Source organism: Neodiprion fabricii, chromosome 3 (genome assembly GCF_021155785.1).
Source record: "Neodiprion fabricii isolate iyNeoFabr1 chromosome 3, iyNeoFabr1.1, whole genome shotgun sequence".
In the NCBI taxonomy this organism is placed as follows: domain Eukaryota; kingdom Metazoa; phylum Arthropoda; class Insecta; order Hymenoptera; family Diprionidae; genus Neodiprion; species Neodiprion fabricii.
In genome coordinates, this window is record NC_060241.1 from 35,826 (window position 1) to 180,004 (window position 144,179).

Here is a 144,179-nt window from a genome sequence, read left to right on the forward strand (position 1 = left end):
GATTTTTCGACATCAACAATCCTGAATAACACTCAAAAATGAAGAAAGATGCGAATAAAAAATGATTGAGATGTTTACTAGCATTCCATGGCGGGCGTGATAATTGTTTTATTTTAACGGAATCCTCAAATGTTTAAGTCAATAAAATCCATAAACATCAAGCGAGGGCTCACAACTTTTGAGACAGTTTGAGATCTTGTGGAGAAGGTCCACCGTTTACACACTTTACACTGAGTTATGAACTGTCAAAAACTTCGATGAGCAGGTCATCTTATCGGTATATATCTATATCTAACATACCCCGGGCCAATGGCGCCCCTACCGAATAGATAGGAAACAAGACCGTGTGCCTCATTAACGGTGACACCCCCTACCACTCAAAAGTGCCGGAGTTACCAGACCTGTATGTAAGACCGTGGTACAGGCCGACGCCGCGACGCTTTTGGGCCGATCGTGCCTCTCTATCGCTTGTTCCGCGCTCTCGCTTGCGCGCTCAGGCTCAGGTGGAACGTGACACTTTTTCGTGCGTGCAACCGGTGTTCATCGATTTATAAGACGTGACGTTATCACGTCAAAATCAGACCCGAGCACACATACAACATATATACCTGTGCAACCACTGGTAGGCGTGCATCAAACAATATCCTCCAAGAAAAATTCAAAAGTTACCTGGGTGGGGGGCTGCAGACCTGCCCGGTTTTTCTATTACCATAATGCTTTTTGCCCTTCTCAAATTATAAGGCATCAACCGACACTAGAAAGTTATAATAAAAATGTATCGATTTAGAACAATGTGAGCCGTTTTATTCATACAATTACTTATCATTGTCAATCATTTTTTTGGGGTGATTTTCATTCACGTAATTTTTCAATGGGCGAATACCAATGCCACAAATTTCAAGCGGATGACATTACTGGCACACCCTGCAGTAGATCGCCTACATGCTGAATCGCACAATAGTTGCATATTGATCGTTAAACATATCTCAGATAATAACGATATACCGGACCTGGCAAAATGATGAACCTGCGATGCCGAAGTGAAAAAAAAGTTGGCAGCTGCCTATTAGTAACGATGTCTAATGGTGGCGGTCGCGCGATATCATGTTGTGCCTGCCCGTTGCGGATCGAATCGTACAGATCTTGAAATTGAATGTAGCTGAGTTTTCGTATAAGCCCGCCTTAACCCATGGGCAATACGGTAGAACCTCGTTTATGCGGCATTCGATTGACTGAAGCTCCGCGTTACGCATGGCATCCGACTCATAGGAGCACTCTGCGTTAACTGAGGTGTGAACTCGTATTGTATAACACAGGAAAACTCAAATGAAACTGAACTCACAAGCTGGTGCCCACGTTTAGATGTATTTTTTTACAGTGTCACGATTCATACATGTTTTTCGCATTATCCGAGATTCAACGCACATCCGAGACGTCCTCTGCCCACATTACCTCGGATAAACAATTAGAATCTACCGCTGGACCGCAACGTGATCAAGTTCTTGTAGATAGGCGTTCTTCTTTCCCGTGCATTCAACTTTACGACAAATCCGTCCGAAGGTCTTGATGACGCGATTGCAGTTTACTTATAATTCGTTCAACACACATCGATTTTTTTTTCTGCATTTCTTTCGTCTTGATATTTTTCGCACAGCGACAAAAACACATGTTCCATTGTTGTTTGACTAACAGAACTGTCAGATATTTCAGGATATCTGGCTTTCAGCTTCTCAAGCCTTTCAAATATCACACTATACTTTTCTGCGCTCGCATTGATTGCATACTTCAATATACCCTGAAAATGAAGATGAAAAAGTTTACTATACTGCCAATTGAAACGCGTTGAATGGAGAGTGGAAGGCGAGTTAGGTGCTTTGCATCAATTTCTTTATAGAACACTATAATACTTCTATTGCAGCTAGTTGTTTTATTTAGTCATTATATTCATCATTCAACGGGTAAAACGGCCCCAACAGTGTGAAATATGTGTGGTATTAGTTATAGAAAGAACTTGCAGCATGGAAGCTCTTGAAGTTAACATCGGTGAAAATTTTCTCTGTAAAGCCTTTAATATCTTGAATCGTCTTTTGATTGAGCGTTGCCGGTATAGCAATATTCAGTGTAAAATAATCGCCGTGTTGATGTTTGAGCTGCTCGCTACTCCCAAACACGACAAATTGTCCGTTGACCAATATTCCTATTCTAAAGCAAAGGGTTTCTGCTTCTTCCATGCTGAAATATATAGATTGTGCACGTATCTACTAATCATATTTCCTCGGAAACACTTACACATACAGAGTCATTTATTCGTTGCTGAGGATGAGATCCGGGTGAGAAAGCCGCTTATGCGGGTGCCTGGTTAAACGGCTACCTTCGTCGTACTAGTGTTCAGCAACGAATAAATCACCATGTATAAGGAGTATAATAAACAGTGAGGATATAATAGTCCAAGAGCCAGCGACCGCCAGACATATAATGCGTTGCAGTGTTAGGCCTTAGATTTTTGACGTCCGTGCACAGGTGCACAGTAGATAAGAACTTTGGGTGTTACGAACCTTGAGTCACGCGGACTTTGGCAGATAACAACTGCTGAAGGTGGGCATAAAAATGTTTGAGCAGCCTGTTATGATATCAAACCTAATTTCTTGACATGTTCAATGGGATAGCATTATAAAATAGAATCGACAATTACCAGGCATATTTCACATCATAAACAATAACGGTGTCATTTACGTTGCGGTATTAAATCTGAATTTTATACATGTTATTCGGACGGTTGTTTAGCGATATTATTCTAAAAGCCAAACACGTCCGAAGAGTCCAACCTGTCACCTGCCGAAGCACGCGTGGCGCAAGGTTCGTAACACCCAAACGTTGATATCTTAAGCTCAATATTGTAACCTATGTCTGACTGTCACTGGCTCTCCGTTTGTAAAGAATAGAACTGTAGGGATAAAGAAACTGCACCTTTGCGTAGTGACCAATAAAGACCTGCCCATTTCACGGATGAGGTGTAGCGAATCGCATACAACCTGCCTTGCGATTGCGTCTAATCCCGAAGTCGGTTCGTCCAACAGAACAACAGGCAAATTGCCGATTAAACTCTGCAGGATACAAATTTTCTTCCGTATACCCCAAGGACAATGCATTACTCTGATATTTTCATAATCCAAAAGATCTACGAGCATACATGTCAAGTTGGGTTAGTCTTCGGACGATGAAATACGTGAAACAAAAAAAAAAAAAAAAAGATTGGAGGCATCTACCAAACACATCGAGCCATTTGTCCACTTCGTCTCGTACTCGGTCCGGGGGTACGCCACGAAGAGTTGCGTGTAAGCGTAAGTTTTGTCTGGCAGTCATGAATTTATTCAACCCTCCGATTTGGGGACAGTATCCAATCATGCCAGCGAACTTGATCATTTTTATGTCAGTTTATGGTATTCATTATGTATTATCGAAAACAATGATAACTTCAGCTCGGTTAGCTTCACATTGGTAGCAAAAATTAAAAACTTACCAAGTGCTTCTCCTTCGTTAAATCGTAGTTCTTGATAACCGCTTTACCACTTGTCGGTAGTACTTCCCCACTCAAAATTTTAAATATCGTTGACTTGCCAGACCCCGTCATTCCGAGTAATCCGAGACAATCGTTTTTGCATACCTGCAGCATACCGTTCATTTTCATTTCATAAAAGTTGCAACATCGAATTCCGCCAAATATACCGTTAGACGTACGTGACATACACTGATCGTAACAATGACGGATTACTTGCATTAAAACTGATTCCTCGAACCACTGCCTTTCTGCCGAATTTCTTTGCTAGACTTTGAACCGATAACGTTACATCGGACGAGACGTCCGTTTCGCCTGATTTATAATCTATAAATTTAAGTTACGTTATAGGTATGCATAGGCAATCTGAAAGCATTCGAATGAATCATGCCAGCTGTGACATTTCTATTTTTCTTATATTCTTCAACTTTACCGCGCATGAACTCATCTGCTCGTTCTTTTTCACAAAGAACATACGGTTCCTTAACAGTTTCATGTATCGCAGCCGGGTAGCACCGCCCGTCGAACCATTTTTGGATTCTCGCTTTGTACGAAGACTCGATAAACATTACCATTGTTATAAGCATAATAGTTTCCAGTGACAATATGGCGATGTCAAGCATTACAGAATGATGAATCAATTTCGTCCGCATGGTACTCAGCGGCCGAAAACAGCCTTTATCTCCGCAAACATCTGCGGAGCAATTCAAGTTTCATTTCAATTGTATATTTTTTATAATTTGCCAGCTTTTAATTAGTCGTTCAGACTATGCCGTCTCGTTTTTTTTTTTTTCAAGAAAATTTTATAAAAAGTCATTCGGAAGCTACGTTTTTATACCAAATCGCCAACGTTAGATGTGTTATGCACTGTGGTGGGGCACTGGTCGAAATTCTTAATGATCAAAGTTCAGACAGACCATGACACTGGTTAGTCGAAAGTCCAGAATGGTCGAAACGATTAAAACTTCTAATGGTCCAAATTCCGGAATTTGCTAACCCTCACTTATGCCTCACTTATGATGTTGATTCGATATTTCGCGCGATTAAAATGCCCTCGATCTGAACAATGCTGGTCGGAATCAAAAACATCAATTCGGTGTCGCCACAAGTGTCTCCTCTGGTTATACTTACTCTGAGGTGACGGTCTGTCTGAACTTTGCAGATAATTCGTAACTTTTCCCCGCATCCAAGTAGTGCCATTTTTCGTACCGTGTTGGATAAAATTCGTAAGAATATACTACAACGAAGTCAAACAAGTTGAAAATCACTTGTCGCAATTTTCGGGTTATAAACAGTCCGAGCATCATCCGTTGAACTGTATTGTGAGATCTCTGAAAGCTTGACAGATGTCTGGAATTATTTTGTAATTGATCATTCATTGCCCGTCCAACGCATGCAAGATTTAATTACGATGCACTTATATCTGAAAGGGTATTGCAGCTCCGAAGCGATCAAGTGTGAGAATTTGAAACGGATCACGTCAGTTTTCTCGACTGTAGGAGTATAATTTGTCCGATTGAAAAGAACTGGATATGGCAATGAGAGGTCTACGATAAGATTAACAAAAAAAAATAAAATAAAATAATTCGCAAAGCGAAATTTCGTATTATATGTGGGTGTGTGTAATTAGAAACTGTAACTATACATTCATTCTGTACTTGTATACTATGTAGCCTTAATACGATCGGAGAATTTAAATTGAACGTATCTTACTTACGGCAGCATGGATCTTCTGCCCAGAATGGGGTGGAGCAACTGTCCAATTGTCTACATTGGTAGTTGTAAATGTGTATAGAAAGGAAATTTCCGACCGCACAAGCCAAGGTATACTGAGGAAATATGTGGAGCAACATATCGCTCAATTCTCTTCCAGTTTTTGAAACAATTCGCGTTAATATTGGATGTGTCAGAGTTCCATTAGTAAAAGTAACTGAAAAGTAGATCATTGTTAAGAGAGGGTTCTCCGCCGTGAACGAAATAACAAAATGTCACTTTTTTTTTTTATGCTTTGTTTTTTGTTATTAAGGATATTATTATTCAAAGAACCAGCTGGCCAAGCCTAATTTTCACTTTTTCTTCCACTGCCACGCCAAGCTTACAGTGATACTTGAGGATTATTTTCATCTTGCATCATATAGATACTTACGAATTGTTACGTTCAGTATTACCACAAGTATACACATAATTTCAACTCTTCTCACAAAGAAATGTATAATATAGCCCATTGGCAACGCTGCTATCCCGTACAATAGGAAAATCACCAGCATTCGGACTATGATTGGAACAGTTTTTCATTCATATCGATGCTTCAATTGCGAATCGCAAGGCATTCGTATATAGATTTCTCATGGACCCTTACCATATTCGATCCCATCGACATCGGGGATGACATTGTAAAAGATAGGGACGAGAAAAGCAATCGGCAAAAGACACAGCAAATAAATCAAAATATCTGTGACATAGATCGGAGCCCAATATTTTATAACGGACATTCCGATAGTATTCAATTGCAACTGTTTTGAGCTGGACCTGAATTCCGTCGTCGCCGAAGCAATGCTTGGCAAGAGTAAAAATAGGGACGCAATGACAGCGAAGTTTTGCCAATTTCTAATCCCACGACTGTTGATGATACGGCTTTGCCACTAAAGGATCAATCTTTGTTAATGTTTCAATTTTGTTTGAAAAAAGCAAGTGGTTGATGTTTCCGATTCATCAAATTTTCCAAGTAATCGAAGAAATAAGAGAAGACCATTCCAAGACTCTTACATGCGTACGATCCAAAATTGGCTCTGTTTGTATTCTAATGAAACACTCCTTACAGCCGTTGTGTCTCAGCAGCGCGTTGTGGAGGAAATTGACTGAAATTGGGCCACTGTGCGATGCGGTTACAGAGTACAGAAGGTCTATTCCATCTTTCTCGGACACATCAATTCCCAAGAAATATCGTTCTCTGATCTAGAGAACATGAACTTGTCTACACGTATTCCATCACTGCAGGTAGAATGAATTACTGTCGTGCAGGTCGTCAAACAATTTCCGCAATTTTCATTAAATTTACCTCTATGGAATTCCAGGTGGGCTTTGTGATAAGCTCTCTGACACTGTCGTTGGACACGTAGTAATAATTACCCTGTCCGTTAGAATCGTACAACCTGCTCGTATCTATCAAATCACCGAGCAGCGCCGTCGAACTTCCATCGCTGCGGTGAAGCAGAATCCCGAGACCCGCGGCAGTGTATTTCGAGATGTTAACTTGGTTCACCCTGCAGATCATGTGGGACGAAAAATATATTGATACACGCCTAAGGGTGATGATGATCACAAATCATCACAAAATAATTCGGTTTTCGGCAATACTTTTCAGACTACGGTGCATGATAGGTATTGCCTAATTATGTTACCTTGATGTCATGATACGGAGATTCGCTGAGCCGGCCATTTCCATACACACGATAGATGTGACCAATGAAAATAGCAGCTGGAAAATAGTTTACAAGAAAACATCACGGATTCCAGCACATGAATAGTGGTAACTAGGGCTTGCGATCAGCGTGCCGTTTATACAAAACTTACAGAATAACCGTAGACATTCCACAACGTAAATACGTGCAAACACTTCTTGTAAAACATAATGCCAATCTGTTGCATGAAAAGCCTCCATCCTTTCATTCTCTTCCATGCCTTTGCTGAAATAATTACAGCCTGTTTTCCTCGTCAAATAAACTTTTTTCAAAGCCTGTATCCGATTCATATTATTTAATAATACAATATAATACCCAGTAGATGCGATAATGCATTGCAGGTGTGTACAAATTTTTCCGAAATAAATTGCAATACTATTATGTACGTAGGGTGTAGGGTACTCGTGTATTACAATTCATATCCCAAGGGTAGATTCCGGGTGACTAAGAATTTTAAACTTGAACCTGATGGCTGCGAAAATACTCTGATAGAAAAAATGAAAAATAAACGGGTGCTGTTCTCGTATTATTATCCTCCCAGCTTGTACCTAGACAAGGGTGTAATAAAGTATCACCTGTAGTAAGGAGTTCGTGCCGTCTTTTTCTGATCATCATTTCGAATTCATTACTGTTGTAAAAGCCGTTTATACCGTGCCGCGTCTTGATATGACTCGCGAATCCTATTCTGGATCACACACATGAAATAGCCAAAGATACAGACTGAGATTAGTAATATCATTTTCAACTGACTATTTCAGATTATGAAAATCGAATCACTCATTATTTGAATTGGATTAATAGGAGTTGGCTTAAAGTTCCTTCTAAATATTTACCTACGAAATTGCTCTTCAATACTGGCAACACTCAATCCGAGAGTCTTTATTCTCAACGAATAAGCGTTGTACTCAAGATGTTTGAGCAATCTTGTGAACATAGTTCTTCGTGGTAAGTCATACTTTATTACTAACCCCAATCTGCTTCGCAATTTTATCTGATCCGAAGAAAAGTTCTGGATCGCAGCGGTGAGAAGGTCAAGGTCGCAGTCCTCTTCGATTACTATACTTAGCAGGTAAGCAACACCTGTTTTCAAGTTTCACCCATAAGATTGGAGAAATTATTGTCCGGGTCTTCCAAAAATTGAATAATTACGCCGCGGTCTTCAAACACCCTACAATCTTACAATTAGGTGATGAACGTCAACTAGCTTCGTTTTGTTTATTTCTCGCGTGTCTCAGTTGTTTAGGTGGCCGAATTTTTAAAAATAAGCAATCCATTCTGCCCGGTAATACTTATAATAATAATAACATTAACAATAACAATAGCAATAGCAATAACAATAGTAATAACAATAACAATAACAATAACAATAATAATAATAATAATGATAATAATGACGCCGATGACGATGATGATGATGAAAAACTAACCGAAACGTCGATTCAGATACATTTTGGTTCCATAGCACTCGACTTTACCATTTGCGATAATTGCAATTCTATCCGGTAAAACGTCCGCAGCTTCCATCGAATTTGTTGTCATTATTATGGTTCGCTGTTCCCTAAACGCCTTGACGTTTTCAACATACTATAATATATTTGTTTCCCATGACACTATAAAATGTATACTAAGTTTTACAACACGTTTGCACCCACCAGTAGCGTGTCCCAAACTCTACGCCTGTTCTGAGGATCGACGCCGTACCCGGGTTCGTCCAAGACTAGGATCTAAATATCGGAGAACCAATTAATACATTAAAGGTATTTCCATACGTGTGTATAATTAAGGTACATGTGTGTTTTCTATTTTGTAAACTTATAGTGATGAACCGGATGAGAAAAAGTAAAAAGTATCCTTGGCAACCTGGGCTAATCAATTGTTAGTATATACCTTGGCGTTCCCAATTAAGGCCATGCTCAGACAGACACGTCGTTTCATACCCAGCGAGAAATGTTGAACTTTGTCGTTCCAGTTCGAGCCCAATCCCAGCTGAGTAAGCATCATTTCAGCCTTTTCAAATGCATCCTTGTAAGGCATCCCTTTTAGCTAAATTTAGTCACATTAAACATAGATGCGTTGCATATTGTAGAAATCGCATGACTTGCACAAGAATCGTATAATACGATACTCGAAATTGCAATGATCATGTTTCATACACAAAATGCATGATATGTTTGTTAGCGCGATTCTGCCTGCGTGGCTGCATGTATGCGGGCGTGCATGCGAGAAAATGACACGCGTTTGCACGATGAAAAACTCTCAAGTTCAAATATTTCTGTCATACCATTCCGAACAAGTAAACATGTTGTATGGCAGTCAGATCGTTGACAAGAATATTATCTTGTGGACAGTATCCGATGAGGTATTTTGACGAGTCCTTCTGCCTATTATAATCCCTTCCAAGGATGTAGATGTCTCCCCGCGACGGCTTGTGAATACCTGTTTTATACAAGACATCCATCTGCTCGTATCGGATTTTTATACTTATGCAATTGATATTACGTTATATTTATGGCCTAATTAAATCTCGTATATAGGTATCTATGCATTGAAGATTATATTTTTATGGTGGCCTTAAAGCAAAATTATAGCCCCGTGAGTCGTTACACATCTGTCAAATGACGAATTGCAAAATTTCTGATTCTGACAAATCGGAAGGGTGCTGATATTTTTCTGTCTTTTTGTTCTTGTATCGGATTATTAATAGACAATGATATGCCGTATCTTCGTCGTTTTCGGAATTGTTATTTTTGAATGAACTTTTTGCAAAACTCCTAATTCCAATTGTTAGTAATACACTGTGAGATGTGTAAAAAAAACTCAGTGAACAATGATATCAAGTTTTGAAGCAGACGACAGATTTTTTTAAACAAATGGCATTCGAAGTCCCACATTTTGCACTCATAAATGACTGCAAAGTTTTAAGTATAGTGACGTCTACTGTAAGTCATAATATGTACACGTAGTAATGATTTTTAAAACTGAAGTAACAAAGCGTGACCGTAAAGGTGGATTTTTTTCTAATTTTGTGTGCAAGAGGTGTATTTATTTACATCAATCTTGCGTTATTTTATCTATTCAATGATTCACGATCAATAAAGAAAGTTCAGAGCTATCCAGTATTTCACCATCTGAAAGGTTGTTGTTATATTCGACAATACGAATTCCGAAAATTACTATGAAAGTGACCAGAATCTATTTTTGATATAGGACAAAATTTCGCAACAAAATCATATGTAAAAGAAAATTAGCACTCTACCGGCATGGATACTCTATGGGTCTAAAGTTTTGCTTGCGGTTTCGCTTCGATGCGTATAAATTATCACCGTTTAATATGTGAGAACCAATTGTCATGCAGTACCTACAATCATTTTTAGGAGAGTACTTTTCCCAGCGCCGTTGTGCCCAAGGATAATATGGAATTCCCCCTCGTAGAAATCGATATTCATACCATCGATTGCAGCCACTCGATTTTTCATCGAGCCAAACGTTTTCGTAATCTGCCTGATTGTGATTATCGGCTGTAGCAGATTAGTACCGACAATGAGTTGTTACATCGATCGGTTACGCGACATCAATTGGTAATTAGGAAAATTCTGCGGTTAAGGTCCATATTGGGTAGACAGATATATAATATCACAATGCGGCAGCTGTATTACGCTCGGGGGCGTAAGGTACGCGATAACGATCGCGAAACTATACTCACCGCCGAACCGGTCGGCGCCTTCTCAACGGTAGACCGCTTTGTCGTGCCGTTGTAACTATTGACGTCGAGATTTTCTGACCCCGAACTAAATGTCTGGAAAAACATTTTTTTTGCCGGTTTATCAATCATTTATAACCAGGTGAGAGCTGCTATCGAACGTCGATATTCGATTGACGCAATTACAATGAATTGAATTATTATTTCATTTGTCAATATGCAGAATTGTTTTACGTTGGAGAGTGCAGGTATTACGGGCGTATAGGTAGATAAGTGTGAATCACCTCGCACGGATAGTACCATGATCTGGCGGCCCCGAGTTTACCTGGCCTCAGGCTGTCAAAATAAAGTGTCAATAGTATCCAGAAACATGCGTGCAACGTCCAAGACGCTAGAATCATGGTAAGAGATGGTCGGTGCTCCCCGTGTACCAAGTAGATCGCTTCTTCGGAATCTACAGCTTTTGATTCCATCGGTGCCGACCTCGAAACTGGCGTGTTATTTGAATTATATCCGACGACGCGTTCTCCTATGTACGAGGGAAGAGATTTAGAGCGCTGGCGGTACTTGTTATTCAGGGCTCCAGCGCCCTGCCAAAGTCCGAGCTTGGCTTTTAATCCGACATTTCGGACGGTCGCATCCAGCAATGGGAGCGGGCTTACCAATATTCGTATCATGCCTTGCCGCAAAATTGGACAAACCATAGAGCAATCCGGTATGCGGTAGACACAGTGTTGCGAGTTGTATAAAGTACCTCATGTTTTCTGTCTTCTGGCTTAATATCACTGATAAATAACTCAGTACCAGCCACAGCATAGTACCTACGAGGCATGCTTTCAATGCTGAAAGATAATATTACATGCCAGTATCGGCATTATTACAAAAACGAATCACAATGCATGTCGTAGCTGTACATAGGCATGTGCATACATATCATCTGAAGTGTAAACATTGATCCGTGACGTTCCGGACGATACAACGCTCCGACATCACGATAAATAATGTAGGGTGTTTATTTATCCATAGCAATATTGGATAACAGTACAAATGTAATCGACAGAAGAGGGAAACAGCGTGTGTGTGCGTGTGTCTGTGTGTGTGTTTTGAATTGACACGTATTCTAAGGTTAGATTCGACGGTCATGGGTTGTGTTATGTTTATTGAGGTTGAGTTTGTTTCGCGCTCGGCCGACTATGGTGCTTAAAAAAAAATTACCCGCCTCAGGTTCATTGTCGCCAAGCGTACACACATTTCAGAGATAGAAAAATTACTAGAATGAGGTTGAAAGTGGATATTCAAAGAGAGATGAGCTATATGCACAGTAAGAGCAAACTTGTAACTAAAACTAAGGTTGAGCTAAGGTAAAGTACGTCTAAATTAAGTCTACACAGCTCTCAGAAAGCTACTGTCCTATGTCGAGTGGTCGAGCTCTGTCTAAAACAGGGGGCTTTGCGTGAGTTATTGCCTATAACCTTCAACTTACAGTCATCGAAAAACGTCCCTACGAAAACCATGAAGCACGTCGACATTGTCAGATAAAGTATAACAAACAGGCAGACAGTTGGAGGATAGGTGTTCACGAATACGGGATTCAATATAATGGTAGATGCTATCGCCGCAGGCAACCCAACCATCAACATGTACGACATCCAGCCTGCGTACAAAGTGCTCGGCGACATTCCCATGGCATACATCAAGTCCTGAATCATTATAAAAAGTCTATATATTCGAGCGGTCAACATCTAGATGTCGGAGGACCGCTCAAAAAACATGCCGCCCCTGACTCGAGTCCGCAGTTCTATTCGTTATACATAAGTATACAACTGTTGCGTGCGGTAGTAATCATCATGCGGCACATGTATCTCGCGTAGCGTGTATTTACCCGAAAACCTTTGTACTTGTCGTGGACCACCTTATACAACACTTCGGCAGGTATCAATAGGAGCGCGATGATTATCAGGTAGTATGCAACGGTTACCGAAGGCTCCAAAAGCACGGGCATGACCAACAGGTTTAGCGTATGATAGGGGAAACGCCCAATCCGAATCTACTGGGAGATTTTACGTGAAATTAATTTTCGTCAAGACGTTGACCTCAAATTTCATCGAACACTGCCAGCACATTACCCATTTTCCCGTTACCTTGTTCTTTAAATTGAACAACTGGCCGTCGTTCCACATATTCAGAAACGAAACGTCAATCGCGATTTGCAGCGGTATGAAACCAGTGACCATGTAAGGGTCTGAAATATAATCGAGGCACTTGAAGTTCTTCATACGTACTTTTCGCTCGTTGTATATTGGGTACGCACTTCGACCCAATATCCTCGATTCATTGGTAATATAAATACTTAACGTTTCGTTGCGAAAAGGAAATTACAACTATTGGACGAGTTATGCATAATTAACGCTTGCCTTCTCTAGATGGCTCCTCGTCATTCCACATGGCAGAGAGACTGCTGCTGAAATCGTAAGATCGAATTTTGTAATCCAACACCGTCGGCTTGTTGCGTTGATCACCGGTTATGTTAAAAATCGCCCACAGCGACTTGACGTGAGTATTCTTGCCGTGTGCTTCGTTTTCAGCAACCGGTGCAACTGCGAATGCGGTAGGTGTGTACGCATATTACGTACAATTAAGATGCTCATTAAATGAATAATCCGAATTTTCAATATTCCCAGGTCGAGATAATCTTACTATTGATTCTCAACAACTTTGCAGCTTCCGACATTAGTTCGCTCACGAATCGGTGATTTGGGGTGTAACGACAACTCACATCTTTCGGCATCTGGTTAAAAATTTCTGCAACCTTCAGAGGTTCGTTCAGCTGGAACATCATTTCATTGTATTATTGAACTTTATCAGAAATTCATTACGGGTCGCATTAGGAGCGACGCTACACTCAACTAAAAATATTTGCATCGTTGCAGGTTTCCGGCATTCGCAGATTTTTTATAAAACTGAAATCGGAACGTGCCGAGCAAAAGGAGCGGCACTGAGTCACGCCCGCTATATGTATCCCGTACAAGTACACGGATGGTAACTTTTTTCCAGATTCTCCAAATTCAAAATCTCAGCTTGCTCAGCTTACGAGATAACGGGGAAACCCGCAATAATGGTAATTTCGCTCCATGGCATAATGTTAGTTGATATATTAGGTATTTCGAAATTTATTTATTACTTCTGAACGAAGCGCTCGCGGTTCAAAGATTAACCGAATTTGCAGAGTGAATATTATCGTGACGAGAAATTGCAGCAGCGTGAAGATGAACGTATTTTTTCTCACGAGTACAGTTTTCCGCAGTATTAAGACAAGTTTTCGCCAAGCTTCTACAATCATCTCGTTTCTGCAGCACATTTCGACAATATATACGCATATATTTATATATTATTTATAAAAAGTTCACCGGTGCCCGAGACAATCACGATTATTTCAAGAAATCTACGGCTTATCGTACTTTTTATTATGACTAAGATGACAAATGTAGACAATGTCTGTTTTATCATCTCTCAAATGTCATCTCGTCATGGTTACGCTACCGGCGGATGTTATCCCTCATTATCAGTGCCTGTGCCAGTGGTCTGTACTACATACATGCACATGATACACAGGCGTGTGTAACTAGCTGATTATAGGGGCCATGCGGCCATGTGGCCTCGTGGTCATCGACTTTTATGAAATTTCCTTTTCTCTTGAAAGTTTTGTGGTTAACAATAAGCTTGAACCCAACAATGAGTCGCGTATATTATACTCCCATGTCGTGTGCGTATAATGTTGTACAGTACATTTTCTGGTCGTTCCTTCGAACCATGTGCGTCTTTGCTATTTGTTTCCCCGCTGCTCTATATCATAGTACCGATACACGTTCGTTTCATTAACCACTATGGCGATCGAAGATGTGAGAGAAAGTCAAGATAACCTTGCAAAAGTATCTTATTTTCAGGTATACCGTATAATTAGCGGTCATTAAATTTGCATGACATTAAATTGTTCGAGATGAAACGGCGGTGGGGGTGGAGGCGAGGGGAGCACGAGAACCTTGCCTTTGGTTGCGAGCGGTAGGTTTGCGGGCTCGTTTGCCTAGGAATGGCCTCTCACTGTTTAGTAACAAGTGGTTAGTACGGTGAGAACCTTGCCTGATTACGGTGCATGCTACGAGGGGCTATTCAAACTGAACGGAGCAGCCTCGTGCAATAACGCGGTAAGAGAATTAGATATTTGACATGTTTCAATGAAAATTCGCTAGCCATTTGACGAATAAACATTTATTAACCACATAGGCATCGTCATTGGGTTACGGTGAATCGACCAGTCATCGATCATTATTCTATCAAATTTACACGAGGTCTGCGTTCAACTGTCACAATTTCAACGCAATAACGTTTCATTCAAGGTTTCAACGCTGCGGTATTATAATGGAACTGCTTCCAGATAAAACTGTACCGTCAACTTGAAAACTTGTATTAATCATCATCCGTACATGTATACCTACAAACATACCTACCTGCGATGTGTAATTTCTACACGCGTATTGAAGGGATAATGAAAACGTATTTTCATTATCAAATTGTCGGGCAGTGATTCGTGTTTTTCATACGGCTTAATGTGTATGACTTTTCAGTAAACAATCAGTGTAGACCACATATTATTGCGAATGCAACGCAAGTCGTGATTGAAACGATTGTGTAAACCGGTGAACGGTATCAAATTCGACATAGGTACGTATAATAATGTAAGCGATTCAAATTTCCTAGTTATATGTAAGTACAGAATGCGGTATTTGCCCAATGTGTAATGTTCGATATAGATAGTAATCTTCAATTCAACGTCCATCATGTTTCCACTATATTGTATTGCGTTTATTATGACGACGACTGCGCGTCGCGTATATTTCCCTATTGCTAGCGGCTTGTGTTCAATATAACTTGCCAGTGATGTATGAAAACTGATTGCCAGCTGGTGTGGTAATAACTGCCCGAAAAGGACAATGTACTGCATATTATTTGAAATAGACAACCCAATTAGTATTAGCTAGATAACGGGGCATGAATTACGTGCATTCAAAACATCCATTTATATGATATTGCCACAGCTTTTACAAAGGGGAACCGAAAAAAAATAAATAAATAAAACTGACCCTTTTTTTTACGATACATTCCAAATGATTGACAACGCGACATATAATAGTGAATTTCGTTTGCATCGCACCAATGTGTTTCTCGCTTCGGTTAGTATATTTCAGAAAAATCGTTCGCAGACAGGATTTATAGCACAAGCCCGATAGGTCCAAGTTCAATGTGAGCTGATCAGCGCTGATGTCTAGTTGAAATATATAATACGTTATACCGGTTCACCTTGAGAATTATATGCGAAACAACAATCACTTTCGTAATACCGTCGTCGATTTCTTTAGACGTATATGTATACTTGTATGTAAGGTATAATGATGCATAGGTATGAAACCCTCGCACTACTTTCGTACAGGTTGCTCCACAGGGCAGGATACCTACGCGTGACGTCTACACCTATGTATACCAAGAGTTTCCCGTGGGCCTCAACGCTCGGCTGATTCTTAAATTTATTATGAAATGCAGCTTTGGTTGCCTATATCTGATAGCGTTGAGCGGGGAGTTTCACGGAATACTCATGGCATACACAGCGTATACGTATCTGTATACCGATTGCTTTTCACTGCCGATCCATTCATCTTGTCGATTTTGTACAGCAGAATCGCTTGTAAACATTGATTAGTAATAATTGAATAATTGAATAATTTCACCTATCAATATCTAACGGTTTATGCCGCGATTATAGGTATTGGAATCACTCAACTCCTGCCGGCAATTTCCCGCACGGTTGGGATCTAAATTCCAAAGTACAAATGTTCAACTGATGAAATATATTGTGAACAAAGGATATCGATGTAAGAACCCCGTTAATTAAGTTATAGGTGACAGGTATCATTTATCCATGGTTGGTAGTGTGTGTCGTGTGCTACGCATGAAACCAGTTTTCGGGAGCGAATGCGGAAATAGAAGAATTTCGAACACACATTTTACGTCGGTAAATGCTAGGGGACGGAAAACGTTCCATAAATTCGTAATTCGCTTGTAATTTGTGATTCCGACGCCAATAAAATACTCGCATCTATAACATCAAGCCCTTCTGATTCTTACTCTTTGTTCGGGTATACCTTGGTTTTACCTTGCTGCATCTCCAAAATCTCCGACTATTAGAATCGCAAACATTGGGGTTGGCCTTAGTTCGAAGCCATTGACCTGCCAAGGATAGACAGCTTTCATAACTCCTTCCGCTCCGACGTTAAGGATGGCCTCGATTTCGCGTAATTATATGAATTGGAGGATACGCATCAAGTCAACATATTTTACATGCGAGATCACCATTGAAATACTTTTTATAGCCATACAGGTGGCCACAGAAATTCCGGTAAAATCCTTGAGACTTCCCCTAGTCAAAATCTATTGTTTCCCTGCACCGACGCTAAAAAAAAATACATACAGAGATGAGGTTTTCTTCTTTCAATTCGAAAATACGAACGAGAACAACTAGGATAGAAAACAATACTAAAAAGATGGTCGGATGAGGGAAATACAAAGTTTAACTCTGTCGGCACGAACTATCAAAATCGAACCTTTTCGAATTTGAAACACGTTCGTTTAATTAATACATCTTTTCTACATTCTTCCGTCGCGGGACGTTATTACACAGCGCATGTTTTACTAATTTCATTTGCGAAGAGTGAAGCTATGAAGTGACGGTGTACGGAAGAGCGCGGCTAATAACTTTTTTTACTTCAATTTTTTAAGTCGCAAGCAAATAGAAAAAAATCACCGGCTGATAACAGAGATAACAGAGTTCCCTGAAACATCAATGTTTTTGCCTGACCGTGGTCACCCTGTGACCAGATCAATCACCGGCAATTGCTACAATTCGACATTGACGCGTCTTAGCGGGGTAGACAATAACTGTTATGCTAAAGTACTACATAAGATTACTAATTGTCACATAAAAGTTTTCGCGTTTATCACTCCGCAGGCTCGATTGCCTACAAAATATTGTCCCGGGATAAATGTCACACCATTTGATTTCTTGATAAAAATTCTCCAAACGATACGGCGCCACAATATACTGAACTTCAATTTTTTTTTATTCATCAGATCCCGGTGTAGGATGTTGACACATCAAAGCGAGCCATCAAATCACAATGCACGAGTTCCTGTCACAACCTTCTTCTATCTCGGAGCAGAGATACTGCTTGCAGCACTGATCGGTCTCTCATTGGCTATGCTTGCTATCATAAAGAGTACACTGCCAAAACCACCCAGAGACTTGACCAACTATAAAGTTGTGGTATGAATATAAACGCACTTTGTCGATAGTTGCGTAGTACAGATAAATCAATTCCTCGCCTCGTGGTAATACTGCGGGCACTGCACGGTATGAGACATATTATAGTTTATAGGCAGAGGAATCTGATTTTACGAGGTACCTATAAGTATAAATTCAGTTTCTTTTTTAACCTACACATACGTATAACACACATTATGAAATCAATCAAATGGGGGGAAAGAGTGAAATGATTATGATAGTTTTCGTCCAACAGGTAACCGGGGCAGGATCCGACTTGGGAAGAGCTGTGGCTCAGGCGTTCTTTAGAGCTGGGTGCGTGGTAGCGTTTATTGATCAGGATTTGAATTTAAATCAGAACAATTCGCCGGATCCCGTTTCGCAGCACCGAAAAATGAATGACTTCGAGCGGTTTAATGAATTTTATCAAGCACCTACGGAACGAATGATAATTACGTACAAGTGCGATTCAGCGAGTAGATCGAACATCTCTGATGTGGCGGAAAAAATTCACAGAGATGTTGGACATATAGACGTCTTAATCACCTGCCCAGAGGATTCTAGTAAAGATATTATCACCTCCCTTTCCACGCATCTTATGAGTCATTACTGGGTTAGAACATTTCTATTCTGTATTTCCCGGTCTTTAAATATTCTTGTCGGCTAAATCTGTCGAACAAGGCATGTTTACCAAATAATCATCGACCGCTACACTGTTGGAAAAAATATGTTTATTTCAAAATACGCCCGAGGTCATGAAAGGTTTACTAAAAATTTTTATCTCATCTTAAACCATTTGCACACTGAAATCCAAATTGAATTAAGGGTGCCCAATAAGGTGTGCTGAAAATCACACGGAAATTCAACACATTGCTTTCGGAACTACAAACAGATTTCGAACGAGTGTAAAATTTCCAACAGCGTATTAACCTTACACTACAAGGACAGAATTTTTGAACATCTTAAAATTTAATTGATTCGTCGCTTTGTATCCACTATTCTCCTTTTTACCAATGTTTCAGACAATTTTAGCATTCATACCTTTTATGATACAATGCGATCACAGTCACATCGTCGCCGTAATACCGACGACGTCAACCGAGGATGCTCATATGGGATCGAAGGCAACTGTTTCTGGTTGGTAAAAATATTGTTTTGTGTCGTAATGAGTCTTTCCATGTTCAAAAAAAAAAAAAAAAAAAAAAATGAACAAGCTGGGAATATCCTCGCTATCTTCAATCTGGTATAATTTGTCAGCATTGCCACGATATGAATTGTATAAATAATTGCCATTGAAGAGACTATCGCTACACAAATAATTTTTGAGTACGTATATTGCAGGCACTGAGCAATACATTGATCAATCGCTATAATACACTTGTTCCTTATCGATGGTTGTCTATTCAGGTATTATTGAAGCGATCAGGCAGCACGTTAATAGCGCAAACCAGCTGACGTTCACCACCATGGCTCCGAAGGCGGAGGCAAGGTACGTAAAGCCCTCAACTCCCTGGAGCGAGCGATAATACTCAGCTAACACCAAGCTGTATCCCAAGCGGGACAAGTGGAAACAATAGTTCGTTAAAGTACCCCGAATTGTCGAATATTCATGTATCGTTCCATGTTTTCGTTAATCAGGTTAATGAACCAAAGTAAGCAACAAACGGCACAAGATATAGTCGAAGCTGTTCGTAGAGATCAATACACTCTGATCACAAGCTGGGGATCTGACGCGTTGTATCCTGTCTGGTAGGTGTCTACTCTTGGTTAGAATAAAAATACGTTAGCAGCTAATAATGTATGTATATGATTACTACCGCTTTAGCCCACATCATTCTGGAATGATCGCTCACATCGAAGATTATTGTTTGACATTAAACCACCACCACCACCACCGTCATCATCATCATCATCATCATCATCATCATTGTTGCGCCTTGCCTGTCTGCTCATAGGTCTACCTTTTTTCAGCTGCATGGCCTACGAAGCAATCCACACTTTCACCCAGTGGTTATACAGGCAAGGTTGTGAAGATTAGTCGTGATTATTTCACGTAAATTAGGACGCATGAGTTCAATGTCAGTCTGACTGTATATTTTATTATCGTTCGTTGAAGCGTAGTAGAGATAATGATAGTTTCTCAAAAAATGTATACAGTTTATATTGCAATAGGTACATTAACATAATGTTGCGTTATGCCAGGAAAATATTAGAAATACATTTTGTAAACTGCAGAAGTAACCTTGCATAATGAAAGTTCTGTCAAATACGTAGTTGAATGATAGAGTTGAGCAGAGCATATAGCTCAAAAAAATTTTATCCCACCCAAACGGAAGCTTAGTGCAAGATGAAACTACAACAAAACTGATTTCAATCCATAGTTTAATAGTAAAAAATTAATTTGTTTCTCAAATTCACCCGAAGTGCAGCCGGATGAAAATTGTATTGGACCCTTGCTAAGGGCCGGTCTGATTTACACACGCGCGCGCACGCACGCACGCACACACGGACACACATGTACACAACTACATGCTTCTACAGTGAGTTATGAAAATGTATCGGTTCGGTACGATGCTCGATTTGTACTAACCATGTTCCAGATTTATTGAGTTCTTTTTTTCACCAACTCGGTGCAGCGCATACATACTCATAAAATATTTGTAAGCATACCAGTACAAAACGTAATATATGTAATGCCATACACTACATAACATATGAAATGTGATAAAGCCACGAATATATTTACCTATGTATAAGTGTGGTGAAATTTTCAGTCAGTTTTATGCCATAGAGTCGAAGGTTGTCAAGGCTTGTAAATAAATTTCAATCTCGAATTAGTACATCATAGTGACCGCTGTCCGTGTTTCCACTGAACAGCAGTCTTGCAGTACGGTAATTTTTATTTACCCGGTTATGAAAAATCCGTTCCAAAATTTTCCTGCCATCAATTTGTCGATAAATCGACAAATTCATGTGGTAAAGTTTCGTCGCGACTACACACTCTAGTTCTGTCGCGTAGGTACCGTTAGCAATCATATATTCGTAGTAATCCTGTCGATTGGAGATATTCCATTCCGCCATTACGAATGCACTGTAGTCATGCCAATTATCCTTGATATACTCCACCACCTAAAAAAGTGAATAAAATCGGCACTGACGACGACGACGTTGCGAGTTGGTTGCATTGTCGGTGACAGGATTTACTTTGTTTATACCTACCATTGTTCGGAGTGATCTGTGCTCGTCTTCGTCACCCCATATTATGTAGCTCACTGAACGATACATGCAGTTGCCATCCCCAAATATTTTATACACGCTGAAAGTACCTTCGGGAGATTCGAACTGGTCCGTAATTTCTTGATGATGAGAAAAAAAAGAAACATTGTCAAAATCAACCTGCGACGAGAATCGTTGAATTCGGCCGAAAGATACGCATATACGTTGAGAATAATTGAGTAAAGTGATCGGTCGATGAAGGGGAATCCTACAAGTTCCAGCTGATTGTCGCAATTCGTACAGGTATACGCATCATTTAATACATTATGATTCTTATATTATTTAATATCTAAACATCAGAACCTGACCTCCGACAGAACGTAACGAGTGACGACTCCGGGGAGTGGATGGTTTTTCAGGGAAATTATTTTTCAATTTCCTTCGGCCGTCGTATAGCTTGTTGCAGTTATAATCACTCGCCGGGAAGAAAATAGATTGGCTTCTTTTTCCTCTGCCACTGTCACCTCTGTCACAATTACGAGCATACGTAACCTCAACGGGACAACGCAGAGGTTTGCTTTTCTTCTTCAGCCGCGCAGAATTGAACTGACTATCTACAAGAAATATAAATGACCTACTATTGAAATAGATTTTCACCTATTTTTCTGAAAATTCGAAACTTATTAAGTTGATGCCAACAGAAGATAACCCCTAAAAGTAAACCAAACTGTTCGGTGAGTCTAGATTAATTATTAATGTTACCAACCGTTCGCTCGTATTTGAGCGTATAAATTTATGCACCAAATGCAGGGCGAACAAAGCGTGCCCAAGAGCGCCAACGACTGGAAGCTGCGATCGTCCAGTTTAATTTCTTCGGAACTCAAAAATCGAAGAAGACCACTACGCTTTACGTTCTTCCTCTGCGTTTAATTTTTCATTAATTTCGTTCAACAGCCGCAGTGAAGTACCCGGGACAAAATATAAGTGAATAAATGTCGAAGCGGCGGAAGATGCTCGCTACCATCATTGCTAGAACAGATAGTGATTCATGATAAGAGTAGTTGTGCAAATTTATAATTTTCAATTGAATTTTCTGGCTTGAGGGCCCAAGAACTCGCGGTTGCAGCTTTGGTAAAAAACATACGTCGGAGCGTAACACGATAAATGCGAGTGTCAGTTTATTCTGCTGTTAGTATTCCTGCAGAATCTAATGAAGTGAGCTCGAATTTTGCAACAATTATAAATTCTGATAACGATATTTCGCAATCTGCGGGTAATAACAATCAAAAACATGAAGTCTAACGAATCCGTAAACCGATCCGTGTTGTCGTCCGGGTCAATTTATCGATACGTCTGCATGAAATGAGTAATCAATTAATTTTTTTAAATCGTTGATTTCACTGTGGTTTATTGGCATAAATATACACGTATGTTCCTTGTTCATTGATAACAGATAAAAATATCTGATTTTATGTTTATCTTCAACGTTTGAGTTGTGCCTGTATGTCAATTCTGTTACCAATATACGGTATGAATATGTCTGTATCCTGGTTACTAATAAATACAGTAAAACGTTTATTCTATACCCTTGTAACTAAATTTTCAATGCCTCCAATAGTTACAACCCGTGCAATATATGTAGATTTTTCTATTACTTTTGTGATAATGTTTGCCTAAGGTTTACCGGGTTTTGTTGCAGCATGGATTCAAGTATTTATAAAAAGTATGAATTTTTTAATTTCAAATAAATATCTACAAAGAATATTTTTATGTGAAAAAGCCTCAGCTTGCCGATGAAAATGCACTGGCTTCCAATAAGACTCGATAATTTGACGTAATTGTATGAAAAACTGATTTTCTGTATCCGCCCCCTTTTCGCTAGCGATGAAAATATTAATCATGTATCTTAGTCTTATAAGGACATAAGTTACATATAAGTATAGCTTTACTGTATTGTACTAAAGGTACTGAAACGTTGTTAAATAAATAATACTCTATCTATGTTATAAACGTTGCCGTAAGAGTTATATTTTTGTCGAGAAAAACTTGTATTTCGGGTGCTCAATCATTGTAAATAAAAATATGCGAGTAAGCGAAAAAATGTATAGGACTGAATATACGCCTCTCGACAAGACCTGCAGCTTTGATGTCTACATGTTTCGTCAGAAAACTCATATCTATGGAGATATTCGGCAAAACCAACTTTTTTGTTCTGAAAAAATGCTTCAGAGGTCGTAACAATTGATTTAAAATTTTGAATTCTTTTTTGGGAGCTTTTTTTAACATTTCTCACAAATAGGGGCATGGAATTTGAAGTAGGTCGATTCCTTCGCAATGACACTGGTAGAAATTGTTTAAATATTTAAGTTATTTTTTAGCAGTCTTCTGCGTTGCATTCGGCGTGGAAAGAAGTAATCGAAAAAAAATCACTGGCCCGATCGGACTTTTCCGTCACATACACGAATTGATGGGTGTACCCTCCCCTTAAAACCCTTGGCCGTTAAAGCTCGCTCGGGGTCGGTACGCCTAGTATGGTTGATTTTTATGCTCGTTCGCTCGCTACGCTCGCTCATTCAATTGGATAAGCCTTACTTTTAGTGGTTTACCCTATGTTCGTAAAATAGTGAAATTTAACTGACTACCTGATAATATTACTCGTATACATCGTAATATATATAGCATAAATAATTTCCTCTCAAACTGCGTGACATAATTTTTTGTTTGTTGCCGTGTGAAATACGCCATTTTGACGCTCTGAAAAATCGCACCAGGTTAAAGCCACATCTCCACTATACTTACAGTAAACCATTCGTCTGATTATGTACTATATTAGCAACTCACCGACAGGTGTGTTTTCGTTATTTTCAATTTTCTTCGATTGTTCCTGTACTTCTAGATTGGTTCCTAAAACGTATGTAGATACATACATGTTGCTTTGTTAGTGAAATATACTCAACGAATAACATTATTGACAATAAATTGAACTCACCTTGGAACTCACTAAACAAATGTCCCCACGATCTTACCGTACGTACCGTACTCCACGGCTGTTTGGATATCAACTAAGATCGACGCCGGCAATTTTCAATGAATATGAGTTAATACACAGGCGGACGAATCATAAATGATATATCTTATGTACAAGGATTACTGATTACTATTAAATATATACACTACACACTGACATGTAGGTATATATCACCAGCATACTTTCTTTATCCTATCTAAGAAAAGAGGATTTCTCAAGGAACGTAATATTTTGCAAAATCTACGTCCTCGTAAACTTCAAGTACGAAAATATCGTTATAAGATTTATTGAGGAACACATCAATTATTATACATTAGTTACCGTGTATCATACATACCGTGGGTTTTTTTATTATCGAAATAATCATGCGTCTAGGGCAGACCACCGAAGTTACAGCTCACATTACAATCCATGAGCGTTTTTTTGATAGAATAGCATAATGTGGTCACCACCGAAAACGTGATTTCAGTGGTACAATCGCGTATGATATGAAGACCTCGGTACAGAAAAAGTGAAATAAGAATTTTTGGTAGATACAACCTTATGGAATTAGCTGACGTAGGATTTTATAATTGAATCAGTATCAATGGAAACTTGTATCTATCAGGTAAACCTACGGAGTGTTAGTTCTGAAAGTTAAAATTCGTCAGATAGATAGAGGACCTAGAGTACAGGAACTAGGGAGCGCTCGTCCTGAACGTCGAAATTCACCAGGTAGAGGACCTGGAACGCAGTACCCAGAATGTAGAGGACCTGGTGCTCCAAATTCCCGGAGCGCGATTTTCGCACGTCCTCTCTGCTGCGCGTTTATTTCCGGACTGAGGAATTTTGCTGACTGATTTTGGTGGTCGAATATATTATAAGAGAAAAAAAACTTTCGGTGATGTCAAAATGTAATTTCTGAACTTCCGAACATCCGAAATTTTTATTTGGATCTTTAATACTATGTATGATGTATGACATATGATGTGTGACGATGATATGATGATTTTCCTACATTCGTGTCTGTATATCTGTAGGACCGTGACCTGAAAAAAGCCGATCCCCCCCTCCAATGCTAGCCAGATATATGTCAAGACCCCTATGCATAAAGATCATATAAGATCGTGTGGCATGTACATACATGCCCGGCATAGGCGCACATTTATACAGTTCTACATATTTTATATAAATCTATATGTTACGTTTTTGTACGAAGAATGGTTAGAATACTCTTGGAATGTGTTTATTACTTCCATATCGACTATCCTTTCAAATATCTAATTAGATTCTATAATTAATACTACGTAATTTAGCCAATTCACTCGAAAACGAATGATTGCGGTATCAAGCTATTACTCGAATATTTGATTTTACAAATAAACAATAATACTATCTAACAATGACTTTTTTATACCACGAACCAAATTTTTACTTAAGAAACCTTAAGTACAATTGGAGCAAGTTGATGATTAGTATGTCCTGACTAGCGGGGTACTTTCGGTGTTGGAATGTTCGCAAACACCATTCCACTGTTGTACAGTGATGTGTATAAACACATGGGAAACAAGTATGTGCCTTAGTTGAGTGACCTCAGTTATAGAAACTGCGATAATATTACCAGTTCGATTCAATCTTTTGGTGAATAGTGTAAATATAGCAAAACCTGATTGTTATCATCCTCGATATTAGCAACTTGGGCCACTCAGCCAGCATCTTGATGTCCTATTCATTGGCTCTGGTATGCAAGTGTATTCAGTCACATTACCTCACCATCTGACTGGCTCAGGCATCGATTGGTACAACAATGGTCCCTTTCTCTTTGTTCAACTTAAGATCAAAGCAATTCACAACGACTAAGTACATACTATTACAATTGTAACAGATAATAACAATAACAAGAACAACAACAACAACAACAATAACAATGATGATTATGGTAATAATAATAATAATAATAATAATAATAATAATACTTGCAATAATAGTAATAGTAATAATAGTAACAATCACTACAGTCCCGCTATACACTTTCGGGTATGTCCCCATAAGCTGGCAGCTTGTGCAGGGTAAGGGAGGGGTGGATTAGTACCGTTACAGATTAGTCTGCAGCCGTCTCAAGATATTTACTATAAACACCCGCATTCACACAAGGGACAAGGAAAACTGCAGAAAATCTTGTTCAAGTATACCCGGACTTGTTTCAAACCTCAGCTTGCCGATTACGTGCTTGAGCAATGTGACACTTTTTTACAATTTTTGCGAGTTGTCGCTCAGGTCCGCATCGATACGCTGGGCATTTCAACTCTAGTCCTCCCGTTCCTCAGTCTCGTACGCTACATGTTACGCTACTATCGTCGGCATGTGAGTTTCGATGGCATCAAATGTTCCCTATACCGCCCTTGGTAATTTTGTATGTTTCGTTCTATAGCTGAATATCGGGGAGATTTGCGATTCAAAGGGTCGTTATTGCTTTGAATATTTTTTCGTTATATTGAAATTGATACTGATAAACTGATGGACAATCTCAATTGGACAGCCAGAAAAAGCACATCAACAATAATGCTGTATAATTTTTCCTATATATATCACATGTTCGTTCCATTCGTATCCATTGCATTAGCCACGTTTTATTTCGGTGGACATACCAATTAATATGCTATTTCCATACCACGTAATGCACGTGTATATCTAAGCCCTTTAACCGCGGGATTCCACCGTGACTCATAAGACGTGGAACTGGATTCATTTTTCGAACCATTTTGTGACTACATTTCGTAGAAATAATGCATCACAAATAGTTCAATGCATTCAAATGAATGATTTTAATTGCGACTTCAAGATTGGGAGCGATTACCAAGTGTAGACAATCATATGTTCCAAAGATGAAAAATATTGGGAAATAAGAAATAATAACACAAAATTAGTACATTCTACAACTTCCAGTGAAACGTTATCTGTGACGCATCAACTTTTCTAACATGTGAATTAAATGGATTTAATTTCAACATAATAATATATGATCGACTCTCAAATATTTCAAACAAGTAATTTTGTACCTATTGAAGTCCAAATGGGAGTGTAATGATAATATCAACAAACTTCACAACATATGCAATTTCTGGATACAAGCGCGATACCAGCCAATAACAAATGCATACCTCGTCCAAATGATACTTCATGTTTAACGACATACATATATTAGTACATTATGTAACAAGGGAATAATTTGACCGAGAATTGTTGACTTGAAAAGTAGCTACCCCATTAGCGGGAGAAAAGTGCTGCTGTTTTCCCAGAAATGAGCGGGAAATAATAACTTTTCCCTCGCAAATGCGGCAGAAAGTAAGTTTGAGCGAAAAAATGATAAGAGGGAATTATACCTATGCTACATTCGTCCCGTTTTTCAGGTTAATAAAGTGGCCATTACCGTTGAGTCGGGGTTAAATATATGTAAATATACAACGGTTATGAAAGAAAATGGAAGACTACAGTGGTTGTGATGTGCCAGTTGTGTATAGCATTAATATCAAATCGAAATAGAAAAAACTAGAACAATATAGTTTAAAATAAAATTTACAATAAGAGTAAGAAATACTTGATACTTGTTCTAATGGAAACAGACCACATGATTATCCGTACTTGGAAGTACTTTGCGCAAATCTGTACATTACATCTTACTATTAAAACTTACAGAGTTACGAAAACAGTTTGGTTTAGCTGTTTAGATTTTTATGTATATATATATATATTCTATTGGAGATTTCTGAACGCATCTTCATAGCAATTCTTCTCTCAGATTTTTGTTTCCTTCTTCGTGTTAGAGGTGCGTCTGAAAGGGTTCAAAGAACGTTGATAAGAACTCTTTAAGAGGAAAAAACTGCGAAGTCACCATTGGTTATACTTAATTTCGCGATTCGGCTGGGGAAAAACGTACGACTGGGAAAGTGCAGCTACACGCGGTCCAGAAATGTAACTATTCGAGACGACTGAGTAAACTGAATACATATATTGGATGTAAATCTATGCTTCCCTCGTCGCTGTCACAAGTAGTCACATTCATGTGGAACTTTCTCCCCCTCCCGCCCCTGTTGTGACGACACTCATTTAGCAATTTTTTATTTAGAACTTAATTAAAAGAGCACTCCTAATATTATCATTATATTACAATATTTTCAAATAAAGTAACAATTTGTACGTTCTCAGGCAATAGATAGGTACTCAAAATCAGTAGAAAAAAATTTCTTATTATTATATTGTGTTTGACTGAACAAGAAATTCAGGCTTTTCTTTTACATTATTCATTACTGACATAGCACGCACTGTTATTTTTTTGGAAGGCGGTGGGAAACTTGGAAGTGTCAACGTCTTCTTCGTCCAAATATAAGGCATCATTGTCATTGTTTATCAAACGGAAACTTGTATAATTTGTTGATTTTTAATGACAAATAAATATCAGAACTAAAAAAACGACTGTCAAGGAGCAAAAGTAAGCGTCGAACGAAGACATTATCTGTTTTTCGGTGTATGAATATTAAACGCGGCCGAAAAGTCAGTCCACGAATGTTTTGAATAAAGCGCGTTGAAAAAGTATAAATGCAACCAATTTTCAACTTCAAAATGATATTCTTACGATCAATCCGCCCATAACCATATTCACTTGTATTATAATTGTAGCCCCCCACCGCACCTTCTGGATCCCTCCCTTCCACTTTGTGTGTAACGTAATTAATGGACCCCCAGTAAATATACGCATGTTTCAAGAAAAGTAGGTACCATCACGTATGATCACATGTATATTTATTAAAATAACTTTTGAAACCGATTGTACTAATTCAGATAAATAAGACAAAGGCATTTTGTCAAGATTTTATTCCACCTTTTTGAAATGTTATATCATTGTGACGGCGTTCCATACAAATTCGTAACTTGCAATCATGATTGGTATATAACAAATTTTAAAACAGGATCATTGAAAAATATTTGCAATGTGATTTTCAACGTTAAACAAATGAGATTCAATTATTATCACTCAAACGTCGACTTTGGTGCCAGCAATGTGAACTTTACAAATCACTATCAGCATACAGTATATACCACAAGGATTCCGTGGAGTGTGTATACAACAATGAGTCCTGCGCACAAACTTGTTCACTCTGACATTGAGCACTTGCTTGCACACAGACGCACTTGCACAGATAATTAATGGAAAGCCACTACCGCTGCAGTGAACGTAGCAGAAACGTTTGTCCACGGAGCTAATCACTGTGGGTTGACCTCATCGCGATTGTCAGGAACCCGCTAAATCAACACTGACTTATATAAACCTGTAGCTAAAAATAAATCTGTACGTAACTTTACAAGCCTAACTAGATTTAGTAAATGTTATTTGATTTCCTTATTTATCCGTAGCAATATACTTTTTGACGTTACAGTCAAGTATGCATGAAATCAACGTTGTCTAATAGCTTGACTACTCTCTTATAAAAATAGTAATTTTATTACTCACTTCAAGTATCGTACAGGAGTGGCTACACGTTCTTCCCCTTATTTCCACACATGTTAAATAGTTTTCATTCTAATAAAGTTCACCAGCACAGTAATTGGCGAATCTAGCAATTTAGGCTCAACTTTTTTTTATGCAAATTTACACTAATTGTGGTATTTGAGTATTTACGGATGTGCAACTTGGCGAGTGACTGGACCTCGCATTACGTTCAACTAATAAGACTGACACCTAGTCATTGAACCGAGGAATACTGGAAAGTAATACAAGTCTATTTCGTGGCTTAATTATGAGTGAAACGACAAAAGCTGATGTGGTCTCACTGTAATCTTCTTACACCCAGACCCAGCGTCTTCAGCTTTGTTGTGGCAAGGACTATGCGGCTCAGGCTAACTCTGTTTCTGATCCCTGGCTTCCAAAACATGGTCCCTGTGCTATGTTCGTATCGAGTCTCGTTCCCGTTATCGTTGGTAATCTGTTTCTGGATCACCCATAACAGATGATACTACAGGATAATTAGATATAACGTCTCTTACCGATTGCATTCTACCGCATGACAATTCACTGCAAAAGTACTTCACAATTGCCTCTCAATTAAGAAAAATCAACGCTAATTCAAACTGTTCGACAAAACCTTATAACGTACAGTTGCAACGAGATACGGAAGGACTTTCGAGTCAAAATGTCCGCACAGTTTGAATGAAAAGAGAATATTACATGCACAAGATGAATTTATTGTCACCGACGGTGACCGGATGTGTACTTGGAATTTCATCCCGACCTGTACGTATATTTGTGGTGATGCACACGTTGATTGGCATATAGCTGTAGTCATCGTGAAAATGTATACTAAGCTATTAGCACATAATCCGATGAACTTCAAAACGTAGCACACGAAAGTCAAAAGCCGCCGGGATTTTGGAATTAGCAGGAAAATTGTGTAGATTAGGATAAATGAAAGAATCATCAAATTTGCATTTTGGATAGAACATTCAAAAGATATATTGCTATTAGGGGAATGGGGGCTGCTGTGAGTGTTGATATCCAATCATTTAGCAGATCTTCAACTGTGGAAGTACTGGTTTTGAATTGAGACTTGAGCTCAGCAATATTCACAAAGCTAAACATCAAACAGATACACAGTTTCTAATGAAAAACTTTTCATTAATAACATTTCAAATTATAGTCAAGCGTATTTAACGCCAGCGGTATTAATCAATCATTAATGAACCCCGTTTAAAGTTTTCTAAAACAACCTCTCAACTATGGTAATATAAAATCAACAAATGTTCCAAGTTAACCCCTGCTTATATGTGATATAATGTAAATTTACCAAGGGAATTTCATGCGGTGATTAATGACTTCTACTTCTAAGTTTATCCTAAGTCTGAATGAAGTAGGTATATCTGAAGGGATATCCTAAGATCTGACAGAGTACGGTTAGACTTAAAAGCAGGTCGTTTAAAAGCCAGCAAGAAATTTCTTGAACCACGGCAGGTATGATACTGGAATGCAAATAGATATAAATATTCCACTGTGCTCTCAAAATAAACTATACCTTTCTGACATCGAATGAATAACTACGTACAGTAGTGTTGACTGAAAATGTTGATAGCCTGCTTAATTTAAAGGGATCACAGTGTCTCGAGTTTTGGACAGGCGACAGGCGTCGGCAGGTACTCGGCAGTTACCGACCTGATCAGAGGTTGATCCGACTAAAAATAAGAACCTGAAACTACCTTCAGGATCATTCGGGCCATTGCCATATTCAGCGGTCTTTACGTGACTCAAGTCAATGTAGTAGTCCGTGATTTAAACAGCGTCATTGATTCGTTGGTGAACACGAGTACAACTGACGCAGTCGTTTTACACGGCTCTCTTTTGTTTCGGTTCTCATGTTCAGCAACGAATAAATTAGCCTGTACAGCTGACGACACAGTTCTCTTTTATAGATTAGTAAGTATATTAATACTACGAGCGTCGGGCGAGATACCTGAACAGTAAATTTATTTTGAGTACAGTTATTTCCTTAGTTCAGATGCCGACAAATTGCATGATTCAATTTTAAATGCTTGTTACGCCTCAAATCGCATGGCATTCCGAACATGCGTTGAACAAGGTTTCATAAAATGATAGTGAAAATAGTGTAAAAACACAACGTAAGGTTGCAATTTCGGTTTGCACCCAATTTCCAGAGTTTTTGATAATAACTCGACAGTTTCTTATAATCAGGTATGGTTCGAAATTGGAAGCAAAAAATTCAATGTGACTCATGTTCCCATAGGTGCTCTGGATAGCGATTATAAAATCGCTATTATCGATAAACTTTCGTGATGTTTGGCGCTAAGCTTTGATGATTGTGCAGCCCCAAGAACAGTAAGCAGGCTAGAGCCTGAAACGGAGCATATTCGTAATGTTATACTTGATGGGGTCAACTAGTATATGAACACTTATACAATATCTTAATTACATAACAATCATACTTAAAAAGCAGCAAAGCTATTTTCTGTATATGTATAGTATCCGATATAAGCAATGGTTATAGTACGTATCAATATTATTTATACAAAATACCAACGAATCTTACACGTACACTAGAACTTAAGTCAATTCTAGTGCTTCTAGCGGCACGAAAAAGGGAAGGAACAAAGTAAAAATCTATGGTGTCGTCCAATTTCTCCATTACCCCGCAACATGTTAATTTGTGGAAAACCTGGTAAACCTGAGGAACCGCAGTTTCTAGACGACCTTTCAAAAGCACGTGAGAATGAATTTTTCACACCAGATCAAATAAAATTAGCATTAAATTAAACTTATGGAAGTTACAATAATTATCATGTACAGACAGACAATGTGAAAGTAGTTGTACATTGATCACTACTTTTAGATCATAATGCACTGAACACTGATGTAGTCACTTTTTAACAGTAAAGAGTAACGAATACTGTATAAATATATTCAAATTCAAATGGTGAAACTGATTATTTTGCATCTAAAATTGAATTCACAAATGTTACGATTTCTAAGAAAGTACTCGTTGATATTTTGAGTGCAAGCGTTAACCCTTAATTACAATCGTTGAACGACATTTTGGCTTTTGTAACATTTAGACTGGAAACGATATCTTTTTTTCTTTTAGTTCCCGTTAATATATAGTTACACAGTTTTTAAATATACGACTTCATAACGCATAACGTATAAGGAGTTATACGTGGTACATAACAGACACACATATACGTACATATTATGATTATGTTGAGACTTGAAGTTACATTTGAGTATTGATTCGGTTATATCAGCTAAGTATTTACATCCTTTTATAAACTACATCAATAATCGACAGCTACCTCTCAGGATCCCAAACTGGTGTCAAGTGAAGCCAATAAGTGACATTTAAATGGTACCAGACTTAACAAATTTCATTTATCATTATTTGCTACCGTCAGTTTTCCCTCTGTCTAATATGCGGTACACATTATTATCATCTTCTGTAACACATAGACACTTTCAATAACATGGACAAAATTTTCAACATCGCCATCTCACAACTATACCTTGACAGACGTTTGTGTTTACCTCTGGAGAAGGTAGGATATGCCCAATGAAATGGAAAAGCCACTGATGTAATCACGTTCTTGAATACACATATTTAGTACAAATGAGGAAACTCGTTGCTGCAGACAATCATCTGCAAGCTCTAGCTTGCCACAGCTATACGTCAGCTCAGATTCGCATCAACATATTAAATATTTTTTCATTTAGTATTATACAATATACATCCAATGTTGAAATATGCGAGTAAAGGAACTGGTCTTAAATTCAATCGAATCCAAATATTACCAATATCATATTAGTTACAGCAAAGCGATATAAGAAAATATGCCAGCTGACTCCAATTTTATTCATGGAGAATTCTCCTGCTTAATCATCAATAATGGTGTCCAGCCGTCAGGCACTTGAAAATATCTCGAGAATTCCAACTTTTTCAAATCAAAGTACCCATTTTGCCAGACTCAGAAACTTAGTTTTCCAATCATCATAGGAAATAAATACAACTTTCTGCTTTCTTCAACAAACAGCATTTGTCCACTCTAAATTATACGTTCTACTGCAATCACCCATGATGTATTTAAATGTGAGATATTTATTCTTAGATTGAAAATTGGAGAGAAACGAAAAATTATTTTCAAACAAACAACCGAGAGTAAATATTAGGGTATGAGAAAACTCATGTGAAAATACAAGAAGTTTTCGGAAATACTACCCAAACAGTGTTGAATTTACATCAAAACGCGCTCGGCAGTACTATACCTATAGGTATGTATACTACAGTAATATTGGACAGTCGAGTTTTTGTGATGCGTTATAGGAGTAATCTGTAAACTATGCAGCGCTATTTCGGGGTGTGTGTGCATATGCGTGTATTTCCGATCCGTCCAGAAATAAAAAATTTACTTATATAAGTACTCTTGTGAAATTTCGGGATATTTTGAAGTATTCAAGATCGCTGGACACACGCGATGATGTATTATTTGTAACTAGTTTATGAGTCTAGCAATTGTCCAAAAATCAATATTCAGGTATAAGACTCAGGATTAGGAGTAAACATTATTTCAGCCAGGCTCGTGCTAATCTAACACTAGCGATAATGAAAGTTTGTAACTTGTTGTTGTCAGAAAGAGGTATGCAAGTACGCCTCACTTTCAGAATTTTATTGACTCCTCTTATGTGTGTACGCCTACCGACGATGATTTTGTCCTGAGACAGTCACTGCTAGTGCAAACTTACATAAGTAATTTCTTCTGTGGCAGGATTAATATTGCTTGGTGCACTCGCATATAAAATTGAATAAATCCTTCCAATTGACGAAGAAATTTAAATTTCGTTTTCAACACGAGGCGTGAGAATTTTTTTTACATAATTAATTTTATTGGCATTTTATTTTAGCTTGCGTTCCCAGGTTCAGAATACGAATCTCATGCTTTAAGCCATAAAATTTGTCAAATAATCTATGCATCATAAAGTTTCAGCAACTATAATAACTTCTACTGCAAAGGTCGTGGTCTTGTATTAAAACTAGCTATAAATGAAAATTGTATATGATCGTTTAGTGAGCCTCAGATATTACAATATATTATACATTCTTGGATGGTGCTTCCAGTAGAATTACGATAACAGTAATTGTGCTGTAGTTCGAAGTAACTGGATTCAACGTGCCCGGCATGCCGATCAGGGACCAGTAATTAGAAAGAATGGCAAAGCTTCATGATTGAATACCAATCGATGTTTATAACGTTACAGATTACCTCTTAACGCAATGATGAGATCATTTTCACCAAAAACCAAAGAGTACCAAAAATTCGATGTAGTAGTAGTGTATAATTACCAATAAAAACGCAAATGCCGACATAACACGAGAGTAGGTGATTGTACGTACGGCAAAGAACTGCAATTTGCTGCCGTTCTTAGGACAATTTGTCGTTTGATAAAGTCCTTTGATAATTAATAATTGACTTCATGGATTGAACGGTAAAGGGAAAAAAAGGAAACATGTCGATTTGCAGGACGTGTAACTTGCATAGACCAGTGACGGTCCTTTGTGGAGATTCATTGTTGCAGCATAATTTGTCCAATGGTGGTTCCAAAGCTATGCAACATTTCACTCCCGCTGCAGAATCGCCTGACACGTACAAATATAGAATCGCATGTCATTGAGATCCGAACAAATCGAAACACAACATAAAATACAGACACGAACGATATATATTCTTATCGATGGGTAAAGTGTAATAATCTGTACGCTAAAAGAATAGATATTCAAGAAAGAAAAAAAAAATTATTCGAGAAAATAACAAACCCAAAATAAACGCAACTGAAATAATGAACCATAACACAGGGAAAACAACATATACACAATAATTGAAGCGAGATACCCGACCCCTGCATACCCTGCGCACAAGTTGTGTCAAACAAACAAACGGCGCGGCACTCTACACGAAGAAGCGCGGGAATCTACCTCTACAAATGTAACAGTAAACATAATTGATATTGCACTGCAAAATGTAACAAGAAAACCTTCATATGAGAAACAATAAACTAAACTGAACTCAAATATAAGAATGACCAATGGTAAAAATTATGATTTAAATTAAGAACGCATCGCTTTGTAATACACGGTTGCAAATAAAGATTACCTTTCTATAAATCTATTGGCGACGACATCCAGACACTTGGGACACATTATCCGGCCGGCAATTATTAACAGTATTCACATTCCAGGCATGTAGTTTCGAACGTCGTCTGTGCGTATTATTATTTACTGTCATGAGAAGGCATGTGATTAAACTGTATCCAGGCAACATCATTCCTAAGCACTACAGTTACTGTGCATTCGCGTTTGTATTCATTTAAATTAGGCTCCGCAATAGATAAGTAGGCCTTTTTGAAAGATATTATTAAGTGGTTACATGCGGTCGCAACTTTTCAAAAAACGATTTTTTTTATTGCATATTATTATAGTTGCATGATCTAAGAATATTTTGCCGAAAAGCCAATGTCTAGTTTCCAAAACTTGAGAAATTTATGAGCACTCGAATGAAACAATGCGCGATGTGCGTCTTAATAGAGCAGAGTTCAAGGCTAGAAAAATCAGGCTTTCAGGAAGCTGAGAATGCGGCAGAAGGCCTTCTATATGCCCGAGAAATCGCCGATTAAGGGCATGAAAAATTTCTATTTCTTCTGATACAGAAATCAACGTCAAACCAGAGGTCAAAGCTTTAAACGCGTTCATATGGAAACTACATTTTCTACCTCGCTGTTCATCCTAACCTGGACACCATTCGATGGAGTAAGTTCAAACTTTACATATGTATGTCTTTTATGATTCCGCATGATAAATTGACCGGAATTTTTTTTCAAGATTTAGCGCTTTTTGATGCCAGTTAAAATACGAAGCGATTTTTGATGATAAAAAAAAAAAAAAAGCGACGATTTTCTTCGAATCGTCATATCTTTTGGATTTGTTCGAAATTGCGAAATGCCGATCGGTATACCATAACTATTGTCATCTATATTAAAACGAATTTTGAAGATTTGATTTCAGACACGAAACTTGGTCGCTGCAACATACACCGTTTGGTCCTGCGAAAAGCGCAGAGCTTCGGTTGGAACTCATGAACGCCGTTTTTCTGTCAACGAAAAAATTTTCAACCGGATGTAACCCCTTGAAAAGTGTCAATCACAACAATATTTAATCATCCTGCATCGCGTTTGGCCATTTACGTTGCTGAACTTCCTCAATATGCTAGTATGGATTTTGAATCTTATTAATATTTAGGAGAAGTTTTGCTACATCTTGGGATAAGATTATCACTTCTTATCTTGACGTTCTATGCTTTGATGAAAATTATCAACTTCGTACAATTGGTTAGATTATTTTTACCGATTGGTGAAAAACCGAGCAAGTGTAATCAAAAGGAATAAGAGTTGTTACAAAAATATTATCACCGGAGTGCAGCCACAAATATCTGTAAAAGTATTCGCTGACTGTTTCGAGTTTTCAAGAACCTGAAATACCATTTTTCTACGACTCTTATCTTCTTCTCATGTAAGCAAAAACGAAAGCTGGATAGGTTCTTTCGAAAGTTTCAAATTTGCTTTACATACCTATATTTTTGAACTTTAGCACATGAATGTATATTAGCAGTGAGAAAAAATTATTTTCCAAATTGAGGTGCTGCCCAGCCGTTTCTTTTATCACCTCATTTACCAACGCCAATAAAAATTTATAGCTGATTGAACCATCCATTATATCGTGTCAAGATAAATTCGGTCAACCTTCTCTGCGCAAGCATACATTTTGCTTAAACCTTGTACTGTACAATGATTGAGCGTCAAATCGCAACCGTACGTTGAGCTTGCGAAACAAGGATATTCGTAAACTAGTAAAAATTGATAAATTTACTGACTTACCATTTCGGATGTCAAACTAGCTAATGCCTCCTCGACTGTAGCGACAATTCGATTATCCTCTTCCCCTCTTATACCACTTCTAATCGGTGTTGTGGGACAGCCTATCAATATGATTAATATGGTGTAAATTAAGCATTACAAAATTTGCTGGCAAATCTTCCTCATGTTGGATTATTCCATTTATTTCGTTCTCACATGAAGAACTACTAATAGACGAGCTAACCCATGTCTCCGCTACTCGAACTCTCTGTAAAGGATGGCGTTCCCTCAGTCCATGTAGGAGTAGAACCTTCGACACTGCCGGTAGGTGGTGTCCACGTCAACGCACCACCGCCACGACTGCTACCCCCGCTTTCTACGCTTAAGGACGACTTTGTTTCACGCCCGACGCTGCCGCAGCCACTACCACTGCTTTCTAAATGCACGTCAGATATACTAGAGGAGAAATAGAGAGACAGTGATTGATTGAAATGAATAGAGATACCTCGTCCACGAAATTAACCAGCATTGTGCATACGACATTGTATAAGCTAATCAATGTTGAGCAAACTTACCTAACAGCATCGTGATAGGTTTTGGTTAAAGTAACGTGATGCACTATTTTGTTTTGCTTCGTATGCGACGAACTCAAGCTGCTAGTGAGGATCGTCGTTGTTCCGTGATGGGAATGGTGACCCCCCGATGCTAATGTTGCGTCGTTCGATGTAACAGCGTCGTCAAATGGCGGAGGTGGGGTGGAGCATGTAGAGGGAAGGGTACCACCTACAACAAGCGTACTACTATGATACCGTTGTACATCATAAAGGTAAGTGAAATCGGCACATTGCACGCTGTCCAATGTTGTACTACGAAAAGAACAAATAAAGAAATAAGAACTAGCAACAACACCAAACACTGTCCATCGTAGAATACTCCAATGATCTAACAACAATCAAGCAGCAAATCGGGTCCGTTACATTGCAACAGAATGTACGAAACAGAAGAATGCAGACCAAACTGCATTTTTAGTTCTCACAAAGGTATTTCGAGTTCCACTACAGTTGCATTAACCAGAGTGTCAACTAGCTTCAGCTCAGTGGGATCGTTAATGTTATTATACATTATTTTGTATGCGGAGGGGAAAAAAAATTCAAAAGAGTCATGAGAATCTCGGGACAAACTGGGCGTTGATTTCAGAATTTTTGTAGGACATATTGAGAAACGAAAAGCGCAAAATTATCACGAAAAGTCTTATGAAAGTATGAATCTATTATAAATAAATATTTTACAGTGAGAGTAGCTTGGGCTTGAGAATAGAAGCAACACCATTATTGAATTGTTTTTTCAAAATTGTGTTGTTGGAGTTTTTGCACGATTATTGGCTAGGTTGCAAATTAACTGGTGGTATTGTCAGGGACTAAAATCATTTTACACTTGAAATAATTGCTAGCTGATTCTATCTTGCAGTTTTTTTGGCACGAGTAAATTTCGGAACAGTCGCCACAAACAGGGCTGGTAGCTGCTAATTGTAAGTCGTTTCAAAAAAGTGAGAGAAGTGACTTTCAAGTCCAAGGAAAGTGACGTAAAACTGACTGATAAGAACTAGTAATGAAACTACAAGTGCTACCACAGTGTTATTCATCTCATCAGAAATTGCCCTATTTGCTATTTCGTCGCTGTACACGGGTTTTTCTTGTTTTTCACGTCTTCTGCCGCATTAAAAACAATGTAACACTGTACATGATATTTGGTAAATGAATGCCAAGTGAACAACAACTGTGATTTATGAATTTGTTGTCCTCTCGTGAGGAACATTTGGATACAGAAACAACGAACAATCTGATCTTAATTGATTTTCCGAAATAAATCTGAAACTGATCTTCTCGGTGAAAATACTATAATACTTAACAAATAAAATGTTGTTCAATGCATACCGCGTGGGAAAAAAATTGTGCAATCAAATTTTCTATGCACGAAACTCAATTAAAACCGAAAAAGTGACTCAAGTGACCATCTCTTGTAAAGAGTGACAAAAAGATACTTCATTAAAAAACGTGGCTAACAATGAGAAAGGTGACTTAAGTACCGGCCCTGCACAAGGTATATGTATTACTGTTCCATCATACTGGGTTCTTGGTGAACCAAAAAGGGGAAACAAGAAAAGCGGCGGTTTACATATTTGAAAACGAGGATACAGATTTGAGAAGATTTGAAAATATCAACAGCCAAAATTGTTTCAAAAAGTTACATTTGTAATGGGTGTACAAAATTACAGGGGAGCATCTTATGGGAAGAACGTTGTCTTTCCGGTCCCTTTGATTGACTAAATCAATTGCGAATCACGAATGTATCATAATATTGTTAGCAAACTAAGTTGATCAGTTGTTTGAAATTTCAACCACCACATTCTCGCAGTAGAGAATGCTTGTCCAGCCGTGGATGGACAAATATATGTGTATGTGGTATTAAAAATAAAATATTCTTAAGGCCGAAGGTTTCATGCAGATAGTTGATGACGTAAAAAAATAGAACAGAAATATTCAAATTTAAAGTTTAGTCCATGTATTCCATACAATTCAAATTAAAAGTATCGAGAACCATCGGATTTAATCCTCGCATAGTTGTTGAATCATTTCAAAATAGAATGACCTCAACTCTGTGAGGCATGTCCATTCCAAAGTTCTAATTTGGAATCCATTGAAGAAAAATAATAATCAAACAGGATGATCACTAAATTGGGAGTATATTTCATATAGTCAATAGTTGATGTGTCGACAAAGGCTGGACAAAAATTAACTTGAGAAATGGTATCGCTTAAATTGTCCATATGCATGGTAAAACTATATCAAGTTGAAAACATGACAGGCGTAATTCATGAATCTTTTATTTTATTGTAATTATTGATGCATTTTAGTATAACATGTGACGAATTAATACCACATGACTAACAAATGATATACCTGCTTATATCTAGAATAACACTCATAGATTAGTTTCATCTCACAATGACTAGTAGATTTCTTTAATGCTCTAAATTTTAAGGATCGGATAAACTAACATTTTTCTATTTACGACTATGCTTTTTGCATCAACACACCGTTAACATGAAAAATATTCATGGAAGAGGAAAGAAACAAAAACAGGTCAGAGTTATAACGCATCGTACTCAAGATACTTTGAACAAACAATAAATAGTACATTAAACCACAAGGGACGAAATTCGAACGTCGTGACTTAATATACTATATGTAGTAATAAAGGCGGATTGCAGGTGCATCGAAATATGACGTTTGGATAATCGCATACCAGCAACGCTATGCAAGAACAAAACGATGTGTTTTTCACATCGGCAATGCAGCTTTTATAACTGAGTAGATTAGCCAACTGTATGCTATATTCATTATCAGACAGGTGTGAATTTGGTGTTCTGCAAGTTGTTGAACTTCTTCTGTCCTGCGCTACGGATGGCTAATTGTCAGATATGGTATTGCTATTAGACTTTTGTATTACTTTTAAATATCTGTCATATTCAGGCGTGACTGTACAAATTCGCGTAGACCTAGCTTCCACTTTCATATCGGTTTAGTAGCAGAGTTTATCGCCTTAGGGGCAGTTTTCTTAAATTTGATTAGTTTCAGAGCCATTTGAGTATAGAAACGATTAGTTTCATTCAAGTTCGAGCTAATTACTGGCAATTAAATACGTTCCATGTTGTATTGTTTATACAGAGTATTGACTGATTTTGTTATAATTAGACCCTGTCAAGTAACACAATTTCGCTTATTGCGTAACCTTTCATTGTAAGTCTCAGAATGTTTCTTGTCCTTGCGAGACATTTTATAAGGGGGTTGTAAACTGCTTTTCAACGTAGCATTCGTTTGCGGTACAAATGTAAATTTATGAGCTTCAGAAGATTTATCTAGATCGGACATCGATATCGAAGGTTTCCCAAAATTGGCAGAGACATTGACATTATTTATACAAGATTTGAAAACTGGTGCAATGCTTAACGAGTCGGAAAGCGTAGACTGTTTGATCGGTAATGATGAACAATTTGGAGGGTACCCACAACTCAGCTCTGAAGTCGATTGGACAGCGTTATGTGATACACCAGATGCAGATAAGACGTGTTTGCGTCTAATAGGTTTGAACGGGCAGGGACTCGTTCTGATGATATAGGATTCATCAACTTTCTCAACGCTAACAAACTCGTCAGTGTCAGAATAATACGCTCCATGAATATATAAAGAATTAACGTCATATTTCGATATATTCACACTTCTGGGTGGCACACTGTGTTTGTAGTGACTAAAATATTGATTCAAACAATAAGCAGTGTCACAGTTGTCAATGGGTATGTCAGGCGCATTGGACGTGGTGCGTGAATTTTGCCGTAAACAGGATGCATGCAGCTGTGACGGCAGCAAAGTGGCATGCAGTGTGAATGCTTCACCTCGACTGGAGATGGTCGCGTTATTCGCCGACGTTCTCCGATGATCGTCGACTCGACTTCTCCCCGAAACAGATCCCCTAGGAGGTACCGGTGGAGGAATTTTGCCGGAAGGAACGAGATTCGGATTAGGAGGGCTGGCTCCGCGTCTGCCCTTCAAAACAGCTGGGTAACTTGACGTACCAAAGCTTGTTATATCATGGTGGTTGGTTTCATCTGCCGTGCCAAAGAGCAGAGACGGAGGCGTAACGGGTTTGCAAACAGTGGGCAAGTTTATCGGAGTTGATGTCGCGTTTGGAATGGACGTTGTGGATATTGTGGGTGCAGCAGATATGACTATGGATGAGGCAGGCAACTCGGTGGGGCTTGCTAAGCAACCATCAAGAAGCACAGTCATTGGCCGACGCGTGCGGAACAAACAGAGAAATAAGAACAAGCTTTAGAATTGTTGAATTTTTCTGAGAGCGAGTCGGATATGAGATGTAAGTAACAAGCACGAAGTAATTATTTCGTGGTAACAAGTAACAATCGGCAGATAAATATTTTCCACCAACATTGCAACGAACACGACATCTTTCATTCAAACGGACAACTCTATAGAACTGATGGAAGTTCATTTTACCTTATATGTGTACACAACATCCGCCTGACTGTTACTTTAGAGAAACGGGTGATCGGAGAATCGGTTTATGATGATCGTAAAATGTGAAGGGCATTTGTTTTGCACTACTCTTGGTGGCATACAAAATAACTTTTCTATTATGATTTTAAACGGTGACATTAAAATTATTGTAGGTATGCTATTCATTAAATTTGAAATTTACGAATATGATGAATTTGAAAATGTTGGGGCGATTCGTACTTGGCATTGCATACCTTCGATATTTTACAAATGCATGATAACTGATACAAGTACATGATGCCAATATAGTTGTATCGTACAGAAATATCATTGTAGATATATAATGTTTGTAATCAAGCAGAGTAAGGCCCAGAATATGTGAAATCTAGTATTTGACTCCAATTTATGGAACTAAAATTGGCATCACTATTTCTGATTCACTCTATTCCAATTTTCCGACAAAACGTAACTGCGAAACTGAGTGGTTGCGAGAACGCACAGGTGCATGCTAAATTTGACTTGACACCTACGCTCCTACATTAAATTTGTTCACATCTCAACCGGCACATTGTCCCACTAATGTTCAAATCACCAAAGGGCGGAAGCCAAGATTAACCATTTTTCGATACGATAATCACTTGCTGTTATTGATAGCGGGAGGGGAGGGATATTGCCAGAGCAAAGACTCACCAGGCTTAGAGTTCGTTGAAGCATGCACTGCTGAACTTCCAGACGCTGCTACCGTTAAACCACCACATTACTGTTATACTGTCATCAGATGGTTTGATTGCTATCGTATCACGGTATCAATTCATAACATTTCCTTGATCTTACCAGCCCACACCATGTATCAAACTAACCTATCTCATTGCCAGCATTATTTGCAAAAGATGGATAAAGAATATTATAACCCATTATGTTCTGATAGTGTACTATTTTTATTTTAATCGTAATTTTTGTAACAAAATTTGTGACCTCGCTGAAGAAAGAACTGGGTTCACATTCGCAGAATATACATTTCCTGTAATTCAAGATGGCTATGTATTTCTGCATGTACAATCTTGATTCGGTTTAACTAGTATAAGAGGATTGGATGCAGAAATTATGAATCTACAAACAAGTCACGGATGATGCTCGTAAAGCCTTTTGACAAAGGAAATGGATTGAGCTACTACACAACTGCGGGTTTATCATAACATTTCCGTGTGGTATCAACTTTCGCCAAAATAATGGAAGTTTCATAAATGGCATAATGACAAATGAGTCGAATATTAAATATTCTTAGTAAAGCCCATAATGGGAAAGGCGGAAAACTCAACTTGAGTGTTAATGCTTGATAGGACAAACGTGTAATAGTTTAAGTGTGAGAATCGACCAACTTAATTCCATTAAGAAACGTGATATTTATGTGGAGAATCAAGTGAATCCAGTTCTGGTTGCACAACGAATAGTGAATACTGTTGCATCGTTGAAATGTAGAAACACACAATACGAGTACGATATATTAATTGAATTAGAATTACTCACCTGTGGAATCAAAGTCTCCTTCCAACGGTCTCAGTGGCCTCGTAATACTTTTCCGTTTCGAAGGGGAATGTTTCAGAGCTGTAACAGATGGTCAATGAATTTTACTACGTAATATAAATAAAAATAAATATTCGTATTTAGAATACGACACAAGAATAGTGCTGTTCAGCATGTGACACCCCGGCATCAAGTAGCACTAGCAAAGTCTATGTGAACATTACGAGTTATTACTGAATGAAAAACTATCCTCGTCCACCCGTTTTTTTCTAAAGGACGATTTCTTAGGATGACTTATTGCCAACTGCTATTAATTTCAGTTAATTTGCACAGCAGCGATATATTCGATCTTTATTTCCAAGCATATTGGCTGCTGGAAAGTAAAATTTCACTCCAATTTACCCAATTTTAAGACTTTGTGATCAAAGTTATGATAATCCATTCACAACACACTTATCGTATCACGTCAATAGCATCGAAGCCAGGCCAAATACAGCTAAGATAAGAAAAAAAAAAATCAACTACCGAACTGCACTAAGATACTGCGAATCATGATCGAGTTGAAATTTTGACATACTTATCGTTTTGTATCTTTATAAAAGAGTAGAATGTAATGGAAATGATGTAACAGATACAGAGGCAAATCCACTTCTCAGCCTCAACTCTACGACACAGGATTGAATGCGCTTGCTCCATTATTGCAAGCGTCAATGAGGTAGACTGAGAGGGAAATGCATGCATAGTTACCCATCGGCTGACTAAAATCGATTGTATTTCATTGTTACTCATAATTTTAATCTATACACGGCCGAGATTTTTGTGTCAAATCACCTTGACTGATACGTTACATTGTCCAGAAGCATCAAATATTACAGCAAATTTCACTCCACCATTGATTAATGTGAAATAATTTCAAATAAGGCTTTGATGAAAATGCATCCAAGTGATCCTAAGTCCATATTATCTCTAATGTGTCAGGAAGAGAAATACAAAGTGAACAAAATTTTTGTAAAAACAGTGTTGATGTCCGACTGAGTGTCGACTTCGTGAGAAAATGTGGCAAGTAGTGAGGATCGTGATTGTGATAATTTCAATGCAAAGACGGTTAGCAATTGGATGTAACAGCGAGAAGCCAGGTAAAAGTGAATAAGAAACAAGCATTATATGCGATGCATCATAACAGTCTGAGGAGCAATTACTTGAAATGGTACATGCCAAGTGTTGCGGCTGGTGGTGTATAGGTAGTACAAATGTGTTTACAGACAGAAAAATAGGTAAATGAACAGCTATTCGGGTCAATGCATGTATAATATGTAAACAGAGTGGAGAGAACTGGAGGGAAATGGAGAGAAATACAAGAAAAAAAAAGGATACAAGCAAAGAAGGTGAAAATGGGTAAAGAACGAGGCAGACCAATGGCCAACAGACAGACAGACAGACAGACAGACAGACAGACAGACAGACAGACATACAGACAGACAGAGTTACCTATGTAGCTGGTGACCAGGTTACGGAACTTGCGATGGTTTCCCTTAATCTCAGGCAGGTCCACTTTTGATTTCAGTTCGAATGGTAGCAGGTGATGCGTGTCAGAGGGGTGACAAAGGGTGCAGAGACACAAAAACAACAACATTTAGCTAAACCAACACCCAACGTGATTAACAGTAATCATAGTCATAATTATATATGTTTTGTAAAAATTCCTAAATGTAAATGACGGAAGGACTACTTGTACAGTGAAACCTCAGTTATACGTTTCGCAGTTGTACGTTTTTCTCGTTTATGCGTTACATTTTCTTAGTCCTCGCAATTTCTGCCTGTAAACCATGTGGAAATATTTCACTTCTATGTTTCTCTTTCATACGTTTTTCGCACTTATACACTCCGCATTGTGTCACCTAGCCTTGTTCGCTGTTCCGTTATTACACTTGACTTTTTTAATCTAATCGTTTGATACAATGTTTGATCTACCGCTAGATGGCATAGCTTGACCCCTATGTGCCTATTGCTATCCCATACACATTCTGGCACGTTCAGATTAGCATCCAATCTACGGAAAGATGATCTTTACATACTGTCACTGGATTAACCTTATTAACCCATCGAGAACACACCTATTTGTTCTATCATAGAGAACACCCTGGGTCAAAATGACCATGTTCCATTTTTGATGTGTTTCCATTTCGAATATACGAGTAAGATGTACTTGAATAAATTCAGAGTTATACTTTCAGTATTTTAGAATGGCATAATAGTAAAACTATAGATGTATTTCACGAATGTGATATAAAAATCTGGAAATAGAGAATTTTTTGAAGTTCTACTATTTTAGAAGAAAAAGGTATCGGTCAGAACGATCCGGTATGTTTTCAAAGGGTTAACCTAGCACACGCTGCGATGAAATTCCCTAATAATAATATTGATCAGTTTCGCTAGGGGGTGAATGAAATGACAAGATGATACCTATAAAATCATTGAAAATCACAAACTTTTCATCTTCCAGTCATGGAGGTTTGGAATATTTAGGTGTTTCGATTTCACATTACTCTCACTTATATACATCAACATTTCCGTATCCGTTGAAAAACCTATAACTAAAGTTTCACTGTCATATTGAATACATATAAAATTAATAGATCTGGCAGTGGTTCATTGTTTGTTTACATAATTTTTAAGGATTACACATTTGCGGATTGTGTTGTGCTGTTTTATACTTGTTTGTTTTTGTTTCGTTACATTGCTTCTACACAATTGCACTTCAACATTATGCATTACTGCAGTTGAAATTGTGCATTGCAGCAGTAATACTCTAGGTTCGGTAGCATATTTACACTTGAGCACTGGTAAAATACTATCCTAGTCACCGCTCGGAGGCCTCTGGACGTTTTTAAGTTTTTCTAACTGCAGAGAGAATCAATGACAGACCTCTCAAGACCAGTTTCATTTTGACTTGCAGAATTATTTTTGATATGCAAACAAATTAGTAAGAGATTTCACGAGTGTCAATAATTTTTCAAGATTTAAGTTGGCTGCCCATGGTTTTTGGTAAGGGACGGTGTTACAAATGCAACAACCATGCGGTTTTCCAAAAATCTTTTGGTATCGTTAAAATTATAAAGCAAACACGCGTCGTTCACCATCTTTGCTGAAGAAAATCAATTTTCAGATTGACAGAGTTGTGACAAGTTGACTGAAATCCAATTTCACCACCCAAAAATCCAATTTTTCAATGTCAAATTCGAATCCACTAAAGACATATCGACCTACATTTGTTTACAGGATTCAATCCAAGAAGTAAATTACTCTACATCAGATTTTTGACGAAGTGTATATTGTAACATTTTTTAATTTTGCCAATAAAAATTGGAGCCTGAACCTCGACAAAAGCGATAAGAGAAAAAGTGTACAGTGCCTGTAGATAAACATTGATCCCTAATTATTCCCAGCTGATAAAATCTGTCAATTACCACCAGTTTAATCGAGGTCCCGATTAGCTGCCATCATGATTGACTACTAGTGGCACAAATTTTTCGTATGTATATTCTATAACGCTACAGCATAAAGAATCGACATTATCCATGAAATATGACAATTACAGAATGACAGTGTTACATGCCAAACAAGGTATTCCTCAATTGTGTAGTTTTGCGCTGGTAATATTCACTTTAAAGGCAATACATTGCTGTGAATCTCGATTTCAAGAGCAACCTATTTTTAGTGGTAAGTTTAGATTTCATCCTTCACGCATGATGCAGCGTATGTATAATCATCATCAATAATAAATACGATTCTTGGTACATGTAACTATCGAAAGTTCTAGGTTTACTAAAATCGCTACAAGTAAGTCGGAGAAATGTATACTTGTGCTAGCAGACCTCCGGAAATGGGCCCATCTTACTACCCGGTGTGATCCTGCGTTTTCTTGCATTAAATGGGAAAGCTAAAATGGGGTGCAAAACAACTAAAGGGAAAAAGTATGACTAGATCTCAATTTTTAATTGTAAGCAACTTTACCGGAATTTTTTGGTGCGAAAATAAAAACACGAGTGAAATAATACAGAAGGTTGGGTCGGACTTGGAAGGTTATAGTGAAATTTGCGTGGGGCACAGACCGCAACCTCTACAAAAAATAGTTTGTTAAAAAAAATCTTATGGGGCTATTACGCCCATGAAAAAGCACGCAATCAATTGGTAAAAAAAAAAAAAAATAATAATTTTGAAAATTTCATTCAGCTCCTTCAAGCTATGAAATTTAAGATAAAAAGCAGTTGCAAAAATTTGTCAATGGGCTTTTTTATAAAAATATTCACAGATAAGCGGTTAAATATTTGTAATTCTTCTCGTGAGTGGCTGAATGTATAGAACAGAGATAGAGCAAAAGAAGAGCCTTCTAACTTTCGCTACAGTAACAGAAAGAAATAACTTTTCTTATCCTGAAGCAGTGGTTTTTCATACCCCAGAGTATATAATTCAACCTATATGCAATCGTTCCTTCAAGTATGCGTTAATCGTCACAACTTGGCTTGTACCAATACTTGGAGAGACCCACTCCAAGCAGCGCGCACACGTAAATTCACTAGCACACTACCATTTTATAGTGATTACTGACTGAGCTAAGTAAAACGCTGATGCATAGGAAAAAAACATTTCATACTGAAGGGCGGAATATTTGCTGTGTATCGGTCTCAAATCTGGCAACAATTACAAAACTGAGTCGCTTGCGCTACATCCCGATTTTCACCTAGTCAAAATGCATAACTCTGCTTAGCCGACAGGGATTTTTGTATCGAGTTACAAAATTCAATCATAAAATACTAGTAACCGACATATTTTGCGTGATAAACAACTGAATCAATGATGATTCACAATAAATCAATCTGATGAGATAAGGATAAAAGACAAACGAAAATATTTGGCGTTTCGCAAGAATAAAACGAAAACAAAAAAAAAATAAGAGATAGAAATCAAAACTCAAGAATGTTAGTTGACTTATCTCACCGTTCGAAGCATTCCACTGACAATAAGCGAAATCATATTGTTGATGTTCTCGTAAAACAACGCTGTAATAAATCAACTAAAATCGTCGATGAAATCAATAAAACACACAGCCAGACAAATGTAAGACTACAGTAGTGTAATAATAATATGGGACAGACAGTGGAAAGGATTGTAAATGAAATGGGTTTGCTAACAATGAATATATTTATTTTGATATGTTTACGTACACGGTGTCCACATAATGATAACAGCTGATTATGGTCATGCACTTGATAAAAAATAAAAAAAAAAAAGCTTATCGCCCTTTAACGGTGTGATACATAAATTATTTTGAACTCGGTATGCTGATTACACATACATATAATAATATGGGCAATGTATATATCCCATTTGCCAGAGTCCAATTAAACCTTGTTCGAATGTTTTCCTATCTACTAGAGACTCCGACTTGATCCCGTTTCCTCAATATATTACCCTTCGTATTGGGTTAAAACTAGGGCCACGGATCTTGATGCGCACTACGTTTAATATGAATAACTTGAATTTCACATCGTTTTAGATCAAAAGTACTACCTACATAATGGCCCGTTCATAAATTACGTTACAGTAGAATCGTGGGTCGATCCACGATTCATCAATGTAAGGTCCGAAGACCCCTACTCCTTCCCTCATTCATAACTTTTTTTAATCAATCTTCCCCCTCTTTTCTCACATACATTTCTTCATTATGGTTTCAACAAGAATCATAATCAAATTTATCATAACAAATATTCGTCTAAACGCAATCCAATGCAGTCAAATGCAGATAAACATTTTCTACGCCGAAGCTAAATCAGACAGTTCGAGGTTAATCAGGGCTGAAAGTCGATTTTAAAATTTTCTATTCATACAAGCGTAAGATAAATGAAAAAATGGAATCCATTCTATACCTGTAGAGCTGCTCTATACAGAATTTCGGTAAGAAGAACAAAATGTTGATTATCATTGTTTAAATTTCGTAAATCAAAGTAGAATATTGCAATGATCACAAGGCAGACATGTTTTAAAAATGGTTCACCGTAAAGTCAAATAAAATGATATCAGCTAATGATTAGTGAATAGATAATCAGCTATTACCGTGGACACCGGATCAACGATTCAAGTTTGCTGGTGATAATAGAGAAGATTACTCATTAGTTCACTGCAAATAGTCGATCAGCCACAAACTGAATGCGAAAAAACAAATTAATCCACAAATGCACAAGAAACAATTGAGGGAGGTGGAATGTGAGACCAAAAATAAATAAATATCGAACAACCAATTGAAGATTCAGAGAGGAATAATAACAATGGATTTAAATAAGTAAATAAAGCGCCAATGCATACCCTAAAAGTAATCAAATAAACGCAAAAACGTGATAGTAAGGATGATACTCTAATAAATTGGAATATTTCTTCTAGGCATTTGAAATCTGAAAAAATTTATATAATGCGAAAGGTTACTTCGAAACAAATATTAACACTTTCCCTGCAGTGTAGTTGTATTAAACCGCCCAAAATATTATGTCACGCCTGGCGGTTGTAGAAAACATCAAGTTCAGCGGTCCAGGCACCCAATTCTCAAGCGCATACTCAACATTGTTTCATATAAGAATTAGCATAATGTTGGAAAGGGTAAACCAAACCCGATATAGATATCATAGGGAAAAGGACTTCTCCACTACGTCTATTACAATGTGCTACCGACGGTGCTACCACCGCAGATCCTGTGTCACCAGCGCCACCAAATGACAATAATTTTTTGACTACGTTAAATTTATAGCATCAGAGTTACCGTTCCTTGGTCAGGTTTTCGAGTACAAAATGATAATGATAGATATTGAAATACCGCGAATTTTTAAAATTTTCACTTATTTATTCAAGTCAACCACGTGTGATGCGCGGCTTCATAGAAGTATGCGATCTGCACACTATTATTTCGAGTAAACTTTAAATCTATTTTGACAGTACATTTCTATATTGGGAGGATTCTGTAAGGGTTTACAACTCGGACGAGGCTTTGGCAGATGAGCAGCCAAGGTTAAATCTTACACGCATTAAGTACACCAGATGTAAGTTTAGTTACCTATCTGCTGGCAAAGGATTGTTCACATCATTAAGCCTTAAGAAATCCTCCCGATATATTTCTTAATTCCAAACTACTTTGGATCAAGAAGCTTTTTGCAGGTTTTACATCAATTCGACACTGTGTTTAGTTGGTTTCGATTGAGGATTACTGGTATCAACAAGTAGATGTGAGCACTTTCAACAATTTAACAAGGAATTGAGATTCGCGCTTATGAAATAAACCATACGGAATCAAATTTAGGTAGACATTTACAATGATAAGATAAATTTTGTATACATAGCATTCTTGCAAAGTTGAAAATACCTCCAATGATCACATTGTGTCCATCTTGTAATCTAATAATAATGACCAATTGAAGAATACCTAGTATTATGTAGTGAAATCCTTTATGTTTGTTGCGTGTACATCAAATTTTTGTTTCATGGTATATATTTCATAATTTTTTATTCTATAGGCCGACTGTGTACCGACACGAACATACAACATTTAGCCAATCCTGTGCACGTTTAGGCTTATTGGCATCTATGGCACAGATAGAAACGGACTTTTTTTTTCAATTGTATACCGGTGTGAAAAGACAAAAATGTGATGGCTATACTTGTGCAGATAACCAGGTTCCCTGTATAAACCAAATCCTAAACATGGTTTTGAATATCATTTAAAAGTAGAAATGATGTAAAAGAATGAGATTTCATAACGACTGCCTCAACTCAACATTCAATGTAGATACCAACATTTGTTTGTCAACATAGATTTCTGCATAATGTGTGGAGCGGCACAAAAAGAATAAAAATTATTTGAAAAATAATGATTACCGATGTAAACTGTATGCCGTAGGTGAAAATGTACTTAGTATAGTGGCATTAGAGAACCCAGAGTATATTTTTCAGTTTCTTGTGTTACACAAATATTGTGATATGGTCACTCACAATAAAACTCGGTTAGTGTCAACTTCTAACATCCCCTATCATACGGCCCTCTCTTTGACAACTTCTGTCAACTGCAGGGGGCTGCAGTAGTCCGCCACCCAGCACACTCAGACCAAACCCGAGATTACTGTGGATTATCAAATATCGAGAGTTTTCTGCGTTCAAACATCCTTCGAATAAACCAAATCGAATAGAATACAGCAAAGCGAGATCAACATGAATTGAAACAAACGAAAACAAATTCAAAAGTATTGGCACATAAATCTTTTCTATTCGCTTTAATTCGAGTTAATTCCGTTTTTGGTTGTTGTCAATTCTATTCAATTCACTTTGGTTTACTGGGCTGTGACTGCCCCACCACAGGTGCATACTGCAGCGTTTCCCCATTAAATCAAGCGTCACACACGCCATGTACACTTGTGGTGGTCTTGTTATAGAAGATAGAGAGTCCGAAATCACTGAAGACGCTCAATATTTATGTATGTACATCAAAGAAGCCACACCACCAGTGTTGCTTCGGCCTCTTTAATATCCCCCTGTAGTCGACACTAACAAGGTTCTACTGTACTTGAAAAGTAAGTACTTCGTTCCTTTCATCAAATCATTCAACATCTTTTGCTATCCCAAGAGGCTTGAAGGCAAATACATAAATGTGAATTGTCGCTTATTTCTTGAGTTTGTATACTTCTTTCAATAAAAATCCAACGAAAATAGCGAATTATTGTTTAATCACATTATCATCACTGTGTGAAAAAGATATTTTTAACTATAGAAAACTTGGAAAACGTAAAAGTAGCACTCGCACATTTTTAATTACTTTATAACAGGCAGTCGCGAGTCAGTCTATGTACGTGAGAACGTTGCATTTAAATTACATTGCATTGAAGCCTGTTGGTGTAGGAGAAAATATTGAGCAATCCGAATTACCATAAAAACTCGATACCTTGCTGCTTTCTTTCTTGCCATCGAGGCACCTTCCCTATCATACGTATATCTACAATTACAATTATCAGCAGCATGAAGTCGAAATGACATACATTTAGAACATAGACCATGCACAGTATTGAACTCGGCCGAAGTAAATAGACGCGGCACCTCCAAAGTGAACGAATCAGAAAATTCGTTACCTTCAAACATACGAGCAAGTCTGATTGTCAGAGATATTCGTGTCACATTACCATTCCAAATACTGAAATTTTCCACCCTTAGCACCATACAGGCGGCAAAAAAATCTGCCAAGGTAAGAGCTGCTACGGCATAAGCGAAAAGAGCCTTTCCAAGTAAAAAGTGAACATTTCCGTGCTAATAAAAACCAACAGCGCTACTTTGAGCTTTTTTTTTTTTTTACCCACCCTAGTATGTACATATTTCTATTACATCCTTTAAAAATCAATGCTTAACGTAGCTTAAAATTACTCCGACATTTCTTTAATGCCTCAATCATAATTAATAAGCAACGTAAAGTGATGGGACCATTAAAGTCAATGACGGGTTTTGTTTAGGGCAAGTATGGAGGTAAGGTGGTTGAGGAGAGGTTGATTGGGGTGGTACTTACGTGACGGAATCTTCTTGAAAACAGTTTTTGCCATGAAATCTTGAAAGCGCTGAGCGTAGAAACCAGGTCTATGCACGGAAACTGTATCCTAGAATATGTGCGACGATCTTTAGAAAATTTTAATCTCAAAAATGTCAATTTTCGCAAGATTATATCATAATCAAATAATTTGCTTTTACTGCTGTTCGTAATCTATCGTTTTTCCATATGTCTGTACTCCATGTGTTACACAAACTCATCTCAATTTTAGGCCAAAACAGGTTGTATGACAAAACATTTCTTACCCCGTCATGAATCATGGACTTCCATGTGTGCTCAAGCTTTTTCTTCAGTCTGTAACTCTGAAGTATGTCGATGATGCCGAGAAAAAGTAGGAGACGTTCGCCTCTTGCATTTCTAGCTGGTATACCACCCGGACTGCTACCAAAACAGCGTTAGATGTCGATTACAATGGTGTCATAACCAATTAAAACATCCTCAAATATATTTCAAAAGCAATTTGAGAAGATAAAATTGTGCCCCGCAGTAGTCCTCTCATTGGGATCTGACAATCCTTCAGTAATCCGTATCCCCGCTATTTATTATTAAAGCTGCATCTGTATTGACGGAGGCCAGCTGTCCCAAATAATTCGCGTTGGAACAGGAGATTGTTGCAACATATAGAGGGAGAATTTTAGAACATGCTGACAGACTACTGCGAGGCTTGCTGAAGGGAAATCCATCAACTATTTCAGTTCATGATCACGATAACAATTAGCTTGGACAAATAAATTGAGCCTTCAATTACAGCCAAGAAGTAATATTTATTTCCTGGTGGCAGCAAAAAAATTGTTGAATCGAGTTGAAAAAAATATTTCTATTTCAACTACTCACGGTACATCATCTTCTTCATCGATAGGTTCGCTCTCGGCCTGAATACTTTCCATCGCAGTACTGTGCGCTACTAATCTTTGCCTGTTAATACTTCGAGATCGATTCAACGCAGCCGCGCCAATCCTGTCTTCTCTTTCCCTCTCCTTTTCCGCTTGAATAAGGGCACCGGCCTCAGAACTTGCTCCGCCGGTTTCTTCATCCGCACTTGCCGATAACCTCTGTTCCTATAAAGCAACAAATGCTCCAATTATTCAAGATTGATGAAGAGATGGCTGGGTTAGGTTACAAATTTTTTACTGTGCCGATGCATTATCCAGGGATGTTTATGAAGCTAGAAATTCGTAATGAAAATTTTATGTCTGTGAGTAAGCATAGAATAGATGTGAAATATAAGGATCATTATAAAAATATTTTACAGTTTATAGAGATTGTATACTGCACATATATAAGTATATCACAATTTGAATAGTGAGAATATAATGCACTATTGTTCTTTCAATACAGTTGGGGACAAGTAACCATTTTAAATTACCGTGTTCAAATTGCTCAAATTGGTACAGATAACAATTAAGCCTTTGCGATATCAGAGTATTCCATTAGGTCGAACAGGCATACCCGCTATGATTATAATAAAAAAAATTATACAAAATAAAGTATGAGTGATTTTTCTTCTCGATACAACTATGTTATTCTGTATCTCTGAATCAGGATAACAACGCTATTCAAACTTACTGCTTTTTCCCTAGCCGCTTGATCCAAGTTATGAATTCCAACTAGGAGAGAATAGTCCATAATTTTAAAGCTCTCCAATACTCTACAGTCTCGCTGTATCGTTTTAACAAGTGCCCCATAAGTATCAGCTTCCAAGAAAATACCTTCGGCGTGATGCTCCATAAAATCCAAATCTTTATACGTAGGAGATGACTTGGATCTTTCGGATTTGGAAGCCTGATGAAGATGAAACCGTACATCATAAAGTATGGCTGGGGTGCAGATGACGCCAATTGAAGCGTATGATTTCTAATCATTGCGGCGGTAAATGAAATTAGGTTTACTTAAAATGAGATACTTACTTTTCTTTTATAAGTGGAACCTTTCAAATCGTATTTCTGATGTAGCTTGACGGCCGACGGAAGCAGATTATTCATTGCGATTAATCTGACATTTTTACTATTGCACTGGTAACAATACAGCCCAAAAAATTTTGGAAGTAACGTTCGAGGATTCTGGTTCAAATTCTACAAGAAAAGTAGGATAAGACGTCGAGTTGAAGTAATTTTTCATTTTATATATTAATTATGATTACACAAGATGTTATGTTGCAGAAAACCATGAGCTAGAGGTGCAATTTTTCAAAGAAAACATGGTCCTATTGAAGTATAAAGCAGAGCAACCAAAATAAACAGAAGCCGATCAATCTATTCCTTGCTTACCATGTAATATCCAGGTAGCAGCTTCTGCAAAAATTCCCCTTCTTTGTGTTGAACAGTTTTGATGATAAACTCATCATCTTCTGTCAGATAAAATATGCTACCACTTGCGCCAGGATTAGACAACTCCCTGAGTGGGGAGCTGCACATTGACATCTGTAGTAAGAAGTACACGTGTATTAATATTCTTATTGAAACAGTAGCAAAGGCGACAATACAATTTGTGCTTGTAACAAAGAAATGGATAGTGTTTGGGGAAAGCTGATGTACCAAAAAGTCGTCAGGTTGAATGCCAAATAGGTCTCTGAAGTACCGAAAGGCAATAGGAGCATAGTTTTTGAACTTGAATTCGGAGAAATGATGGGCAGGTGTGTGATTGGACCCTTCACTGGGAAAGTTGGTCGTTTCCACTGTCATAAAATCCTGCATAAGAAGATCTCGCTCTGGTTTACTAGCAAGACCCCCAACAGCGTGCTGGATCCCTAGTTGAATGGATCCCATGATTTGTGTCGTTTGAATCTGATTAAAGAATAAATATGGAATTTAAATTTCATCCAAACATTGCATACAATATTCGAACAAAAAAGTGTGACTGTAAGAGTCAAATACACGAATGGGACGTTATAGTATTGCATAAGATTTTTTCAAGACATAATGTAGAATATAATATGATGCATAGCATTCACATACACATACTGGACATGATAAGATATCCAGAGCAACTATTATCAAAAGCATCTTTTGTTAGACCTTCTAGCAATCTATTTTCTTCCGTCAAATAAGTATTATAATGAATGAATATAATAAACAAATAGAATGGCTCGATTTGGGTAAAGTTCAGATAATGAATGACATCCTACACATTTGTCTTGATATTTGTTTTCGACTTCCAAAGCAGGAGATGCAATGCAATGCATAATTCAAACATTCTTTACAGAATTAAGCTTATGCAGAGTATCAAAGAGATTTCTGATAAACTAATAGTTCTGAATCAGTTTCATTCATAGTAAAATGGGATCTCGTTATAAGACAACCAGCTTCAACATAATTCTTTGCTACACGAATCGGGAATATTTTCTTTCTATGGGAGAAACCTGTGCTTGCGCCAAGCGCATAGTAAGTGATATCGTCTTTTCGCACGGCATGATTGACTACTTTCTCTCACTAGCAAGTAAGTTGCGGTAATCAGGTCACCCTCGCTTCAACATATACTTAGGAAATTGCCGTATTACATCAAAGCCCCACTATAGCTCCATTATATTAAATGCCACTAAATATAGCTTCAGCAAGAATTGCACATAACAATCATATTCATCAACCAAGAAGAAGAAAAATAATCCAAGATTGGCAAATCCCTAAATATTTGATGAAGATGAATAAATGCTTTAATTCTCTATTTCATGTCAGCGCATCCAGTTCAATTAAAATTCTGCAGTTTCACTTCACAATTTGTTGTTCGAGAAGTGCACTATTTTAGTTATTCTTAAGTTGTGTAACTTTGTCTTACCTTTTTATATGTGATTTCACCTCCCACTCCGACTCTCCGATGGCCAATTTTTCTTTCCCTTTCCGATTTGTTTCGGGATATACCCGACGAAGTTTTGGGACCACCAGAGCCATGATGCGTTGTGGGTACCTGACAGGTATGCGACAGAATATAATATGTTTATGCCGGTTAACGGATAGGTATAGAACGGAAAATAAAACAAATATAACCTCAAATATATATGAAATAAATATTGTAATAGCTGTGCCTGTTGCGGCAAATGTGAATATATTTTGGCCAAAACCGAGAAATTGTATTGAATGGGGGGACTACAAATGGTTATAAATGACAGCACTCTGATTATCACAACGATTGTTCGTAGCTAAAAAATGAATTTGCTTTTTTAGGTGGAAAAATGCCCAGCATTTATCATAGTGGGTTAAGAAGAATAGGTTCAATAGACAGACAGAGATACAGTTGATAATTCTCACGTGTGGAAAAATTTGTGTGCGAAAAAGATTATCAAGATGAAGAACTTGACCTTAAGCACCAATTATATTCATTTTCAGAGGATCATGGCGTTGGGAATTTTGGTGTCATTTTGAAAATTAAGTTTGAAATCTGAGTAAATTGCAGCATGAGAGGTGGACTGAGTTAGTATGGTTCGCAATAGTGCAAAAGGTTACATCCAATGCATTACTAATTGCAATCGTACACTGATCCAATTGGATAAAATGAAAATAAGAAATCGTCGAATGGCAGCTGGTGCATCATTTGATACATAAGGGAGCAGCACAAAATTCCGAAAATCAAACTTTGAACTTGTTTGTGGTTTTCCTGTTTCACCGAAGTAGAATACTTACTTCCAAGGCTGTAACTTTCTCCCCGGTGGACTTATCTGCAAATAAAAGAAAAAGTGAAATGAAGCATGAGTGACTAATGCCGAGTGACTAAACAGTTGCCAGAATTAATTTAATTAACAAGGTGAAATATTCCAATTTTCCAAATGAGAATTTCCGCTTGTTAATTGGTAACTAAATACGGAATTAGATACGGTCGAGTACCACCGACCGTTTGACAGCCTGGCAATCGTAGATAACACATGCTAATTGGTTAAAAATGAAGATGACACATATTATTAGTTAAGTGACGTACGGTGTGGGACATAGGTTATGTTCACCGATCAATCTCCATAAATTTTTTACGAATCAATCGTACCTTCATCTTCCATGGCGAAGCCGCGTCCTACCCGGTCCACCATCTCCAAATCCGGGGATGTGAAACTCGATTCAACAACCTCAATCACATCCACATTATCCCCAGAAGCCATTTTGTGTCAAATCGGCTTCGCACAGCCCACTGGGCACCAGCCGCTTCCTGGCCGCTCTATTCGTTCAACGCCCAAGTTTCGCCCTGTAGATCCGCATCTCGTCGTCCCGTTAACTTGCCTTTCGTTTTGCTTGCGCTTCTTCCCTTAATCAAAGCCGGAAGCACTTCGACGCTCTTATCGCACGGCGATCGAACAACCCATCATCGCAGTTTCGACTGATCTCTTGAATAAGATCAACACTTGGCGCTTATTTCACTTCGTAGACGACAAAAGTTGGCATCGGCCTTGGCGTCGTTCCGTTTCCAATTCTTTGCTTTCCGATTATTGACCCGTCGCCATTTCAAGCGTAATTTTAATCAGCTGGGAAGGTCGGCCGCAACCGCGATTACCTTACGTCACGGCACTTCGACTCTTCCCTATTTCTTGTCAGGTGTAATTGCGCCTCCGGCTTGACTTTGCCTTGCAAATATGCGCAGATAAAATCCAAAGGCCGCAAGCATGTCGTCCGATATCACTATATACAAGTCACTCCTCCGCCCGGCAGCTCCGCCTATATTCCAGAGACCAGCTGTGATTCATAACATTATCGAGTAACCATATCTTGTCATCGGCAGTCAGCCCTGGGTAATATTTCCTGCAGCTTCGGGGGGGAGGGGGGCGTGGGCTGACGCGTTGCTCGGTAAATTGTATAATTTACAGTGTTTTTCGGTAAAAGAAGGTGTTGCTGCGGTGTACGGTCGATGATAGTATTACCTAACCTAACCTGATATTCACTGTTCCTTTCCAACCGGTGGAATGGAAAGGGGAAGGATATTTTTGTCGGTATGTCAGTCAGCCGTACCGGCAGTACAGATCGCGTACTGATTTGCCATAATCGTTGATATCAGCAAACCGTGGTGAAACTGATTTCTATGATTTGCTGCGAATTTTTAGGGAAATTAGGATATGTTGTACAATGTTGTACAAAAAATTGTTTTTGTACAAAATTGTAAATATGCGTAGTTTCTTATAACAACTTGTAGATGTACATGAAAATTTGTATTTTTTCGATAACAAATCTACAAGATACTACAATTTTTAACGAAAAATTAACAATGATTTATGAAAAACTATTCATATTCAAAATTTTGTACGAAATAATACGAAATGTTTCAATTTCTGTAAAAATTCGTAGTAGTAGAAACTTTCACCAGGGAATAACAATTCAATTTTTCTGGGAAAATTGATGATTGAAACAAGCTGTATAACTGTCGATTACCACATAAGTTTTGTTCTGACGATCTCTTACATTATCCGTACGATATTTTTTCGAACAAACGGCGTCACCTGCCTAAGGTCTTAAAGTTCAGTAGGTCCTTATCGTCAAAATTACATCCTACGACTACACTGGGGCTGGATCGTACGATTGTTACGAATATTGTCAAGAACAGAACAAACCTTGTACTGACTTTGAATCTTAAAATACATCCTGAAGTTGAATTTCCTTTCAGACCGTGGGTCGTGAACTTTCGCCGTAAGTCTCCTGGTTGAATCAACCAGGGTCGCAACTTATTCAAAACCAGAGCGGCCGACTCTGACACCTATGAATAAAACATATCAATTGTTCACCCGTTTTCAAGTCGTACTGAACTAACGATGCAAATTTCAACGGTCACGCGAGTACGATAAGAAAACTAATAACTGCCAAGCGCGCATGTTTTTCGAATTCTGACAATGCGTAATATAGTGAGTTCTTTTTTCAATATTCGCGTCGCTAAAACAAGTGTGCTAACGATGAGTTGAAAACACAAATAATGAATATAGACGCTCTGGCATGAAATTTGGTTCAACGGAGCGGGAAGAAGAACACAGTCCGAACGTACCCTGAACCCTTTGCTCTAAGCCTGAACTGTACATCACGCTCTTGACGTAAAAGATGGACAATCTTCAGGGCCGACCAACTTCCGGTGGATACTTATAAATACAATCACTGTCGACTCATACCTCGACTCAACTGGTCTCACAATCAGTGATGAAACCAGCTCTGTAGAATTCTGTCAATTCCTGCCTATATGCAAAAAGTATGTGTGAACTTTTTTAGCATGAACCTAAATTATTCATGTACGTGAATTTATATATAACTACATCGTGGTTCTTTGGTATTTCAGTAGAAATTAATATTTTTCAGTAAAATCCAATAATATGCCTCTGAGAAAAATTCATAAATTCTGAAATAAACAAAGACGGTACAACGACGGCATTTTGGAGTAGAGAAATATTTTTCTGCAAATCTCTGCAGATGTGCAGTCTCGGAATTTTCGAATTAACGTATTTCTGAAATTCTACTGAAGCCTGCGGATTGATACTTTTTACAGTATAGCGTAAAATTTCAGTAAATTTGGTTTTAGTATCGGCATTTGAGTATTATTGAATGTTTCTCACCCTGGTAAACCTGGAAACTCGTTCCACTCAGCATTCATCCGTAGAAAATTGATAAATTCAACGCCGCGTACATGTAATTCAGTTTTAATAAGCGATTTAAACTTCCGTTCCAATATTAATGTTACATAACGATTTAGCCCATATCGGGGAACACGGAACACGTGGCCACCGAACGAATGAAAAGTGTGGTGAAAATTCTGAATTTCGTCTCCCTCCTAAATTATAGCCTGCGGCGCACAGTGCAGAGTGATTAGTAGGACATTGCAATCAGCAAAGCAAAGTAGATAGATACCCACAACGTAGCGGAATCGGTACACCGTGTATAATGGATTGCAAGTCGTCGTACACATTAACATTATTCGCACTCGCATTGCAATCGTATTTCATTGACCAAACTTTCATTCGTGTCCTCCCCACCCTGCGTTCAATCTCTTTCTTGATTAACGGAGGATTCAAAAACGTTGAACCGCTCCGCATAACTTAATTGCTGCTACCCTCTTGGACTGGCAACATCATAGTTTACACTCGTTAATTAACACTGGCTCACAAATTGACTGATACAAGTAATTCTCAGCAACGAATATTACGAAATACAGAGCACGAGTCGTACCGGTATGGTGTCTCATCGGGCGAGGTGAGTTCCCGCCTATATGCTCGCATCTACTTTGGACACGTACGTAACATACGTTAGCTTGCCTAGATGTAGAAGACGCGCCGATAAGTCGGGTCAAAAGATATTTGGAAGTTCAATTGAGTTTTTTTAGTTGTTAAAATTGGTGAGAAAAGATTTTTCAACAAGCAGACACATATTCGCTGTTCGCAGTCAAGGCAAAGAGGAATTTTCAATGCAAGAATTGAGAGTCTGATTATTTCGAAGAGATGAGAACATTCCCACGACTTCCTACAGTCATTGCTAATTGCAGTATGTAAATGGAAAAAAAAGTGAGCAAAAAGAAAATAGTCTTGGTGTTTTTAAGGTCCTGCTACACCGCGAAAAAGTTTGAGGAAAACAAATAATATCAGGTTTAAAATCTGGTCGTGTATATACGGAATGCTTCATACACGTGTAATGATATGGACGGTCTGATCGGGTTTAAAAAACGTGTTTCTTGACCCAACTTTAACTCGAGGTAAAAAATGACGATTGAAGACGAACAGAATAAGGAGCATATATGTCTGGCGTAGTACGCCTATCCACAACAGCGAACCTTGTGGTTGCGGTTGGCTCCAGCATACTCGCATGAGAACATACAGTATAAGGCTGGTGGTACTGTACGTATAATGTCTAGTTGATTATGAGATGGAGGGGAGGGAACGTTTAGTATCGTTTCGAACGCGAGCAGTTACGGATTCAAACTTGTGTCAATCGCTTCACCGGGTTCCACAATTCGGTTTTCTTTCCGTCTTCAAGCACTCATTACAGGAATAACTAACTACTGCGGCATAGCATTTTCAAAGGTCTGTAGGCTGCGGCACTAGCGAACGATGGTTTAGTCCCCACTTGATGTTTCATCAAATTCCGTAATATGTTTTATGTAACTATCGATAACAGCTCCCTCCCCGCGTGTCGTACATTAGAATCGTTAGCAGAATGAATCTTTTCGGCATCTGCATTTTTATGTAAGTGTAGGGAACGGAGGAGGCGTGTCTGATACGCGAAGGCAAGTAGCATGTTTATAGACGTGGTAACAGTCGGTCAGAGTGAAGCGAAGGTCAATTCTCAGTTCCGCATTTGTGTCTTCCGTTTCCCGCATCAGGAAATCATAGAATCTTTCAGCAAAGTCATACTCATCCGGTAATTAATCGAGACGTGGGAGGTCGCAATCTTTCATTTCACATTTCGATTTTTAGTCGTTGCCGAGTATGTAATAAGCATTATGTCGGGACAGTCGTTCGTTGTTAAGTTTTTCTAGAATTCTGCACAAACTTTAACCTGTATAACGATAAGTCTGCCTCGTATATTGCCCAAAATCGTCACGGCGATAATGTATTAGATCTACCTCGTTATCTATAAAATTTGATATACGTATAGCTGGTACGACGGTGTATACAAGTTTGTCCAGTATATTACAGTACATCATCATATCAAATTGTAACTGCTTGTGATGTGTTTCTTAGAGGGCGGCGGCCGTTCCGTCTCAAGTTTAAATGTAATTATTAAACGTGGACGCGCATTGTTTTCGGCAACTGAAGATCTCTATCTAGATCTCAATCTAGAACATATTCGACACCTGTACCGTGCACCGTATCCCTGTGACATGCGTAAACTTACGTTTACGAATAAGCACTCGTATTAATTATTAGGTACCTACATACATACTGATACGCTGACGCTGCGAGGTTCGCTTAGAGTAGGAATACCGAGTCACACTCACGTGTACTTAATACCTATAATATTTACTGATCGTTGCGTAAATCCAAAGTTGTACAGTTGTACAGTAGAATATGGAATATCCGGATTAATTAGGGCCGGGCCGCCCACTTGTGATTAGCGGAAGTTCGGTATAATGCTGAGTGAAACTACGCTACAAGTAGACAAAGAATTTCAGAAACAGTAGTGCATTATACGTATATATTTGTATTTATATTATATCTGGTCGCGTAATGTGTTACTTTAACACACCTCACATCGCTTGTTAATTACTACCCGGTACGGTCACGGTGAACTGAAAAGTCGCCTCGCATCTTTTTCTCCCAACAGCGTATTTATATATTCGAAAATCACGATACATTGTAAGCGTGAGCATGTTTAAATGATGTCACGATTCGTCCAATCGGAAATTGATATACCTGTACTACAGCGAAACGGTGGAAGCAGAATTAGCGTAGCGTCTAACTAGATCCAAAACCAACCATCCGATCTCCTGATAATTATTCATAGTTTCATAAATTGTATAGTCTCGAGTCTAAACTAAGTAAGCTTTCCGATGGTCAGCCAGATGCCAGCGTAACGCAAACTCGTTCCAAGATGTTTGTAGTAATTCTGTCGTTTTTTTTTTTTTCCTACGTAAACATCACAAGTGCCATCTGATAAATTGTTTGCTTTCCCCTACCCGCGAAATATCCAACACACCGTCTTTTCGTGACCTTGAAAGAGTTATTTCAGACCAGGAAGCGACGGTTGAATCCAGTCGCAGAGAGGTGGAAATCGAGCGGAAATAGTCAAGTTTAAAAACTGTTCGATCTCTGTTTCAGGACAGTCACTTGTGCAATCATGGTTACGGCGTACGCAGGGATCGCGATCTTCGCTGACATTTTTCTTTTTCTCGTCAAAGTGACGTACTTTATCGTCGAGGGTACGTTCCGGATATTTTTTCCCGTCGAGGAGAAGAGCGTCGCCGGCGAAATTGTTTTGGTACGACAATCATTCTTCATTTTACAATTTTAAATACTTTAAAGAGCTACCGGCTTGTCACAGCTACCCGCTTCTCCGGAGAATGTATAATGTTTTGTTTAGATCGATAACCGACTCCGCCCTAGCCGAGGCTATTCCGGTTAATCGTTACGTTATTTGCCGTGTATAACAAAATTAAATAACATGCCCGTATTGCAAACGTTGTGTCATATAACTATAGCCATGGATATCAATGAAAACTTTCGATCCGTCGCGCGCAGGTTACATCCAATCGCAGTTCAGACAATAACGTCGGCTATAATCAAATTTGGGAAGAAAGATCCGTATCTGGTATCATAAGTTGGTCTTGATTAACGCTAATTGTAAAATTCAATCTAGCTTACGGAATGATATTTTTGGAAACGTCGTGAGGTTAAAGATATAAATTTCGCTAGGTACCGCGAAAATCATCGTTGTTCCAACAATAAACCGAATATACCTATGTGCATAAACTGCAACGTGTTTCACATGATGGGCATAGAGAGCGGGAAAAGTTTCCGTGCATTTGAAGTGCACACGATGGTGGTGCAAAATTTTCACCACATGCATTCAAACAATTAATTTCCACACCTTATTGTCAAATTGACTATAGAATATCGTCGGTCCCGCATTTATCGCAGGCTATAATGAAAGCATGATGTAAGAATCTCTTAAAAATCCAGCATATAATGTAATGTGTACCTTGTAGTATACCTAATTCTAGTTGTTGTAATATTACCTTTAATGCAGATTATTCGAAACGAACAGGTAAAACAACCTTACGCGATCGAGTGATATCCATATCCGTGAGTAACGCGACGTATACTATGCTGTATGTGTATGCTCGTACCTACTTGGAATAATTGCTTTGCTAAAGAGTAGAGGTCGCCTCCGGATAATTTATCGCAACAAGTTTTTTTTTTTTTTTTTTTTTTTTTTTCCGTGGTTTAGAATTGATAATTCATATGCATAAATTCGTTCTGCCTACATCATGCTATATTCCACAACTAATGTTCGTTGCCCAGATTACCGGTGCGGGTCACGGGATTGGCAGAGAGCTAGCCTTGCAGTACGCTTCCCTGGGAGCGAAGATTGTTTGTTGGGATTTGAACGAGAAGAGTAACAACGAAACTGCCGAGGAAATTAAGAGAGCGAACGTTGCTTCAGCAGTGTATACCTACAAGTAAGTATAAATCCGGGCAGAAGAGAAACAAAATAAGATATATGTATTCGTTAAGAAATCGCACTCAATCACACACAATCGCACACAATCGCATCGGTGTATGCCTGTACGAAAACATAGGCGAAAGGTGAGGAAAAAAAGTCAGAGCTTCTACGCTAAGTTTTTGAGAAATCTAAGAATATGAGGTGTTTTTCCTCAACTTGCGGAAACGCCAATAATTTTTTGCTTATTATAACTTCAAAATTCACAAATACTCTTGCCGTTTGGCGGGAACGTTTCACAAAGTCGGAACCAGTTCTGAGACGTTCAAGGATTCGGTCGGGCCGATAATACGTGGAATGCCCCGTATGAATAATTAATTCACGCGATTATGCAATGTATAACGAGACAAAAAACAACTGTAGTGTTGAACTTTAATTGAATCTGTAGCATTGTACGCATATAGTTGACTTTGGTACAAATGACGCGTAGTTCCCAATCATATCGTTCAACACCCCTCCTCGCCCTTGCCGTTCTCAACCGCACCGCGGTTAAAAATTAGTATATATATAAGTTTTCAATTTGCATACCAGTGAAACAATTTGTTTGGTAATTTAATAAATTACACTTATCTATATTTCACACACTATTCGTTACGATCAGAAAATGATGTGAAAAATAGTGCGATACGTCGTTATAAGCATTGCTAACTATTCAGTATAATCGCATCAAGTGCCTTTCTCATTCCTCAAGTTTTGACAACCATTTTTAATTTTTACTATTACAGTTTTCTCTGGTTTTATCTGCAGCCATCCATTATATGTTCGTATTTTATCATGCAAATTTCACACTCTTGGAAAAATAGATTGACAAAGTTTACGCCGTGTAGAGTGGGATACTCCAGCGATCCAATCTATCATATTAAATATGTTGTGAAAGTTCTATGCATCTGCAAATTTGATACTTTTACATGCTGTATTATTACACCGGTCAACACGAATTATGAGTCTGGGTTCTAGATGTCAAATTTTGATTTCTTCTATATAATAAATGAAAAAATAGTTTTATTAAATAAAGTTTGTGCTTGCAGAAACCGAGCCGATATTTCGGATTTTAAGAAAAATTACCTATTTCTTCAAACATTTATTGTAACTAACAATCAAACAAACTTCAGGTTTGCATTCGAATCATTTTCATTCAAAAATAATAAATAACAATAAACTACAAATGTAAAAGAATTGGCAAACAAAGTTTAATAATAAATATTTTTCGTACTTCTACTATTGCCGTATGGACTTTCTCGTATCAAACCACAAACGTCATCTCCCATCATGCTCTCATAATACTGCCCCTCATAACGTCGATAACGATAAAGCCCACCACATCATGATGAAAACGTTTTCCTTTTTCTTCTGAATAGGCACCCATATTAGCTGTCGACCAAAGACTTCAAGACTTATTAATCAAACTTAAAAGAGACAAAAACAAACTTCATAAGTAATAAATAAAGGTTTTGGTTATTATTCGACGTATAGAATTGGAAATTGTCGATCTCAATGGAAACTCAAAAAAAAATAAAAATTTCTGCGAACCCAAGTTGTAATCATCCCAAGGATGCATCGATTCGATATTCGATTCCAATATTAAAAGAGGGTTTTAGTTGCCAAGAAATTATGTAGGTGACCCATTTTTTTTAAAACCTCTGAGTAATTTTTCTTTCTTTATCTATGCCTGCACTCGCTTTATCTCAATAATAATGCCATTGATTACCTGAGTAATTATATAGATTTTTGAGAAAACTGATCGAGCTTGTATCTAAAAATTTGAGAGGAAAATTTTTTCTGTTATTTATTTTTACATTTTCACCACCGAATCTCAACTGGTACGGATTTTTCCCATAGACAGAAACACTTTTTACATTCTAGTTCAGTATATGCGCAATTGAAGTTTCCGCTTAGAATTGAAAAATCTCAACTATTGAGCCGTCCGAGTTTTATTTCATTTTGATCTAGGACGTATTATTGTTGAGACAGAGCGTGATGGAAGTATAAAAAAATTTGAGAAAAATTACTTTCAAACTTTCAGAAAATCGTCACCTGCATAAATTCTCGACGAGAAATAAGATCCTTCCTTATTTTGAAGTTTTTGAGAAAAATGGTCAATGAGTTGATAAGTTTTCAACGAACTAATTCTTTTTTCAATTTTGAAAATTGGATGCACCGTTGCAACGATACGGTACATCGAAGTATTGAATTTTCATGTGCATCATAGAACTTTCACCTTATAAGTAAATTCATCCGTCAAATATAATTGCGCAAATTGTGCCCTACGCTTATCCGGATTTTCAGATAAGCCATTTCAGCGAACACTGCATAGATATGCTGCTGAATGGGCCACCTGGTGAAATAACAATTCACAACTTACGATCTCGTGTGTGCTCGCAGCCGTCACAAAAATCTTAGTAAACTGAGGAACGAGCGTAAAAAATGATGAAATGAATGCAAGAAAATTATAACGTATACTCATGCAGAGATTTCGTATTCACTTGCAGATGCGACGTAACGAACAGGGAGGAGGTGTTCCGGGTGTCAGAAAATGTGCGAAAGGAAGTCGGTGACGTGACAATTCTCGTAAACAATGCCGGTATCATGCCTTGTCGTACACTCCTGGATCATACGCCCGAAGAGATACGAAAGATTTTTGACGTGAACGTGATCGCCCATTTCTGGGTAAGATAATTTTATCAATGTATATATAATTCGTAAACAAAATATGTGGTAGATATGTGCTCGGGAAGATTTGGCCAAAAAACAATTCGTTATAAGGTGAGAAAGACACTTTAATTGCTCTACGGTTAGAAGTTCCAGTGTGAATGAATGTATGAAAAACTTGACAAGAAAACAAAAAAATAAAATAACGAAAAAAAGAATGGTTCATCGAAGTAAAAGTTGCATTACATTTATATCTTATATCGTATGCGTATACCGTGCCACGATTTCTAGACGCTCCAAGCCTTCTTGCCGAGCATGATTGAAAAAAATCATGGACATGTCGTGGCCCTGTCGTCGATGGCTGGAATCTCGGGACTTCCGAACCTGGTGCCCTACTGCGGATCCAAATTTGCCGTCAGAGGTGAGCTATGCATATAGTTGGGCAGCAGATTACGGACGTTTTATTTTGCGTAACGATAATTCGCGAAGCGTAAACGCTGGGTGTTTTTACCACGTATGTTTAAAATGATCTTAATGTTGGGTAAGTTTTTTCTATCGGAAAAACATCGGTAGCGATTTAAGAAAATCAATTTGTGTCAATATCTCGGAAGTAATGATACTTACGACTGAACTGATATCATCAACATGCGTCCCCTTGAGAACCATACAAGTATTGTCTCGGAACATTTTCCAATAGAATTTCTAGTTTTAGAGATAATCTAATGTCTGACACACGATGGGATACCCTGCAGTATATAGACGTGGAATTCGTCCAGATATTCCACACTGATACCAGGCCGAAATCGTTAAAAATTATTGTCGACTTGTATGGGAGTTTTAAATCTCCGAATGCCGGCCATCTAAGGGTTAATAAATTTAAACTACGCTTTAATTAGAACTGTACCTATGTAAAGATGGATCAATTAGTTAATTCAGGAAGTCGAAAAAAATTTGTTTCGATCTGACTAACAAGTCTTACAAGGAGATGGGAAGGGTGGAATTCAAAGTATAAGATCATGTAATTGTTGAATCAATGTGCACATTCGAGTTAAGCTTGCATTCTTTGTGACAGACAAAATAACAGCTCAGGTCAGTAAATATCATATTTTTCAAACGATAGAAGAAAAAAGAATTTTGACGGGTTGAAAAAAATGTTGTCATGCCAACTGATCTTTATTCGCGGTGGGCGTGTACCTGTATTCTGCACGCGGATAATTCTGGTCTTTTTTCAATATCTTACTCATACTTGGTTATCATTATTATGCTTGATCAGGATTGATGGAAGCCACGGCGTTGGAGCTGCGGGACTTGATGGCAACGAAAGAAATGAACATTAAGTTCACGTGCGTTTTTCCATACATGGTTGACACTGGGCTGTGCAAAAAACCAAAAGTCAGGTAAGCGACATGCCTAAATTCGGCTGGGTATAGATTCACTGATGTCAGTGAATAGTCGCTGATTTTCAATTACATATCAATATACCGCTGAGAAAAGGCAGTGGCGTGATTATAAAATGAAACTAGTTACTGTAATTACATATGGATATCGGTGAATTCCCAGTGATTCATATTTAGAGAGAACGAGGATCACAGTTCTTTTTTCACGTTACCTACACGTCAACTGGCCTAAATTAATTATTTCGATTAATTCCTCCAGGTTTCCAAGTATAATGTCACTACTTCCACCAAAGGTTGCCGCCACTGAAATCGTTAGGGCACAACGGCGCAACATTCCGGAAGCCTCGATACCTGGCATATTTTTTCATGTCAACAATGTAGCGAGGTAAGCTTATTGTTCGAACTAGAAACATCTAGTCCTTATAAGATTTTAATTATTCATCTTAGGTGGAAGTCGAAAGCGAATTAATTATGATCGTTCAATTCCCGTTACAGGAATTTCCCTACCAAAGTTGGATTGTTGCTGAGGGACTTCCTGGACAGCGGTGTTGAAGCAGACTGATCTTGAATGTCTCGTATAAAGATACGATTGTTAATTTATTTTTAAGGAAAATATTCGTGTACACGTATCAAGATTATTATTAAATAATATTTTATACGTCTTGTCAGCTTTGTACCAAGTCTGCAGACGGTACGTCAGACGTTTATGCAAGTTCGAATTTTACACGCGTAGAGAAATGATACGGTTCAAGAATGTATTCGAATTTTGCAAGCTCTGAAAATGTATATTTATACATGTTAATACCTACGCATTGGTCGTAAAATGACAACGCACGATCGAGATTAATGATAATATTCAAGTTCCAAACATACTGCCAAGAAACAGATGAAAATCGGTGAGAGTTTCGTAATGAACGAATTAAAATTAAAATCTCGTTTGCTAGCACCAAACAGTTACCAACACTCGCGGTGCTTGGTAGTAAATCGATGTATAGTAGTAGTAGTAGTAATTAGAATGTTCATCATTCAACGCTAAGGGATTATCCGATAACCAAGTGTAGTAGTATAGGTATACGTATGTATAAGATGAATTTATGAAATTGCCGAAGGCATATGTATCGTTTATTTTTTTTTTATTTAATATATATATATACATATATATATATATATATATATATATATATATGTATGTATGTATATATGTATATAAAGAAACAATGGAAGTATATACACATCACCAAGCATTGCGCGTGTACATGCGCGCGTGGGTGCGTTACAACACAGATTTATAACGTAAGATTATCGCTAAATTGTACGATCTCTCGGAATTTCGTGAGAATTGAGTTGACTGACTTCCCAGCTGGATAAGCTAAGGACCGATAGTTATGCTACCAGCCCAACTAACCGCACGGTTCTCTCTATTTCTCCTTGCGGTATTTATGTCACAGATATATAAATATATAAACTATATTTAGTTGAAAATTCAACAAAGAGTGATAAACACTTTGCGCATCTATTTTACTGTATACCACGCACGATGCCGTGCAAAAGAAATTAAAAAAAGTACTTTCACCCATATTGTGCGCATGGCATCGTGTAAACTTTGGTGTCAAGTTAATCTTTCAAGAGATCTTTAAAAACGTTGCCAAGTCCCTCGTAACCAGTTAGCCCAATTTTCGCCCCGGCAACTTTGCAAGCAAAAGTAACGGCGTTTTGCAAAACAGTGCAATCTATAAACTCCGTCAGACTCACTTCAAGGCTTTCGATGTTGTAATTTTGTGTTATTTTACGCTTCACCTCGTTCAACTGTAACTCTGTATTCGGATCTGACTGGGCTTCTGCGCCTTTAGTGTTTCTTGCGAGATCAGAGTCGTTTCTGTTTGACAATGTTGGCTGTAGCTTGACTCTGTTCAGATAAAAAAGTATCGCTGCGGTAAACGTGTCCCCAGCTCCCAGGCTGTCAATAATCTTGTGTGGGGGGAACGCAGGTGATTGGACAATTCGGCCATCGGGCGTACGCGCCATGGCACCCCTGTCGCCCCATGCACAAATTATGGTTGCTCTGCGTAATAAATATACATAAGTATGAGAAAAAAAAGATCTCATCACAGCGCAAGTGGGAGGGACTGGATGCGTTAGGTATGGACTTGGCATGGATATAATATGTGTAATATATTAAGATTTTTGGGTGGAAGACGTACTGACCCGGACTTGGCTTCCTGAGATATTCTTCTCAGTGTTTCGGTCATATTGTCAAATCCTCTAAATTGGGCAAATGTTCTGCCGACGAAAGTGACGTCTACGTAAGGCAGCAGGTCCAAAAGCTGCTCGTCAGATTTTTCCAACTCAATGCTAATAGTGATCGGCATTGAAAGTGCAGGATCGAGACGATTTTTAATGTCCTTCGAAGCCAATTTCACCGAGTTATTGTACGTCTCTACATGCTTGATCATAGACAAAACCGTGCCCACGTTCCTTCCCTAGAAAAAGGACAGTCGCGGTCAAAGTTCGGGGCTTGAGCTTACAATAATCAATGATGAATGAATTAAGTTCATGTGCGAAGAACAGTTTGCAAGTCATTCTAAAGCGGATGTAGCAATGGGTAATATACCAACACCTGCAGCTTAAGGCGGCACGTATTCGGGAGCGTTAATTTTTATTCGAAATTCGTAAATGTCGTAAATTTTAACCGAGTGAAAATAAGAATGGGCGAGATATATATATGAGCGTAGATCTTGTCACCTCTATGCATGAAAATAAATAGTAGCAAGTATGAGAGAACCTCTACAAATACAATGAAATGCCCTTTCACAGTTGCATAAACTTCCAAACTTAGTCTGCTACTCAAATATGTATATTCTATCCGCATTGGGACAATAAGACTGCCACTTTATTTTTTTTCGTTAATCTATGCATATCTCAACTTGAATAAGTAGAGTTTTGAGAGTGTTGTAGAGAATTTCGTTGTTTAAAAAACAGCTTTAAGGCCTACGTTTCTAATGTAAACATTAGATAAACCTTACGGGCGATTAATAATAGATTGTGCATCAAGTAATGAAAAGTTGGTTCCTTTATGTCGAGCGTAAGTTTTCGCAAGGGTTTCGCCGGCAACTCATATTACAAATACGCGAGGCGAAAGAGACTCGGTCTCTATAGTGCGGACGAAACTTTTTGTACCAAAGTACGAAAAGGTGCACTTTCAAGTACTAGGACGTAATGCAGAAACGATTACTTCAAGTACGGAACGCAGAAAAGATAACACGCGTAAATCATACTAGCGTTACATGTCAAGTCTCAAACGGCACAGTTAAGACGTCGCGGGCAATTAAAAATTTGTAATCGATCAAGCACCCTCCTAACCGCGGACGAAAATACTCGCGTTTGTCAGGACTTGTTTATCAATATAAACTAAGAATTTACACCATGAGTGGGAAAGAAAAAAAGTCTAGTAAAATAACATAGTTTAATACAACTGTACTGACGGAATAAAAATATTGAGTATGAAGATTAGCATTTTATCTATCGAATTATTACATTACTCTCTCAAATTGAAAAAAGAAAGTAGCACTCCAACTATTTTTATCAACATCTCTTCATTGAACGTGAAATTGATGAGTACTTATAACAAAATAATATCCCTCACACCGGCAATAGATATTCGTGATTCCAAAAATTTGTAAACCATTGCTTTCAGACCGAAAATAGCTAGTACTGGAAAAAAATTATCAATGTGTATCATTAAAACCCCATATGTACTGCTTTTCTGATTTACGCAAAGGGTGGCAAACTACTCAAAGCCTGAGGTGGCCGAAGGTATCTGTGACGCATGATACTAATACGCGCGTAGTACCCTACAAGTTATATGTATAAATTTTGACGCTCGCTGAACGATATATGCGGATCCTCGTTTGTATTTCAGAAGACGAGACTGGTGCTTGACAATACAATTATGGAGGGTAGAGGCAAGGAGGATTATGCCTGTATATACAAAGTGTTATACTTACGTAAAGTAGAGTACATATAAGATGGCGTTGCTGTAGCAAAAGTAAGACGTTTAAGAGAAAGCGCCAAGAATTGATAGAGTTAGGATACAATTAAACGGAAAAAGATAAATATCCGCTTTGTGAAGGCGCTATTTTCAAAAAACTTATTAAATGACATTTTAAAGTCTCAATTAAATAAAGTTATTTGTTCCAATTATTAAATCTGTCGTTAAAAATTTGAATTTCGTTTTATAATAACGTCTTGTGGTAAGTCTTTAGGATGTATCGAGTATATTTTCATTTCACAACGTTAGCAGTTGACCATGCATTTACATGTAGGCACTTTTATCAACTATCTAGTCACTACAACTACTCTGTAACATACTTCACTTCATCTATAACGGCCAAGTTCAGATTGAACCCTTATTGCTTATCAGCGCTATTCCGGTGACTTATTGAACCACTATTTGCTGCTTTGTGGCGAACACTTTTCCAGGTGAAAACCCACATGACATTGTCCGCCTTACCTCCAACCTCCACAAATACAATGCCAAGTTCAGGGAAACATGAAGGTAACATGCTGGGTAACAGGCATTTTTTTGTTGCATAATTAATCCAGTCATCAGTGAAAATACGCACAAAAATTAAGATTCCTTCGGAAAAACGGTAGATAGTTGTAAATGTTTGCAAAAATTGTTTGACCAAAATCACAAAACGTGATTTAACCCGGCATTTGTACAAAAACTGATGATAATTAGTGCTTATAACGTGATGTAAGAGTTGTTCAGCAGATTTTAGTGTGCGAATGTATTAATCTCGCATCCGCTGCATATTTGCACATGAAAAATAAGTAGAGAATTCACCTCAAAATGAATCCAACTATATTCTTCCAAATTTAATTTCTCAAAATTTTCCAAACTCAATTCTGGCAAATTCGGATTGTAGTGCAGAATAGTTCGACTTCCCGAATTAAGGCTCAGGATGACTGTTGAAGTTGGACAGCCAAATCCTTCCACCGTCGGGCAGTGTGCAAAGTTTATTTTACATTTGCGCATATCATCTTGTAAAAAATTTAAATGCTGCTCCGCGCTTAGTGTACCCAAAAACTCGCACGAATTCCCAGCTTCAGATAGAACGGTGCAGTTGTTGGAAGCATTTCCTCCGCGCTGCCACCTGTGCGCGACGCATCTTTAAAGGAAAATAATTCATTTCATGGTTTTGAAGAACCTTCAAAGCTAGCCTCTTATGTTTAACAGGCGAAGAAAAGCTGATGACAATGCCGAAGCTGATCTCAGATGTGAGTTTGAAACATGACAAATGCGATTGGTGAATAGTCGTCTGTTCACTCGCAGAACAAATTGCGAAAATAGTATGTTGTGTATGAAGGAGGCAAACTCGGTTCTTTTCGGGCCAAGCGTAAGCAAGTTGTAAATACGCGGAGCGGAAAGACCGTTGCCTTCTTGATACCACACTATACTTTACATAACAAAAGTATGTTACGCGTTTTTTCGCGAAGCACGAAATCGAGGTCAGAATCGCGTAATGCCAGATTTTTTTTGCGATTACGCATGCGCGGAGGAGTTGAAAGTAATACTTTCTGGCTGCGCGCATGCGCGTTGGCAGACTGACTCTACCGTCATAGCAACGGATCATACTTTGTGTACGATAAACACGTATGAAAAAAGTTCGCATAAAACATGCTTGCGTTATATAATTAGTGATTAATTTGACCAACACCTTGTGCATATCTAGCCTACAGATTCGACATATTGATTTTACATTAAAAACTGAGAAAACAACCGTCCCGAAGTCAAGGAAACGATGACGCATGTTCCTTCGAGTTTATGGAATGAGTGTTGAGAGACGGCGAGTGGAACTAGAGCTATGTCAACTCGACACCGTATCGGTAATTTGATCAAATCAAAAAGCGAGATTAAACAGTGAAGGAATTTCTTCCGAAAACTTCCATACGGTTGGGATATACCATCCAGGGATTGGTAACCCTGATATGATCACTGTCAATTCGGCGTTCTCGATACGGTTGAGGCATGGTGGGAAATTGGATTTAAGGTTAGCAAAAGAGGTTTGACCGGCATATAAATAGGCACCCCAACAAGCGAAAATTATGAAAGCGTGACGATAATAACGCTAAGATTCGAGAATGACGAAGTGAAGATGAGTGAAGTACATCTGTATGTAGATATTCATGTATATGTATACAGGACGCATACGTGTGCGTGACTTCGTCTATACATGCATGCTTATATAAATTCACGTGCAAGACGTATGTATGTAGGCATACCTCTGATCGCTGTCCTCAGCTGGGAATTGTTTGCAAACTTGCACAATGTCCAGGCAGATCAGGCCGACACAAAGTATTTTAGGTTCATTGGGCTCAGGTGGAGGCGACGTACCCACGATCTTTTCGTAAAAACTTGAAATCATCTCCTTCTTGATAAACATACACACACACACACACAAGTATATACGTATGCATTTGCCGTTGCATCTACATACATTTATGTATTGTACACAGGACGTCACAGGAAGTAATACTTCCTGGCGCAGACGCAGAGAACTTGAGAGAGGAGTGAACACCCGTAGACTGAAGATTGCTAAAGACAGCCAGCCACGAGTATCAGTTTAAAGCAAGCGAAAGGACACGGGGATAACGCCGATAACGGCAATGCCCTACACTTACCGATTCGCTCATGGGGGTTACAATATTGACAATGAGTCAGTACGGTAAAAAATTTCTATCTCGCAATTGCCCGCACTTAACTGACTGTCTTTAGCAATCTTCAGTCAATACGTTCAAGTTTCTGTAATTTACCGTTACATACCTTTGTGGACGCACAAAAAGGACGCCATGCGCGCTATGTTATTAATGGTTCTAATTGACATTCATGGTATTTACGATGACGTAACATTCGCCTAACGTTGTATAATATCAGCGTAGCGGGATATTTTGAATAAAGGCCTTATAACCGGCCTGGTAAAAATATTTTTGTTCCAGAAATATTTATAAAATGCACAGTACCTCAATGTCTCATAACTTTTGACTCTGAACCCTCTGTGAGATCAGCCTACGGTGCATAAGGTATAAGACGTAAGACGTGGTCCGACTGGCCCTAGGTCGCGGTGATTTTATTGTCATAGTACAGCGGCAATTCGCCAGAGCCTCACGCGCCTACAACGCTGGTGTAAACAATAATGGCGTCGTTGTATTTACGAAAGCTGACACTTGACGGGGGATAAACTTCCGTTTAGCTCATACCTCCGTTCGATCTGAAACTTGTTATACTTAGGTATTTCGATGCGCTGATTAAGAATATGATATTCAAAATTGGCGCAAATTTTATTTTCGATGTCATATCGAAGAAAAGTCGTTTTTAAAATTTTTTTTGCGTTTATTGCGATGAATATGGACAGTGGAGAAAAATGTTTCAAGTAAAAGTTGTAGACCATGAAAGGATCAAAATTTTATGTCTCTTACGTTTTTTATGTAGAACCTCGGATTTTTTTTATGTATCTCGAATGGTGTGTGGGACATAGTGGGGTGGGTGCGGGGCATCTGGGATGGTGGGTGGGAAATAGTGGGGTGGGTGCGGGGCATCTCGGATGGTGTGTGAAACATAGTTAAGTTGGCGCGGGACACGATACAGGGAATCTGCATCAGCATTGTATTGTATTGTATTGCAATCGAAGTAGTTTTGGCGAAAAAACAAAAAATTCCGATGATTTTTGTATTTCTCTCCCAAATTACCGATTCTACATGAAAAACGTAGGAGAGATGAAATGTTCATTTTGTCATGATCTACAACTTTTATCTGAAACATTTTCCTCCACTTTCCATATTTATCGCAATAAACGCAAAAAAAAATCGGAAACCTAGTTTTCTTCGATTTGACATCGAAAATAAAATTTGCGCCAATTTTGAATACCATATTCTCAATCAGCGCATCGAAATACATTAGGACACCAAGTTTCAGATCGATCGGAGGTATGGGCTAAACGGAAGTATACCCACGCCAAAAAATGTCGATCACAGTATACTGTACTGCGTTCCGTTTTAAACAGTAACCAGTATAGCTAACTATAAAGGAACGGCTTCGCAGTATACTAAATGGACGTCACACTTTACAGTGCTCGCAGTGTATATCGGAACATACCCGTAAATACATACGCCTCCAGTAATCAGGGTTCAATGGGGAACCACACTGCCAACTCTTGAAGCCTGGTGGCAGCACCATCGTTGGTTTAAAATTCAAATTCAAGCATACAATATTACGTTAAAATTCATTTTCCTTTATAGAGGATCTTTTTTCTTCACTTGGAGAAAAGCAGCATGGTAAATTAACCTGTTTAAATTCTTCAATCGTCCAAACCAAATACTTTTTCATTTTGCATCACCGGAATTTCGCGGCAAGGTAGACCAACGATTGTGCGCCACCTGCAATCAGCTTGACAACTGTGGTCCCCCATTGGGTTCAAACGGATTGACGCTTTGTGGGACTTTTGCTGTTGCAACGCCATCTCTATTGTACTCTATTTTATGGACACTTACTTGACACGGAGATAGTCCTCCTTACCTTTATGCTTCATAAGTCAATAGTTCGAATTGCGAGGGAATCGTTCGAATTCGATGAGGTAAGTTTCGAATTGAAATTACTTCATTATAAAATTAATAGCTATATTCGCACTTTTGGCTGGATTGAAATCCGACAACAGGAGACGTGCGATATTTGCGTTGTTACGGTACGGTCTGCACGTGCCGAAATACGGATTTCAATTGTTCTACATAATGATCGTCTTATGTTTGAAATTTATTTACGGAGAAATCACGTACGAAAGGCAAACTTTTAGACCCACCTGATTAGAAACATAATTTCAATAAGTATCATCGTATATACGAACGAATTGAGTGGTCGAGATGTACGACGATTGCCTGCTTCTGTCTATGCGGTTCCCGCAGAAACTTTGGAGAATTGTGAACGAGTGCAAAACAGGGGCGATTAGGTGGAGCGTCAATGGTGGGACGATATTATTGGACTATAAAATGTTTCAAGACGAATATCTGAAAGCCCCAAATTCAATATTCAAAACGAATAACATAACGAGTTTCATAAGGCAGCTTAATCTCTACGGATTTCGTAAAGTTACCTCGCACAATCGTGACCCAATGTGCAACTCCCTTAACCCCGACGTCCACGAATTTTTGCATGAAAATTTTCGCGCAAGTCGTACCGATCTCCTGACAAAAGTATGCCGAAGGACTGGTGCGGGAAAAATCAAGATTTGCGACCACTTCCGAACCAAACATTCCATTAAACGTGAAATTGGGGATAATAATGAGGTCCGCGTAATTTCGCGGTTGCAAATGTGCCAGGTATCAACGTCTGTACATACATAGGGGCGTTGAATGGAAAACGTGACTTGACCTAATCTTAAATAATAATAGAAATTGTCAGTTAACCTGTCGATGTTTACTCTTATTAGTTTGCCCTGACAGAGGCCCTGCAGCAAGTGACGCGGGAGTATCATCGTGAGAAATTCTGGGAAAACGCAATAAGAGACGATCCATTGGCAGAACTATCAAATTCTCAGGAAGCAGGTGAATTGTTGAATAACTTACCAAAAAATGCAACAGTGCAATTTTTTTTTTTTTTTTGCTACTTTGGCTGCGGTTGCAGATTACAAGATTGAAAATATTTTCAGGTAGCATCGGAGTTTGGGTATCAAGTATAAAATTCGGTGTCAACGAAGCCGCGAAAGATTTGAATTTCAATGACAAGTGCGATTCAAGGTTTGCTTCGGAACTGTTACGTTATACACAATTAGCATGTTTCATTTGCTCATATGTATTAAATTGAATAAATTCCATTTCAGTCGTCAACATGAGCAGCAAAGTAGAGTTGTCTGACTTCTGTGACTATTCTATGGCTAGCCATTCCTCTCAGAGAAACAGATACTAAGAAAAAAAATAAATAAATAACAAAGTTACCATATGATTCGACACTGAGTGTGATTCTTTATTTTTAGTATCTTAATGATTTCTTGATGTACCAAGATATTATTTAAAAATTGAGAATAATTATATGTATAATCACATACATTAGTGTTACTTTTTCTGTTTCTTTTTCTCAGCTTCAGCCTCTTTTTCTTTTTCAATTTCTGTAACGTATTCACCAATTGTTTCAACATCCAGCATCTGAAAACAGATCAGCGAGCAACCATAAATTATTGTCCGCATGTTCAATGTGTAAGATTTTTGCAAATCAAATTTGCATCTTCATGGGACACTTTTCATCCTTTTGTCACATAGATGTTATTACAAAGTCCTGTGTACAATATGTATTTAGCTTCATCATAGAACTTACCTGCAACGGCTGACCACGGCGCATTACAGCTATCTCTAAATTCTTTTGTCCAGACTGGACAACTTCTAGCAGCGCTCGAATGGCAAGTTTCATGGTACCTTTCTCAGTTGTTACTTCTTCAGGAGAGTAATACTTCTCAAGGAATTCACGGACTGTTGTGGCACTGCGTCCTGTAGCGTTAGCCTTATATTCAACAATGCAAAAAGTTGTTGTTTTACTGGGAACTGCTTATGTGGAATGTGAAGCGATGTATTTCTGCCTTGCATTGAATTATGGAAATATAAACCGTAAAGGCAATCTGCAAAATATCTCACCTTCCATTCAAAATAAGTTCCAGATGGATCGGTTTGGTACAAGTGAGGTACACCATCATAATCAAAACCTGCCAATAAGCATGATATTCCAAAAGGTCTGCGGCCATTGCTTTGAGTGTATTTTTGCTTCAACCCTGCAAAATCAAACATAATTGACGGCATGAGAATATCGAATTTGTGACTATTGATTTAAGGTATAATTCTGTTACATGTATCACTGTTTTTAGATTCAGTTTTACCTGCTACGAATCGTGTGATATATTCCAAAGTCACAGGGTCCTCAACAGTTAACTTGTGACTCTGGCATTCAATTTGTGCTCGATTTATTAATACTCTTGCATCAGCGGTTAAACCTATAAATACGGAATCCAGCAATTAGTCATATTGTATTAGATATTGATATATAGTAACAAAGTCATTGACGTAATAATACAAGTAATATACATGTTTTTCATACCTGCGAAAGCCATCACAACGTGTTCATCCAGGAGACATATTTTTCGAACTGTTCGTTCCTCTTGAAGTTTGGCCACTGATTTTTTCTCCACACCCAATACAACAACATCGTTGCCGCGAACGCCAACCTTGAACCAGTGCTCTTACGTATGAATTCAATAAGCTAAGAGGCGTTCAGAGAAATATCAGGAGTACAATGAATAAAGTTCGTGGCAAAAATATGTTTTTGAATCGAGCAATCCATGTGGTTGAGAAAATAAGGGCACACTTTTTCTTGAATGCCAATTCAGTGAACAAGCAGCCATAGAGGTTTTACGATTACGGAATATGACGGAAAATACGATTGATCTATTCGTCCACGTCTGTGTAAATTAATAACAATTGACAAGAGACCGGCGTATAGGTTATTATTATACAGGGCACATCTACTTACCGCTGTTGATCCCTTTTTCACTGCTTCTTGGGCATATTCAACCTGCAATAAGTGACCGTCAGGTGAAAATACCGTAATTGCTCGATCGTAACGAGACCCCATATTTTTATCGTGTAGAACTACTTAGAAATAGCGTTTACTTTTACAGTGACTCTACTCTTTTTCACTTTCGAGGATTCCGTATACCAGAGGTTGAGTGTATCTCACATTTCGATGAAGTTAGCACAGAATGACAAGTGAATTCTCAATTCGAATACACGTAGCCATCTCTGACTATTTTGCTGAACCCATAGACCACACCGGAAAATCGTCGACATGTTAAATGGCTGCTACGCCGCCCTACCGGGATTAAATCGTACTCTTTAAAGTGTTCAAAATCGTCGATTTAAAACCTATACACATCAATAGAAAAGGGCAGAATATAATTGTCGGTATATCAGCGTTGACTGAGATGTCAGTTAACTATATCGACAATGTGCATTTTGGACTGAATTTTTTTGGTAAAAAAACTCCCGTCAGGCAGGATTTCTTTCACATAATATAGAATGCGCTCCGATATTAGCTCCCACTGTTGTCAACAATCTTTTATCTCTTTTAGATTGCCGAGTTCGTGCGAACGCACTGGGACGGGCCCATAGTAACGATGACTAGTCGCACTCGGTGCGCACTAAAGTGCGATTTTCCCAGTTTTTAACCAATGGCTGTAGCGATTTGCTTGAAAACACGCAAGTACTGCAGACTGTTGATAACCACGGACTTATAGACGGATCCCAAAGCATGGACTTTAAGCTATGATTTCCGTGTTGAAAACAATGCACGACGCCGCCGGTACCGTAGGTAGTGACGGGAACGTCATGAGGACTTCACCTTAATGAAGATAACTATAAACCACGTGCTAAGAAGTGAACGACGCATCTCAATGTTACAGACGTTGTAGAGAATCAGTTTGTAACTTCTATTATACAGTATGTTGTAAATCCATATTTCTTTTTTCATGAATTTTTCTCACCGCATTTAACGGTGTAATCATTCATTCGCCAACCACTATGGATTCTTCAGGCAGTGCTCACCGTTCAAATTCTGTTGAGGAAAGCACCAGAAACGTAATAGGTGGTAAGCAAAAATGATCTTGCATCACAATTAACACGTTTGCATCTTACATATACAATCAAACCCCACCATCAGCGAAGCATTTCTTTGTAACTGGTGACAGATAACCTATTTCGAAAGTGTATGCAGCCAAAAATACCAATCTTTCAGCTACATTGAAGGAGCAAAAGGCAGTGCTTAGAAAAGAGATTCAGGAGCTGGAAGAACTTAATTTCCAAATAGAATGTTGCCTTAATATTTCCAAATTTGGTGACATCAAGCATCTATTTGACTTTTCCACACAATCCCTAATCGTACCTTCGAAGAGATTACCTGACACTGACACAGAATACATTGACCAATTGTATCGGCTTGCAGGAATGCACTGTACCAAGTTTACTGAAAATGAATACATTTTCAATTTTGTTTCATCGAGTGTTGATACTGCGGATCGTATTTACACAGTACAAGTTACTTGTGTCTCAGACAAGCTAAAACTTGGCAAATGGGTGATGCCGATGTCAATAAATATGAACAGTATTCTTCTACAAACTCCACTAACGAGAACCTGTGATTTGAAATCCTTTTTAATGAACTGTAAACACCACATCGAATGTTACACTAACAGAGTGAAACAGTATAATGAGTTGCAAGTAAATAATTAAGTTCTACCCATATGATTCCAAATGCTTTGTCGATTGATGAAACAAACTACAGCGGTATGCATACGTAGTCTAAACATTAGTATTTCAGGTTTTCCTGACAGATCAATCAGGGTGCTGTTTGGATTCAAACTTTGGACATACTCTTATTTCCTTGACATTGTTTGGTATGCAAGAACTGGATTCCGGAAACCTATACAATATTACATTACATTTGGTATATAAGTCTGACAGAGTTCGACCGCATGAAATGAAAATTGATTCTTTGGATTCAAAGAACTTGAAGCGTACTACGACAATTAAATTTAAAGCATACTTTAAAAATTTCAAATGTTCTGCTTTGAAAAAAGGATTCCAAAAAACTACTACTGCGATAGAAACTCATGTAGCATGGACGAAAGGAAATTACCAAAATGCTGAAGAACTAGATTTGAGTGTAACTGGAATAGAGGTAAGACTAATAACTGTATATATTGATTTCATTTAAAAGTTCAATTGAATAAGTGTTAAACCTGTAAAAATCTAAAACATTGATATCTCAAGCAATTTTATCATATCCTCAAGCTTATTCAAACTTTTGCTGTAGTTGACAGGTACAAAAAAATGTATCGCACTAGTGAATCCTTTTTTTTCTCCATTGTAGCAATTCATGGCTGCATTGTGCTCCTGTTATTAATATTTTAAAATTTTGCTCTCGAAAAGGAAAAATGTGTAAAGTTATACTATTTGGTTATACTATATTTGTATTGCTCATTTCACTGTTTATTGATGTAACATTCTACTCCATCAAATTTTTAGGGTGGCAGCACACCAAGCGCAGAAGATGGTTCTGCAACTAAATCGAGAAGAGTTGGAAAGAAATTAATTAATCGTCAGTCGAATCATAAAAATGCAAAGGTATCTTTACACAGTTATGAATCGGCAACTAGAAAACCGAGTTCTGTTGGTCCAAATTCAGAACTGGTCGAAACCTGTCATTTAAGTATGCCTAATCCAGTATATCAAATGAAGGAAAAATATGGCAAAAGAAAAGGTAAACGGCAATCAACGAATAATACGCCAAAATCAAGAAATGAAGCAGCCCATACTTCAGCTGTGCCTAAATCTTCAAATGAAAAATTAACATCTATAAAAAATTTGAGACACAACTCTAACCTGAAACAGAGTACTTTGCGATTTGAAATTGAAAAAAAAAATGAAATACAAAATGAAACACCTACGACAGAGTTGCTAACATCGACCAGGGGCAAAACTGTATCACAAAAATTAAACATGAACTTGACTGGATTGAAAAATCACAAGTTTGGTACCAGTACCCCGGTATCCAATTTAATTCGGAACAAGAGGCAGTTTGTTGCCGATGATAATACTGAAGTAAGCCCTATCATATCAAAGCGCATTACAAATTCGAAAAGAGGACGAAATGTGTAAAACGTAAATAACTAGGATATGCACATATTTTGTTTCAATATATATGTATATATTTATTTTTTTTCAATACATTGCGCCATTACAAATATAAGGTGGGATAGATCCCAGGTAGAATATTCTTGTACGCAAATGTTATTGCGATAACGTACAAATTTAATCAGAAAAGAAACACGCATTTGTAATAAATCAGATTATATAGATTACAGGCTCTTGTGTGTACTCTGAAATTTTATCACACACGAATAAGGTTTCATAGCAAAACCTTCTCTTGTTGGTAGAAACAACTACCACCGCTCGTTACATTAGTCACATAAGCCATGGAATATCGTGTTTGAGTTTTGTGACACATGCATATCAATCGGCAATTAGCGGTGCTCAATCGTTGTGAACTAGCCTGGCCGCGAGAAAAATGCAGGCAATGTGTAACAATTTTTCTCTTCTCATAAAATTCAGTGATAATGATTTTGAATGCGCATCACTGTAATTCATATTTGTGCAGCTATATTTCAGTTAGCATTAAGCCTAGAATTTCCCGAAGGTGTAGGTGTACCCGCAATACTCATATACCAATCGGCTGCATCGTTGAATTTAAGTGGCATAATCATCGCGTAGACGAATTACCTATCAATGTTGGCAGCCTTCCGACTAGAATCGAGTTGAGTGCCACTGTCTCGCAGTAGTAGTACCTCAGCGCGACGGTGAGGTGGGAGAAAATTTTACTCCGTGGTTGTCAGTGTTCTTCGGTCAGTCCCGCGACGAGTTGGTCTCCGTTTGCTCAGGATCTGTGAACAATTACGGGGTGAAAAGCGGATACATTGACCACCATAAACGTAAGTGAGGTGGATTTAACAAGTTTTGTAGCGGCCGCCGTCGCTACCACATGAATACTGCGACAAAAGTGGGAACACGTAGGGTCCTATGATCAATGAACTCCGAGTGGATGTGTCGGGGCCGTAGGTCGGGGCGTGCGAGCGGTAGAGCCTCGTCGACTGTCTCTCTCGTTTCATCCATCATTACGGGCCTTTTGTTCAGTGCTTTTCTACGGCGACGTTCTATCCGTGAAATTCGTTACGGTACTCATGTTACCATGCCGTAATTGTGTTAGACACGTACTTATCAGTCAATATTTTCATCTCCGTACGTGTATCTGGAACTTGTTTTCGGATATCCGACAGAGAGGTAAGCATTAGTTAGTTACGGTGCAACGCTACGGTACATACTGCAGCTGCGGTATGTAGCCAACGGTGAACCGCGAAGCTCTATTATTTAATCCGAATTTCAACTGCAACGTTATACCTAGGCGATACACGGTTATACGAGTGTGGCATTGATTTTTGATAAGGCCCCATCCGACTCAAAATAGAGCCCCACTCGAGTTGAATGGGCTGTGAGTAGATGAAAGACCTAGGCGAGGCCACTAGAGAGGCGCCTTGGAAGCTTTATACGGGGCCTGATCGGGATTATTCTTTCTTTTACGATCGGTGTGCAGAACTGTGATAGTATTCATGAAGGAGGTTTAACCGAACAATCTCCTTTATAACACCATAAAGTATCAAAGTTGGTACAATTTCAAAATGAGGCATCAGCTGGATGCCTATCATTTTCTATACTTGTCTGCTGGTTTCTAAATGATTATTTGAATACAAATACACGCCGGATTAGGTAAAAACATGGTAATGCAACTGACTAGCAGCATTAAAACAGGACATTCTGTTTCAACTTATGAAATTACGTACTTTCAGCGCCCAATTAAAAAAATATTCATACTATAATAGGCATTGACGGGGACTAATCGAACAAGGGCATAAATCAAATTAATGCAGGTTGGTTTATTAAGAATGATAGGTGATATGTCACTCGCGCTTGTTCGAAGCCTGTAACTTGCATGACAATATTGTAGCGGGTGGAGTCAATTACGTGTCAGCCCATTATACCTAGAGATCAGTACCAGCCGACGGATCCAGACCACACGGGGAACCTTGTTCTTATAACTTTATCTTATGTGAGAAAAGTGACAAACGCCTAAATGGGCATTTTTCATTGGTCCAAACGACGGTTTCTTACTTTCACGGCCGTGCCACAATCAGCCGGATAAAGCTACAGAATCCCCCACGGCCCGAGCTAAACCCGTTGAAATGCACCGGAAACATTGTGTAATGCAATGATTAAATTTCATTTTCCAAGTTTACCGTAACTTCGCCTCTTGTTTCCTCTTCGGTATTGTTGGGGAACATGTATCTAGGTATAAAAAACGTATATATTATAGATATACCTATGCGTACGTACGCCACCTGCATGAAAAAATCTCTTATGATGTATACAGTTTCCGCCCGATGACCGATGACCACCCCCGCAGTTATTTAATCGCAAAGAATATATGCAGCTACTAATTAGGCACTGGAACGGCGTAGTTTGTTAAAGAAAAGTGCCCATAGGTATACAAGTTGTTTGTTTCAGATGACCACCTAACGGATACCATAGATCGTCGTATTCCTCGACGTTCTGAACGACACATACCGCGAGCTCCAAGAGCCTATAACGTCAAATTACCGTCGTAAGATAAATGGTAATCACGCGAAGATGAATGACATTGAGAATTTGGGAATTAATTCCGCCGGGGGCATCGGCTCGAAAATGCCGCACAGCCACTCGACACCAGCCGGCGTTGACGGCGGCAGCCGGACACCACCTGCAACGCCGAGGAAGGCTGGCAAAATGCTCGCTGTTCGCGTACAGATGCTCGACGATACCGTCACAATGTTCCAAGTTCAGGTAAACACAACAATTTGCATAGGAAATAATCGAACAAGGGCTTCTACTTTTTTTCGCAGTTATTCCTTGTACTCCATCGCACGGACAATCTAAGATATATGTAATATTGCCCAAAGTTTGTGAAATGAATTCGAGAAATATTTAATGACCCTTCCGATTAAGATTAGGTTAGATGACAGGGTGTCTGGACGTCATCTCGATGGCTGTATATACCCAAATGTATGTTAGCTAGTTCCCTCGTCGATCGTTCTTCGTTTGTGCATGGCACGGGTAGCTACATCACTGCTTGGATTCTAAGTAATGCATTTAGAGACCCTTAGATTGATTCTGACGTATTTAAGGCCACCGGTGTAGTCTGCTGCCACCTGTTAAGAATGTCAAACAGACGCATTTGGTCGTCTTGGATGAGTCAGAATCGATCGGAGAGTTCGTGTATACCTGCCTATTTCTCACAGAATACCGATTTAACGCACATGGTGGGTGATACATGTATATGATAATTGTGACCGAGTGTCTACTGTATCGTTTATGCAATATCGTTATCTCAATTCTGCAAATAATTTTGAATGTCCTTTTTACCAATCACAGCCCCAACCTATTGTGCTAAGCACTGATTTGCAGCGTCTTGATTTCTCGCACCGTCATTTATGTCGCACAAAGTAGCATTTGTGACGTTGGGTAGAGAATTGTAGGTACCCAGTAAATAGAGTTTACTACTTGGTCATTTTCTTCTTTTTCGAATTAAGCTGTCATTGAACGAACCTGCTGTGTATAAATTGATGCCCTTGGTTGATATCATAGATTAAATAATTCCCTGTTGATTGGAAAGATTGACAGCCAGCAGTCGCACACCATACCGCATAACAGACCTATAGTTAATATTATATGTGGTCCTTTTCTTTTCCTTGCCTGAAAAGCTTTCAAGGTCAGCTTTAATTTGTATAGGAACTACTAGCCAACCTTAAATTTAAGTATACAGTGAAATTGAATTTGAATTGAAATTGAATGCAGTTGATTTAAGTTAGTGACTATGATATCCTCACCTCGGATCATTGTGAATTACCGTAGACAAGTGATTGCAAGATTTTGTAGTTTTACCTACGATGTTAATCTTTGTATAATTTCTTCTTTCACTGAATTCTGGATTGGTGAAGGCCTTTTAGGTTCCGAAAGTATTGAAACTGAGATCAGCAATGTTCTGGAATGCTGCTGTTTAGCATTTATTTTTTATTGAATCTAAAACGGTTTGGAATCCTAATAACGATCAACTATTCTTTTACTTTTAACTCATACATGTCTCGTTATTTCTTGACCCACGAACCAATGTCAAATGTTTTTTTTGAAAATTGCCATTTCAATAGGAGATGTTAATTCTTACTAATGTTGGGCATCGTATGTCTTACACGCTTTACGATGAAGGCATTAGAACATTTCTAGAAATTGGTGAAGAATGTTGAATCTTCCTCAATATCATGTAAACTTGCCATGTGAGAAATTTTATTTTGACCCTACTTTGGTGACGGATCTTGCCTGTTTGGAATGTCTGCCGTAAACTCTTCAGACACTGGCTCAACATAGTTTCCAATTACTGTCACATTTTACACAGTGGTACTTTTATATTTGGTATGTGCATATTAATCACATAATTTTTACAGGCAAAAGCGTTGGGCAGAGTATTATTTGACCAGGTTTGCAAACAGCTGAATCTCTTGGAAGCGGATTATTTTGGATTGGAATACCAAGAATTAAATGGGACAAAGGTTGTGGCAATAAGAATTAAACTATTTATGTTTAAATTGAACCCTATATACTCCAGGTTTTCTTTCTTTTTAGTATTGGCTGGATTTAGAGAAGCCTGTTTGCAGACAAGTCGGACTTACTCTGGTAGACCCGCTTCTGCGGTTTTGTGTGAAGTTTTATACCCCAGATCCAGCACAATTAGAGGAGGAGTTTACCAGATATTTATACTGCTTACAAATAAAACGGGATTTAGCTCAAGGGTCGTTACAATGCAATGACAATACAGCTGCGCTAATGGCCAGTTATATTGTGCAAGGTACGCTCCTGGATATTTATGCAATTTGACACTCACCGACCCGTCCTTCATTCCATCGCAGGTTCACTTTACTCAACTGCATTGTCTAGCTCGATTATTTTCTGCATTACTTCCAATTATTCTTAATGTGTACGACCTCAAAGTGGCGCGGAAGCATTGATTACTTTAATTTAAGCACAATAGCCCTGTTGGCAACGAAATTGCTGTCATACTGGTTACTTCGCTTATCTTCTCACTTGCTGTTGTTCATGACGCATTTTATAGTGTGTTTGTAAATTTCCATAGAACTCTCTGGCTTACAATTAGAATGATTGAAAAGTTTATAAAGAAGTGTAATGCTGAGCCTGTTGGCCAATCCTGTGGGTAAAAACCACCTGGTATAATCGACCTGGTGTTTAAGTGGGTCGACCTGATTGGTAAGTTCAATATATTTTTCCAGCTGAATGCGGTGATTACGTTATAGAGGATTATCCCGATCACACTTACCTGTCGACATACAAATTTATTCCTCATCAGGACATGGAATTGGAACGTCGTATCATGGAGAATCATAAAAAACATGCGTAAGAATATTATTGATTGTTACTTTTATGTCAGTTCTAAACTGGATCAGAATAATTTTACATATAGAAAATAAGAATTCCAAAGACTCAATGTCAATCATATTAATTGAAATTTTCTATGTTTAACGCAGAACATTTCTTTATCTAGTTTCCACAGTCGTCATACTAACATGAATAACTTTTTATTTCACCACACAGTGGACAGTCTCCTGCGGAAGCAGACTTGAATTTATTGGAAACGGCTCGGAGATGCGAATTATATGGAATGAAAATGCATTCTGCTAAGGTTTGTGGTGATTATTATTTTTTGGCGATTAATAACAAAATTATCGATTGTTGCGTAGACTGACATTACCTGTTCTTGTTTACAAGGACCACGAGGGAGTTCCTTTGAATCTTGCTGTGGCACATATGGGTATCGTAGTCTTTCAGAACTACACAAAAATAAATACATTCAGCTGGGCAAAGATAAGGAAAATCAGCTTTAAACGAAAACGATTTTTAATCAAATTACATCCTGAAGGCTACGTGAGTATGTTTGTATCTGAAACTGAAGTTTCGTAATGCATCTTTGATTCATTGAATTCTTACCACTTTTGTGTAAGATCGTAGTGCAATATTGAGGAAATCAGATAATTCCAATATATGTATATTATCATAGAGAGTGATGATTGATTAAGTTCTAGCAATCTTTGTGCTTATAGGGATATTACAAAGATACAGTTGAGTTCTTTTTTGAGGGGCGCAATGAGTGTAAAAATTTCTGGAAGAAATGTGTCGAAAATCATGGATTCTTCAGATGTTCTACTGTAAAACACGTTGTTCGGCAAAAAACTCGAGTCTTGAGTCGCGGCTCGTCCTTTAGGTATTTAGCTTATTGGCTTTTAGACAAAGTAAATACACATCTAATTGAATTCGAGAACCAGATTTCATATTCATTCTGACATCAAATGAAAGAAGAACATTTCGTAATCCTGTTAGTCCACAATTTACATGACATGTTTCCTCATGTTTAGGTACAGCGGCAAGACTCAGAAGCAGATTGTAGAATTTGTCCGAGACAACTACGTCAAGAGACAAACGTTTCATAGGTGAGTAATATCTGATTAGGATTAACCAATTTCTTGTGAATAGTCTATACATATGAGGAAAAGTCTGTTACAGGTAGTGCATGCATTAAATTGATGCGTATACATACACATATCCCATTTCTACTCCCACCTAGATATTGATTTGGTCTATTAACTTTTCATTGATGTATTCATACATAAAGACATAAGTAGTAAATGACAAGAAATAGCATGTCCTACACTGAGGTAGACATTGGTCTACTGCTAGGGATCGTGTCAATAGATACGAAAAATTTTTTTTTGCCACTCCTTATTTAAGTTTTTTTCACATCCGGTAGATTTCACTAATTGAGCAGTGCATCCATTTGTAAAATAACTCATAACTCGCATGTAGCTAATGTTAGCCACGGCAGGGTTTTGAATAATTCGTTTTACCACACGCTTAGGATCATAGGGATACTCTGGGGATATTGTTTTTTATAGAGTTATTTGTTAAATCTCATCTCCCTCAGGTGTCTATTGTATTTGCGTTGGTTTGTTTGTTTGTTTGTGCATTTATTTTATGTTTGTCAGTGTTGCCTGCACGGACGAGGGTTGCGGGGAGTCAGGCTCATCATCAGGCACGATTAGACCTGAATAATTATTGTATTCTCTTTATGATAGATAAATAATCAATAACTTGGTCGACTAATGCACGCGCGCGCATCACACGGCACAACCATGCACGCTTACACACATATATAAATGCTCAAACAGCGCGCGCATTTGTGTGTGTGTGCATGTCCGTACGCGCGCGCGTGCGCGTGTGTATTTAACATGTTTGGATACATTAATCGGGAGGATTCGCTGAACTGAAAAAGGTACCTACGAGCAGTAAACGAATACTTATCCATGTATTTGGACACATACCTTCGAATAGCTACAGGTATTCCGTTCTATGGATAATTGTTCGTTTGCAGCCCGTAAGTATCATTTGCCCGTCACTAAAACCTAATGGTATGGTGTACAGTAAAGAGCTTAAAAATACTTTTGTATAGTATTGCAGTTCAATACCTCTACCACGGATCTTTCTTTAAAGAGAGACTAGAGGCATAGCTAACGAACTTATAATCGTCAATGATTATTATTATTCAACAGGTGTCATATTTTGATAAGGTCTTTCATATGAATTTTCATTATGCACTAGTGACATTAGTTGTCAGAATTATTATCTAAACTGCCTTATAAAATCACTGCTCTGTGATTGTTCATTTGTGAGGAAAATTATAGTCCAGAGCTTGTCTACTGGTATTTCGAAGAATAGCTGAAAATGATGGTTTATGTAGTGTTAACACAGTGAGGGTTTTTGAGGCATACATCGATGATTTTTTCAGTACTAACAAATCGAACTAAAACATATTTTTTAAGTGAAAATTCTTACGGCGTGCCTCTGTATGGTGATGAGTCAATGAAACTGTCACACAGACAATAACTTCTTATGGTGAGCCTCGTTACAGAGAGGGAATATTGCCGCGTATCGTATTATAAATTATAGCACAATAACATCAATCTATTCTAAACCTATCGTTGTAGTGCGTTGATTTGAGATGAGAAGACATAAATATATTTCATCGTAACATTTGAAAAGCACTTATTCTTTTTTGGCCATAAGATAATATTTTTAAATTGACGGCAAAGGAGTTTCACTTTAACCGCGCGTAAAGGTTACACCCGGACGATTATGTGATTCTCTTTCAAACAACTATTGTCCGTTGGTTTTTTTTTTACTTAAGGAGTGTTCGTACACTGCTACAGTGGGAAAACGACTACACGCACTGTGTGACAAGTTGATTAACATTGGGTATTCACTAGATTAAACCTAATCGAAAAATATAGGTACTAAAGCAGTCACAAGATGCAGTCCAGTCGTCTTAAATTACAGTGGTAGGGAGCAGTAAAGGCACAGACTAAAATTGCTTGTGAGGAAGAACTGAGGCTTTCGTATTTTGACAAAAAAATTTGGGGTATAATCAAAGGTAGCAGCAACCCTGCCCAATAAAATTGTAATAAGTAATACGAATGCTTGAAGAAGTTGGTTCCAAACGAGCATTTGACAGCATAAGTCTGATGCTGAACTTGACTCTCTCTTGCTCACAGGTCCAATTCGTTCCGGCAGACTAGCGGTGGTAGGGCACTGCAGGGCTCGGAGGGGGGAGGTTATCGTGGCGCCACCCCAAGCAGCTCCCTTATGGGCAGCTCCAGCATCTCTGCCCACCCCCTCCTGCCCCTTGGCGACCCTGGTACGTACCACCACTGACAACAACACCATCACACAAAAGCTTTATTTCTTTACTTTCTGAGTATTGTTGAGTCATATTTTTTATACAATACTCTTCTATTCTGTTATATTTCTTGTTTTGCATTCCCTTCTCGTTTAGTTCGCTTTCATTCAAGTATTGCAAGACTTGCTGTCCCATATTGTAGCGTAGCCTATAATTAGTGCAGTATTCTTAGGATGCTTCTAATTGTAAGTCGACATACATAACCGAATCGAAAGTTTTTACAATTTCTATGGGGCTTTTTGAATCTTGAAAAGTGCCCATCATGCTTCTAAAAACTTAAAAATATAAAATATAAAAATATTTCTGTCACTTGTCAGCTAAGTAGTAGGCACACCCCTGAGCGTACGAATTTCTGATTGATAATCTATGTCTCAGAGAACAGAGCTTTGATCACTATGTCAAATTCGGGTAGCTGGAGTATAATTATAGTGCCGTTAAGAACAAACCATACATAGGTGTAAACTTCTTCCCAAATGCCACTACCTACTATTTACTGACACTCTGACTCACGTGGATTTGTCAAGTCGAGCCAAAATCATGGAATTTTGAAATGAATATGTATGATAAAATTGACCGGGGTTTGACCTCAATTGATCTCCAGTTTTGGGAACACCAGCTCTGTCTCTGTCATGCGGCTCGATGACACTGGATTCTCCGACGACTGCGACGAGTGTCTCGATGGGAGGGACGACGGATCGCCGTCGCGAAGACACAGCTACGTCCTTTCGGACGCTCACCTCTATCGACATTCACTCCCCAGCCACTCCCAACCTGGCACCAGCGCCATTGCATCATCTTCATGCCAGCAGTCAGCAGCGGATTTCAACAACAGGTCGTATCAGCCCCTCTAACAGCAGTCCCCTTGAATTCCCACCACCTCGACCTTTGCCTCGACATCCATGGCAGCGCTCGGCCAGTTGTCGCGATCTTTACGCTTCGAGCTTTGAAGATTCTGGCAAGTCGCGTTCCAGAAATGGCAAAAATTCCACAAACTTACCTCTAGAACCATTTCAATTACCTTCTCAAGGCGAACTTGACAAGCCTGTTACTCGATACGACGAGACTAATCGATCGTACAGCGCAGCTAGTTCGAAATTACCATCCCTTGACCATGACCCGATACCGGATAAAGTTTATAGCAGCTCTTATCCTGGCACTTCATCATTGTCCACCGAATCTGGACATGAGGAGTCCGGCCCAGCCGGAGATCTCTCACACGATGATTTATCCCACGATTCTTATGAACTGTTGGAACGTGAACACGAATTTGAGTACCCCGAGTCCGACTCGAGTCCTCGAGACGAGCCAGCGTCGGAAAATTCCGACGAAGGTATTGAACATGAATTATTCGAGATGGACTCGGAAACAGACGCATTTATTAAGCACAAATCCGTCAAGTCTTCCGATAGACAGCACTTTAAATCCGTGCTCGCGGATATAAAGTGTATGAAAAAAATGGCGAACGATTGGCATCCCACAGCTCTCAGATCCGAATCCGACATAGGACTAACCGAATCTAAAATTCAAAGATCTAACACACAGATTCATCGAAAGTTTGAAACAATGCATGTAGATGTAGATTCTCGCGATCAGCAAACTGTAAACATTATGCATCACTTTGATCCTGTAATTACTCAAGTCCAAAAACAAAAGGTCAACTTACTGAACGAACTTAAGAATTTGAAACAGAAAACAAAAATTACCCATGTTGATTCGGAGGTCCTAAGGGATGAAGGAATTATGCGTCCTAAGTCTAGAATTGACGATGATCTTAGTCCTGTTGACCTGGATAAGTATATAATAGGTCGGGGAATTCGTAGAACGACCAGAGCAAAGAGTATTGCAAGTTTGGAGGACCGATCGCCACGTTTGCATATAGAAACTGGCAGCTTAGGCCGGGGTCACAGATCCAGGGAGAGAAAGACACGCGAAACAGAAGCAAAAATGGAAAAGCTATTGTCTAAAATGCAGGAGAAGGAACGTAGGAGCTTAGAGAAGGAGGAGAGGAAGCGAATCGAAAGGGAAAACTCTAGGGAGGCTAGACGATTAGAGAAATCTGATTCGCGAGAACGGAGGTCGATGGATAGGTTAGATTCGCATGTCCGTAAGAGTATGGAGAGGTTAGACCTTCGGGAATATAATCGTAAGCGTGATAATACAGATCGAAGCGGTTCTCAAGAATCCCGTAATAGTTCTGAGCGACTAGATTGTATTGAGAGGAGCTACGAGCGTGTTGATTTGATTGAGCGAAACCGGGAATTGCGATGTAGAAGTATTGAATGTTTAGATTTACAGGAATCGAATAACTGTATTAAATCTGTGGATGATTCAAGTTCTTTATGTAGTTTTAAAGACAAACTTCCTTCGAATCATGATGGAAAAGAGCCCGTAGGGGGGACATTGGGATGTCATTTCGATTCTCGCGAAGCGTGTCGAATGCATGCTATGAACACAATTGACTACAATCAAAGGCATACTTTGGAGCGTTTTGATTCAGGTAATAGAAGTCCGTTTGAACGGCTAGGATTTAAAGAACCGAGAGGCAAGAGTGTCGAACGACTTGACTATCCAGGTCATCTTGCGTTCGACTTTGATATCAAGGCTATCGAGTGTTTACGCTCACATGATAGACGTGTGCTGGACCACTCAGATTCGAAGGATAGACATCGCGAAATGAAAAGTTCGGAAAGGCTGAGTTCGAAGGAGCGAAAGAATATCGAGAAAAAGAATCTGGAGAAGATAGACCCGCGTGAACTGCGGAGTTTGAACCATTTAGATGCGAGGGATAAAAAGAGTTCGGAACATTTTGACAGACAGAATAACGAGCTAAAGGGAAGTGCCGATACATTAGATACTCGCGAATTTCAGAATGGCAAGGTAACAAATACGGATAGAAATCCGCCGGAAAGAGGGAAGTCTGAGGAAAAACCGCGTGAGCGAGATGATTGGAAGAGTTTAGAAAAGGCACGAAAAGACGATGAGCGGCGGGAAAGGGATCGCCAAGCTGCGTTGTCCTCACAACTTCTAGAGTTCCGCTCCGAGTTAGTGACGGACATTACGGAAGAAAAAACAAAGGGATCTGTATTTGCTGAATATGATCCCATGATCGTTGGCGGTGTTGTGTTGGGCTTCGACGATGCTATCTTGCCAATTCATAACACAGTTGAACGTACCAAGAGTGACCCTAATCCGGCAAGACAAAGATTAGGGTCCAATAGTAAACGACACATGCTGACCCATCAGAAGTCCATTGACTTAACTCCAGCAGATTCTGGGGACGAGGATGCATTTTTAGAAGGTACACGTACCCAAAAATACAATGTGGACATTCCATATACCTTGCACAAACGTCACGTTATGAACGGTACGGCCTCAGATGAGAAGTCAGAATCAGAAAACGGAAAGACTTCAAAAAACGGTGTGAAAAATTTAGCCAAAGATTTGCTCAAGCTACCCTTGAAATCAGTGGCTGACTCGTCTTCTTTAGATGTGAAGAAATTAATTGCGCTCGAAGAAGGACCTGCCTTGTCGCCTGAACGGCCAAAGAGTATTTTGATAAGCCCTGATAGAGTCAAACCAAGCCCGAGTGTCTCTGGGAAAAATAAAAGCATATCAAGTCCTGTTTCTAAGTTTTCTCCCACAGATCAAAAACTCATCGTCTCTAACGCTACCCCAGCTGATAAAAGTCCTGTGAAAAGTGGGATCAAGTTGTCGTCAAATTCTCAAGCATCCTCAAGATCTTTGTCATTGGACAGAATCGGGTCGAAAGCCGTTGCTAAAGATCGACTAACAGTAAATAGTAAATCCTCTAGTCTGGATAAAAAGTCTTCCAAGTTACTGCCAACTGAACCTAATGTCAAAGTTGTTCCGCCGATTGAGAAAAAGTCTTACAAGCTTTCCCCGATTGAATCCCACTTGGTTATCGTTTCTGCTGTTGAAAAGAGAAGATCACCGGTTCGTGTACCGAGAAGTCAAAATTCCGGTAAACCGAGCAGTCAAACAGATTTGCTGGAGACGTCTCAGCTCGAGGAACAACCGAGTCCCAGGTTGATGGATATTGTAGGGCTGCAAATAAAACAGAAACTGGAACGAAGAGAAAAAGAAAAGCTCAATGTTCCAGATGATAGTTTAGAGAAACAGGATAGCATTGAAAATGTCCCATTGCCGGAAATTCCGTTGAAGGTTAACGATTCCGTCAAACCACCTTTGCCGATTAAGCAAAGACTTGCCGAGGATCTAGGTATCCCAGATAAACAGGTGCTATCATCTCAACAAAATTCAGTGCCACAGACCTCATATGTTGATCAATCATCGCGAGCACCGATGGAAATTATTAGCTCGGAATGTCAGGAGAATGGCAAACGAGGCGGTGAAAATGTAGAAACCGAAAGACTGGTAAGGGTTCTTGAAACAGAATCTATACTCACCGATAAATCTAAGCTGCTAGAAAAATCAAGACTGTTGCAAAAGCCGAGCATACCGGAAAAAACGAAACGCATACTGGATAAAATTGAATCGAGATTTACAGAGATAAATAAAAACTCGGCCTCAAAATTAAGCAAACCTATGATCATCGATACAGGTTTTGACGATTTTGTCGATCCTGTTGCCGATCTACCTTTAGACGAGGTACCTGTGAAGCCGGCGCTAGACAGTCTCAAGGTCCCTGAATTTACTCCATTCATTTCGAGACCTCATGCCGAACCATTGCGGTGTAAGTCTTTATCCCTAGCCGAAGAAAAAGCTCCCATTGATACTTTGCTTTCTCCAGAACTAGAAAGTAAATCTTTTATTCAGGATGTTTCGCCAAAAAAATCAAGGCTTTGCAAGTCTGATGGGAAAAAAGATTTTAAAAAGCAATCGAAATCTCTAGAGGGTGACAAGCCGTCGTTCAAAAAAACTGCTTCAAAGGAATTGAAAACGTCACCTGCAAATTCAAAGGTAGGCAAATCCAAACTCAAAATAGGTGAAATGCCACAGGAGATTATTATAATAGACTCAACGGACGTTGAACCAGAAATAAGTATTGTACAAAAAGGAAGGTCGAAGTCGGTGACGCGCCTGTCCGACAGGTCGTTTTCTAATTCCAAAGACGAGAAGGATGAATTTAAAAAGTCACGAGTGAAATCTACATCCGTTGACGACGAGTTGATCAAAGGTCCCAGTAATTCGAAGATCGACAAACCGAGACCAAAGTTTCTCGGGATTTCGAAAAGTTTAGGGAGTACAGAAAAAAAGGATTCTACCGAAAAGGTATCCCCAAAGAGAGTTAGCAGCGTCAAGGGCACGAGTAAAAGCGAATATTGTCAAGGGGTGAGATTGATGAAATCAGAAACAGATGTGTCGCGACCAGTCGTTAATAACGAGGTGAGAGCATCACCGATTAACTCTGAAACTAAATCGGTTGCCGATGTGGGTGAACGAAAAACAGTTTCGGAAAATTCAATGAAGAAATATCAAAATAACCAAGAGTTATGCCAAAGTTCGACAGTTATGCGCAAACCCGGACAGGTGCCAATACTCTTTGCTCGTGCACGTCTCGGACTGTCGGAAGGTAGTGGGCTCGGTACGCTCCAAAGACAGGGGGCTACCCAGTCTCCGACGGCACAGAGAAGGGCAAAATCGTTAGATGCTCCTGTTATTTCGGTCCATAGGCTGCCGCCAGTCAATGCATTTTCTAGCAAAGATGATACAGTCGATACAACCGAAGAATTGGTAGAGCACGAAATTGTTTGTGACGAAAACTTGGAAAGTCATCAAATTTTCAAACCTCTTCAGTCTGTGCAGATGGAGGCATCTCCTAACCACAAATCTGAAAGTACGGATCACACGACTATACCAGAAATGTTAACAGACTCATTATCTGTCACAGAGACTTCGGCACAATATCTCGAATCACCATTGACCGAATGCAACGAAATTGTTATTTGCCCAGATTTAATCCCGTATGAACAGGAGAGTCAAGTTCAATCTGTGCACTTGTATAATTCCAGAGAAATACCTGTTACTGACAGAAAAATCGACAATTTGGGCTCAACGACGAAATTTATTGACCAAAGTTCGATTGAATCCGGTGCTGAGGTAGAGGCTCTTCAAGAAAATGCCCAACCTAAAGGTCCATTATCTGGGAGGGATGTCCCCATAAGCAATATGCCATATCTGGATAAACATTCCCCTTCCATTTTCGAAATAAACTCTAAAACCGAATTTTTTAGTGGACCGGATAGCTGGAACACTGGAGCTAGGGACTGGAATCACGAAAAAAACGCTTCACCCCAGCAGTACAAAATTGCAGCTTGCAACAGTGACACTTTAGATGAAAACAAGGAAGAGACAAACGACACGTTACTCAAAATACAAACTGTTAAAGCTCATCCACCGTACATAGAATCTACGTCGGGTATCCAAAATTTGGAATGCACAGCTGATACGGAAAAAAATGAGCTTATTCCAGAGATCTTGAAATTTTCGCCAGATCCGAATACAGACACCATCAAGGCATTTATACAAATATCAATAGAAGAATGTTCAGACGACGAACTTGTTATTGAAACTGATAATGATTTAACAACTGACGTAATCGATATAAATCGACGGAAATCACGTCTAGACTCGGGAGATACAAGCGAAGATACACTAGACGCTCCGGAATCTCAAGTACGAGGTGATGACAGTGAGGTAAGCTCACCGGACTACGGTGTTGCGAAAGTAGACGAAAAAACGTTAGTAGAAGTACAATTGACATCGGAATACCTAGATATGAAAAAGGAGGACGAAAAGATCATCGAAGCACTGCCAGAAGATGAACCATTTCCAGCAGACACTAAAGAGGCGTCAGACCCAAATCACTTGCCCATTGAAAGAAAATTACGATTAAGCACCGAACGTTCCGGGAGTGAAGAAACTAACACCTGGACACCGGATCGGGAAGATCCGGATTCCAGTTCATGTTCCATAGCACGCCCTCTCGGAATTGGTCGGGTACAACCAATATTAGATAGGAAAGAAATTGCCATTATGAAAGAGACTCGGAAGGATGGATCTCAGGAGGAGGAGAGTAGTAGCAGTTCGTTTCCCATACCTAAACCAGAGCTGAGCTCAACGTGGAAGCCATTTCCCCTGGAGAGTTCTGGCAGTTCCAGTTTGGAGGACGGGTGGTTTCCACCGGACGATGGCAACCACCATCAATCGCACTCAGAAGACAGTAACGGGCAAAATGAGGACAGTTTTCAGGAAGATTTGATTGATTTTCCCTCAGGATTTGGTTATCCAATGGGGCCAGATATTTTGGCAAATTATGGCGGCGCGTTTTGCCTTTCACGAACACTATCACGAATATCCGAACGTTCTACCACCTCGGAGCAAGACAAAAGTGAAATGGAGGACTCGTTCAAACCCAGTTCAAGGTCGCCAAGCTTGGATGACGAATCATTAATATCTAGCGATCATCAGCCTTCGTTGTCTTCCGATCCGCCATCCGGTACCGCATTGCCGTCTGTTTCAGATGATCGGAGAACATCGTCGGAGCTCCCCGACATTCCCATCGACGTAATTAATGATCAGGAAGATGAGGGCAGATCGCCGAATGTAAAGTCGCGACTGCAGCTGCAAGCCTCGGAAGAATGGCCGTCCCCACCTAGTTCTCCGCTCTTCGATACGCCCGTCGTCAGTCACGTTGAAACATTTTACATGGAAATAAAGCCAGAGGAAGCTGTTAAAGTAACGGTCACCGATAGTACAGACACGCCGAACAATATCGGAAACGATACCGATTCGAGCGATGAAAACAGAACCTTACACGATGATTTGCACTCGACTCTTCTGGAGGATGGACAAAGCTCTATGTCTGCTACTACCGTTGACGGAACCGTGAAAATAACTGTTAAACCAAAATCAAATTCCTATATCACCGGATCATCTCACAGCGAGGATACATCTATGGGGCTGTCAATGTCGGAGTGGTCAAGTTCAAATAACACTGTTAGGCAATTTTGTCAGTATTCTGGTACCAAGTCTGATGACAATTCGCTGGCGGAATTGGGGGCGTCGATATCCGATTGGTCAGGCAGCACGACGATTGTGCCGCAACAATATTACGGAGTGGTCGCTACAGAAAAAAGTCAGAGCGATACTACGACTTCTGACAAAAGTATTACAAGCATGCGACCCAATTCACGGTGCCGGCACATAGATAGTTCATCAGGGGCAAAGGGTGATGTCACAGACTTAGACGGAGTCAGGTTTGGTAACATGCAGCAACAACAGCACAGTCAGTTAGAGCGGCAAGATTTCGCCCGATGTCAATTCTCAGATGGTTCGTACGGGGACGCAATAGAATTTGAGGACTCTGTGAGATATAGCGAGGTGAGGAACTATGAGGCTGCTCAATTCGACGAGGCTAGAAAGTTTGTTGAGAGCCAATTCGATAAACATCAGTTCGATGATTCACAGTATGAGGAAACAGATATACCGCGGCCAATTTTCACGGATATTTCACCGCCGCAAATATCCTTTCAAAATGCATACGACGACAGTATAAACGAGTTTGAACATATGACAGATCTCACACTGATTACCGACAACCCGGGGGCGATACCTGAGGAAAGCGATGAACAATTGTATGACAATGTGCCAGCTATGAAGTATTCGAGCGGCGATCAAGTGCGAATGGAAGTAACGAGAGGCGACAGCTCTGAGGATATGCACGAAAGATACGCCAGCCTAGCATCTCACACCAGATACGAATATGACCGGTCTATAGACGACCAACAAACGTTGGAAGAGAAACTCCAGAAACGTTTCCATGAAAAACCATTCAACAAATTTGACAGAGGCTACTCGGAGTCTGGTATAGAACTTAGACACGGGACGAAATCGACCCAACGACCCGTCATTGTTCCAATCAGAGCCAAATCGACTCCGTATTATTCGACGACCAGTTTGAGCGGCGAATCTACGACTTCCAGCCCCCCAATGCAAATGAAGGCACAAATCAGAACCAAAACTATGGCCTACTCGTCGAGCAGGAGCCCGCAGAGTGAAGGGGACACGTCCTCCAGTATGGAGAGCCCTGGGCATACACCAGAAAGAGGAGCGCGTGCCTTTAGACGAAAACGGCAACAAAATATCAAACGACGACACCGAGTGACGGTTGATCTCGAGTTGAAGGATGAGCAAATTGTATCAAGTACCGATTCGAGCTTCGACGTTGCAAATATTCCACCACCACTTTTGCCCGAACAAAGCTTGGACATTGACGACGAAGAGTTATTTGTTACAGGAAATAACAGGCATCATCAAGAACGAAATCCCGAATAAGTCTGAAAATGGATGATACGTCGTGCTTCTTTGCCGATTGAGGCTGTTCGAGTACTCAAGCCAAGCAACGAAAGATATTGTGTACTGCTCTATATATGCTAGTGTTCGATGAGAGTCGACACAGAGATTGACAAACAATAGAATGAATAGCAAAATTAGAGAAATATCAGAACTCAAAATAAACCTTGCACAGGAAAGCAAGATACTTTTACAATATGGTATGCCTTAATTTCTATAGATACGTTCATAAGATCAATCATGACGATGAAGCTAATCGATAATTTCCATTTTCATTACAAAATGACGTATTTTAAGTTTAATTTCGTACGACATAAATTGTTACAGTTGTTGGAAGGTAGTACCTGCAAGGAATTAGATATGGAAACGTTCATTGACACTATTAACTGCTTAGATTGTTAGAGCGTCGGAACATGCAAGAAAATACGGGCTACAATGATATGCTAAGTAACAGGTGTTACATGAAAAATATCATTGGTTCGAAATTACTGCAATAATATCTAGCGTAATTTCGACGGCTGAATAGAACAAACTCTTATCCTAGGATTCGGTTTAACAACATCTTATCTCAGGATTTGGCTTAACAACCTTATATTCGACAATGGGATTAAGAAATATTATATCACAGAATTTAATTCGGAATTGACTTAAAGACAATTGTATCTTACAATTTGGTTCAACATCAACGTACCTCGAGTTAACATTTCGTTCACGAAATTTTCTGAGGTACGCGACCGCTGAGTACGTAACTTTTTAAATAATAACCATGCTGGTTAAGTTATGAATTGCGATTATTAAAATTTAATATTACTTTACTTAATCATAACTCGATTTTGGAGCATATACATATTTGCTTTGTGTATGCAAATTAATACTGCTTATGATTGTAAATAATTATAGCATTAGTCTCTAGATAACAATTTTTTTATAAAATTACTTCGTTAATCATATTCAAAGCAACAGGCAAACAAATTAAATCAACAATACAATTAAGGCTTATGTATATTGTTTTATATCTGTACAGACAAGTAGAGTCCACATGGTAAATTGAACTATGGTGCAATCTTTCAATAGAGTCACTCACAGGCTGTGAGGGAAATACATTTCTCATAATCTCGGTTCCCCCACTCTGTTACAAACTCTCGTTTTCGACCCTTTCGATAATAACGCGCGAAAAAGTGTAAATTTCGTACCTTTGTGTTCCATTTACGTACATACTACTGAATCATTGAAGTGAGTATGTATGTTTTTCACCAGCGGAATTGTTGAGAGAGCGGAATTGTTAACGCACTTTTGGGTCTTACAATTAGTTGTTTTTCCTAAAGAAATGCCAGGACCGCTCATTAGGCCTTCATAATCAGTAATTTCTGAATCGAAGTGAAAATGCCACATGCCGATTTATTATTGACTACAGTAATATTAAATCTTGGACGCAGTTTATAAATTGATCAGCATCCTCATTCTTTCAAAAATCATATGCTTAGCAGCGGCACAGCCTCGAGAATCATGCGATCGAAATGTCAACTGGTGATACGATGATGCTGATCCGAATTCTGAGGTGAAGTGGTTTTAAATCAAATTGTGAGATATGATGATTCTAGATAAAATTCTGAGTTGCCAAGTTTTTGAATCCAGTTGTCGAAGACGATGTTGTTAAACTCAGTTCTGAGACATGAAGTTGTTGAACCAAACCTGAGCCCCGATGGTGTTCTGACCAACCATCAATTTCATAATGGAAAAATACATACCAAGGAACAAGACTTAGACAATGCTTTATTAATAATTAATGTTTTAGATGAATATTATCCTAGCACTAACGGAATTAACAATAGGTTTTCTGAGATAAATACGAACTTATTACTTTGAAAAAAAAATTACATTAAAATAACACGTATTCAAGTTTTTAGGATTATGATGCAGGTTTGATGATGTTATTTGATTTTTTGAGAATGACAATCATCGTGATCCTTGATTAACTGTTGAAACTGTAACGATTCGAACATACGAATTATACGTGCATAGAAATGTACATACATACTGTGAATGCGTCTAGAAATGGTTCCTTCCAAGCCACACATTCACCCATTGCACCAAGGTATACACAAGCAAAAACATGTGTAGACGCAGGTGGTGAACGCACGAGTTGCAAGGGTCTGCTTCAAGCGACATTTATGGTAACGCAATATATTATATATATTCAATTCAGTATATATAAATATTGTAACCTATTGTTTTCCCTACATTTCTCTTGTAGTAGGTCATATATTGCTCAAATTAGATTTCTTAGTCGGAGTAAGGATTTCATCTTTTCTTTATTGTGGTGATATTAGCGTAGGTTTCTTTATCCTACCCGCATATCTGCGAGTTTATATTGGCACAGTGTAGGGTATTTGAGGCAATATCAATACATCTATCGCTATATCAAAGCAAAGCGATATGTGTATGAGTACTTGAATTGATAAGCTGCTTTTGTCTTGTCACTATACTTCAACCAGATCTCATTCTGCGGCCACTAGTTATATCGAAACTATACTCGTACGTCATTATACTCCGTTTGCTGGATTTTGATCATCCAAACCTCTCTGTTAGAGAGTTGATTAGAATTAGGCCATCAAAAATTTTACACGTAGTGTATTTTGCGCGATACGAACATGTCCACAATGCAATTCTCTGGGATTCTCTTATAGAAACTGTACAGAAAGCTAGACCACCAAAAATTACTTTCTGTATTATTTTAGATTTCTCGATAACTATTCAACAAGGATTATGTGTTATTCCCGATGTAGTTGAAATCAATTGCTTTACCCTATTCCGAACTGCTAAAATTGAATCCCAATGTATCCATATTCGAACAATACACTCTTGCTTGAATGGGACACGTTTAGTGTTTTGACAAGACCTGGAATAAACATCAATTGAATCGTTGCTTATTCTCTAACCTATTACTCTATGCAGTTACCTTGAAAATAATGAGCAAAGTTATCAAGAAATATGACAAATTCAGGTAAAATGGTGCCTAGTGTTTTTACTGACTATTTACATTGTTATCTTCTGATATTTGTATCGCTGTTTAATTTAGTGCCAGGCTGAATTACAGTTATACTGAAACACGATTTTGAAATGGCATAATTAATAAGTTCAAATTCATAATTAAACTGTCTGTGCAGGCGTTCTATGATTCGTTGCAGCATATAGCATAAGTAATGTAGAATTTGAATTTGCCAACACGTTAGATAAAGTGGACAGCTACAAAGTATTATTTCACACGAAACTGGAAGGATAAGCTACTTGCGCCTGCTTAATGCTCATAACATATGACAGAGAAATATTTCTTCTATCCCCAATCCAGGAAATTGTTGTTTGGCATCACCTATGCTGTGAGCCAAGGTCAAGTTATAACCCATGTCCTATGTAATTAATTGAAATCTATAAATTATGGCAAACGAGCATTCAACTAACTATGTCGCAAGTTTGGGATTGATTATGTAATGTATAAGCAAACGCGAGACTTTTTATTTTACGTGCCTATCCTTCTTGCACAAACGTTATTACGCATTATATTGAACATGGTGTTCTGCCGCAATTATACAACGGCAAATTAGAGCAGGTTCAATGATACATAGATACGTGAACGAAAAAAAAATGCAATATAAATAGAATTTACATTCGTTGCCAAATAGCATTATAATTGATAAAGTAACGATTTGTAGTAATCGTACGTTGTCGATCATCGCACGATTCTACAGTGGTCTTGATCATATTTTACGTAGACTACTCAATTCTCAGTGTTCCCAATTTTACTCTAGATTAGGTCGTTTATAGTTTTTCAATTTTCAATGTACTCCCATATAAGACAGTAATTCTGTCAAGATAATACATAATTTTTACACTATACACATACGCGACACATATGCATATACCATATATATATATATATATATATATATATATATATATATATATATATATATATATATATATATATATATATATATATATATATATATATATATATATATATATATATATATATATATATATATATATATATATATATATATATATATATATATATATATATGTGTGTGTGTGTGTGTATATGTGTGTGTGTGTGTGTGTGTGTGTGTGTGTGTGTGTGTGTGTGTGTGTGTGTGTGTGTGTGTGTGTGTGTGTGTGTGTGTGTGTGTGTGTGTGTGTGTGTGCGCGCGCGCGCACACACACACACACATCTATATATATATATATTAACCATATAAATCGATATACATATATGATATAGGTGCAAGATTATACCGAGGATAATTAGCTAATCGTATGCGAACTCCCGTGAGAAGGGTGGGCACAGTGATTAGCGCTAGGTCAGGAATCACATAGAGTGCCGCCAAAAGGCTCCGCTTTATAAAATATACTCGGTATAAAAAGCTTTGATGTGATGACTCGTAAGCAACAAACAACACTTGAAAAGTATCTAGTGGTCTGCGCCAATATACATATTGGATCTGATCAATCTTGAAAGCCACATACATTTACGGTTACAGCTAGAGGATTGAAATAAATCAGAAAACAATCGAATGAAATTAACCATTAAATTGTTGAAGTATGGTTGACATTGCTTTACCGTTGAACCAAGTATGTCAATACTAGGCCGTGCTCATTTTTTAGCTTTTGCCTATTTAAACATAATCCAAATGCATGAACTGTTGATTTCACCTATTTTTAAACATTTTTTTGTATTCCTGCATCATCGTGCTACCATCGTCGCACATATTTTACGCACAAATTTTTTTAACGAAATTTATTATCTACGAAGTCGTTTCACCAAATTTTTTCCAAATCATAACTGTTATCAGTTTTGTTGTGTATGAAAAAAATAAGAGGACACAGATTCAACCATTATAATCCATTATGGAAGACACTAATATATATTATATTATTTGTTCTGACGTGTATCTTTGCGAATGAGGTCATTTGCTGGCAGGGGACAAGGTATCAGCACGTAACGAATAGAGCACACTTAATTCCGTAACACTTAAACCGTGTCAATTTGAAAGAAATGTCTTGATATCAGCTGCTCAATTGTTGAATAATCAGTATACAATCACTGTATGATAAAGAGTTGAATACCAATGTTTAGTTTACACTATGTTGCTAAAATGAACACATGTGTATGTATTACAAACAGTAGAAAAGAGTGCCGTCGCTATTAGTCATTTACTATTCGGACCAATCATCTGAAATCGTTGGTTGGAACATCTCTCAATATCAATTTCGAAGTCCAAGCGACTTACCTTGACCAACTTGGTATATCACGCGGTAAAAGTTCCCTGCGTGTTTGCTTCACAGTCTTGTTTAAAATTACTGTCGGATTTGGTCTACTTATTCAGTCACATGTAGGTATGTGCTTACAGAGTTGTGTCCAATTTTACCACGAAATCTAGACGTTCTAAGAATCTCACTCCCATAAGTTGAGAGTATTCCTTGTTTATATTCCGACTGTCATTGCAATAATAAATGTGATTTTTACATCGGATAACACAAGTAGAACATAACTTTTGGTCTAGCTGAGGGAGGACGAATGATCTCAAGGTTTTGGTGTGGATATTTTTCGTAGACGAAAAACGTGCCAATCATTAATTGTATACTGCTACCCAGGTTTTTTTTTTTTTTTTTTTTTGATCAACTTACCGCTTTTGACAGGTGGTGATTACAACCGTTGGACATGTTCAAATGGCTATGTCAATTCTCCAGCGTGCCACGTACCCTATCAGGTGTGCCAGGTGCGTAACGCAATGGTTCATGCATCGCCGTGCTCTCTCACCAACCGATTCGTACCGGCTTACCCTCAATGAGCCAAGGTGGTGGGAGTATAAAGTTGAGTACCACGACACAGGAAGCAAAAATTCAAACAACCAATCTACCGACAATAATATCAACTTTCCCACATTAGTCGGTGTTGCTTAGATGCTCATGTTATTCCATTATTATATTATTATAATTAGTGCTTGTTTTTAAGTCACAGAGAAACGTGATTCAGCAAGTAAAAAAAGACATGCTCAGTGTGCACTTGGTGTAAAGATACATTTCTACCAGTATTCATAAAGTACAGTTTATGTTGTTGATGGGCTTAACGATAAGTTGGCGACGATTGTTTATTTTGTTCTTCCTTGATAGAATCACACGGCTGCCGTGTAACATTCAAGCTTCCGACATCTTTTCAGTATTCAGTCGAAATATCTATGGCAAATGAAAGCAAGGTGCCGCTTCTAGTTGCAAAATAAGAGTGACAGACAATTCTTTATTTCTATTCAACTTGAGAACTTTGCAGACTCAAAGATTAAGTACCTGCTCCTTCCTATCTTGTCATTTACATAGCTTTCCTGTCACACGTAGTAGATCTATACTGGTAGAAGTCGTGCTCCTGCCAACAGTAGTACTGACCAGTCAAGGGGCTGACCTACGATATCATAAATCACAACAAGTGTTCGAGTCGTATACGGTTAATTTATAACTACATCACTTTTGAAGTATGAAAAACTAAAAAGATTGCGTTTGCTATGTCGAGTCGTTTACTAACTTGCAATTTCTGAAAATTTTCCCATTCTTGAGTCTCTTTGGGTGCCAAGACATCGAGGTTTGACCTGTACAAATTTTGATGATGATACGAATCTAATTGGTATTTCGCACCAATGTGTATTTTTGAAACCAGTAACAATTCGTGATCCCCTTGATGTTTTAGTAATGATTTGAAACATATTATATAACAGTGAATAGAATTTACCTGTCGCCAAAAAGTTTGTACAACGTTGAGATGACTTATTAAGTCAGCGATGCAATATATCAGAATTCACATTATCGGTCACTTGAATAACCAAGTGTTGACAATTATTGAAAGTTTTCAATAACATTGTTCCAAGGGTAGTATTTCAATTTCTATAAATACGGGTCTGCGCCGAATAGTATGTGTAGAATTGATTCTCCGATTTTTATCGGGATAGTCTTCCCAAGATAAGAAGTCTAATTATGACTCGTAAATTAGAAGAGAATAAAATATCAAAAAAGGATCCATATTTATTTATTCAATATTACAATTTGTGCGATTGTGTAAGCATTGTAGTTTGTAGCCTGTAACTTTACACACTGCAATGTGTCTTCTGATCCCGGTGTGTTTAGATGTTTTTTTAGTTGACCTGTTGCATATAGATAATTGCTCCTAGCGCCTGTGTTGTTTGGTACTAAGCTTGCCGCATCTTCATAATGTACACTCACAATATAAATATCTCTACTACAGGTTGCTACTTGTGAACCATTGCGTAGCGATCCCTCACAATTTACATAAATTAAACTGATTGCCGTTAATCACCGCATTGCACACTTGTCTTGGCATTTTGTTCGATTGACGCATTTCCATTTTGGTATACTCAATTCCAGTTATCCGAAACGCAAGTTTAAGGAATGGCTACTTTTATAGATAGGTAGGTGTGTCAATCGAACAACAGCTGAGAATACGTCATAGTATGGCGATGGAAACATTACCCTTATGGGAAATAAAATTCCTCAACACTTGAGTGTATGGTCGTTATATTAAAATTATGTATTAACGTAAGACTGATGTGTATATATATATATATATATATATATATATATATATATATCGGCACAGCGTTGAGACTGTAACTACAATCTTGTATTATTGGATACGCATGTTGTAACTTGAAACACATTGGACACAATGGTATGTTGAACATTAGTGCACCTATAGACACGTTGATTTACGTTGATAACGAAAATTTGGAGCTAACTAAGCTGCTCTCGTTTTCGACACATGAGGTGACTCAACTATTATATAACGAACAAGGGAAGAGCTTGCCTTTGCCACTTACACTAGTCTAATAAAAAAGTTACACCTTACCCAATCAAATCTATTTGCTGGCAGGTCCTCATATTTGGCAAACGTAATCACCACCTGCCCTTTGTTGTAGATCGAATAACCTGATCTTTTTAGACTTCTTAGAGTTTTATAATAGAAACGATGCTTTGCTCAGAAATTTTCCTGAGTTGAACAATTTTCATACTGTCATTAATCTCAGAAAAAAAGCACATTTTTCGAGACATTGTCCCAGAAGTGAGCATCGTGAATTGTAATAAACGTCCTTCGAGGGACAAAATTGAATTTAATATATATTCCCCAGCCTTCAGTGTAGATTTTGATTACTGAAAATATAATGCGTAGAACTCTTGTCATCAATGCGAGGACTTACTGCAGCTTACCAACATATTTTTTGTACATAGTTTGTATGGCAATTGACTGGATCAAAGATACGTAATGTGCATCGAATACATGCATATACGTACATACAAAACGTTATTTTAGATCATTTTGTATTTAACCACAAGGAATCCAACTGGGTATACGCAAAACAGTACCAACTTCGATTTTTAATATCAACTCTACATCTGAGTACGGCATTTCACATCTCGTAGCTTACCTGTCTACTTCAACATTCATCTACCCAATTCATTCTAAAAAAAAATGGATCCGACTGATAACTTAATTGAGTGTTGATGAAATAACAGGCGATTTAACGCAAACTTTTTGATCAGTTTGAATCTGTGTATTTCGGATTATTCTAATTCTACTTGTTAACTCATTTGTTAGAGCGTTCCCTAGGCATTATTGGGAAGCAAAGAAAAATGATATTCAAACGTAGAAAATCTATTGTACATTGATTATTGACACATAATAATGATAATAATAAATTATATACAAACTTAATATTCGTAAGAATTGATCATATCTCCATTGAGTTTGTTAGTTTATTACTATTAATGGATTATTTTCTACTTCCGTCTTCGTTTAGTCAACATATTCTTTCTTATAGAATGGAGATAATTCTTTATTGAGTGTTTTGCCTTGGTTTGTTTTCTTTTTATTTTTTCGTATATATATATATATTTTTACCGCACTCCTGGAATTGTTGGTCTACTGGATGAAAATACCACGTGTGAGTAAGCCCCTAGCTTATCTAACTGTCAATGCATTCGATGTTGCCATATTGTAGAAAAATAACGAGCTGGACAGTGGTGAGCAGTCAAAAATAATGACTCTGAGAAGATGGAATGGATTGATATAGCTGCATTGTAGGTTTAAGAATATATTTCAACATTAAGGGAATATGAAACTCTTCTTGGAGCCTTTTCTGCTCTTGGACAATGACGACGACGATGACGATGATGATGATCATACCTTAATGCATGCCAGCTTTTGATGTATAGCTTCCTTTTTTCAACTTAATGTTTAATAACACTTTTTTCCATCACCTGCATATCAGTGACGTAACTAGTATATGCGGCGTGATAAGATGAACAGGGAATAAACTAAGTAACGAAATATAGTACCAATTTTTGCAAATTCGTGTCCTTGTACAGGTGACATGATGAAAAGAGCTGAAGATTAATTAAGAGCAGAATTAATCAGCGACGATGCTTGCCTTTAGTCCTAGATTAGTCTTTCATCAGTTGAATAATATAAACAAACAGCGAGGTTTTTGATCTGGTTCTTATCCCTTTAGTTTTTATAATTTAGAAAAACTATTCATTCCCTAATACAAGGGGTTACTGATAGTAAATTTTATTTTGCCTGTCGTCTAATTATATTGGGCGATTTTTGTACATTTGCAATACACCCTACTTCCAATTGAAGATGTTTATTTGCTGCACTAGAGCATGACATTTTTATTACCAAATTTCTCTGTGTTCACTAAAAATGTATTATTACAGTATGATTTGATACTTGGTTACAGATATTTGACTAACAATCCTCTGTTTACAGACACAGAGTCAGAGTTACAACAGCTTGTGCACAAGCAAGAAAACAACAACTCGTTTTACAATTCATCGCAAACTGAAAAGTGTCCTAATGGAAGTACGGGTATTAGCACCAACGGCGTAGAAAACGTGCCAGACCTAAGTCCTGTCAAGCAAATGAAAAATGGAGAGGTTGAAGATAGAAAGACGAAGGTAAAGTATATGGTGTATCGTATACAACATAATCCATAAAGTGACACTCTGCCCCATAGATCATTCTTTCACCTACCAATGGATTTCATTTGCAGAGATGGCCAACCGATAAAGCATATTATATTGCCAAAGAGTTGTTGATGACTGAACGAACATACAAAAAGGATTTGGACATCATAAATTTGGTAAGAAAAGTTTTATTAATTGATTAGTCACATTGTGATGAAATGTTTGTGAGCAAATTTTGAATTTCTGGTATCAATATCAATATCAATATTTAATAATAATTTCCATGAAAATATTGGACAACTTGGAAACATCTGTCTGAAACAAGTTTAACAAATATGAAAACAGAAAAATAAAAAAAAATAAAAAAGTCCAACCTGAGAAAACTAAGAATACTGCTTCAAAAAATCAAATACATTCGAGTTACCTTAAAATAATCTAAACAAACCACCAGGATCCATAAAAAGAGATACACAGAAACAATTCACACAAATGCAGTGATAGAAATAAAATCACAGAACTGTCAAGGAGACGAAAGCATGGTAAAAGTATAAAAACGTAGGTCAGGTCACATAAAAACGGTAAAAAATAAAAATAAATATAAAAATAAAATGAAATTAAAGTCAAATAAATCAAATTAAAATAAAATAAATAAATATAAATATAACTACACAGCTAAAAATTCAAATCAAAAGCACAAATGACTAGAAAAATACATTACATACAAAATACATATCATAGTGTATACATAAGGATTTTTGCAGTGGTTCAGAGAGGAAGTATCGAGAGAAGCCGAGCTCGAAGCTGGTCCAGCCGTTGCTTTGATAGAACTACTAGCTGATGCACACGCACCTTGTCTTCAGGAGATGGAAGCGAGACTTGCCAGATGGGAGGGGAATGCGCGTCACAATATCGGCGATTTTTTATACAATACTTTATTGAACGTACTTCCGCTCTATGACCAGTATTTAGAAAATCTCATGCCAGCTCTTGAGAAGATCGAGTATTCTATACGAACTTCACGGAGGTTTGATCAACTTTGCCGAGATTTCGAATCCCAGAAGCACTGTTACTTACCTCTCAGCTCTTTACTTCTGAAACCGTTACAGCGGTTGCTTCATTACAATAGCATTATCGATAGTAAGTTCTTTTGTTCTTTGGCAATACACAAAAACCTCCTCAGCTCCCATTAGGATTCTCAGAACGGTCGATGAATTGGAATTATATCAGTTTTAAAAAAATTTCACAGGACTACTCGATCATTATCCAAAAGATCACACGGATTTTGAAGACTGCTTAGCAGCAAGGGATCGTCTTGGCGAAACATTGTTAGAAGGCCTCACCGTATTGAATCAGGCGGTAAATATTACAAAAGTTTCAATGCCAGCGCACATTTTTATTTATCAATTACTTGCATCGTGATTTCATCACTTTTCTGTACACAATTGCAATAACATTTCAGTAAAAGCGAATTCTTTGTGCAATAATTTGCAACAAGTAAAAATTATCACAATCTAATATTAATGATGTCAGAAGTTGATAAATTTTAACAATGTTCGGTTTGTAATTGATTTCAAGTCTATTGCTTTTTTTTTAATTCTAAGAAACAAAGGTTTCTTTGCATTATTCATTAGTTTCCGGAAACTCTGCTGTAATGCCGTATTCTTGGTTTTGCCAGGAAAATTTGGTCCAATTATGCGAATTGCAAAAAGATATAAGTGGATTTGACGATCTCGTGCAGGACGGCCGAAGATTTATTAGACAAGGTTGTTTGCAGAAGTACAGTAACAAAGGATATCAGCAGCGGATGTTCTTTCTGGTATGTTGTAACATATATACTTTGATGAACCAATGACTTCCTGCACGATAAAACAAATTGACAATTTAATTTAACCATGTAACTACAGTTCTCCGATATTTTGCTGTATACGTATCGAACCCAACAACCAATACAGTGTTTTCGAGTCCATGGTCAGTTACCCCTCAAGGGAGTCAAAATACAGGATGGAGATAACAAGACTGGAACGGATTTCGCATTTGTTATCCATGGATTGGGGAACTCGTGAGTAACTGTATTAGTATCTGAAGAGATGAGCTGCAGGAAGTGATGTATTTCATGGCGTTATTATTTACTAGAAATGTGGAAACTTTCCTCGTTATATTCTTAGTCTCCCCGTCACGCGTGACGCTGAGTATATTGGATGAAAAACTATGAAGCTCAATGATACACAATGAACCAGTCCGTAAAAAATATCCTTATATTGAAGAGTCAATTGGTGATGTTTGATATTTTGCAGCAAGTTCAGACTTTTGTAAGTCCCATAGAGAAGCAGCCAATGAACGCCTTCTGTGTTCAGTCCAGTAACGTTCTCCAGAGATTTAACCCCTTGTAGCCCCTTGTGACATTTCTGTAACAAACTAAATACGATCCTACAAAATCCATATGGAAGGTATTAATGACAAGTCCTTAAATGCTATTTATTTTAAAATTTATGATTTTGGGCTACAAGGGGTTAAACAAATGTCAGTGTAGTAATTTCCTTCTAGCCTAATCGAAAGAAAATAGAGTTTTCAAACATTTGGCACAGTAAAACTCTGTGATACATTGTACAATCAGACGTGGCTATTTTAGTGGCCTTGAAGACGTTATTAAGGAAACTATTTCTATTTATTTTCTAGGCCCTTGACAGTCGCGGCAAGCAATGAAGACGAAAAAGAACGCTGGCTGGAAGACCTGAATGTGACTATCGCGCAAGCAACCGATTCGGTAGATGGAAAATGTCCTTATTTATCATCCAAATCTTGCAGTGAGTCAGATTTCACGATTACCTTTTTTCAACTCTTAGCCATTTTGGACACAACAGAAAATGTATTAATTTTACATAGATGCTATACACATTAAATTGCCTCTTATATACAGGTGAAAAATATGATAGTTATATAGGGTAAATTTATTTTTGGTCAATGTCAATAGTCTTAGGTTCGACCGACGAAGTTTCGGACGAGCCTGGATCAAGAGAGGTAGATAGAACTAATTGTGGAGGTGCAAAGACTTCGCAACGGAGCAACACGACGGTTCACGTCTGCTGGCACCGGAATACTAGCATAAGTTATAGTGATCAACTTAGAGCATTTCAGGTAATTGATTCCATACTACATATATCACATAGAATTTCATCTATTTATGAATATCACCTTTGAATCGAATTCTTGATACAGTGTAGCTAAAATATATTCTTTCAGAATCAGCTCAGCGGTTTTTTGTTAAGGAAATTCAAGAACTGTAATGGCTGGCAAAAGCTTTGGGTTGTTTTTACGAACTTTTGTCTGTTTTTCTACAAATCGCATCAAGATGACTTCCCATTAGCCAGTTTGCCATTGCTGGGATATACAGTATCGACTCCAACTGAGAAAGATGGGATCAGCAAAGATTTTGTCTTTAAGCTGCAATTTAAAAATCATGTCTATTTCTTTAGAGCAGAGAGCGACTATACATTTGGAAGGTAATTTTTTTCTTGTTTATTCCAACTTGGCGCATTGGTTCACCAAAATATATTTCCCGCTGCTAAATTACAGTCTTACTTGAATCAAAATCTGCCATGCTATGATATGAAGTACTTTTAGATGATACATATCTTTAATTTGTAGATGGATCGAAGTTATCGGAAGTGCGACGCAGCATAGTCATATATCAGTTAGTTTTACCCACAAGAAAATCGTTGGTGAATTTCGTGACGGATTAAACGAAGCTGAGTAATAATAAGCAGAAGCAATAAAGAGAAATTACTGCAAAATTGATGATATGTTGTGTAAAAATCAACACACTCAATAGTCCAGGGCCTGAGTTTTGCCAGTAAGAATAGTGCTTATGAACCGTAAAGCTGGACTTGTCTGTGCGACTAGCATCTTCTCGTGCTGGCAAACACTGACCGAGTTATCATTTATAGTCACACGCGTACCAATATCAGAAATAAATTTAGAGCTACAACTATTATCTTGGCAAAACTGATGTAGCAATCAAAAGAGTAAAGCGACCAATATTTTCATTATTTCACTTCAAGAGAAGGACGGTACCTGCTGTCTCTCTTACTGTGTGAGACTCAGGTCGCTCCACAACGAGTGCATGAGAAAAAGGAAGTGCACGCATTTCTCCTATCCCAGTGAACGCTCTCCTATTTCCCATCTGCTTCAACCCGACTGGCAAAATATATATGGAGTGAATCTCAATGCTCCGCAGTGAGTCAAGTCAGCCAACACTGATTCTGTTCTGAGAAGAAGGAAGTAGCTTTTCTGTTTTGAACAGAGATTTATTGAAAGGCAATTGTAGGTATGCGGGTATAATCTTCCTAAAATATGGCAAATAAAATTTCTTACTTTGTTGTTCACGAGAGAAATTCAATATTATGATACTTCGAACCACAAGTCAGTAACTGGAGTTCAATACATCTGGTAATTATTGATGAAAAAAGAGTAAAATGGATGCTGGTTGTACGGTAATGAACAGCATTCTATTCAGTTTTATACAGTGACGAATTGCATCATCAATGCGTTGGGAATTCAACGATTTCTCTGAACCTGTATCAAAACAATATTCTACCCTGTAGATAACGTCAGAAATTGTACATATAATCATTGCATATTGCATTGCGTACATGAATAGGTATATCAATATTACCAATTGTACAAGGAAATAGGTATACATATATATATAATATGCATATCGACAAAATTTAATCTGCGTAAATTGGACCAATTCACATTTCATAATGTATAGTTTTATCTGTTAGGTTGCGTTGACAAAAAAAGAAAAAAAAAACAATAATTTTGATGTGGCATTTTTACCAAGTTTTCAAATTTCATTTTATGATGGATATCATTTTCGCATCCTTCCCTTTTATCCTACTTAGTTCAACATTACTTTGTGGCCGTATTAAAAACTCGATAAGAGTCAATGAAATTCAGCCTTTGGGGTATAAATTTTAATTTTCGAAACTCATTCACATTTCACATATCATCTTTCCCCCTGACAATCAGTGAAATTTTTTGCACAACCATCTGAAAATTAGCAAAATTTTTTACTCGGTTCTGCCCCTTAAAACGAAGTGTTACCTTCTTTTTCAGCCTATTTTCATACAAATTATTTACATTAGCTAACCGTCCATTGTTGAGTTTGATTTATTATTATAATTTCTTATAAATTTTACTCATGCACATACTTCTATTCCATTTCAATTTTTGTACTACAAATACAAATCTAACATCATTTTCTGTTTTCTATTTCACATGCGGTACACATTTGATACACGCGTTTATTAATAGAATTTTTTAATAGTCCTCCATGGATATTTCGACATGCTAGGTTGTGCATCGATTACAGTGAAACCTCGAATAACCGAGTGCAATTTATCCGGGCTGTTGATTAACTGGGCCTGCTGTGAAATATGATTTGTCTTTTTACTTTTGAAAATACATTTTATCGTCAATAGATTGACTATATGTATACATAAGGAGTCCGTCGTGTACATAAGGAGGTGAATTCTGACTGACAGCCAGTATAAATGTAATAATGAAAATGTTAGATTTCTTTTTGATATACGATATAATGATGAGAGAATGATTATAAATAACACCATTTATGCATATGGTACTGTTACAGATGTTTGCTGAGTTAATTAATAAATGTTGATTAGAATATAATAAACATATAGGTATGTACATAATTTCTGGATCATCCGTGGATTACACTTATTGCAGCTATTCCTATTACCACACTCCCCGCTTAAAAGAGGTTTTACTATATTTGGTAGCTTGTGTGTACATTACATCAAGGTCCGGTTTGTTACTTGATTACTTTCCCAGTCTTCTTTTTTCAGCGAAAATACGGAATAAGAGAAATAGAGAACATTCTTTAATCACTCGGAAAATGACAAGTTGAGTATTTACTAAATTTTCACATTATGAGATATAGACTACAGAAAATTACAATCAACTATTTTTATTAATTTACGGACGGGTTGCGACTTTGCGCGTGAGTCTGTGTGCGAGTGTGATTTTAACTTTTGTCCGGTTATATCTCTGTAAGTGATTATCGGATTTGGATGATTTGGTCCCAATTGACGGCGGCGAGTTTTTTTTCACTTAATACTGATTATATTCTTGATACGATGGTCCCATTAGTTACAGAGTTGTTTGAATAACAAAGCCATGAAAAAATCGATTTCGTTGATTATGTTGTGTGCACTCGATACGCATACGAGCGAAACGCTTTTGGACTGGCTTATCTAGCACACACGCTTCCACGTACTCAGACTACCATTGAGGAATGGTCAGTAACATATTCTCGACAAGGAAAAATTCGAAGATGGGTTAATTCTAATTACTTGCCCCATCTGGCCCAAAAGATTGCGTGATGCTTCATCAACGCTCAATTGAAACCATAGTTGTCAGACGTGGGAAAGTTAAGCTGAGGTCACATTGCGGAACTGCAACACGAAGAATCTTACGCCATACCTGTTTTTGGGCGGAATCTTTTGTATCATGATGGATTTGTGTGACCCTTTCTAGAATAATTGGACCCCCAGGATTATAGAAAACGTATCAAAAAGAGCATGTGACCAACAGCAGAAAAGTTGCGGAGGAAATCTGACGTTTGTTGGTTGTATCTTTTGAGCCATTGATCGCACCGTATTGGGACTGCGCCCGATCGATTTTCCTCGCAAAATTTCGTTACAACAATGCATGGAAGAATTTATTCCAGCACTTTTCAAAATCGTCAGAATTATCGCCAAAATTGGAAAGGGTAGTTTTTTCTTCATTTCTGAAGTCGAAAATTTATGGTCTCAGATTCGATTTATATGACCCTTTCCTGACTAATTGGACGTCCAGGAACTCAGAAAACACAGCAAAAAGAGCTTGGGATCAACAGGAGAGAAATTACGAAGGAAAAAGCACCTGCTGAAAAATGTCGAAAACACAGGTTCTCGTTTTTCGGCTCTAACTTTTGATGCGTTGATCGCAGCGTATTGGGACTGCGCCCAATCGATTTCTCTCGCAAAATTACGTCGGAATAGTGCCACAATTAATTTATTCCAGCACTTTTGAAAATCGCGAAAATTTTCGCCAAAAATACAAAGGGGTTAACCTTCCTTTTTTTTTTAACAAAAAATTTTTGGTCTCAGAATTGATTCGTATGACTCTTTTCCGACCAATTGTACCCCAAGGAACTCAGAAAACGCAGCGAAAAGAGCGTGGGATCAACAGGAGAGAAATGACGAAGGAAAAAGCACCTGCTGAAAAATGTCGAAAACACAGGTTTTCGTTTCTTGGCTGTAACTTTCGATGCGTTGATCGCAGCGTATTGGGACTGCGCCCAATCGATTTCTCTCGCAAAATTACGTCGGAATAGTGCCACAATTAATTTATTCCAGCACTTTTGAAAATCGCGAAAATTTTCGCCAAAAATACAAAGGGGTTAACCTTCCTTTTTTTTTTACCAAAAAATTTTTCGTCTCAGAATTCATTCGTATGACTCTTTTCCGACCAATTGGACCCCAAGGAACTCAGAAAACGCAGCGAAAAGAGCGTGGGATCAACAGGAGAGAAATGACGAAGGAAAAAGCACCTGCTGAAAAATGTCGAAAACACAGGTTCTCGTTTTTCGGCTCTAACTTTTGAAGCGTTGATCGCAGCGTATTGGGACTGCGCCCAATCGATTTCTCTCGCAAAATTACGTCGGAATAGTGCCAGAAAGAATTTATTGCAGCACTCTTCAAAATCGCGAAAATTTTCGCCAAAAATACAAAGGGGTTAACCTTCCTTTTTTTTTACCAAAAAATTTTTCGTCTCAGAATTCATTCGTATGACTCTTTTCCGACCAATTGGACCCCAAGGAACTCAGAAAACGCAGCGAAAAGAGCGTGGGATCAACAGGAGAGAAATGACGAAGGAAAAAGCACCTGCTGAAAAATGTCGAAAACACAGGTTCTCGTTTTTCGGCTCTAACTTTTGATGCGTTGATCGCAGCGTATTGGGACTGCGCCCAATCGATTTCTCTCGCAAAATTACGTCGGAATAAGGCCACAATTAATTTATTCCAGCACTTTTGAAAATCGCGAAAATTATCGCCAAAAATACAAAGGGGTTAACCTTCCTTTTTTTTTTACCAAAAAATTTTTCGTCCCAGAATTCATTCGTATGACTCTTTTCCGATCAATTGGACCCCAAGGAACTCAGAAAACGCAGCGAAAAGAGCGCGCGATCAACAGGAGAGAAATGACGAAGCAAAAAGCACCTGCTGAAAAATGTCGAAAACACAGGTTCTCGTTTTTCGGCTCTAACTTTTGATGCGTTGATCGCAGCGTATTGGGACTGCGCCCAATCGATTTCTCTCGCAAAATTACGTCGGAATAAGGCCACAATTAATTTATTCCAGCACTTTTGAAAATCGCGAAAATTATCGCCAAAAATACAAAGGGGTTAACCTTCCTTTTTTTTTTACCAAAAAATTTTTCGTCCCAGAATTCATTCGTATGACTCTTTTCCGATCAATTGGACCCCAAGGAACTCAGAAAACGCAGCGAAAAGAGCGCGCGATCAACAGGAGAGAAATGACGAAGCAAAAAGCACCTGCTGAAAAATGTCGAGAACACAGGTTCTCGTTTTTCGGCTCTAACTTTTAATGCGTTGATCGCAGCGTATTGGGACTGCGCCCAATCGATTTCTCTCGCAAAATTACGTCGGAATAGTGCCACAAATAATTTATTGCAGCACTTTTGAAAATCGCGAAAATTTTCGCCAAAAATACAAAGGGGTTAACCTTCCTTTTTTTTTGACCAAAAAATTTTTCGTCTCAGAATTGATTCGTATGACTCTCTCCCGACCAATTGGACCCCAAGGAACTCAGAAAACGCAGCAAAAGGAGCGCGGGATCAACGGGAGAGAAGATACGAGGAAAAAAGCACCTGCTGAAAAATGTCGAAAATTCAGGTTTTCGTTTCTTGGCTGTAACTTTCGATGCGTTGATCGCAGCGTATTGGGACTGCGCCCAATCGATTTCTCTCGCAAAATTACGTCGGAATAGTGCCACAATTAATTTATTCCAGCACTTTTGAAAATCGCGAAAATTTTCGCCAAAAATACAAAGGGGTTAACCTTCCTTTTTTTTTTACCAAAAAATTTTTCGTCTCAGAATTCATTCGTATGACTCTTTTCCGACCAATTGGACCCCAAGGAACTCAGAAAACGCAGCGAAAAGAGCGTGGGATCAACAGGAGAGAAATGACGAAGGAAAAAGCACCTGCTGAAAAATGTCGAAAACACAGGTTCTCGTTTTTCGGCTCTAACTTTTGAAGCGTTGATCGCAGCGTATTGGGACTGCGCCCAATCGATTTCTCTCGCAAAATTACGTCGGAATAGTGCCAGAAAGAATTTATTGCAGCACTCTTCAAAATCGCGAAAATTTTCGCCAAAAATACAAAGGGGTTAACCTTCCTTTTTTTTTTACCAAAAAATTTTTCGTCTCAGAATTCATTCGTATGACTCTTTTCCGACCAATTGGACCCCAAGGAACTCAGAAAACGCAGCGAAAAGAGCGTGGGATCAACAGGAGAGAAATGACGAAGGAAAAAGCACCTGCTGAAAAATGTCGAAAACACAGGTTCTCGTTTTTCGGCTCTAACTTTTGAAGCGTTGATCGCAGCGTATTGGGACTGCGCCCAATCGATTTCTCTCGCAAAATTACGTCGGAATAGTGCCAGAAAGAATTTATTGCAGCACTCTTCAAAATCGCGAAAATTTTCGCCAAAAATACAAAGGGGTTAACCTTCCTTTTTTTTTTACCAAAAAATTTTTCGTCTCAGAATTCATTCGTATGACTCTTTTCCGACCAATTGGACCCCAAGGAACTCAGAAAACGCAGCGAAAAGAGCGTGGGATCAACAGGAGAGAAATGACGAAGGAAAAAGCACCTGCTGAAAAATGTCGAAAACACAGGTTCTCGTTTTTCGGCTCTAACTTTTGATGCGTTGATCGCAGCGTATTGGGACTGCGCCCAATCGATTTCTCTCGCAAAATTACGTCGGAATAGTGCCACAATTAATTTATTCCAGCACTTTTGAAAATCGCGAAAATTTTCGCCAAAAATACAAAGGGGTTAACCTTCCTTTTTTTTTTACCAAAAAATTTTTCGTCTCAGAATTCATTCGTATGACTCTTTTCCGACCAATTGGACCCCAAGGAACTCAGAAAACGCAGCGAAAAGAGCGTGGGATCAACAGGAGAGAAATGACGAAGGAAAAAGCACCTGCTGAAAAATGTCGAAAACACAGGTTCTCGTTTTTCGGCTCTAACTTTTGAAGCGTTGATCGCAGCGTATTGGGACTGCGCCCAATCGATTTCTCTCGCAAAATTACGTCGGAATAGTGCCAGAAAGAATTTATTGCAGCACTCTTCAAAATCGCGAAAATTTTCGCCAAAAATACAAAGGGGTTAACCTTCCTTTTTTTTTTTACCAAAAAATTTTTCGTCTCAGAATTCATTCGTATGACTCTTTTCCGACCAATTGGACCCCAAGGAACTCAGAAAACGCAGCGAAAAGAGCGTGGGATCAACAGGAGAGAAATGACGAAGGAAAAAGCACCTGCTGAAAAATGTCGAAAACACAGGTTCTCGTTTTTCGGCTCTAACTTTTGAAGCGTTGATCGCAGCGTATTGGGACTGCGCCCAATCGATTTCTCTCGCAAAATTACGTCGGAATAGTGCCAGAAAGAATTTATTGCAGCACTCTTCAAAATCGCGAAAATTTTCGCCAAAAAGACAAAGGGGTTAACCTTCCTTTTTTTTTTACCAAAAAATTTTTCGTCTCAGAATTCATTCGTATGACTCTTTTCCGACCAATTGGACCCCAAGGAACTCAGAAAACGCAGCGAAAAGAGCGTGGGATCAACAGGAGAGAAATGACGAAGGAAAAAGCACCTGCTGAAAAATGTCGAAAACACAGGTTCTCGTTTTTCGGCTCTAACTTTTGATGCGTTGATCGCAGCGTATTGGGACTGCGCCCAATCGATTTCTCTCGCAAAATTACGTCGGAATAGTGCCAGAAAGAATTTATTGCAGCACTCTTCAAAATCGCGAAAATTTTCGCCAAAAATGCAAAGGGGTTGACCTTACTTTTTCTTCATTTTTGGAGTCGAAAATTTATGGTCTCAGATTCGATTTCTATGACCCTTTCCTGACTAATTGTACCACCAGGAACTCAGAAAACACAGCAAAATGAGCGTGGGATCAACAGGAGAGAAATTACGAAGCAAAATGCACCTGCTCAAAAATGTCGAAAACACAGGCTCTCGTTTTTCGGCTCTAACTTTTGATGCGTTGATCGCAGCGTATTGGGGCTGCGCCCAATCAATTTCTCCAGCGAAATTACTTCGGAATAGTGCATGCAAGAATTTATTCCAGCACTTCTCAAAATCGCGAGAATTTACGCCAAAAATGCAAATGGGTTTAATGGTTCAATGGTTCAATGGTTTATTTTTCATCTTTTCCATGACAATATTGGAAAACATTATTGCACAATTAAAAATAAACAAAGACTTAATTCCTAAACCTTAGCCTAGTTCTATATTACTATTTAAGATCTAGGGATAAAAAATTAGAACAGAGAATAGAACAGAGAAAGACGGTGAATACAATGTCAGAAAAAAAAGCGAAAAAGAAAAGAAAAGACAAGAAAGCAGAATAAAGCTAAGAAAGCAGCAACAAAGAAACGTGCGAAAAAGGACGTGGAGAAGACTAGATGACGAGTCGCCATCAAGAGCGGGTCTCTTCCGTCCGGAACAGATGTTGATATAGATCGCGTTTAAAAACAGCAAGCGTCGAGACAGACCTGAGTTCGGCAGGTAGAGAGTTCCAGTGTCGAGCGCCTATGACCGTCAGGGAGTGACGAAAAGCCCTGAAAGGTTAGCCTTACTTTTTTCTTCAATCTTGCACCAAAAAATTTTAGGTCTTTGATTCGATTTAAATGACCCTTTCCAGACTAATTGGACCCCCAGGAACTCAGAAAACGCAGCGAAAAGAGCGTGGGATCAACAGGAGAGAAATTACGAAGGAAAAGGCACCTTTCAAAAATTTCGAAAACACAGGTTCTCGTTTTTCTGTTTCAACTATTGATGCGTTGATCGCAGCGTATTGGGACTGCGTTCAATTGATTCTTCTTGCAAAATCACCTGGACACAGTGCTTCAAATAACTTATTCCGTCATGTTTCCGAAATATCAAATTCTTGTTAAAATCCGAAAAGGCTCAGCCTCTGTTAGTTCAACGTCAATAAAGTTCTCCGTATCAGTATTAACGTATATATACCATGCCAGACTAATTGATTTCCTCGGAATGCAAAGAAGACATACGGAACAGCAAAATACTAACAGGCTAACATACCGAGGATATCAGTATTCCATTCATTTCGATCCACGTTACGTGAACACTGACAATACAATATCCTACGTCATGTATCGTATTCTCTAGAGATGTGTTGCCTTCGCACGCAGGTCAGAGCTCACGCTGTATTCAATACCAGGATAATTACCAGCAAGTGATACAATAGTGTTTATATTTTACTCAAGGTAATGTATACTGCACACCCATTTCCCCATGTTATAATAAGATATCTTACGTAATTTTCGATCGTAGTTTTGCACTACTGTTTGTTTGTCACTTGAATTTCATTCGTCACCTTACGTTAAATTGTTACACATTGACACTCAACACTTGTACTTAAGGCATATTAAATAAACTGCACTGGTGTGAGTATGAAACTGTGCAGCTATGACTATTCGATTTTTTCCCCACCTCTGTCAAAATTTTGGCGCAGATTTTATATATTCCGGACGCAACTTTTGATCCATTGCTCGCAGCTATTCCAGACTGCGCGTAATCGAGCCCTCTCGCAGAATTCTGTTCATATAGCGCGCCAAGGAATCGATTCCAACATCATCTACAATCGTCAAAATTTTCATCAAAAATTGAAAGGGGTTAGCCTTACTCTCTGGGGTAAAATATATTTAGTCTCCAAAACGATTTTCTCAACCCTTTTCAGACCAATTAGGCCACAGGAAACGCAGGAAACACATCACAGAAAGCGTGGCACCAACAGCAGAGAAATTACGAAGGAAATCTTTCGTTTCCCGGCCATCACTTTTTATCTCTCTCACTTGCAGCGACTGGAGACTGCGCGCAATCGATTCCTTACGCAATATCGCGTCCATCTGGTTTATCGAGGATCTAATCCTCACAATACCGAGGATCCTTCAATTTCCGACTGAAAAATTTCAAAACGGTTAATCCTTGCTTCACCTTGCAATTTTCCAAGCAACGAATTGCCATATAACGGACCCTGATCAGATCAAGTGGAGTCTGAGGAAGCCGTAAAAGAAATCTCGGACGTTGAAGAACTAGCAGCTGCCGAAATAGATTGAAATATCTATGTCTTACGAGTGTAGCCTTTGACGTAATTATCGTAGGTATTCGGAACGACGCCAAATCTATAGTACCTTGTGCGGGTTGTCCGTCTCCCCACGAAGATTGTAGATTAACCTAAACATACGGTTCTCTGGGCAGATCATTCAATATTTCGACTACGCTTACGATCAGTCGTGTCGCCGTTGTCGCTTGATGCATGTGGTTCACATTGAGTGCGACGATGAAACTCAAATCGCAGCAATACTGCCACATTCTGAGTTTTTCATGGCTGCATACCGCATCCTACCAACCACGCGAGATGTTGAGCTGCATAGACCAGTAAACGAATGCGTCTGGTTTGTTTCATGTCCCCACAGAGACGAACGACTTTGCAGGGGCTAATGTTGGCATATAGGGATAAGTCGTTCTCAGGCAGTCGTTTTGTGCTATTCTGGAATCGCATCATTCGCCATATCTTGCGAGCAATATCACATCTCGTTCTGCGACTACACCACGGGATATATCCACAACGTACGAAAGTAAATTGTGTGCTGTACGCTTGCACTTGCTTATAAGGCAAATTCGGCGTTGAAATGAAATGGAAATGGACCTTTCACATTACACTTGATACGCTGCAACGAATTAATATTCACACTTTTTTTTCTACCCTGTTAAGCCTAAATACGAAATAAATGTCTTGTTTTCTCGCTTTTTTACCAACTACTTCCCACAGTGGGCAACGATGCATGACAATTGGACTAGTTTTGTCTTCGATGGAATCGGCGATCCAGGGTGATCCAGAACTATCCTTCACACCACCTGCAAGCACATCGCAGTATGATCCTCCTCACAATCCAGTAAATATTATGATTGGTATGCATGCCTACATGTAAATAAGTGATAATATTACTGTTGGAATACGAGCAAATTATATTCCCTTGAATCATTCTGGTCAAGACATCTCTGTGTGTCAAGATGTAAGCATAGTAAGTAAGAGAAAGAGAGTGTAGGTGTGTGCGAAAGTAGGAGAAGTAACAGAGCAGTTGAACCAGAGACTTTGAATAGAAAGGGACAAGATAATAGCCGCCCGCTTACCAAACACTTGATTATATCCATGTATGTAATTTACTTGAAATATATTATTACATTCAAACTACCGTTTTCCATTCCTCCCAATTATCACCACACACCCCTCAAGAACAATAAATCGAACAATTACCGTGATGTATCTGGTGGTCACTTCGGGAACTCTGCTCCCGGAGATTACATCAGCTTCCGCCTTGCCTGTGTTTCGTGCTAGGCTCTGTGAACACCTGCGTGCGAAGGAGGCTAAAGGCGTGTGACGATTGTGACGAGTGTGATGTGTGTGACATGAATGGAATGGAATAGTTTCATGTATTGTATGATGTATGTTGTATAAGGAACGTGTCTTCTCTTCGTGCGTATGCTTTTTAAACTTATGCCTATTTTTGTGGCGCCAGCAGTGCGAATCTGGCTTAGCCGTGTACTGGATTCTAGTGCCAGCATAATCTTAATCCTATTGTTCCGGTTCACCGCTAACTCGTTATATTTCCCATGTCTGTGGCCTAGGAGGTATTACCCCGTGATCAAATTAATATTCTTCTATCTATCTGTATATCTATCTCTCATTATTGTACTTCTATTTTTATCTATACCTTGCTTTTGTTCTACTTACATATTTTGTGTTCTTTACATCTTTTCTCTATGTGCCCGATCTCCTCTCGCGGTATATGTATATATCTCTATATTATAAAGATATCTCGCCGCCACCGTGACAGGAATCCAGCGTATATGCCCTCAAATCTTGACAGATTTAACATCGAACCCATATATATATACCCTTATACCTTGACAAATTCAAACTCGAACCCACATATATATGCCCTCGGGCCTTCACAGATTCCCTTCACCCTCTCGCTCTTTCCATCCGCCGCCCACCCTTCCCCTATTTAACCTTTCACGCTTTGATCTTCGACCTTCGATATTCGGTCTTCGAACATCGATCTTCGACCTTTTCAACATTTATGCCCTTATGGCTATGACGATTTAACCCTTCACCCTACGTATAAACAATGCATAATGATGCATGTGAAGATTTAACCCTTTACCTTACGGATATATCCGCATACCTATGCAGTTTCAACCCTTTATCCTACATTTATGGCTATATAGCTATGAAGATTCAACCCTTCACCCTACATATAGTATACCGCAATACCTATGAAGACTCGACCCTTCACCTTTGTATCCATCTAGGAATCTGATTTTCAACATTTGACCCTTTATACATATAAATCTCTATACCTTCAGAAATCTAACCTCTTACCGCCTTTCCTCCCCCACCTTTCATCAAAACTCGAAAATAGGGGTTGGCGCGCGAGCGCCCGAGGGGGGGGCGAAGTAATATATATTTTGCCTCAAGCTCGAACCAAGGCATAATAAACATGAAATCAATTAATCGTTCGACCAGTCAATCAACCAATCAACCAATCATATCCTGTCGTCTCTGCCGAACTGTAACACACGATTCATGACGATTGATTCAGGGAGGTGAATAGATATTTTCATGTCAACAAATGATATATTTTTAGTACCTATACAATGAGTTCTTGCCTCCTCTAGTTTTACAATACACTTCTCATTAAATTTAAATAATTACAAATCAATAGTATCAACACTTAAAACGGAAGTAATCGATTCCTCTTACAAATGATTACATAGTAATTTTTTCAAATTTCTTTTCAAACGATTTTTATTATATTATTTTCCCCGTAATAATGTAGCAATACTATCATTCGTACAGTATTATCTGACACTTAACTCGAAACAATTAAATTACGGTACAAATAATGCGAACACGACATGCTCGATCAGGGATTTAATTTATTATTATTAAATATCTCTCTATTTATTATAAGCCGTCGCCCCTCTCCCCTCACATTCCTCGGTAGGGCGAGGATTCTCATTCGATTTTCGCATTCAATCTCGTGGACTGTGAGATTCGGTATATTCAATCGTTCCAAAATACGGCCGGCAGACAGTGAAAGAAATCGTTGTATTCAACGAATGTATTCCAAGCTGACCAAATTTTTAGCGTCTGGTGTTTCTCAGTTAAATCAAGCGAATCTGATCTTACTGAATAACGCATACGATTCAGGTGATCGAGAGAAAAAAATAAAAACATCACCCTCGTTCTGTCATATTTGACTGACAATGAATCAAATGAATATCAGTTTGCTTCAATAAATTCCTTCTGTACGCTCCAATCTGACCGCAGGCATGCGCTACCATACACACACACACACACACACACATATATATATATATATATATAGATATATATAGATATATATATATATATATACATATTTGTGAAGTATTAGTGACCAGGAGGCAGATTGAAGAATGAAGAAAGTTTAGTCGAAATTCCGGCCAGGTAAATGGAAAAATTTAATTGTTGGGAAAACGAACATGTTTGCGTTTTCGACGTTTCGGCCGGGCCCTGCCGACCATCCTCAGGAAATTTTGACGACCTGTTCCTGCTTAGGTGTTATTAGTTCAGCATTTTGGACGGAAGTCCAAAGTTCACTTCCGTGAAAACCGAAACGTCGAAAACGCAAACATGTTCGTTTTCCCGACAATTAAATTTTTCCATTTACCTGACCGGAATTTCGACTAAACTTTCTTCATTCTTCTATACACACACACACACACACACACACACATATACATATATATATATATATATATATATATATATATATATATTTCTATATAAGTATGTATGTATACATGTATATTACATGAAATACATGAAATACTACTGCGCGAAAACTACATTGAGGCTTGAATAATCGGCCGTCGAAATCTGTGACACTTGGTCATGTAATCTTTTCATATTTCCGAACGACAGGGATGAAAGTTGAGGAAGGTCATAAAATAAAAGAGTCACAATATCCATTTTTCAAATATGCCATAATCTATTTTATGTGATATTTTCAAATTCAGAACGAAATATAGAAAAGTCAAAATGTAGAAAGATAAAGCATTATGGAGTGCCAAAACATAGAATCATCAGAATTTTTTTAAATATATTCTTATTCACTCTCACGACAATATGTCATAGCTTCAAACGTTTTAAGAATTTCATAAAACAAATATTCGCGTCTTTGAATTACATCCCATGTTGCGATCCTCATCTAAACCTTCTGATCTTTCTACGTAATAACCTAAACCCATTTTCAAACAACTGCAACGGTGGGAAAACAAAACCAAGTACGTAACAAGACAGAGAAGAATAACGAGTTAGAAGATGAATGAACAAAACAAATAACCATTATGAACGACGATCCACAAAATTCCACCCCTTCGTCAGCATAAAGGCCGTACGACGGATATACCATTACATTTTAATATTACGCACCTATACCTCTAAATGTATCTACCTATTTGATATACGAATATCAAATATACATCCATACATAATAGTACAATAATCGGGCAGTGCTTCAATTGTTGAACGCCATACGAAATGGAGTACGACCTCGAATTTGAAGGCTAGTTCGTAAGATAGATCGTGTACATGTACGTAGAATGCCGGGCTTCCGTTAACGAGCGCTAATATGACCCTAATATACCCCGTACTTCGACCCTGTCTTGTATGAACAATTGCGGATAGGCGGTTATGCGAATCCGCGAAACCCCGCATGATCTGCATGTCTGAGAGAAAAAATGCGTCAACTCAGGCGCGCTATACGAATGCGAGATTTGGATTATACAGATAGCATATAGATAATGTGGCTGATGGCCAACGTTGTAGTTGGGTATACCTCGGGAATGTCATTTAATATAACTTGAAACGGTTGTGCGGCAGGAACGCTACATACGAAATATAAAATAAATCGGAAAATAAATTCGACACTTTTTGCGATGAGGTGCGTACGATATTCTAACACTGCATTCGAATGTACACAGGGTCGGATTACCGATTACGCCAACCACGCCATGGCGTGGGGGCGCAAGCTGTCTGGGGGGCGCCGGATGTCTCAGGTTTTTTAAAAAGTTTTTTCTTTGGTTGAAAAATTTGTACAAGCTTAAATTTTTTTTTATCAAATCAGCAACTCACGCAATGAGTTCAAAACGAAAATACCCTTATAATCTCTTAAATAGACAAGAAGCGGGAAGATCAATGTGAGTATGATTCAATGATTCCACTGCCCCTTAACTTCACAGGGCGCAGCTAGTCACATAAAAATGTATTCCAGCTTCTCAAGTACCTGGGATTTAACTGATTCTATATAAAAAAAACTTTCAATCCCTCAAAAATCCAGTAACCTTGTGGAAACTGATCTCTATACTGAAAAATTTCATGCTAACAGCAACTTGCAAACCTAAAATACCCAAGGGAATGCGAGTGACTGTGCGATCGATTTGGCGTCGGGGTGCCTCATATCGTAATCCGGCCCTGAATGTACATGCATAGTTGTTAATTTATATTACAGGCACGTGTACGTGGCTCATTTGACAAGCATGAAGTAAAAGCGACCACGTCGCCTTCTTTCCGAAAGAGTCGTCTACATTTCTCAACGACTAGCGTGCCGACCGATCGTACACCTACCTACGCGTATCGCACAGGCTATCCATAAGGTAACTTGGTGCGTGGTTTTTAATTTGAATATCTCTAAACAGCCTGCCACAATTTCATAAAATAATTGCATTTTTTATGTAAAACGACGAACAGGTAATGACCGTCTTATTTTGCTGATTAGTGTCGTCCAGAACCGTCCATGTATTTAAAATGAAAATTTTAAACGCCAAAATGTTTCCGCGTTGGGAGTCCGTATGCATAATGATATTGTGGTATTCGTTAAACGCTTTCGAGCCGTACGGCAATGTTTTTTTTTTTTTTTTTTTCACCAACAATCGCTACTTGCAATTTTGGACAAGAACAAACCCGGCAGGCCAGACGTGTCTGAAGGAGCATCGAAGTCGAACTGTCACAGTCCGTTCCGGACGTATTCTTCATTGTGGCGGTATTTAGATTTCGTAAATGGCGTCGTAACAATAACAATATACTGGATTAGAATATAACCATATAATAGCAGAATAGCTATGCAATTACAGTTTTCCAACGTTACGTAGGTATAGATGGATGACCTCTTTTTATCCACGGGTTAAAAATATGTACATAAGTGCGTATACTCCGTTCATCCAGTTATAAATCAATTTATGCAGCGAAAAGTCCAGACCTTTAACATAACCGTACAACATTCGGTCACTGTTACTGTTGTTGCCGTTGTTATTGTCGTTGTTGTTTTCATCGCCGTTAACATCTCCATCATTATCATCACCGTCATCAATATCGTAACTATTATTTGACTGTCATGATTGTATTATATTACATATATTGTTGTTGATGCATGACACTGCTGCAGTTGCTGTGGTTATTACTGCCGTTTCTGTTGTTGCTATTATTATTTTTACTATTATTATCATTATTATCATCATAACCAGTATTATTATTTATTATATACTTCCGCTACAATGTTTCTCGAGATACCGGAGGGTGTGACAATTTGCCAATCCCATCGTCACTGCATCCGGGATGCGACGAGTAACATACATACAGCAGCGTTCATTAATAGGTCCCCAGTGGCTTACGATTTTTTCCGAATCAAAAGTGGAACGAATTTCCTTTATAATCAAATTTTATGTGCCAATGACTAGCGACGCAAGTCACAGGAGAAACAAACGATTCGTTGATCATAGACACGTAAAGTTTTCATGTGCCGTGAAACGTCGTTTCAGTTTAGATTCCAGAAAAATATAGCGAGCGACTTGGAACCTATTAATGAACATTATACCTAATTACGTTTTGAGGTAATTCTGCTTACAGGCTGCAACTGCAGACACGATGTGTCTACTGCCTCATTTGACTGCGGGTCTAACATCAGAATCTGCATTACATTCTTAATCTTGCACAAGTCTGTTGTCAGGTGGCAAAAATTCGCTTTCAGGGAAGATTCTGTATTGACTCTGTAGAAAGACTGCCCAAAAAAACTTCTCAAATTTTTGCAACTGAAGGCAACGTTATCGTAAACAGAAAACTGTCGTTACTTTAACAGAAAACCGCGCTAGTCCCTAACCTTCCCAGAGATGTGGTAAATACGTGGAGTTAATCCAACGGTAATTATTTTTCTTTTCATGCTTTGACATTACCACTATGTGACGATTTGATTTTGAGGGGATAAAAGACAACAACAACCACTTATCATATAGTCAGTTTAATCTCGTGCGTTCGTGCATTTAATTGAAGAATTTTGGCTGTTGCGTGAGGAAAATCGAGCACACAAGCTGTAGTATTTTCAATTGATATGCCCGAATCGTCTAGTTGTACGTTATTATTGATCAACTCGAAAAAAGCCCGACCAACACGGCGGTGCGGTAAGGTTTGGTCCGTTATCTGCAAAGTTCGTTTATTGTTGAAATCAGTTAAACTCTACTCTGTGAAAATCCCGCAAGACAACAAAAAAAAAATAAAAAATACGCGCACCTCCTCTAGGAATCCCGTTGTTTACCGTAGAGCTCAAGACTCTGTCCTGTTTCAAACGACTGAGGGTTAAGAATCGAGGATTTATACGCTCATCGAAAAGTCGTTTGTCGTACATTTTGGAGATTACACGATTGTGTAAATCCGCACAAGACGCGAACCTTTCGCTTTGGATAATATTGCGGTTTTATCCAGAAATACGGGTTAAGTTGGAAACATATGATTTCTGCAAAGTCCTCTATAGGGCCATTCGTCAAAGAAAGAAACTGAAATTAGGCTTATACCTGTATGGTCCAAAATGTCAATCCGTGGATAAGTATTTTCGAGATACTACACGGGGACATATTATACTTACGTGTACTTCGAGTTTTATTGAACTACCGCGATGCAATATCTTGTCGCGTTGGCACGAGATGACATTTTCAGCGCACTCCCGGATTGCCCGGAATAAATTGTCCTCTCCAATTATTGTATATGTAAAGGGTATCCCAGCGCCTAGTGCTAATTTCAGTTATGCTATCCTAGCATACTTTTGTCTTCTTTTTTTATTCCTCATACTTGTTTTCCGTTTTCACTTTGCTATTCCTATCCCCTTTTCACCATATTACACGTAACATTTTATAAATGCCTAAATATTATTCGAATAGTTTCAATGTGATAACAATTTCTTACAGGCTAGTTATGTTTCTTCTGTGTTATAACTCTAAGGCCTTGTTTAACGCTGGTGTTGCTGTCGCCAGGGCAGTGCAATATCATTTTCAATTTTATCAATACGGCAGTCGCACGAATAACCAAAAGTGCAAGTGTAATGTTGCGATATAGGTAGATACATGTAATATATCCTAATTCTCTACAAGACCCCCTACTTTATTCCAATTGTGGAAACACTGAGGTGCCAATGTGGCATTGACATTGTTCCGAGACCGCAGTTGTGTAATGCACAATAATATGCAAAGGACGATGCGGGGGTCGGGATTTTCCAGTGTAGCAGGTGACTAGGTAGAAATAATTATGGTCTTACATTCGGAAACAAATATGCAGATCTCTAAATATGAAGCCCAAACCGATAAACGGAAATTGCTCGAAACTTGAGAAAGTAGAAAGAAATTGGAAGTACGCAGCTACGTCATTGCAACATCTCGGCGAATGGTTCTTTTATTAGCTAACTGTTTTTCTTCGTACATTTGTTTGTACTAGGACCGTGGTCAATGATGAACGATGCAGTGATTTAATATAGTATTCAATAATGAGCTAGACTTCAAAACAAATATCAACATCTCGTACACTTGTGTAAATGGCATAAATTGCAGGAGCGCATAAGATGTAAGAATGACATTAATTATTCCCGAGTGTGAAACTTTACCCTATATTGAATTTAAAGACGATTCGCGAAGCATTTTGTGAGAAAAGTGTCAATTGCAGCCCTCGAGCGAATTTGTGATTTTTTTATTTTTTTCCTTGTCACTTCTCCTCCGCACGGAACAAGGGGTGGGGAGCTCGGCCTCGCGTTACCCCGGGAGGTATCACGGGGAATCGGGATCAATACACGTGACACTCGCCCTGAACCCGCGGATCTCCCCGCCCCAATCTTTATCTTTCATCGCCTCCACGTTCGCGAGATCTTTGCCGGTCCATCCGCAAATTTAATGCCATTATTATTTTAACTCTAATTGAACGATCGCTGCATGTCACTCTTAGAGTGCGACGACACGAGAGAAAATGTATGGGGGTTGAATTGCAATAATATAAGCTAACCAGGATTGTACCGATAGCGCATATGCCGGTATACGTATATCCCTGCGACGAAATCCGTGGTAAAGATTGATTGTGAGCCCGACTTGCGCAATGCGTGCGGGAAGAGGATGTAATTGTATCTGTTAATGTATGTAAAAGCGTTTTATGGGTGAAAAATTAATGTTAATGTACACGCGTTTCAGTTAATCATGCGCCAGATATCGCCGGCTACAGAACCGAGATTCATTGAACCCTGTACATAGCCATAACTTTCTTCTTGCCGCCTACGTAGGGGATCTGGAAATTTGGAACGACAACACGTGATTTACCCTTAACAGTCACGTAAAGACTTCAGGCGCAGGATCGGGCGCCGCGGCGCCGCTACTATACCATTCCACTCACGAGTTCCCCCTCACTTGTAACACATACGTACATATTGTATACATACATATATAATATACACGCGGATGCAGAGAAAAGTGTTATCTCAGTACCCCGGGGCCTGTTTCCGATACATCTGATATTATAATTATAAATAACCCCTAGGTAGAAATTGGGTGGGTTGTTGTGGAATATTAACCATGCATAACGCATATTATCCGCTATTCTCTCCATATAACATGACGATTTTAAAGAAAAACCTCTTTACCTCCCACCCGCCTACCTGCCCACCTACCTTATACCCATCTATTTGTCTATATCCCTTCACATCTATTTTTCTGTCTCGTAACTGCCTACACGTTGCCGTGCAGCTGCATTCGCTACTTTCGAACTGTTTTAAACGCGTTCAATGTTGAAAAATTCCTCATTCGTTTACCTGGCTGCAGCGTTTGATCGGAAAACAAGGTAAAATATCCATTTACAATTAACTTGAATTGTATTAATCGACGGCTAGGTCCCCTAACACCAATATGGCATACGATGGAATTTTTACACGGAAACGGATGAAAAAAAATCTGCGACAAGGTTAGCTGAAAACAAATATATTCGCTGGGCACGTGAGAAATATTTGTAGTAAAAAGTATGTAACATAACCGCTGCGAAAAACCTGAGTTACGTAAAGCTCCCGACACGACCACGAGGAGAAAAAGACTCGCTAGCTTGAGGAGTTTCGTATCTTCGCTGATAATTGTGACAAAATTTTGGAAAAAAAAAAAAAAACTATAGTTGATTATTTTTGATAAGAACAGATTAGTTGATGTTAAGGTTTTATGTATTTTTGGAACTTCGTGTGCGAGTAAATACAATTAAAAACTCATTGTACCATGATCGAAGAAGTTTCCCGCACGTAAGAAAACAAACAATACTTCGACAGTTTCATAACTTTTGACACAAGTTCCTTGAATACATATTTTGATGTTTTCACAGTGACTTTGTGATACTCATTATACTCACTGTGATTTTTTCATCAACTTTGGCACGGTGTCTTGATAATTCATTTTTTTTAATTTTTTCGTTACCTCATTAGTTGACATTTGATACACTTGACCAAAGAAAAGTCTATTCCGTGGTTTGAGACACTTTATGGTGTGCATAAACTATATTCTTCATTTCAACCGACCGAATTATAAAAGTGATTAACGAATTTCACGAGTGATGAGCCGCCTTGAGTGAGCGAAAGAAATGCTCGTAAGGTTTCAGATCATCTTCCTGTTTCTCATGTGGCAGAAGCAAATGGTGTCAGAAAACCTACATTTTTCACATCATACATGTGGATTCATGCTTATCCGGAACTATCGGTCGGATAATGAATTATGTGTGAGATGCATATAACCGGGTTAACCTTTGCTTCTGCTCCGCATTCGTATAATGCCTACGTACTGCACACCTACCGTCTTTGTCTACAACACCGAATGTCGCACACACTATTCACGGCACCGTGCGGAATTGAAATATGATTACATACGTATCTGTATATTTGTATACGTCACTCAGTGTCGGTACTCATTCAAATATACCTCGCATATCAACTGTCACGTACTGTATATGTATACCTATAATAGGCTGTGAATCAGAGTCACATCATCGCGGGTTTATATGGACTTCCACATTCGCCAAAGTATATAATTATAATAATATTCATCGTTCGCATGGATATTGAATTTGGCACAATTGACCAACTCATTATTGTTGTTGGTATTCGTATCACTGCTTGCGGGATGACGCTTGAAAAATTTAGACAGTTCTATTTTCTTCAGCAATTCAACTGCCCAAGACGTCAGAATTTTTGATTTTCCACTCGCACTATTATTTAGCGTGCATGAAAGAGATGACGATACATAGAGTCAATAAGTAAATAAATGATATTTCTACAGCTGATGTAGGTATATGTATAATATGTACAGCCATGGGCAGAAAGGTAGAGTGGTATAGTAAAGAGTGTTACCAAACACTACGAACTGACTTACCTGAATTCAGGCAGCGGAGCTCATAGACCAACTTATCGTTAGCGACGTTCACTACCCATGGCTTAACACATACATATACTGCATGATTAGGTGGAATTTCTAAAGTACAGGTGTCGTAAATTGAAATTTTTAAACGTTAGCTGGATAAACAAAGCCGAAGGTTAACAGTGAGAGCATGGCCTGTGTGTTTTATACAGGTTTACCGTCACGGTTAAACGGACGTTGGCAGATCGCCATGATATACACGCGTGCGGCTGAACTTGAATTCGTTATACAATTTTACTTTTCGTCAGAGACACACGAGCATACATACCATAAGAATGACAACAGACCGTGTATATTCAACTTCAGAAAGTTAAAAGTCGTCTCTCTCTCTCTCTCTCTCTCTCTCTCTCTCTCTCTCTTGTATCCACGCACCTTCGTCCCAAATATTTGTGGTACGCGTGCGGATTATTAGAAACAAGGGAATTACATACGTACGGAATCGATAATAACGATAGTTAATTATAGGTAGATACAAACTTTATGGTCCGAGAACATTGCTTATAATTTACTTCAAGGCGGATATACAGTTTGATGATCCAATTATTCGCCCCGGTACATACATCCGGTGCAGGCATAACGGACGTACGTGCAAATCCTTTAATTCCTTCTTCTTTCTTTCCCTTCTTGTGCCAGACTCAAATAGGATCGGTATTTTGTCGGATTCCGTGCAAGTTACAATCTAGATGCATAATTCAATATGTAATCAATCCTCTACGAGCATCTTATTCTTCCCTAGCTTCGGTATTTCGAGTAACAACCGGTAAATATTGGGATCGTTGGCGTGCTTTCCGGTCGTGCAGTGCCATTTCGTAATCGTTAATACTTCACACCGGAATAAGTACGAAACGGAAAAGTCGCGGATTTCATTTCTTATTTTGTATTCTGTTGATAAACATCCAGTTATCTTAGTCTCACTTTCCCATTACATTTTATTGTTTATTCCTATACCCATCTGTTCGTTCATTTATTCAAATTCCTCGATTGCAATATCGCTTGTCAAAGGGCAATTGGCTTACAAGCGACCTTACGGCATTACTCCCGTCCCACTTGAGTCCAGCATGGCGTAGCTCCATTGTTATTAGTTACAAGGAATTTAGACAAGTAAGACATTGATCATTAAATGTATAAGGAAAGAGTATATCGGTAGAGAGTTATTGAAATGAAGGGATCCACTTAATTATACAATAATAACAATCGACGTACTTGCATTTGCATCGGCATCGTTCATCTTTCATCCCGGTCATTTAATATTCTACTGGCAAATTAAAATCGTATGATTTTCATATACGCAAACGGGATAACCCTATCATATTTCAAGCTCATTGTCAAATATGTGTTTTCTATATGATAATACTAGAAAAATCAAGATTGAAACAGTATTATTCACTCTACTCATTCTTCTACTCGACAATTTCATTATTTGCTTTCACTTTGTTCTGTTCAATTTCAAAAAATTACTCTGCGTTGCGCGCGTGATTGACGGTACTGACAACGATATCATCGCTGCGCGACACGATTGCGTCGTGTCGCATTGTTGTTAAATATTATACATGCACGAGTAATGGTGTACATGCGGAAAAGGGGTACCTCTTCGCCTCATTTCGACTCGTTTCAAACCACTTTGCACACTACCTCATCCGACACGGCATTATTCGGCACCAACTTATCGTACGCAGGTATAATATTGTTCGAGACGGACTTGTCGTGGGCACACGGGTGTTGTGTGAAACGGCGCTCTTCTGGTACAGGTCGCCCTTGTAAACGTGATTGTAGGCAGGTATTTTTAATTCCCGATGTATGCAGGGCATGTATTTCGGTTCTTGTGATTCAAATTATTGACTAGCGCTAATGCTGAGGTGAATCCGACTCAAGAGCAAAAATACATGTTACGGAACATTGGAAATAAAAATACAAGCGTGGAGTCACGTCTACTAAGAGGCCCTAGTGGAAGAACGCTGCAACTAACACCCGTGTAGATTAAGTTGTTTTCGAGTGATACCTGTGCACAACAAGTTCGTAACCAATGAAGACCGTGTAAAATACGTCCGCGTCGAATAAAGCCTGACAATGTGGCGAATAATGTCGTGTCGTGTAACGCTGTATCGAATAAAGTCACGTGCAATATTATGTTTGTGTCCAAAGTGGCCTAGGGCGAATCGGACCTTTCCCCGTATGCGAATATCATTTTGAATTCCGGCATGTGTTTCTTTTATACCTGCAGTCTTAAATAATGACCTGGGTCATAACGTTTTTAATCATTTCTTTTTCTTTCTAGTTTTAAATCATATATATATATATATATATATATATATATATATATATATATATATATATGATGATGATGATGATGATGACGCTATTTCAGATATTTATGATGTTTGGTAACAATTATCGGTGAACAATACTTAACAATATACAGTAAAATTGGCTCACATCTGCGGTTACAGAGGGATCGTCGGCGCGATAGCCGCCGTTATTACGTTATAAGTATACGATGTGCTTGCTATTTTTATTACTGATTAAGTACAATAGCAATCAATCATAATGGGCCGGAACACTGATCACAGCCTGTTCAAGTCTTCGACCGCGATCGCAAGGTAGAAAAAAGGGTGAAATTATTACAAAAAGTTACTCCGAATTAACGTTAACATTTCAAAAAGCAGCCTGAAATGTCGGAATGTCAAAAAATACGTATAGAAACGAACTCATCAAGTGAAACCCCGAAATTACCGCAGATAGACTCGCGCAGATTCAGTTGTTAAGAATACTAACAACATTAAGACCACGTTCCATGAAACGAGAAAAAGTAATTAGCCAAGATAGCCGACGGTGTACGTTTACCTATAATAAGATATCATTTACAATTAATTCACTCGTCGCAACAGTATAATTGCTTCCCCCAATGGCGTGTGTCTTTCAGCAACGTCTTGCTAGTTGAATAATACTTACAATTAATCTGTTCAACTGATAGTTATATAATAACACTTCTTTTCCCAATATAATTTTTTTTTCCTGCTTTGTTGTTTCTTTTCTGCAAGTTCAACAAAGGTCTTATTTAATAAAATATTCGTCTTCGACGTGTAGCAAGGTGGGTATTAATAGTTATGTAGTTGTGAAAATTCGCGTGTGTATGCGTATGCTGCGTACGCCGCATTGCTATGAGTGCCGAATGAAGCATTGATTCTACAATTTGGGCGGGTTATTTGAAAAGATTGAAGCCGGATGAAAGACTTTGATGAAATGTATCATGAAATATCCAGAGGAACATGGGGGTTCTGTGAAACTCTCTTCCTTCTCATTCTTTCCTTGCTTTTTATTAATGTAATTCATTTCTCACTAATTTAGTGAATCAATTAAATGCCGAGTTTTCATTTTATTATTTCTAACTATACGTTTTAAATTTAATGTTTTTTTCTTTTTTCTTTCCTTTTTGTATTAAACTCAGGTCTATTTACATGCATCATGTTATTCTCTATAGGATTTTCGGGGGTGCAATGAGTCAAATAAATCATCGAAAGAACTTCCAGAACTCATCGTTAGTGCTTCCAAAGACCCGTTTCCAAGCGTGGAAAATGGTGCTCCGCCTCGGTCACGGCACGGCGTCGCGTAATCTGATTAGCTAGTGTCAAGATAAACACGCACGGGTAAAGTTGGGCAAGGTTACTTGTGCTATTGTAATTTTAGTCGTTTGAACGGAATCTGAACTAGACCGATCGAGACTGCAGAAACGGTCCTATATAGTATGTATGTATTATCATTAAATATGTAGACATAGCGATACAATACCGCGATCGTATTCATGTAACGTTCAAGGCATCAAAATCATGGTACATCATACATATAATGCATATAAGTTCTGGTTTATCATATAATATATATAAAAAATTTTTAATCGTTACACAGCTCCGGTGGAGGCGCGGGGAGGGAGGGGGGTGGGTGGGGTGGGGTGGGGTGGGGGTACCTACGTACGTATAGTTGTGCGTTTCTCGTACGATCATTTATGATCGTTGGTGAAGTTAAAATCTGAATCCGGAGCTACGTTTAAATATGCAATTATGCAACGTATAATTATATGTATCTACGTATATCAAGCGCAAGTTTAACGTTATTTTAAATAAGGTACAATACACGCGTGTAAGCCTGCCCTGCCCATTGAAGAGAGAGAGGTCACCGTACGTGCCACGCGTCTCTAATTCTTCTACACACAATCTCCTACAATTCCCACGTATTGCACTTGAAACTCATTTTTATTATATTTTCTCTCGCTTCCGCACGCGCTTGCGAGTACATAGAGGTACATATGTACGACGTATAACCTATGGTGCTACGCATGCCGGCAGCAGACAGGAATTCGCGTATTTCCTACAAGTTTGCAACAATTCATCTCACGGGATGCAGCGTAAAAACCAATCGAATCAACAACGGGGGATTTATTTTAGTTTTCTTCGTGAATCGTTACTGACACTCGCACTGCGTTGTATTGCACGTAAGTGCTATTATAATTGAGAATATAATACTCCCCCAACGCTTTCGCGCCTACATTTCACTTAAACAATATACAACCTCCAGCCTCTGTCAATCTGTCTGATTGTGTTGTACACGTGCGCAATTTTATTATTATTTTGTATACACGCATATATTACAGGTATACAGGGGTCAATCATTTCTCACCGCTCACTCCGGGGAATCCGTGAGAGACTGTGAACACACCAGCTGGTATACAAATACAGCATGTCTCCTGCCGTAAAGAGCGGCTTGCCATTTCCTTGGTTGCTTGCCGGTAGTTGCTTAGATATCAGCTACACGTATTGTAGTTAATAGCCGACCCTTGCAGGGCCGAGAGAGATTCGCCCCCCAAACGCGGGCTGGACGTACGAGGTCAGGGTATTGTTGCTTGTACTTATGACGGATTACGGTTGATCGGTGAGTAACGATTGGCCCCGTGTCTATTATATACCTCATAGGTACAGTGAGGACTCGACGAACCGGGCCCCTCGCGCTTTGTTCATAAATCACCTACTTTAACGGTAGGGCCAACCTACAACGTTTAGCGCAAGGCACGGCGCGGCGTCCCGAACAGAGTCCGGTCTCGGTTGATCCGAAGGGCCTGTTTCATCGAAAACTCACGGCACACACACACACACGCACGCGCACACACACACACACACACACACACACACACACACACACGCACACTTCCTCTCTCACTCACTGAAACGCGCGCGCGCACCCACACACACCCACACACCCACACAAACACACACGCGCGCGCGCGTATTATAATCTATGCATGCGTGTATCGTACGATATACATGATGTATGCATTTATAATATACACGCGCGATTATGCATGCTTTATGCGTTTAGACAATATCCGCGTACCGTGTATATCTCTGTACTTTATATGTTTCTATACAGGTATTTATGTAATATATAATAAGGATATAACTTCTAAAGGAATACGTATTGTGTACTTCGATAACAATAATATAAGTCTTATTGTTTCCTACCTACCTCTACCTATAGATGTGTGTATATAATGTTTTATTCGTTATTTATTATTTATATCTTGAATATATCCACATACATTATACATACATCCATACGTATGAATATGTATGTATAATAATACGTAGATACTTATACCATATATTCATCATGCTTATGTTTTATGTAACTATCTATGACGATTCGGCGAAGAGGCTCTGCTGTCAAGGCATTTGACGGCGGGGCGAAGGCGGGGGAGGGGGGGCTCTGTGCCTTGTACTAATTGTAAGCGCTATAGGTTCGCCCAACTTTCACCGCGAAGGATCCGCCTCGCCAAATCCTCATGTTATGTATTACATACGTATGTATGCGTACAAATGTATATTTGATGGTATATGTATGTGTGTATATATGTATATGTATATTTGTATGAGTTTATATAATATATACTGTAATTAAAAT

At 38.5% G+C, this 144,179-nt stretch overlaps 9 protein-coding genes and 1 long non-coding RNA gene across 52 annotated transcripts; 7 read left to right on the forward strand and 3 right to left on the reverse strand.

Annotated features, from left to right (window-relative positions):
• Positions 1 to 1,582: 1,582 nt before the first annotated feature.
• On the reverse strand, positions 1,583 to 59,821 carry LOC124178070 (phosphatidylinositol 4-phosphate 5-kinase type-1 beta). Of its 16 annotated transcripts, XM_046561173.1 has the most exons (23): positions 58,958 to 59,821; positions 58,603 to 58,637; positions 57,761 to 57,889; positions 56,524 to 56,772; positions 56,257 to 56,409; positions 55,897 to 56,061; positions 55,699 to 55,771; positions 55,556 to 55,596; positions 54,824 to 55,047; positions 54,235 to 54,370; positions 53,951 to 54,038; positions 45,850 to 45,912; positions 44,365 to 44,442; positions 43,528 to 43,575; positions 42,219 to 42,584; positions 38,341 to 38,548; positions 38,010 to 38,221; positions 37,787 to 37,887; positions 3,521 to 3,664; positions 3,267 to 3,414; positions 2,968 to 3,178; positions 2,016 to 2,232; positions 1,583 to 1,795 (listed from the first exon to the last, which is right to left on the reverse strand). In XM_046561173.1, exons 1-23 carry the CDS (start codon positions 59,067 to 59,069, stop codon positions 1,598 to 1,600), a joined length of 3,399 nt encoding a protein of 1,132 aa, XP_046417129.1. In that variant the 5' UTR covers positions 59,070 to 59,821; the 3' UTR covers positions 1,583 to 1,597. The 16 variants fall into 16 exon arrangements, 10 of the variants coding, with proteins under 10 accessions (XP_046417129.1, XP_046417132.1, XP_046417133.1 ...); XM_046561176.1 differs by lacking the exons at positions 1,583 to 1,795; positions 2,016 to 2,232; positions 3,267 to 3,414 and having other exon boundaries at positions 3,134 to 3,178; positions 55,556 to 55,771; positions 58,958 to 59,807; XR_006869726.1 differs by lacking the exons at positions 1,583 to 1,795; positions 2,016 to 2,232; positions 2,968 to 3,178; positions 3,267 to 3,414; positions 3,521 to 3,664 and adding exons at positions 24,601 to 25,053; positions 36,010 to 36,115 and having other exon boundaries at positions 55,556 to 55,771; positions 58,958 to 59,805.
• Positions 14,764 to 20,926, forward strand: LOC124178075 (epidermal retinol dehydrogenase 2-like). Of its 5 annotated transcripts, none has more exons than XM_046561200.1 (8): positions 14,776 to 14,919; positions 14,999 to 15,478; positions 17,897 to 18,089; positions 18,343 to 18,699; positions 19,109 to 19,223; positions 19,494 to 19,575; positions 19,725 to 19,835; positions 20,058 to 20,926. In XM_046561200.1, exons 3-8 carry the CDS (start codon positions 17,910 to 17,912, stop codon positions 20,122 to 20,124), a joined length of 912 nt encoding a protein of 303 aa, XP_046417156.1. In that variant the 5' UTR covers positions 14,776 to 14,919; positions 14,999 to 15,478; positions 17,897 to 17,909; the 3' UTR covers positions 20,125 to 20,926. The 5 variants fall into 5 exon arrangements, with proteins under 5 accessions (XP_046417154.1, XP_046417159.1, XP_046417156.1 ...); XM_046561201.1 differs by having other exon boundaries at positions 14,999 to 15,450; XM_046561202.1 differs by having other exon boundaries at positions 14,999 to 15,436.
• On the forward strand, positions 21,319 to 24,826 carry LOC124178078. The gene is made up of 2 exons (XR_006869734.1): positions 21,319 to 21,605; positions 21,680 to 24,826. It is a non-coding gene; the product is annotated as an uncharacterized LOC124178078 (long non-coding RNA).
• A 1,163-nt stretch (positions 59,822 to 60,984) lies between the features above and the next one.
• LOC124178074 (epidermal retinol dehydrogenase 2-like) lies at positions 60,985 to 70,935 on the forward strand. 6 transcript variants are annotated; one of them, XM_046561197.1, is made up of 8 exons: positions 60,985 to 61,129; positions 64,686 to 64,845; positions 65,889 to 66,046; positions 68,577 to 68,754; positions 69,028 to 69,157; positions 70,010 to 70,133; positions 70,393 to 70,518; positions 70,629 to 70,935. In XM_046561197.1, exons 2-8 carry the CDS (start codon positions 64,705 to 64,707, stop codon positions 70,693 to 70,695), a joined length of 924 nt encoding a protein of 307 aa, XP_046417153.1. In that variant the 5' UTR covers positions 60,985 to 61,129; positions 64,686 to 64,704; the 3' UTR covers positions 70,696 to 70,935. The 6 variants fall into 6 exon arrangements, with proteins under 6 accessions (XP_046417153.1, XP_046417149.1, XP_046417148.1 ...); XM_046561193.1 differs by lacking the exon at positions 60,985 to 61,129 and adding an exon at positions 62,090 to 62,124; XM_046561192.1 differs by lacking the exon at positions 60,985 to 61,129 and adding an exon at positions 62,126 to 62,163.
• Positions 70,936 to 71,281: 346 nt separating this feature from the next.
• Positions 71,282 to 76,977, reverse strand: LOC124178073 (ketohexokinase-like). 3 transcript variants are annotated; one of them, XM_046561190.1, is made up of 5 exons: positions 76,960 to 76,977; positions 76,419 to 76,567; positions 74,980 to 75,304; positions 72,339 to 72,613; positions 71,282 to 72,195 (listed from the first exon to the last, which is right to left on the reverse strand). In XM_046561190.1, exons 2-5 carry the CDS (start codon positions 76,559 to 76,561, stop codon positions 71,748 to 71,750), a joined length of 1,191 nt encoding a protein of 396 aa, XP_046417146.1. In that variant the 5' UTR covers positions 76,562 to 76,567; positions 76,960 to 76,977; the 3' UTR covers positions 71,282 to 71,747. The 3 variants fall into 3 exon arrangements, with proteins under 3 accessions (XP_046417146.1, XP_046417147.1, XP_046417144.1); XM_046561191.1 differs by lacking the exon at positions 76,960 to 76,977 and adding an exon at positions 76,950 to 76,958; XM_046561188.1 differs by lacking the exon at positions 76,960 to 76,977 and adding an exon at positions 76,818 to 76,844.
• Positions 74,563 to 80,143, forward strand: LOC124178077. 11 transcript variants are annotated; one of them, XR_006869728.1, is made up of 4 exons: positions 76,343 to 76,353; positions 78,699 to 78,766; positions 79,616 to 79,730; positions 79,835 to 80,039. XR_006869728.1 is itself a non-coding variant. In XM_046561210.1 (4 exons), exons 1-4 carry the CDS (start codon positions 78,713 to 78,715, stop codon positions 80,037 to 80,039), a joined length of 291 nt encoding a protein of 96 aa, XP_046417166.1. In that variant the 5' UTR covers positions 78,497 to 78,712; the 3' UTR covers positions 80,040 to 80,143. The 11 variants fall into 11 exon arrangements, 5 of the variants coding, with proteins under 5 accessions (XP_046417163.1, XP_046417167.1, XP_046417164.1 ...); XR_006869733.1 differs by having other exon boundaries at positions 79,629 to 79,730; XM_046561210.1 differs by lacking the exon at positions 76,343 to 76,353 and having other exon boundaries at positions 78,497 to 78,766; positions 79,835 to 79,922; positions 80,006 to 80,143.
• LOC124178076 (proteasome subunit alpha type-7) lies at positions 79,761 to 81,999 on the reverse strand. 2 transcript variants are annotated; one of them, XM_046561205.1, is made up of 7 exons: positions 81,700 to 81,999; positions 81,268 to 81,394; positions 81,050 to 81,163; positions 80,811 to 80,944; positions 80,497 to 80,679; positions 80,231 to 80,327; positions 79,761 to 80,087 (listed from the first exon to the last, which is right to left on the reverse strand). In XM_046561205.1, exons 1-6 carry the CDS (start codon positions 81,799 to 81,801, stop codon positions 80,238 to 80,240), a joined length of 750 nt encoding a protein of 249 aa, XP_046417161.1. In that variant the 5' UTR covers positions 81,802 to 81,999; the 3' UTR covers positions 79,761 to 80,087; positions 80,231 to 80,237. The 2 variants fall into 2 exon arrangements, with proteins under 2 accessions (XP_046417161.1, XP_046417160.1); XM_046561204.1 differs by lacking the exon at positions 79,761 to 80,087 and having other exon boundaries at positions 80,125 to 80,327.
• A 416-nt stretch (positions 82,000 to 82,415) lies between these two features.
• LOC124179125 lies at positions 82,416 to 85,078 on the forward strand. 2 transcript variants are annotated; one of them, XM_046563232.1, is made up of 4 exons: positions 82,416 to 82,812; positions 82,960 to 83,441; positions 83,542 to 83,901; positions 84,249 to 85,078. In XM_046563232.1, the coding sequence occupies exons 1-4, from the start codon at positions 82,746 to 82,748 to the stop codon at positions 84,879 to 84,881; spliced, it is 1,542 nt and encodes a 513-aa protein (XP_046419188.1). In that variant the 5' UTR covers positions 82,416 to 82,745; the 3' UTR covers positions 84,882 to 85,078. The 2 variants fall into 2 exon arrangements, with proteins under 2 accessions (XP_046419188.1, XP_046419189.1); XM_046563233.1 differs by having other exon boundaries at positions 82,417 to 82,812; positions 83,167 to 83,441.
• Positions 85,079 to 85,567: 489 nt separating this feature from the next.
• LOC124179123 (FERM, ARHGEF and pleckstrin domain-containing protein 1-like) lies at positions 85,568 to 117,911 on the forward strand. Of its 5 annotated transcripts, none has more exons than XM_046563226.1 (21): positions 85,568 to 85,711; positions 87,339 to 87,653; positions 89,309 to 89,413; positions 89,487 to 89,709; positions 90,149 to 90,272; positions 90,471 to 90,558; positions 90,645 to 90,800; positions 90,977 to 91,137; positions 91,289 to 91,363; positions 93,479 to 93,621; positions 94,265 to 94,495; positions 112,829 to 113,016; positions 113,076 to 113,201; positions 113,787 to 114,162; positions 114,272 to 114,381; positions 114,701 to 114,841; positions 114,930 to 115,084; positions 115,702 to 115,829; positions 115,997 to 116,160; positions 116,266 to 116,525; positions 116,671 to 117,911. In XM_046563226.1, exons 2-21 carry the CDS (start codon positions 87,462 to 87,464, stop codon positions 116,777 to 116,779), a joined length of 3,255 nt encoding a protein of 1,084 aa, XP_046419182.1. In that variant the 5' UTR covers positions 85,568 to 85,711; positions 87,339 to 87,461; the 3' UTR covers positions 116,780 to 117,911. The 5 variants fall into 5 exon arrangements, with proteins under 5 accessions (XP_046419182.1, XP_046419184.1, XP_046419183.1 ...); XM_046563228.1 differs by having other exon boundaries at positions 113,112 to 113,201; XM_046563227.1 differs by lacking the exon at positions 85,568 to 85,711 and adding an exon at positions 85,740 to 86,060.
• LOC124179122 lies at positions 96,310 to 106,925 on the forward strand. Its single transcript, XM_046563225.1, has 2 exons — positions 96,310 to 97,668; positions 97,711 to 106,925. The coding sequence occupies exons 1-2, from the start codon at positions 96,337 to 96,339 to the stop codon at positions 102,979 to 102,981; spliced, it is 6,603 nt and encodes a 2,200-aa protein (XP_046419181.1). The 5' UTR covers positions 96,310 to 96,336; the 3' UTR covers positions 102,982 to 106,925.
• Positions 117,912 to 144,179: the final 26,268 nt, after the last annotated feature.

Coding starts and splice junctions, on each gene's coding strand:
- LOC124178074 (XM_046561192.1), top strand. CDS start 62,141: ATGCTCGCATCTACTTTGGACAC. Junction 66,047..68,576: donor TCAGCAGTGTATACCTACAA/GTAAGTATAAAT, acceptor ATTCACTTGCAG/ATGCGACGTAACGAACAGGG. Junction 70,519..70,628: donor CATGTCAACAATGTAGCGAG/GTAAGCTTATTG, acceptor TTCCCGTTACAG/GAATTTCCCTACCAAAGTTG.
- LOC124178076 (XM_046561205.1), bottom strand. CDS start 81,801: ATGGGGTCTCGTTACGATCGAGCAATTACGGTATTTTCACCTGACGGT. Junction 80,680..80,810: donor GAACTTATTTTGAATGGAAG/GTGAGATATTTT, acceptor GTTGAATATAAG/GCTAACGCTACAGGACGCAG. Junction 80,328..80,496: donor GCCGTGGTCAGCCGTTGCAG/GTAAGTTCTATG, acceptor ATCTGTTTTCAG/ATGCTGGATGTTGAAACAAT.
- LOC124178070 (XM_046561173.1), bottom strand. CDS start 59,069: ATGGCTTCTGGGGATAATGTGGATGTGATTGAGGTTGTTGAATCGAGT. Junction 54,371..54,823: donor GATGAAGAAGATGATGTACC/GTGAGTAGTTGA, acceptor CTGTTTTGGTAG/CAGTCCGGGTGGTATACCAG. Junction 2,233..2,967: donor TTATTGGTCACTACGCAAAG/GTGCAGTTTCTT, acceptor TATATATTTCAG/CATGGAAGAAGCAGAAACCC.
- LOC124179122 (XM_046563225.1), top strand. CDS start 96,337: ATGAAAAGTTCGGAAAGGCTGAGTTCGAAGGAGCGAAAGAATATCGAG. Junction 97,669..97,710: donor AACCGAGCAGTCAAACAGAT/TTGCTGGAGACG, acceptor CCGAGTCCCAGG/TTGATGGATATTGTAGGGCT.
- LOC124178073 (XM_046561188.1), bottom strand. Junction 75,305..76,418: donor GCTGAGGACAGCGATCAGAG/GTATGCCTACAT, acceptor TTTCCTTTAAAG/ATGCGTCGCGCACAGGTGGC. Junction 72,614..74,979: donor ATAGTTGGATTCATTTTGAG/GTGAATTCTCTA, acceptor TCCTTTTTCTAG/GGAAGGAACGTGGGCACGGT.
- LOC124179125 (XM_046563232.1), top strand. CDS start 82,746: ATGGATTCTTCAGGCAGTGCTCACCGTTCAAATTCTGTTGAGGAAAGC. Junction 83,442..83,541: donor AACAGTATAATGAGTTGCAA/GTAAATAATTAA, acceptor TTAGTATTTCAG/GTTTTCCTGACAGATCAATC. Junction 83,902..84,248: donor TGAGTGTAACTGGAATAGAG/GTAAGACTAATA, acceptor TCAAATTTTTAG/GGTGGCAGCACACCAAGCGC.
- LOC124179123 (XM_046563226.1), top strand. CDS start 87,462: ATGAATGACATTGAGAATTTGGGAATTAATTCCGCCGGGGGCATCGGC. Junction 87,654..89,308: donor TCACAATGTTCCAAGTTCAG/GTAAACACAACA, acceptor TAATTTTTACAG/GCAAAAGCGTTGGGCAGAGT. Junction 89,414..89,486: donor AAGAATTAAATGGGACAAAG/GTTGTGGCAATA, acceptor CTTTCTTTTTAG/TATTGGCTGGATTTAGAGAA.
- LOC124178075 (XM_046561198.1), top strand. CDS start 17,910: ATGTTGACACATCAAAGCGAGCCATCAAATCACAATGCACGAGTTCCT. Junction 18,090..18,342: donor TGACCAACTATAAAGTTGTG/GTATGAATATAA, acceptor TTCGTCCAACAG/GTAACCGGGGCAGGATCCGA. Junction 19,576..19,724: donor GCTCCGAAGGCGGAGGCAAG/GTACGTAAAGCC, acceptor TTCGTTAATCAG/GTTAATGAACCAAAGTAAGC.
- LOC124178077 (XM_046561206.1), top strand. CDS start 78,713: ATGCTTCATAAGTCAATAGTTCGAATTGCGAGGGAATCGTTCGAATTC. Junction 78,767..79,615: donor AATCGTTCGAATTCGATGAG/GTAAGTTTCGAA, acceptor TACTCTTATTAG/TTTGCCCTGACAGAGGCCCT. Junction 79,731..79,834: donor ATCAAATTCTCAGGAAGCAG/GTGAATTGTTGA, acceptor AAATATTTTCAG/GTAGCATCGGAGTTTGGGTA.